Source organism: Pleurodeles waltl, unplaced genomic scaffold (genome assembly GCF_031143425.1).
Source record: "Pleurodeles waltl isolate 20211129_DDA unplaced genomic scaffold, aPleWal1.hap1.20221129 scaffold_71, whole genome shotgun sequence".
Taxonomy (NCBI): domain Eukaryota; kingdom Metazoa; phylum Chordata; class Amphibia; order Caudata; family Salamandridae; genus Pleurodeles; species Pleurodeles waltl.
Genome location: NW_027150392.1, coordinates 1328611 through 1450506, shown reverse-complemented (window position 1 = coordinate 1450506; position 121896 = coordinate 1328611). Strand labels below are relative to the sequence as shown.

Here is a 121896-nt window from a genome sequence, read left to right as displayed (position 1 = left end):
TCTAAGGGAGTAAAGTCCAGTATCACTGGTTGCAGCCTGTGCTGCACCGGAGTCACTCTAAGGGAGTAAAGTCCAGTACCCCTGGTTACAGCTTCCTATGCTGCACTGGAGTCGCTCTAAGGTGGTGAAGTCCAGCATCCCTGGTTGCAGCCTGTGCTGCACCGGAGTCGCTCTAAGGGAGTAAAGTCCAGTACTCCTGGTTACAGCTTCCTATGCTGCACTGGAATCACATAAGGGAGTAAAGTCCAGCATCCCTGGTAGCAGCCGCCTATGCTGCACTGGAGTCGCTCTAAGGGAGTAAAGTGCAGCATCCATGGTTGCAACCTGTGCTGCACCGGAGTCGCTCTAAGGGGGTGAAGTCCAGCATCCCTGGTTGCTGCCTGTGCGGCACTGGAGTTGCTCTAAGGGAGTAAAGTCCAGTATCACTGGTTGCAGTCTCCGATGCTGCACTGGAGTTACAATAAGGGAGTAAAGTCCAGTATCTTCCTGCTTTCCATGAAAGTATCTAATTGTTTATTTAAATGTTAACATTTATTGGTTCTTTTGTGCAAAGGCAGCACCTCTCTTTAGTTTCCAAGATTTGCTGGTTTCAGAAGAAAGGGAGCAATCTATCCACCCTGTGTACACATCAGCAGGGAGACAGAGACATCAACCCTGCTGTGACTAAATAACCAGGCAGGCAGCAAGACAAGAGCCATAAAGTATGTCAATTGTGGCCAAGGCACGGTGTTTTGACAGGATTGTATACATGTGAACCTTTGCCAGGCATTAAGGCATTAGTGCCAGGAGAGTGAAGATAAAATACTGTAAATTACTATACTTCCATTGGAAAGGACATTCCATTTGGGCAAAAAAGCTAAAATTGCTGGTAAACAGCAACAAATTATGTTCCAAGCTGAGTCTTTCCTTTGTTGCACTCACTTCTCATCCCCTCTAGCTGTTTTCTTTCCTTGCTTTTCTCTCCATTGCTTTCTCCTTCTTTGTTTACTTTTTCGTGCTTATCACCCTCTCTCCCTTCCTCTTAGATTTCTCTCTGTGCAGCTCTTTTTCACCTTGAACCTCCCTCTTCCTTTTCCTATTCTGTCTCGCCCACTCTATCGCGTGGTCTCTCCCCACTCGCTCTTTCACTCTCTGTCTCTTCTCCAGTTCTTTCTAGCTATCCGGCTTCCCTTATCCTCGCGTTCGATCGCATCCATTTTAAAGTAGTAAAAATGCTTTAAAACCAAGTTACATTTACAGAAGTACTTACTGTACGTCAGCAATTTTATGATATATTTATATGTACCATTTAGGCTTGATAGCTTTTTTGTAATTTATTTATTAAGCGCATACGTGCCAGAAATCCAGCTTCAAAGCGCACATTGAAAAATGCGCGTTATTGCAACCAAGAAATGTATAAGTTGTATTAACAACGTAAACAGTTGTTTTTACTCACCAAATTACATTAGCACTCAGCATCAGCAGAACAACTTAATAAAATAAGAATTTGAAATGATACTTTGATGTTTAAGATGTTCTCTTCATAACACTTGTGAGCTTAGCGTAGTCATCTGAAAGTAGCATCTGCCTGATGAGTCTTGCAGTTTAAGCTAATAATGATTTGCACCACAGCCCCAGCATGTCCACCCCCCTCAGCTGAGCAGGGTGAACTACCTTCCTCAGCAGAGTGAACCGCCCCCCCTTATAGGTTAACTGGGTTGAGACAAATGCAGTTCCACAGTTCCCAACACTACAAAGACTGCATTAGCTGAATCCCTGTGTTAAGTGCGAATAAAAACGAAATGGTTTCTATGTGCTAGGCTTTCCACCTTTCAAAACGTATTTTACAGTAATTTTGGAGCAACTTTGGAGGGTTTAGAAAGTGTCTAAAGTGCTGTTGATCTGTATTCAGTTGCGTGTAGAACATGTTAAAACGGGGCAGTTTAAGAGGCTGGATGCTGCAGATCAGGATTAATGTGCACAGAGGTAGCTATTTCAGGGCCCCTACTTGGGTGGTGGTACCCAAGGTCAAAATGAAGATGCCCTGGCAGACGTCCGAGAAAGTGCAAATACAATGTCCACTAACCACAACTGGAAACGTGCAAATGCACTCTCTAGTAAGAAACATAAAACAAGGATTTGCAGTGCTATAGGTCTTGCATTTACGAGAGTTATTGCTATTGGCATTGTAAATGCATAATTGGCTTTTCTTGCCACATAAATTGGTCAATCCTGCCTCATAATCTGGTCCTTTCCTGCCACATAATTCCAGTGGCCCTGCATATAACTAAAGCACTTCCATTTGCCTTCTTCCTCTAGCTGTAGCAAACATTGTAAAGGTTGCCATTTAGCATTCTAATTTAAATCTGCCGTGCTAATTCTAATAGAATACCACTTTCACACACCACCATCAGAGCTGCTGGCTGGCTAACACGATTGCCCCAAAAAAATACACAAGACAGCCACAGAAAACTAAGAAGAGAAATAAACTAGAAGTCTCACCCAAACATATCAAGAGTGTTCACAGAGTCAGTATAATAAGGATTTTATGGTGGCCTAAAGCATGGTCATAACTGCAATAAGGAGAAATTAATAAAACATATACAATCATCATGTAAACCCCAAAAAACATTTATTAGGAATACATTTTTGGCATTAGTCTGTAATGCTCAAAACAGCCCATAAAGGGCACCATAACGCATCCATATATATTCACCGGAGCACATAATTCCACTACACAAATACACTCTGTAGCACACAATTCCACACTGCACAATTCCATGGGTAACAATTAAAATACAAGCCACAGCTCCCCACTACACACTATAGCTCCTCTCCACTCTAAAACAAAAGACATAGGTAAAAGACATTGCCATGTACAATGCCTATAGCTCTAACTCTCGCAAATGCGAGACCTATCGCATGGCAAATGCTTGTTCACTATGGGGGGGCGGTGTGAGTGCCGAGCGCCGCCCGAGGCAGCCAACGACAAAAAACACACAAAACACAAAACAAGGCTTTAGAAACTTCCGGAGATGCCCTGGGGAGGGTTCCCTAGAATGGACAGAGGGGGGTGGCATTAGACGCGGTGCCCCCCCCTCATTAAGTGTATATAAAGGAGCTGAAAACCTGCGCAGCCAGACAGCTGACCTCCGCGACACAACATGCTGGCCATAGGCGCTCTCCTCTCCTCGGCCTCCTTGCTGGGCTCTGCCCTGGCGCTTCCAGTGAGTATTGGGGCCTCTTTCTAGGCGCTGTTCTAATAGCTGTGCGAGGCACCATCCGTCGCTGGCCTGTCTCTGGCAGAGTTCGTCTCTCTTCTCTTTCCCCCGGGGCGGGAGGGGGGTTGCCAGGGGGCTCCCGCTAGCCCTGGCACTGTCCGTCACTCCTTTCTACCCCTCGGCACCTACATACCTGGCACTGTCCGTCACTCCTTTCTACCCCTCGGCACCTACATACCTGGCACTGTCCGTCACTCCTTTCTACCCCTCGGCACCTACATACCTGGCACTGTCCGTCACTCCTTTCTACCCCTCGGCACCTACATACCTGGCACTGTCCGTCACTCCTTTCTACCCCTCGGCACCTACATACCTGGCACTGTCCCTCACTCCTTTCTACCCCTCGGCACCTACATACCTGGCACTGTCCGTCACTCCTTTCTACCCCTCGGCACCTACATACCTGGCACTGTCCGTCACTCCTTTCTACCCCTCGGCACCTACATACCTGGCACTGTCCGTCACTCCTTTCTACCCCTCGGCACCTACATACCTGGCACTGTCCGTCACTCCTTTCTACCCCTCGGCACCTACATACCTGGCACTGTCCGTCACTCCTTTCTACCCCTCGGCACCTACATACCTGGCACTGTCCCTCACTCCTTTCTACCCCTCGGCACCTACATACCTGGCACTGTCCGTCACTCCTTTCTACCCCTCGGCACCTACATACCTGGCACTGTCCCTCACTCCCTTCTACCCCTCGGCACCTACATACCTGGCACTGTCCCTCACTCCTTTCTACCCCTCGGCACCTACATACCTGGCACTGTCCGTCACTCCTTTCTACCCCTCGGCACCTACATACCTGGCACTGTCCGTCACTCCTTTCTACCCCTGGAGGACACCTCCTTCACTGGCACTGTCCGTCCCTGGCACTGTCTGTCACTCCTTTCTACCCCTGGAGGACACCTCCTTCACTGGCACTGTCCGTCCCTGGCACTGTCCATCCCTGGCACTGTCCGTCACTCCTTTCTACCCCTGGAGGACACCTCCTTCACTGGCACTGTCCGTCCCTGGCACTGTCCGTCCCTGTCCCTGTCCGTCGCTCCTTCCTTCCTCCAGGACCCCTCCATCCGTGGGTGTCTGACACACTGGCTCTGTCCGTCCCTGGCACTGTCCGTCCCTGTCCCTGGCCGTCGCTCCTTCCTTCCTCCAGGACCCCTCCATCCTTCGGTGTCTGACACACTGGCTCTGTCCGTCCCTGGCTCTGTCCGTCCCTGGCACTGTCCGTCCCTGTCCCTGGCCGTCACTCCTTCCTTCCTCCAGGACCCCTCCATCCGTGGGTGTCTGACACACTGGCACTGTCCTTCCCTGGCACTGTCCGTCCCTGGCACTGTCCGTCCCTGGCACTGTCCGTCCCTGGCCGTCCCTGGCACTGGGCGTCCCTGGCACTGGCCGTCCCTGGCACTGTCCGTCCCTGTCCCTGGCCGTCGCTCCTTCCTTCCTCCAGGACCCCTCCATCCGTGGGTGTCTGACACACTGGCACTGTCCGTCCCTGGCACTGTCCGTCCCTGGCGCTGTCCGTCCCTGGCACTGTCCATCCCTGGCACTGTCCGTCCCTGGCGCTGTCCGTCCCTGGCGCTGTCCGTCCCTGTCCCTGTCCGGCCCTGTCCCTGTCCGTCGCTCCTTCCTTCCTCCAGGACCCCTCCATCCGTGGGTGTCTGACACACTGGCACTATCCGTCCCTGGCTCTGTCCGTCCCTGGCACTGTCCGTCCCTGTCCCTGGCCGTCGCTCCTTTCTACCCCTGGAGGACACCTCCTTCACTGGCACTGTCCGTCCCTGGCACTGTCCGTCCCTGTCCCTGTCCGTCGCTCCTTCCTTCCTCCAGGAACCCTCCATCCGTGGGTGTCTGACACACTGGCTCTGTCCGTCCCTGGCACTGTCCGTCCCTGTCCCTGGCCGTGGCTCCTTCCTTCCTCCAGGACCCCTCCATCCTTCGGTGTCTGACACACTGGCTCTGTCCGTCCCTGGCTCTGTCCGTCCCTGGCACTGTCCGTCCCTGTCCCTGGCCGTCACTCCTTCCTTCCTCCAGGACCCCTCCATCCGTGGGTGTCAGACACACTGGCACTGTCCGTCCCTGTCCCTGGCCGTCCCTGGCACTGTCCGTCCCTGGCACTGTCCGTCCCTGTCCCTGGCCGTCCCTGGCACTGTCCGTCCCTGTCCCTGGCCGTCGCTTCTTCCTTCCTCCAGGACCCCTCCATCCGTGGGTGTCTGACACAGTGGCACTGTCCGTCCCTGGCACTGTCCGTCCCTGGCAGTGTCCGTCCCTGTCCCTGTCCGTCCCTGTCCCTGGCCGTCGCTCCTTCCTTCCTCCAGGACCCCTCCATCCGTGGGTGTCTGACACACTGGCTCTGTCCGTCCCTGGCACTGTCCGTCCCTGGCACTGTCCGTCCCTGTCCCTGTCCGTCCCTGGCACTGTCCGTCCCTGTCCCTGGCCGTCGCTCCTTCCTTCCTCCAGGACCCCTCCATCCGTGGGTGTCTGACACACTGGCTCTGTCCGTCCCTGGCACTGTCCGTCCCTGTCCCTGGCCGTCGCTCCTTCCTTCCTCCAGGACCCCTCCATCCTTCGGTGTCTGACACACTGGCACTGTCCGTCCCTGGCACTGGCCGTCCCTGTCCCTGGCCGTCGCTCCTTCCTTCCTCCAGGACCCCTCCATCCTTCGGTGTCTGACACACTGGCTCTGTCCGTCCCTGGCTCTGTCCGTCCCTGTCCCTGTCCGTCCCTGTCCCTGTCCGTCCCTGTCCCTGGCCGTCGCTCCTTCCTTCCTCCAGGACCCCTCCATCCGTGGGTGTCTGACACACTGGCTCTGTCCGTCCCTGGCACTGTCCGTCCCTGGCACTGTCCGTCCCTGTCCCTGTCCGTCCCTGGCACTGTCCGTCCCTGTCCCTGGCCGTCGCTCCTTCCTTCCTCCAGGACCCCTCCATCCGTGGGTGTCTGACACACTGGCTCTGTCCGTCCCTGGCACTGTCCGTCCCTGTCCCTGGCCGTCGCTCCTTCCTTCCTCCAGGACCCCTCCATCCGTGGGTGTCTGACACACTGGCTCTGTCCGTCCCTGGCACTGTCCGTCCCTGTCCCTGTCCGTCCCTGTCCCTGGCCGTCGCTCCTTCCTTCCTCCAGGACCCCTCCATCCTTCGGTGTCTGACACACTGGCTCTGTCCGTCCCTGGCTCTGTCCGTCCCTGTCCCTGTCCGTCCCTGTCCCTGTCCGTCCCTGTCCCTGGCCGTCGCTCCTTCCTTCCTCCAGGACCCCTCCATCCGTGGGTGTCTGACACACTGGCTCTGTCCGTCCCTGGCACTGTCCGTCCCTGGCACTGTCCGTCCCTGGCACTGTCCGTCCCTGGCTCTGTCCGTCCCTGTCCCTGGCCGTCGCTCCTTCCTTCCTCCAGGACCCCTCCATCCGTGGGTGTCTGACACACTGGCTCTGTCCGTCCCTGGCACTGTCCGTCCCTGTCCCTGTCCGTCCCTGTCCCTGGCCGTCGCTCCTTCCTTCCTCCAGGACCCCTCCATCCTTCGGTGTCTGACACACTGGCACTGTCCGTCCCTGGCACTGGCCGTCCCTGGCACTGGCCGTCCCTGTCCCTGGCCGTCGCTCCTTCCTTCCTCCAGGACCCCTCCATCCTTCGGTGTCTGACACACTGGCTCTGTCCGTCCCTGTCCCTGTCCGTCCCTGTCCCTGTCCGTCCCTGTCCCTGGCCGTCGCTCCTTCCTTCCTCCAGGACCCCTCCATCCGTGGGTGTCTGACACACTGGCTCTGTCCGTCCCTGGCACTGTCCGTCCCTGTCCCTGTCCGTCCCTGGCTCTGTCCGTCCCTGTCCCTGGCCGTCACTCCTTCCTTCCTCCAGGACCCCTCCATCCTTCGGTGTCTGACACACTGGCTCTGTCCGTCCCTGGCACTGTCCGTCCCTGGCCCTGTCCGTCCCTGGCACTGTCCGTCCCTGTCCCTGTCCGTCCCTGTCCCTGGCCGTCGCTCCTTCCTTCCTCCAGGACCCCTCCATCCTTCGGTGTCTGACACACTGGCTCTGTCCGTCCCTGGCACTGTCCGTCCCTGTCCCTGTCCGTCCCTGTCCGTCCCTGTCCCTGTCCGTCGCTCCTTCCTTCCTCCAGGACCCCTCCATCCGTGGGTGTCTGACACACTGGCTCTGTCGGTTCCTTCTGCAGATTGCTGTCGGGGGTCTCCCGGTGAGCACCGAGGCTCTCAGCCCCAGCGGTAGGGGCTCGTCTTGAGAGAGAGAAGGAATAGGAAGGCGCGGAGGAGAGATGGAGGCGCTCTCTAGGTGGGGGGGTCTTGCTATGAGGAAGCTGAAGGAAGCCCTCGTGCCCACTCACCCTCTGCTGGAAGTGAGGAGACTTCTCTGGCACTGCTCCCTGGCTCGGAGCGCCCTCCAGCTGCTCGAGGCCCAGGCCGCGGAAGACGAGGCGCTGTGAATAGGGCTGGGGGTGTGGGAGTTCATGCTGCTTAACCCCCACACAGGAGCGCAGCTATCAGCAGTGCAGCAGGTGCAGTGAGCACAGGGCTAGGGGCTGCGGGGCCCATTTGGCCTCAGTTAGTTGCTGCTTTTACTACCAAGCCCGGGGTGGGAGGTCCGGTTTGCATCCTCCGAGCAGGACTCCTGGTCGGCCTCCGCCCGCACAGCGCCAATGAGCGGCCCCGTGCTAGCGGCGAGGTTCAGTGCTGGGGGGCGGGGCTCCCCTCACTTGGCTGTGGATGTCACAACTACTGTCTTCCTTTCAGGAATGAGCGCTGACCTCGAGGCGGACGATGGCATCAGCATCCTAGAGGCCAATAAAGGTGAGGCTCAGGGCGGGGTTCAGTGCTGAGGGAGGGGTTCAGTGCTCAGGGAGGGGTTCAGTGTTGAGGGAGGGCTTCAGGGCTGAGGGAGGGGTTGAGAGCTCAGGGAGGGGTTCAGTGCTGAGGGAGGGGTCAGTGCTAAGAGAGGGGTCAGTTCTGAGGGAGGGGTTCAGTGCTGAGGGAGGGGTTCAGTGCTGAGGGAGGGGTTCAGTGCTCAGGGAGGGGTTCAGTGCTGACGGAGGGGTCAGTGCTCAGGGAGGGGTCAGTGCTCAGGGAGGGGTTGAGAGCTCAGGGAGGGGTTCAGTGCTGAGGGAGGGGTCAGTGCTCAGGGAGGGGTCAGTGCTCAGGGAGGGGTTGAGAGCTCAGGGAGGGGTTCATTGCTGAGGGAGGGGTCAGTGCTCAGGGAGGGGTCAGTGCTCAGGGAGGGGTTGAGAGCTCAGGGAGGGGTTCAGTGCTGAGGGAGGGGTTCAGTGCTCAGGGAGGGGTTGAGAGCTCAGGGAGGGGTTCATTGCTTAGGGAGGGGTTCAGTGCTGAGGGAGGGGTTCAGTGCTGAGGGAGGGGTTCAGGGCTGAGGGAGGGGTTGAGAGCTCAGGGAGGGGTTCATTGCTGAGGAAGGGGTTCAGTGCTCAGGGAGGGGTTCAGTGCTGAGGGAGGGGTTCAGGGCTGAGGGAGGGGTCAGTGCTCAGGGAGGGGTTCATTGCTTAGGGAGGGGTTCAGTGCTCAGGGAGGGGTTCAGTGCTGAGGGAGGGGTCAGTGCTGAGGGAGGGGTTCAGGGCTGAGGGAGGGGTTCATTGCTGAGGAAGGGGTTCAGTGCTCAGGAAGGGGTTCAGTGCTGAGGAAGGGGTTCAGTGCTCAGGGAGGGGTTCATTGCTTAGGGAGGGGTTCAGTGCTCAGGAAGGGGTCAGTGTTGAGGGAGGGGTTCAGTGCTGAGGGAGGGGTTCAGGGCTGAGGGAGGGGTTGAGAGCTCAGGGAGGGGTTCATTGCTGAGGAAGGGGTTCAGTGCTCAGGGAGGGGTTCAGTGCTGAGGGAGGGGTTCAGGGCTGAGGGAGGGGTCAGTGCTCAGGGAGGGGTTCATTGCTTAGGGAGGGGTTCAGTGCTCAGGGAGGGGTTCAGTGCTGAGGGAGGGGTCAGTGCTCAGGGAGGGGTCAGTGCTCAGGGAGGGGTTGAGAGCTCAGGGAGGGGTTCAGTGCTCAGGGAGGGGTTGAGAGCTCAGGGAGGGGTTCAGTGCTGAGGGAGGGGTCAGTGCTCAGGGAGGGGTCAGTGCTCAGGGAGGGGTTGAGAGCTCAGGGAGGGGTTCATTGCTTAGGGAGGGGTTCAGTGCTGAGGGAGGGGTTCAGGGCTGAGGGAGGGGTTCAGGGCTGAGGGAGGGGTTCCTTGCTGTGGGAAGTGTTCAGTGCTCAGGAAGGGGTCAGTGTTGAGGGAGGGGTTCATTGCTGAGGGAGGGGTTCAGTGCTGAGGGAGGGGTTCATTGCTGAGGAAGGGGTTCAGTGCTGAGGGAGGGGTTCAGGGCTGAGGGAGGGGTTGAGAGCTCAGGGAGGGGTTCAGTGCTGAGGGAGGGGTTCAGTGCTGAGGGAGGGGTTCAGGGCTGAGGGAGGGGTTGAGAGCTCAGGGAGGGGTTCAGTGCTGAGGGAGGGGTTCAGGGCTGAGGGAGGGGTTCAGTGCTTAGGGAGGGGTTCAGTGCTCAGGAAGGGGTCAGTGCTGAGGGAGGGGTCAGTGCTCAGGGAGGGGTCAGTGCTCAGGGAGGGGTTGAGAGCTCAGGGAGGGGTTCAGGGCTGAGGGAGGGGTTCAGGGCTGAGGGAGGGGTTCCTTGCTGTGGGAAGTGTTCAGTGCTCAGGAAGGGGTCAGTGTTGAGGGAGGGGTTCATTGCTGAGGGAGGGGTTCAGTGCTGAGGGAGGGGTTCATTGCTGAGGAAGGGGTTCAGTGCTGAGGGAGGGGTTCAGGGCTGAGGGAGGGGTTGAGAGCTCAGGGAGGGGTTCAGTGCTGAGGGAGGGGTTCAGTGCTGAGGGAGGGGTTCAGGGCTGAGGGAGGGGTTGAGAGCTCAGGGAGGGGTTCAGTGCTGAGGGAGGGGTTCAGGGCTGAGGGAGGGGTTCAGTGCTTAGGGAGGGGTTCAGTGCTCAGGGAGGGGTTCAGTGCTCAGGGAGGGGTCAGTGCTCAGGGAGGGGTTGAGAGCTCAGGGAGGGGTTCATTGCTTAGGGAGGGGTTCAGTGCTCAGGGAGGGGTCAGTGCTCAGGGAGGGGTTGAGAGCTCAGGGAGGGGTTCAGTGCTGAGGGAGGGGTCAGTGCTCAGGGAGGGGTTGAGAGCTCAGGGAGGGGTTCAGTGCTGAGGGAGGGGTTCAGGGCTGAGGGAGGGGTTGAGAGCTCAGGGAGGGGTTCATTGCTTAGGGAGGGGTTCAGAGCTCAGGGCGGGGTTCAGTGCTGAGGGAGGGGTTCAGTGCTCAGGGAGGGGTCAGTGCTCAGGGAGGGGGGCGGTGGAGAGTGCCCCTGCCTTACTTTGCTGTGGATGACACAAGATACTATTTTCCTTTCAGGAATGAGCGGTGACCTCGAGGCGGACGATGGCATCAGCATCCTAGAGGCCAATAAAGGTGAGGCTCTGGGCGGGGTGTTGGGGTGCGGGCTCCACAGACGTCCCTAGAAAGGGTCTCGAATGAACGGATTTTTAGCATTCATTAAATGTCAATGCTGGAAGCATAGGGTGACCAGATAATCAGTACAAAAAAGTGGGACTCAGAAATAGGACTAAATGATGGCCCTGGTCCAACGTTTATATTCACTGAAAAAAGGTGCAGGGATGTTATAGTTAGTTTGACGTTTTACCCGCACAAAACCTTAGCAATTCAGCAGTTATAGTTATACTTATAATTATACTTATGTTAAGAAGCTATAACTTGTTGCCCAAAGTTACTTTCCGGCACAACTTACAGTTTCTTCAGATAAGTATAAGTAAGTATTACTATAAGTGCTGCATTTCTATGGTTTTGTGTGGCTCCTGCTTGATGCATCACTCCGAAACGTTCCGAAAAACAATTCGTGGAGATTGTTCAACCAGCACCAAAGATAGGCAAGTAAAAAAAACACTTTTTCTATAGAAACTAGGTCCTAACTATAACAACCTAGTGGCAAAACTGCCACTATGTTTTTATATATATATATATAATTTTTTTTCTACTGAAAAAAACAAAGGTTTTCGGTGTGTTCTAGTTAGGTTCAGATTTTACTCGCACAAAACCATTTAAATTCAGCATTTGCAGTGATCTCATTTAACTCTAGCTCGTGCCCTAAGGCAACTATAACTCACACCCTGCCGTGCAGTTTTTCATCAATAATTTCACTGCACATGTTGCATATTATCAATGATGTCGTAGAAGATTTCATGAGTGATTTAATATGTGGGGTAATGAGCAGTGCATGGCGAGGGCATGAGTTATAGTTGAATTTCTATGATTTTTTAAATCTTATTTCCTAACTATAACGTCCCTGTAACCTGCGGGTGTGAGTGGGTGTGCGAGTTTCTGTCGGGGCATATAGGTGTGTGTGTGTTTGTAGCTGTGTGAGTAAGTAAGTGGGTGTGTGAGTGTGTGGTGAGTGGATGTGTGACTGGCTGGGTATGTGAGTGGGTGTTAGAGTGACTGGGTGTGTGAGCAGGTGACTCACTGGCTGTGTGAGTGGGTTTGTGGGTCTCTGAGTGGGTGCAAGAGTGGCTGTATGGCTGAGTAAGTGGTTGTGTGGGTGTGTAAGTGGGTGTGTGAGTGGCTGTGTGAGTCTATAAGTGGGTGTGTGAGTGGGTGTGTGAGTGGCAGTGTGGTGGTGTGGGTGTGGGTGTGGTTCTGTGGGTTGTGTGAGTGTGAGTGGGTGTGTGACTGCTGTATGGGTCTAGGAGTGGTTCTGTGGGTGTGTGAGTAGCTGTATGGGTGTGTGAGTCGTTGTGTGGGTGTATGAGAGTGAGTGTGTAAGTAGGTGTGTGGGTCTGAGAGTGGGTGCATGTTTTTTTAATTGTGGTCTGGATCCGCAGATCCACCCGAATCCCCCAAATCCATGAGGATCCAGGTGGATCCTGGTGTGCTAAAAAAGAAATGCCTTTGGGCTATTTTCTTGCCCATCAGGGGCCCCTCACAGACCGGTTCATCAGTGCCATGGGGTCAGGGTACCTCTACCCTGACCCTTTTCATCACTTTAAAATTGTTAGCTTACCACTGGGAACCAAGCCCTGATGAACTAAATGGCAGCCGCAGCTTTCCTCTCAGATTGCGGGAAGCCAATCACAGCATGCTGTTGGTGCGTAGATTCTCAAATTCACCCAGATACGCGGAGGATCTGTCATCTCTAGATATACATACATCTTTTTACTTTAATAACTCCAAGACTACTGAACAGAGCTACACCAAATTACAAAATCTATCCAATGTTGACATGTCCAGTGAAAAACCTGAGGTTCTAGTGCACGTGTGAGCACCATCTCACACATTTATTTAGCGATAGTTTTTAAACATGAACTTGAAAACATTCTTACCCTCGCCGTGGCGACAATGCCATTGCTTGCCTAAAAGACAAGTAATTTGCCATGCATACCCTAAATGTGGACTAGATTTTTTTTACTATAGGTGAAACACCATTATAGTCTATTCAAGCAAATTCAAGAGATTTCTGTACAGCCACATCTTGAACCCGTGAATTTGAGGTGCTCTTATATGTCAGAACAAGGTAAAGGGAGGGTTGGTGAAATAAAATATTTCAGTAGGACCAGGGAATGTTGTCAAGTGGGGTAGCCAGGACTGATCCCACAACATGCAATTCAGACACTAGATGGGTATCTCTTTCTCTCCTTAACTTCAAAGATTTATGCGTTATTTTTCATTCTTGGTATATGAGGGTAGCATGTGGGTGGCAGGAAGAAGACACATAAAAGCTGGGCTCATTTTTGGCTTGAAGGTCTAAGGGGACATGAGCTGAGCCAGTGCCAGGCATCTGGATCGAGCCTGGCTTAGGCTTTCAGTGGCTCACCCCCCTCTGTTGCCAGCAAGGGTGTTGTGCTTGCTGCAGGCATATGTTGTAAGTCTTTCAGCATTGTGTGGGCGACCAGTGTGGTGCTTTTGTGTTAGTTCACAGCACCTAGCACTATGCTAGAGGAAAGATATGTGAGAGAGAGGATGCAATCACTAGCATAGCTAGTGTGTCACAGGTCCCAGTGCAAGGAAGAAAGTGGCCCCTGGCTGCTGTTTGAATAATACATTAGAGGAATATCTGAGCTTCAGTGGACCCTTCATGCCTCTGGGCCCTTGTGCCACTGCACCTGCCGCACCAATGGAAGCTACCCCAAGTTACACGAGCTGACTGTTCTAGTTTATGCTGCAGGCCCCATGTTTAGCTTGTGGTTATTAGTGAAGATTTTCAATCCATCTTCTTTGCTATACACAGCACTTTAGGCCACCAAACTACCTCTGAGGAGAGAGAGGGCACAGGTATGGCTGAGGCTCACCTGGATGTCTGCATTAAAGCAATCCTGCAGGAGTTATGATCATCTTTGTCAAACAATGTGTTTTAAACAGTAATTGCTCTCTCCTCAATACAGACTAATAGACCCCAGATGAAAAATTCACGATGCACTCGTGTGCTTGCACTGCTCTGCGCACCCCTAACGACACCATGGTAGCACTGTATTTACAACACAGTGCACAATGGTGCTCCTTGGCACAGCTGTGCCAGAATTTCTGATGTAGTTGTGTTGCTTTGCTGGTCTAGCGTCAAAAATGTTGATGGTAGTCCAGCAAAGCTTGGGAAGGCCCATTTAAAACAGCCTAGTGTCACTTTAATGTCTGCCCTTGAGCTGGCGTTAAAAGATCACGCTAGAATGATGCAGCGGAATCTTGTAGATTTCTCTGCGCCATTCATGCAGGCCTCCTAGCGGGGGAACGCCTCCCTTGCATACATTATACCTGGGGCAGGTATAATGTAGTGAAAGGGTTTACAAACTGGCGCCATGGTACTATTGTGCCAGTTTGTAAGTATGGCGCAAGATGGGGGACTGTTCTGCGCCACTGTGGCGTTAAAAAAAATGACACTGCGGTGGCACAAAGGGCTCGTAAATGACCCCCTCTGTGTGATATCATGTATCATGGCACATGGTGTACGCGGTGTTGCAGGTGGACTCTTCTAGGGACAAACCCAAGGGTGCATATGCTATATGCATATATGTATATATGTTGAAGAGCGCATATTGTGTCACATAGTATATGAGATGTTATGGATAGAATCAAAATAAATATTTCTGCAGACAAACCCAGATGTGCACATGTCATACCAACAGCTGGAAGAGAGGTTGTGACATAACATAACCTTGGCGTACTGTGCATTGCACTGCGCTGTGGAACTAAAAGCACTGGCTGTTAGTTTTTGAGAATGGTGGTCTTTATCAGAAATGAGAGGGACATTGGAGACTAGTCGGAGCCCTCTTCCCCATTCCTGCACACGTTCACGCCTTCTTCCAGTCATGAAATGTAATTTAACGCACCCTGCTTCAGGGCTGGAAGGCCTTCAGAGGACTACACGGGGCACTGGCCTTCCTTTTCTCTCCTCTCAATTACGGCCTCCGTTGCCTAGCAATAACTAACGCCAGAAGATGGGGCCTGGTTGCCTAGAGCAGCCTCCGGCTAAATTCTGGCTCCCTTCCGACTTCTCCTTACTCTCCCCGCTACGGAATTAGAGGTGTATGAGACGAAGGACGGAGTCACAGGTGATTGGTGAGTTTTGGAAGCGGATGGGTATTTCCCCTTTTCTATCGGGAGACATAAAGTGAACTTACGGTACACTGCGTGCGCTCTTTACAACCAGAGTGCTCCTTTTACCCACAGCAATCTCTCAAACTGCGTGTTTGTACTCTTAGGCCCATATTTATACTTTTTTAGCGCTGCGTTTGCGTCATTTTCTGCCAGCATAACTAACTCGTCCAATGCCTGCGGTATTAAAATGTTGGCAGTCGCCTCAGAGCTGTTAGTGTGTGCTGCTGGTGTCCCATTGCTTGCAATCTGCTGACATTGTACTTCCGTTGTCACTATTACCCTTTGTGCGCAAAACATGCGAAGTGTCAGTGCTGTCAGTGCCAAGTAGTAGTGAGCACTCATGTTCACACATGCGGTTCGTTTTCTACGTTTGCCGTTCATTTGTTTATTACTTCACATAATCAGAACATGCATGGAATTTTGTCCTATATGCTTTTTGTACATAGTTCTTGTGGCTCTAGGTAGGTGAAATCAACTGAAAGGTATTGAATCCTCAGCACAGCGGGAGAACTGATACTGCAATATTCACTGCACTCTGGAAACAGGCCCCATAATGCTTTGCGGGACATTCCCTTACAACACGTTTTTGCCTATTACTCAGTCTGTGGTGCTCCTAGGACAATGGTGCCACCACCAAAACTTTCAGCGCAACATGCTGTTATGTCCAGGCCATCTACTGGGTCACACTAGGTTGCGGGGCAAAATCATAACCTGTCCCACCATTCGATGTCTTTTTAAGCTGGAACTTTTATTTCTAGATGAGAGTTATTGGTGTTCTGACGCCCTTGTTTGTATTGATATTCTATTAGGCATGCTAGGCTTGAAAATATGTAATGCACTATGCCCTCTAGGGGCTGAATACATGGTAACACTATAGTGCGCCCTCGTCTTCTTCTCACCTTCCCTCTCTTCCTTCCCCTCTTCTCTGTCCCTCACCCTCCTTTCACTATCCTCCTTTTCTGCTCACTATCCTTCCTTCTGCCTCAGCCACCGCCCTATTGCCCTTCCATCCTTCTGCTTCACCATCTCCTCTCCACCTCTCCCTTCTCTTTCTTCCTCCCCTCTTCTCTGTCCTCACCCGCCTCTCACCTTTGCTTCCCCGTCTGTCCATCTGACTCGCCCATCTTTTCCCCTCTCACTATCCTCCTTATTTGCTCACTATCCTCCCTTTTGCCTCAGCCTCCTCCCAATTACACTTCCATCCCTCTGCTTCACCTTCCCCTCTCTCCACCTCGCCCTTCTCGGTCCCCCTCTTCTCTGTCCCTCACCCTCCTTTCACTATCATCCTTTACTGCTCACTATCCTTTCCCTTCTGGTGCAGCCTCCTCCCTGTTGCCTTCCTATCCGTCTACTTCACCTTCCCCTCTCTCCACCTCACTCTTCTCTGTCTCCCCCCCTCTTCTCTGTCCCTCACTCTCCTTTCACTATCATCGTTTACTGCTCACTATCCTCCCTTCGCCTCAGCCTCCTCCCTGTTGCCCTCCCATACCTCTGCTTCACCTTCCCCTCTCTCCACCGCACTCTTCTCTGTCTCCCCCCTCTTCTCTGTCCCTCACCCTCCTTTCACTATCCTCCTTTTCTGCTCACTATCCTCCCTTTGCCTCAGCCTCCTCCCTGTTGCCCTCCCATAACTCTGCTTCACCTTCCCCTCTCTCCACCGCACTCTTCTCTGTCTCCCCCCTCTTCTCTGTCCCTCACCCTCCTTTCACTATCCTCCTTTTCTGCTCACTATCCTCCCTTTGCCTCAGCCTCCTCCCTGTTGCCCTCCCATAACTCTGCTTCACCTTCCCCTCTCTCCACCGCACTCTTCTCTGTCTCCCCCCTCTTCTCTGTCCCTCACCCTCCTTTCACTATCCTCCTTTTCTGCTCACTATCCTCCCTTCGCCTCAGCCTCCTCCCTATTGCCCTCCAATACCTCTGCTTCACCTTCCCCTCTCTCCTCGCCCTTCTCTGTCCCCCACTCTTCTCTGTCCCACACCCTCCTTTCACTATCCTCCTTTTCTGCTCACTATCCTCCCTTCTGCCTCAGCCTCCTCCCTGTTGCCCTCCAATACCTCTGCTTCACCTTCCCCTCTCTCCTCGCCCTTCTCTGTCCCCCACTCTTCTCTGTCCCACACACTCCTTTCACTATCCTCCTTTTCTGCTCACTATCCTCCCTTCTGCCTCAGCCTCCTCCCTGTTGCCCTCCCATAACTCTGCTTCACCTTCCCCTCTCTCCACCGCACTCTTCTCTGTCTCCCCGCTCTTCTCTGTCCCTCACCCTCCTTTCACTATCCTCCTTTTCTGCTCACTATCCTCCCTTTGCCTCAGCCTCCTCCCTGTTGCCCTCCCATAACTCTGCTTCACCTTCCCCTCTCTCCACCGCACTCTTCTCTGTCTCCCCCCTCTTCTCTGTCCCTCACCCTCCTTTCACTATCCTCCTTTTCTGCTCACTATCCTCCCTTCGCCTCAGCCTCCTCCCTATTGCCCTCCAATACCGCTGCTTCACCTTCCCCTCTCTCCTCGCCCTTCTCTGTCCCCCACTCTTCTCTGTCCCACACCCTCCTTTCACTATCCTCCTTTTCTGCTCACTATCCTCCCTTCTGCCTCAGCCTCCTCCCTGTTGCCCTCCAATACCTCTGCTTCACCTTCCCCTCTCTCCTCGCCCTTCTCTGTCCCCCACTCTTCTCTGTCCCACACACTCCTTTCACTATCCTCCTTTTCTGCTCACTATCCTCCCTTCTGCCTCAGCCTCCTCCCTGTTGCCCTCCCATACCTCTGTTTCACCTTCCCCTCTCTCCACCGCACTCTTCTCTGTCTCCCCCCTCTTCTCTGTCCCTCACCCTCCTTTCACTATCCTCCTTTTCTGCTCACTATCCTCCCTTTGCCTCAGCCTCCTCCCTGTTGCCCTCCCATAACTCTGCTTCACCTTCCCCTCTCTCCACCGCACTCTTCTCTGTCTCCCCCCTCTTCTCTGTCCCTCACCCTCCTTTCACTATCCTCCTTTTCTGCTCACTATCCTCCCTTCGCCTCAGCCTCCTCCCTATTGCCCTCCAATACCTCTGCTTCACCTTCCCCTCTCTCCTCGCCCTTCTCTGTCCCCCACTCTTCTCTGTCCCACACCCTCCTTTCACTATCCTCCTTTTCTGCTCACTATCCTCCCTTCTGCCTCAGCCTCCTCCCTGTTGCCCTCCAATACCTCTGCTTCACCTTCCCCTCTCTCCTCGCCCTTCTCTGTCCCCCACTCTTCTCTGTCCCACACCCTCCTTTCACTATCCTCCTTTTCTGTTCACTATCCTCCCTTCTGCCTCAGCCTCCTCCCTGTTGCCCTCCAATACCTCTGCTTCACCTTCCCCTCTCTCCTCGCCCTTCTCTGTCCCCCACTCTTCTCTGTCCCACACACTCCTTTCACTATCCTCCTTTTCTGCTCACTATCCTCCCTTCTGCCTCAGCCTCCTCCCTGTTGCCCTCCCATACCTCTGTTTCACCTTCCCCTCTCTCCTCGCCCTTCTCTGTCCCCCACTCTTCTCTGTCCCACACACTCCTTTCACTATCCTCCTTTTCTGCTCACTATCCTCCCTTCTGCCTCAGCCTCCTCCCTGTTGCCCTCCCATACCTCTGTTTCACCTTCCCCTCTCTCCTCGCCCTTCTCTGTCCCCCACTCTTCTCTGTCCCACACACTCCTTTCACTATCCTCCTTTTCTGCTCACTATCCTCCCTTTGCCTCAGCCTCCTCCCTGTTGCCCTCCCATACCTCTGTTTCACCTTCCCCTCTCTCCACCGCACTCTTCTCTGTCTCCCCCCTCTTCTCTGTCCCTCACCCTCCTTTCACTATCCTCCTTTTCTGCCCACTATCCTCCCTTCGCCTCAGCCTCCTCCCTATTGCCCTCCAATACCTCTGCTTCACCTTCCCCTCTCTCCTCGCCCTTCTCTGTCCCCCACTCTTCTCTGTCCCACACCCTCCTTTCACTATCCTCCTTTTCTGCTCACTATCCTCCCTTCTGCCTCAGCCTCCTCCCTGTTGCCCTCCAATACCTCTGCTTCACCTTCCCCTCTCTCCTCGCCCTTCTCTGTCCCCCACTCTTCTCTGTCCCACACCCTCCTTTCACTATCCTCCTTTTCTGCTCACTATCCTCCCTTCTGCCTCAGCCTCCTCCCTGTTGCCCTCCAATACCTCTGCTTCACCTTCCCCTCTCTCCTCGCCCTTCTCTGTCCCCCACTCTTCTCTGTCCCACACACTCCTTTCACTATCCTCCTTTTCTGCTCACTATCCTCCCTTCTGCCTCAGCCTCCTCCCTGTTGCCCTCCCATACCTCTGTTTCACCTTCCCCTCTCTCCTCGCCCTTCTCTGTCCCCCACTCTTCTCTGTCCCACACACTCCTTTCACTATCCTCCTTTTCTGCTCACTATCCTCCCTTCTGCCTCAGCCTCCTCCCTGTTGCCCTCCCATACCTCTGTTTCACCTTCCCCTCTCTCCTCGCCCTTCTCTGTCCCCCACTCTTCTCTGTCCCACACACTCCTTTCACTATCCTCCTTTTCTGCTCACTATCCTCCCTTTGCCTCAGCCTCCTCCCTGTTGCCCTCCCATACCTCTGTTTCACCTTCCCCTCTCTCCACCGCACTCTTCTCTGTCTCCCCCCTCTTCTCTGTCCCTCACCCTCCTTTCACTATCCTCCTTTTCTGCTCACTATCCTCCCTTCTGCCTCAGCCTCCTCCCTGTTGCCCTCCCATACCTCTGCTTCACCTTCCCCTCTCTCCTCGCCCTTCTCTGTCCCCCACTCTTCTCTGTCCCACACACTCCTTTCACTATCCTCCTTTTCTGCTCACTATCCTCCCTTTGCCTCAGCCTCCTCCCTGTTGCCCTCCCATACCTCTGTTTCACCTTCCCCTCTCTCCACCGCACTCTTCTCTGTCTCCCCCCTCTTCTCTGTCCCTCACCCTCCTTTCACTATCCTCCTTTTCTGCTCACTATCCTCCCTTCGCCTCAGCCTCCTCCCTATTGCCCTCCAATACCTCTGCTTCACCTTCCCCTCTCTCCTCGCCCTTCTCTGTCCCCCACTCTTCTCTGTCCCACACCCTCCTTTCACTATCCTCCTTTTCTGCTCACTATCCTCCCTTCTGCCTCAGCCTCCTCCCTGTTGCCCTCCAATACCTCTGCTTCACCTTCCCCTCTCTCCTCGCCCTTCTCTGTCCCCCACTCTTCTCTGTCCCACACACTCCTTTCACTATCGTCCTTTTCTGCTCACTATCCTCCCTTCTGCCTCAGCCTCCTCCCTGTTGCCCTCCCATACCTCTGTTTCACCTTCCCCTCTCTCCTCGCCCTTCTCTGTCCCCCACTCTTCTCTGTCCCACACACTCCTTTCACTATCCTCCTTTTCTGCTCACTATCCTCCCTTTGCCTCAGCCTCCTCCCTGTTGCCCTCCCATACCTCTGTTTCACCTTCCCCTCTCTCCACCGCACTCTTCTCTGTCTCCCCCCTCTTCTCTGTCCCTCACCCTCCTTTCACTATCCTCCTTTTCTGCTCACTATCCTCCCTTCTGCCTCAGCCTCCTCCCTGTTGCCCTCCCATACCTCTGCTTCACCTTCCCCTCTCTCCTCGCCCTTCTCTGTCCCCCACTCTTCTCTGTCCCACACACTCCTTTCACTATCCTCCTTTTCTGCTCACTATCCTCCCTTTGCCTCAGCCTCCTCCCTGTTGCCCTCCCATACCTCTGTTTCACCTTCCCCTCTCTCCACCGCACTCTTCTCTGTCTCCCCCCTCTTCTCTGTCCCTCACCCTCCTTTCACTATCCTCCTTTTCTGCTCACTATCCTCCCTTCGCCTCAGCCTCCTCCCTATTGCCCTCCAATACCTCTGCTTCACCTTCCCCTCTCTCCTCGCCCTTCTCTGTCCCCCACTCTTCTCTGTCCCACACACTCCTTTCACTATCCTCCTTTTCTGCTCACTATCCTCCCTTCTGCCTCAGCCTCCTCCCTGTTGCCCTCCCATACCTCTGCTTCACCTTCGCCTCTCTCCTCGCCCTTCTCTGTCCCCCACTCTTCTCTGTCCCACACACTCCTTTCACTATCCTCCTTTTCTGCTCACTATCCTCCCTTCTGCCTCAGCCTCCTCCCTGTTGCCCTCCCATACCTCTGCTTCACCTTCGCCTCTCTCCTCGCCCTTCTCTGTCCCCCACTCTTCTCTGTCCCACACACTCCTTTCACTATCCTCCTTTTCTGCTCACTATCCTCCCTTCTGCCTCAGCCTCCTCCCTGTTGCCCTCCCATACCTCTGTTTCACCTTCGCCTCTCTCCTCGCCCTTCTCTCTCTTGTCAGTTTAGGGCCCGAAGGGTTATAGCTGCACTATAATCAGGGCCACTGGAGTTATGTAACAAGGAAAGACCAAATTATGCAGCAGGGTTGACTACATTTTGCAGAGTAATGCAAGGTAGTATCACTTTATTATTTTGTCAAGGTTTGACCTTATAACTACCCGCTTAAAATGCAAGTACTGAATAGGCAAATGAAAGGTGCAGAGTAAACGTTTGCTAAGGGTCCTCGACTGTGCAGCAACACGTGACCTCATTTTTAGTTACTTTTGATCCATTTAAGGTGACTTTTGTTAAAATCTGCAGATTATACAGCAGATGATGGATGGTGTGGTAATTGTGACAAATCCATAATTACACGTAAAACACTGTGGCTGCAGAATCCCATAATTCCAGTGTCCATCACTATAATCCATTTCAGTCTAACCATGTAACAAAACGAGAACATTCATTTGGAGGGAATAAATGCACAGTCACCAGGGCCCAAAATGGGGTGTGTGTTCTTTAAATTCCTTATAATTATAACACCAAGCTGCACCTTCTGTGAGACTGAGAGCAGGCAGAACAGCAGCAGCACCTGGTGCCAGGGCTGCCATGGAATTGTTGCCAGTGCTTTTCTTTCCAGAATAGACACTTGCACTGATCCTTGCCACTCTCTTCCAGTGTTTTTTTTGTGAAACTAAGACAAGCATTTTATATTTAAGACAAGTCAAACTTTGCCATTGTCAGTGTCTTTTTGCTTCATATGGTGCCATAAAAAGGGCCACTGGGATTATGCAATTCTGCAGCTGTGGGCTGTTCTGCATGGTTATGGATTTGCCATATAATCCATCATCTTCTGAAAAATTTGTAGATTTTGAGAGAAATATTGTTTCTAGCTCAAACATGGAACTTCCTAGAAAAACAGGCCCGAGTTTAAGAAAAGTGGCACTGCACCCAATGCAGCGTTACTTTTCTTGAACCCCTCAGCACCCCCCTAACACCACCATGTGTGTGCTGTATTTAATATACTGTACACCATGGCGCAGGGTAGGGGCAGTAGCGTCAACATTTTTGAGGCTATTGATGTACTGTGCAGGATTAGCACCAACATTTTGGCGCTAATTCTGCAAAGTACATTGGGGGGGCCATTGAAAACAATGGTATGCCCCCTTTTAACGCCTGCTCTGTGAAGGTGTTAAAAATAGCTGCTAAAAATGTCGCAGTGGAATCTTCCACTACGCCATTTTTGCAGTCCCCCCTAACCGGAGAACGCCTCCTTTGCATACATTATGCCTGGTACAGGGATAATGTGGCGCACAGGGTTACAAAGTAAATATGGCGTGGCGAATTTGGCCTCCTTGGGCCACATTGGCATCATAATGTGGCACAAGGAGGCGCTAGGTCCTCTTAAATCTGGGCCGAAGTGACACATATTGCTGTGCAGTGGAAGGCCCTTTGCTAAGGGTCACGAATGAACTGTCAGTTACCTATTGATGTATTTTCGTTTTAAACTGGTACTAACCAGGTGTACCCTTTGCCAAGACAGTGTTAAAGTATTGCAAATAATGAAATATTACTATCACAAAACATGCGCATTACACCTCGTAATTTGCCTTTTCTTGCCGCACAATTTAGTCACTCTTGAAACGTAATTTGGATTTCCCTCGCTGCATAACTCCAGTGGCCCAGCCATAAATTAGGAATAGCGTCACAACAGAAGGAAACTAGAAGAAACCACTACGAAGATCTATATCCTGCCTCTATGCACGTTTTAACCTACACTTCTCGAAATGACGAAAGCCTTCATACTGTTTCTGCCACGAGAGCTGGCGGTCTCGATGTCGCTGGGCGGTCTCACCTGCTCCTCTTTACTCGGGCACAGTAAGAGCTGACCCCCCCCCTCGGGACCTCACCCTGTCCGCAGGCATTGCACTGTATTGTAATAGTATTTATGGGCATTAGACACGTAAGCTACACATTTAGGCTTTGGTTGGCTGCAGTCCTCAGCCCCACTCCAGCGACGGACTCGTCAGGGTCCCTACGTCCTCGATGATGTTTATGGTACATGTTCTCTCTCACGGCCGACGTGCTATGGAAGCTCTCCCCATAGCCACACACGATGCTGATCTCTCATCCTTCCCCTCCCAGGTGCAGCTCAGAAGGCCAAGGTGTCCGCCGCCACGCAGGACATCGCAACCATGACCTGCGTGACCTTTGTCCCCCGCCTCACGGAAAGAGACTACTTGCACATCTTCTCTGGGACAGGGTAGGTGCCTGGCGCGGAGGGCGCTTCCTGGTTTTGTGCTGTTGACACTGAGAGTCTCGTCTGCGAGAGGCAGAAGTCTCCTGTTCTTCTTGGCTGTAGTGCAAGGGTCCATGGAAGGAAGGAAAGTTTAGGAGCACACACATTAGATTCCATGGCTGCTGTAAAACCTTTTACATCATAAAGGAGTTATAGAGCATTTTATTTGCTGTAGTCCAGGTTTCAGTTGTTGATGTTTGTACTGTAACACTTGTCTTATTTTATGCTAGTTCAATTAAATAAATTCCATTATTTCAGTGAACTGCAAAATAAGTCACCCTGACAACCATTAGATATTAGAATTTCTTCGAAGGTTTTTGCGCCGATGATCTGTGTAGGTTACTCTATATTTTGGTATGCTTCTCCCATCCCCAGGTGCTGGTCTCCTTATGGAAAGCAAGGGGGAGCGCAAATGACATCACTAGCTGCTGGGAGCTGCTTGAAGCAGGGGACCATACAGCATGAGCTTATGCACAACCTGGGCTTCTACCACGAGCATCCCCGGAAGGACCGAGACACCTACATCAACATCATGTGGCGATACGTCGACCAAGGTAAGTCCCCATGGACGCTTCTGGATATCAAGGAATAGGGTCCAGGTCTTGCAACTTCCATATGAACATCACCTTAAATTGTGGGTCGATGCCTGTTTGGGAGGTAGTAAAAAATGGTAGGACACTGATAATGATTAGAAATTTACATGTTCCTCAGTTTAGGAAAATTAGGTAGAAGAAGGTAGATCAAGCAGTAGATTCTAAAAAATCTAAGCCTTTATGCTTGTTTTAATGTATATATAGAAATATATAGAAATGAAAGTGTGCGATACTGCGTCACAGAAAGCCAGAATTTCCACTGCACACCCTCTCCCCCAAAAAAGGATTGATCCCTAGTCACAATCTTATCAAATTAACCATCTCTTATTTCTTGGTAAATGGATAGGGGGATGGTAACGTGTGCGTACTTCATAAAACGCATAAGGTTGTTATTGTTAATGCCCTGTTCACTTACAATGCCTGATTCTGCCGTCATGAACCCTAAGATCAGAGGCAGGAAATGCTGTACCGGGGTACTAAAGGCAAACTTAGATGCCTTCACTAACTGAAGGAGTTTTATTTCGATCATTCTTCCCCAGAGGCCAACGAGCAGGTTAAGATTGTTAGCATCACCTTGGCCATCGTTCCCCTTCACCCTTGCTTGTGAGCTTGTCTTCAGCCCAGACCCTACTCGAGCCCTGCCAAGTCCCACACATCAGGCGTTAGACTAACGCATTTCAAGTGTGGTGGTCCGTATCACCGCACTGAAATGCACTGTCACGCATTATACCGCCTCCTCAGCTGTCAGGCCGGCAGCGTTGCTATAATAAAGCACCATACAAGCTACAGTGGCAGTGCGCAGTGTGCATTTCTTCTGGCAGGCCTGGGGCGCTCTGGCTCAGCTGGTAAGCTCATCTGCACAGAGAGTGGTGCTACAATGTAACATCTGACTAAGTTACTAAGGACACGCGCGGTGATATCACTGGTGAGGACGGATTGAAGTCAGCGCCCCAATGGCTATGCAGAGTTGGTTGCACATCATGTGATTTAATAGGCAGGTCGGGTTCCTGCGGCGCGACGAGTCAGTGAACCGCTGCCCAGTTTCTCTTATAAAGTTGGCTGCACTGCCGTTGTGTGCTTGCTGCCTGGCTGTGGCACACAATCATGGCACTGCAGAGCTGGCTGCTCGCATGCCCGTAGCTGGTCCAAAGCCAGCTTGTCCTCTTCCTCGAGTAAGTGCGCTGAGAGTCAGGTCAGTGAGACACAATATGTTTACAAGTGCTAACTTTGCAGCTATCAAGCTCCATTCTGAGCTGCCTGCGCCCCTGTACTGTGAGTCACGCAGTCTGTCTCTGATCTGCTCACTTTTTCAGCTGCGTTACTAGCGCACTGAATAACTCGAGTTTTTTAGGGTGTTGCGGGGAGAGGGATGCGACTACTAGCCACTGACTAACTGTGGCTGTGCAACTTGCCTGGTTATAGCGCCGTGAGTGGCGCGTGGACGGTCAACAACAATCTCTAGCACCAGTCAAGCTTAAAATAAATTACAACTTCCTATCTGTGACCTAAATGAGTGCCTCCCGCTCGCGGCTTTACAATGCAGCCATGCTTACTGCTCATGCCGTAGGCGACAGTCACTCAGAGCTGAATATAGTTAAATTATAAATGTCTTCTAGACCGCTTTATTTTTTTCTGCAATAGCTAGAGTTTGATTGATAAATAAGTTGTTAACAAACTTCAGGCATATTTACTAGCCCCTTGCTCCCCTTAGTACTGCTGTAGCGTAAACATTTTTTACGCTACAGAGGCACTAAACAGGCCCTAACCCTGCGCCACATTTACAAAGTGGCACAATGCTAGAATTGCGTCACTTTGTAAACCTTGCGTCACACTATACCTGTGCCAGGTAAAATGTATGCAAGGGGGGGGGCTTCTCCTGCAGGGATGCCCAAAAAAATGGCGCAGTCAAATTTACAAGATTTCACTGCGCCATTCTAGCGTAATTTTTTAATGCCTGCCCAGTGATGCTAGGCTATTTCCCACGGGACTCCCCGAGCTTTGCTGGACTAGCATTAACATTTTTGGCACTAGTCTAGTAAAGCAGTACAATAACGCCAAATATTTTGACGCTATTGTCCTAACATGCGCCGTGGTGCACTGTATTGTAAATACAGCAATACCATGGTGTTGTTAGGGTGGGTGCAAGGAAACAGCCGATGTGCCGGTCCCTTGTAAAAATGCCCCTTCTTGTTTGTAATGCCCGAGCAATCAGACTGCTATGTGATGGCTTGCCAACTTGGTTGTCATCAGGACCGAGGGCAATTTTAACTAATTATGAACCTGCCCAGCTCCTTTCATTGCTTCCGCAAACAGAGGCTGGGTAGCCGTGATCACTGTCACATGATCTCACAGGCATATATGCATTCTGCGATCCATGTTGGGGCATCTCTCATATGCTGTTAGATACTCGGCTGGGTCCAATGCGTAGGATGCTCCTCTGCAGTGTTGATTACAGAGAAAAACCCGGGGCCCAGTCGGTGAAAAGCGCAAGGTTAGTGGCCTTCCGTTTCTGGTGCTTTGCAGCAGTTACCCATTGATCAGATGGGTGTAATTTCTGATATTTATATGTTTTCCTCGTCTTCATTGCTGCATTTTGCTTGCAAGAAAGCGTCACTCCTATTTGTTGAAATGTCACTCATAATGACACTGAAATTATGAAAATGTCACACATAGCAATCTGAAATCTTGACAGCTATGCTAGTCAGTCAACACACTGTAACGCACACTCGCATTCATTGTGTGGCACTGCACTTTCACAATCTATAATGGGAAAAAAGAAGAAAATAAAATAAAGATATTAACGAATCCTAAATGAAGAAGTGGGAGAATGAAGATATTTTTTGGGAAGCTTATAATTAAAAAAACATATAAAATGGTAACCTAGTACCAATTTCTGTGTCTGCAAATAATGTAATAAAAAGCAGCAGTATAGTATAAAAACAGATATTGCTTGAGTCGTTTGCAGGTCAATGGCCCAACCTTGACAAAAACATAAACGCGAACACCTTGGACTTGCCTTCCGACTACAGTTCGGTGATGCACTACTCCAAGTAAGAAGACGCTCTGCCCCGCTGAAACTGGACGTGTAGTTAAACATTGCACCGTGAGGATTAGAATGGCTTGGTGTAGATATGGGCGATGACCTGGGAACAGTAACCGGGATTAGCACCAAGAGCATATCTCAGGTGTGTTATGGGATGCAGGAGGCAAGGCAGAAATGCTGAGCTATTCCTCATCAGACCACATCGCACCTGGGGCACCTGGGCAGGATTGTTTGCTCTGAAGATAAAAGGAGGACTAAAAGTTCTGGTGTTTATATCTTTCCTAGGGAGCCTTCACCGAATCACTGATTTGCATCACATGAGAGGACCAGGTTTAGTGGAGTTCAGAAGTGCAGTGCAATTGATAGCTCATTTAGGGCTAGATTTAAAAAATGTGGCGCTGCATCCAGTGCAGCACCACTTTTCTTGCGCCCCTTAGTGCCCCCTCACACCACGATGTATGCACCGTATCTGAGATACAGCGCACCGTGGCGGTAGCTAGGGAACTAGCGCCATAATTTTTGATTCTAGTTTGTAGCTTTGCAGGATTAGCGTGAAACATTTTGAAGCTAATCCTGCAAAGCCCATTGAGGCCCACTGTAAACAACGGTGTGCTTCCTTTTAACGCCTCCTTTGCATATATTATGCCTGGCACAGGCATAATGTAGTGCAAAGGGTGACTAAGTAGCGCAATGCATGCATTGCACTGCTTTGTAAATATGGTGCAGCAATTTTTGTCTTGTTGGGCCACATTAGCATAAAAAAATAAAGATGCTAATGTGGAGCAAGGAGGCACTAGGGGCTCTTAAATCTGCTGCTTAATCCTTAGTATATAACATCAACTGCTGTAAGAAGCTCCAGTGCTGAACGTGGGAGCAATAGGTAGGAAAAGTGGGGGTGGTACGCTGTGCTAATCTATGTTATATAATGACGCTGTACTATGGAGGACACTGTTCTGTCCAGTATGTTGGCCATCAGATGAATATTCTTACTTCCCCAACAGGACTGCATATTCTAACACACCTGGCAAGAGCACACTCGTCCCCAAGCCTGACCCCACTGTTCGCATTGGACAAAGGGCTGGAATAAGCAACCTGGATGTGGCCAAGATCAATGCGCTCTACAGCTGCGGTGAGTGGCGTTGTGTACCTGGCGGCTGAAGCTGTGGTGGTGCGGGCGCCTTCGCATGCTGTCTGTCCTATGACTATGCCCTCCCTAGCAGGAGCCCTCCCTTACCAAAGACATCTTTGCACCAACACTTCGTTGAGAACTCAGGCCCAGATTTACGGGCTTTTGACACAGGGCAGCGCAGCATGTCAGCTTGGTGCGCTGCTCTGCTTTAAAGGGAAAGGGCATGAATGCACCATATCTAAGCAATACGGTGCAAACCTGCCCTTTCCCACTGCGTTTGTGCCATTTTGGCTGCCCAGCGCTAAAACAGGCCCCCTGGCACCATGGTGCCAGAGTGTCTGTGTTGTAGGTATGATTGCTTTTGTGCAGGAAGGGGATCCTTTGGGCACAAAAACAACCCTGGGAGGCTTTTTCCTTTTTCTATGTGTGCTGCAGAAATGCTCTGCGTGGCCTCAGATATGACTGAAAGGTTTGTACCACCGTTGAGACACAAAACGTGACGCAATGGTGGTGCAAAGGGCACATAAATATGGTCCTCGATGTTTAACCATCGGCCTTAATCGCTTTTATGTGAATCAAATCTTTTGGCCAGTCACTCTATTTCTTCCCAAATGAAGTCACATTTTTTCTACATCCGTTTTCTTCATAAAATTATTCTGCATTTACCTTCATCTTGCAGATTGTCTGTGCCCTTCTCGTGTAATCTGCCTCTCTTTGGGCCAAGCGTATGAAATCACAGGACTGAAATTTCCTAATAGCGAATTTTAGCGATTTGGTATTAGGAAAGCGCAAACACTTATTGATTCCCTCTGGGCCGCAAATGGACCAATATTCAATCATCAATGTTCATCAGGCAGCTCGCAATTTGCGACTCACTGTGAATGGCTAAAACTACAGGGATGGTGGCCTGCTGAGGTCAGCAGACCACCATGTCTGTGATTTCTTTCTCAAAGATGCATTTTTTTTGTAATGCAACTTGTTTCCTTTAAAGGGAAACGGGATGCCTTTCAAAAACAAAAATGCAAATGCAAATTGCTTAGCACTAACTTGAAGGTGGTAGTAACTGCAAATGTTTGCAACATCATTCCTGGTTGCAAAACGATCCTACATAAGAGTGCTACTCGTTATTAGCAAGAGGTGCCCTTGGCATGCCCCCTCCTAATAGTGAGTTGCAAACCCTATTTTGCGAGTCGGTAATAGGCTACCAACTTGGAAAACAGGGCAGGTACTTGCCAAAAAGCATTTTACTGCTCGCAAAGGGCACGATGGGCTGTTTGCCATCAGTGAAAGGCTTTGTACATCTGGCCCTTTGTATTCCACAAACCTGTTGTTAAATCTCTCTAGCGCCAGGATACGCTTATGGGTGACAGTTTGCACTGTTTAAATTTCGTTTGACATAACATTAACATCTAATGCATTATAACTTATCTCCAAATTATGCCTCTGTAGCAGGCCTTCTACATATTTCACACAGAAAAGCAATCCAAAGCAATCTGAAAAACAATGACTTAAAAATGTTGCGTGCTGTCAATTTGTTACACGTTGAGTGGCAAAACTGCATGTATCAAGTTGTCTCGCTGAAAGATTTACAACTTAGCATTACAACTTCTTTGATAGTTAAGCATACATGTTATTTATTGGGTGGCAAATATACGACAAAGTAGGCATTTTTAAAAGTACTGATTGCGCCGAGCCCCAAATTAATAGGGGCACTTAGAATACAACCATGCACAACCACGCGCAAATTCAGATAGACAGTGTGAGTTGGTTGCTCTGTACCAAGTGAACCCTTCCTCTTCCAGGTCTCTGCAGGACAGTGCTCATGAACCCAAGAGGAACCATTAGCTTCACCCCAAGCACATCCCTGCCCCGGGGCGCGAGCAGCTGTATATGGCTGATCCGGCTTCCAGGAAATCAGGTGACATTTACTGTTCCAGCTAATGAGGTTTACTTAATGCACAAAAGAGCCTTATTGTAATTTATTATTTAGCCCATGGACCAGGGAGACGTTTTACTTGCTAGAAATGAAACAAAAATAGATGGTGGCAAATGGGAAAAGGAGCCAAAATAAAGCCCAGACTCAATTACTCTCTGAAATGCCTAGGGATGGCATGGGGCAAAGGGGTTACGGACTACGGTTTGTACAAATGTTAATACATTTGCTCCTGGTACTTCAGCCCTCCACCCTTCTTCTGTAGATCCCGATCTCAACCAAATACTGCTAGGCCTCCAGAGAAGGAAAGCATCACATTCTGATCCAGTCCAAGGCAGCTAGAACTTAGAACTTAGGACCAGAAAAGGTGGGGCTTGTGCTTCCAATAGTTCTCTCTATTGTCTTATGCCCAACCATCGTCTAGCGGGTACAGCCCCTACCCCTACATATTACATTATATTAGCTTTACTTGGGATTGGGGATGCTTGCACTTTTGGTTAAAATAAATCCCAGCACTGCCTCCAGCTTCCTTTTCACCCTCTTCCAGTACCTCTCAATGATCCAGCAGCTCCAGATCATGTGTAGAAATGTAGTGCCCTTCCCACAATCCAGCAGGCATGTATCATCCCTCTCCTTCCCTACAAATTAGCATATTTTGTCTTCCCAGCATATCATCATAGGAAGAATATAGGCTGCAGCTGCTGACAAACCGTTTTTAACATTATAGATAACAGATTCATCTTCTATGGCACCAGTGCTTGCTATGGCATGGGAAATAATATAAATAAACAATAATCCAGGATTTGTAAATCGGAGCAAATCACCCGTGAGGGCCTAGGCACGGGGATGTGGAGCCTTCGCCAATGCCGATACCCAAACCCGGCTCCCCCGGCTTCGAGATCGCAGCTGAAACCGTCCCGCCACACCCTCTCACTCACATTTGCTATTTCATTTTACAAATATTTTCCTAGTATTCAATTTTTATTTATGTTGCATCAGTAGCTCTCCTTTAAGAAGGACTGCACATGATCATACAGCAGGGCATAATAATATTTTGTTGGAGCCAAAGCAATGATTAGTGGAAGGTGGGTGCTACGTTGGATCCATGGCATACAAGTTAATTCATCGCATATTACCACTAAAGGAACATCCATATTTGCATTACACTCAGTGACAAGTATTGTGAAATAAGGACGGCTTACAGTCGTGGTAATGGAGATCTGCTACCTTGCCTGCATTTGTAGACTAGTTTTGAAAAGTAAAATCTGAATAGACAGTTGTGGCTTCAACGTCCCAAGGTATCTAGACTTCCAAACACTGGAAATGCAGACATTGTGCGGTAAATTTATAACTGCCAATGATGCTGCACTTAAACCATCAGTGAACTCAGACTGGCAAGCTGACCTGCAGGGCCTCATCGAAGATGTAATCTTCAGAACCTCAGTGCTGCACCCAGCCGCCAGACAGGCCTGCATCTGGGAGATCATGGAGGCTTCGTAAACATGTCATGGCAAACCAACTGGTCTCACTTTGCCAAAGATTTGTGATTACCTCCATTGTTTTTGCCAATGCTGGATGCTTTTAAAATACAATGGGATTATGAAAGCCAATAGCAGTGACTGGCCACCTTGAATTTGTTTTATACTTTGTAACGTGGTGGGCGTCTTGAAAATGTGAAAAGGTTAAGTTACTTCCCTGTAATCCTAGTTCTTCTCTTTCAGGAGCATCCTCATCAAAGTCATAAGCACTGAATATTTCAGATCACATGAGCTCATATATATATATATATATATATATATATATATATATATATATATATATATATATATATATATATAGCATACAAAATATACCTAGTACTTTAATAGACATATATATACATATATCTATGCAGCCTATATTAAAGTCTAAAAATACCCAATTTACATTCAGTTTTTCTTTGATAAACCTCTTACCAGACAAGCATTTCTGTAAATTAGAAGAACGGAGAGCATATATTGCAAAACACAGCCTTAATTGAAGAGAAAACTGCAAGGAAATTCAAAGCCACTGTTAGCCAAAAGGATAGATTAAAAGCATTCGCATGTGGAAGTAGGCATCCTGGAGATCGATGGAACACATCCAGTCCCAATGATGAAGCTGGGGTTTTATGTGGTGGAGGCAAGCATTTGGAACTTTCCCCTGCATATGTATTTTTTGAGCAGCCGTAAGTCTAAAATGTGCCTTAATTCAACCTTTGGGCCTTTTCAACCTTTGAGCCTTTTTACTTTACGAGGACATACCTCCTACTTACTCCTACTCCCTTTTAAGAGAATAGAACCTCCTTTATTTCCTTCTTGCGAAGAAGAGTGGAGACTTCGTTCTTCAGAAGCTTCTGCTGATGGCGAGATGTTTTTGAAGGAGGAACAGCTGAATGAGGTATTTGAAGTGAAGTGAGTATCCATTCTCTACAATACTTAAGACCCATTTGTCATTAGTAATGTTGTACCACTCGTTCAGATGCTTGGTGATACTTCACCCCTCCGGAGTGGGTAACAGTGACGGGGGAAGTGAGAACTTATTGTTTGCTGACGGGGGAAGTGAGAACTTATTGTTTGGAGGAAACTGGTGGTTGTCATCCATGTGTGACGCAAACAATGAGGTGCCGGTAAAAGAAAGGTTCAGGATGCGCTTCTGCACCTCTGATTTCAGACCAGTAAGATGAAGCCATGATGAGTGCCTGGCACTGACAGTGTGGGAATATCAGTTCGCCACCAGGTCGGAGCCATGTGCTGCTGCGCTAATTATTTGATTAGCGACCAAACCCCTTTGCTGCAAGATCTCCTCATAGTCATGTCTTCCCTGGGTAGCCGTAGGAGGCTGACCCTCTATGTAGTGTGCTAAACTGGACACACTATGCAGAGGGTCAGGGCAACCAACTGTTGATTTCCAGAGGTAAAAATTAGACCACGTAATGATCCAATTTGTAAGGTAGCTGGTCAAGCAATTAGGCTAATCCAGGAGATGTGCACCACACACACTCAATGAATAACTCAAGACCGGAATTTATTAAAAATACTTCAGACTTTTACATACATTTTAAGGGCCACCTGAAGGAGCCACTTGGAAAAGGAGCTGGTTTGCAGATTTAAAGTTGGTGCCTGGGGATCCCCTTGGGCTGTTGAGGTCGCAAGGGATTGGGGACCCGGGGCACACAGCAGATCCCACGATGAAAGGCTCAGGGCGGCCAGTTGCAGGGCGTTTTGGAGGTCTTGGATGCTGTGCGCAAAGTGACCCTTTGGAGCTGGAGGTAAGTCTTCTTCTTGGGGTCTTGCAGGACGTTGTGGGTGCTTTGGTAGGAGGTCCAGGGTGTGACTAAAGTCCCTCAGGTGGGGCTTCGTCCTGGTCCAGTTGCAGCTCTGGGAGAGATGTTTTTGATGATGTTTGACGTGCACTGGTCAGTACCTGGGGTATTGCCACAACTCGGCCATGGGAGGGTGCTGTGCCACCAAACTTGGCACACTTTCAGGTCTCATCCGGGCTTTTGTTGTTGTATCATTGGGTCTGGCTGTGACTTCTGGTTGTGGAGTTATCGTCCAGTCGGTGAAGTTTCCCTCACCGGTTTGCAGGTTTCTTTTGGTTCTTGAGTGGTGCCTCCACTCGGGAGGGAGAGCGCAGGCTATTTGCGAAGCCTGGAGGTCCTCTGGGTCTTTGGAGGTCGGTCCAGTGGTCAGCTCCTCCTCAGCGGCGATTGTTGGGACTCTGGTGCAGCAAGCACGGGTCTTGGAGCCTCTTCTGGTGCAGCAGGTCCTCTATTCTCATGTTGGCGGGTTCTTTGGTCCTGTCTTCTTTTCTTCCAGATGAATCTAAATTCTTGGTCTAGGGGAACCCATTAAATACTGAATTTAGTGGGCGTTTTAGGGGGAACCTGGTAATGTCCAATGGGACACTTACCCTTGGGTGGCTACACCCACTACAGTGGCCACTTCCTGAGATGGAGGGTCCACTTCGCCTGCAAGCCCCTAGGGTGGTGCATGCTCAGTGAGGCCACACCTCCTACCCTTTGTCTGGTTTCCCGCCTTTGCTCCGGCCAAAAGTGGGAGTTTGCAAGGAGGGAAGCCATGTGCCTCTAGAAGCAGGCCTGGAGGCTCGAGTTTCAGCGGCAGTAGCCCTTTGAAGCTCACCGCCAGGGTGTAGCACATTGCTGAGGGAGGGGTTGTTAGCTCCTCCACCCAGGTAGGGCATTGTTTTACATACCATAGAGCCATGGCTCTGCCCAAGGTTTATATATTGGCAGTCTGGAAGTGGCAGGGTGGCTGGAACCAGTCAGCAACTATGCCAGTTAGGTTAGCTTTTGCAGGGGGCACTTCTAAGATGGCCCCTGCGTACATTTAGGGTTAAATCCAACACTGGTCCCAATTTGGATTTAATATTCTGAGTTGTTTGATTCCAAACAACTCAGGGTACATAGTGGCCATCACGTAAATGGAGAACTTGTGTTTGACCAGTGTCCAGTACATGTACTTAAATTAGCTGCTCTGTTCGCTCACTATGTCTCAGGTTTGGCAAGGACACAGTGGGGGCATATTGCTCTTGCAATTATGCCCTCACATATAGTATGGAGCACCCTACCTTAGGGCTGTAAGTCCTACCTGAGGGGTGGCTTACCCATATCAAATGCTGTGTAGGGTGGACAGGGCACACAGGAAGTTGGCCATGTCGAGTTTGCCATTTTAGGTTTGCCCCAGTACACTCAGCCTACACTGGCAGTGCTGGGTGCATCTGGGTCCAGAGCCCTAGAGGGTGGCACAATCAGTGCTGCTGCCCTCAGGGGCCTACTCATACTATCCCATGCCCTGGGTAGTGGGGTATCCATTTACTAGGGTCTTATACTGATATGTAAGAGTGTATCCAATTGTGACAAGGATCACAACAGATTTAGGGAAAGAGCTCTGGTCCAGGGAACCTGGGCACTACCAACTTCTAGAACACATCAACATCAGGCAAAAAGTGGGAGCTTACCATGCAAAAAGAGGCCTCCTCTCACAGTAGCTTTCTGTAAATCAGACCAGTGAGTCCCAGAGAGACCTATGATATTGCCCCTGTAATGCTCTAGCGCTAGACACTTTCATAAATTAGGTAGATGTGCCAGACATTTTTCTGCCCAAGGAATCTATTTGTTTACTTTACTTGTCTGGGGGGACAGACGATAAAGCTGCAATGGAGTGCGTCTTCTTGTCTGTTGCTATAATGACTGAATCTAGTGGAGGATCAGTTTGTAGAAATAAAGGGTCCTGATCAGGAGCCTTATATTTCTTTAAAATTCTCATTGGAGCCACTTGAAGGGAGGCTGGAGTTAGAAATATGTCCATCGCTGGTTGAGGAAGACCTGGTACCATAATGGCCTTGAGGAAAACCTATTGTAGGAAAGTGCCTTTTTTTACATGGTCCCCCTCCCCCACTTTTTGTTTGGTTTCTGGTATGTTTTTCACTGAAAGTGCACTGGGTCCATTCTAAACAGGTCCCCAGTGCCAGATCTCTTTCCCTATAACTGCACCGTCGTTTTTTCCAATTGGCAAACCTTTAATTGTTACTGTAAGTCCCTAATAAATGACACCTCTGGTACCTAGAGCATGGGGTACTAAAGGAAGCACGGACTGAGCCACCATAAGGGATCCTCTGACCTAAGTGCACCCAGTGCTGCCTTTGCATACTGCGTGTCTTGGTGCAGACCCAAAATGAAACCAGGCCATGGCACACAACCTGTGTGCCCTGTCCAGGTGCGTGTAATATATGCAAGCCAACAGTCTGGCAGGCCTTCCAGCCCTGAAGGCAGGGTGCATTATACTACATGTGAGGGCATATCTGCATGAACAGATATGTCCCTGCTATGTCTTTGTCGATTCTCAGACATAGCCAGTAAACAGTGATAGGGATGTTTGGTATCAAACATCTCATATTAACAAACCTTCACTTACTCCAGTCTTGGATGTATTAATTTGTGCCCTAAGAGGGCACTTTAGAAGTGATCCCTGCATAACCTACCAACTCCTACGTGGGTACTGACTGGTTAGAACCAGTACAGCCACCTTAGACAAAGTTCTGGCCCCTTGAGGTGAGAGCCAGTGCTTTTGAGGGCTCAGAACTAAACCCTGCTCTGGGCAGAGGTGTGACCTCCTCTCCCAGGCAGATGGGCATTCTAGGGCAGGGAGCTTCAAAGTCCTTGCCACCTTTGAAATGAGACCTAGGCCTCTCCGAATGTGGAGGAGGCAAACCACCAGTTTTTGACCCCACTTTTGGTGGCAGGTCTGGCGGGAAAATTAAGGAGGAGTGTCCACTCCATGCCAGTCCCATCCCTAGGGTGGACGAGCTGAAGTGGCCACTACTTTTAAAATTCCTCCATATTGTGTGGAGGGAATTAGACTGGTTAGGGCTATGCCACTTCACAAAGTAAGTGGTCATAGAAAGGATGTAGTCACCCTAAAGGTGAGTAGCCCATTGGCTAACGCCTGGCACTTCTTGTAACGCCCCTAAATTCAGTATTTATGTGGCACCACTGAACCCTTCAATCAGATTCCTGCGACCTAAGAAGAACTGGAGCCGTCGCCAGCAGAGAAGATTGAAAACAACTGACTTGGCCCCAGCCCCACTGGTCTGTCTACCGCCTTCAAGAAAATCTGCACATAGAAGACGACCGTCCTGCAGCTCAGTGACCTCCAATGTCTTGGGAGGACTACCTGCCTTTAAAAAAGACCAAGAAGATCTGTGGACAGTGGACCTGTCCATAAGAAACCATCTTTAAAGAAGAGGAAGCTTGGCTGTGGAACCAAGAAACCCGACACCAGAAGTGACCACTGCACCCGACGCCCCTGGCCCGAGTCCAAGTGGCCCACATGTCCTGTGAACGTCCCCGTCACTTTTGACCAAGAGACCACTGTGGGATGACCCCTGCCAGACTCCCCAGTGACATCTGCAGCCTGAATCTGAGGGATCCCTCCACGTGACCTGCCTGGTGAGTTGCATCCGATGTCTAAAGACACCCCTGCACCTGGAGCCCCGGAGGAGTTGTAGGCACAAATGACGGTGCCCCTAAAACCCCTGGCATCTCAACTTACCTGGGCAGTTGTGGGTTGACACCTCCCAGCCTCCTGGCCAGAGCCTGCAGCCTGTTTCTGGAAGCCATCTCCTCCAGAGAGATACATAGGGCACCAGGCGCTGTGTTGGCACTCTGCACCCGGCCGCCCCTGAGACGCTGAGTGTATAAGTTTGGTGCTACCCTGTGACCTCTATTGCACTTACCACAACACCAGGAGATCGACCTCTAGCCTTGCTGTACTCACCTGAGAGAAGCGCTGCAGCAGATATCCCCATCTCCATTGGAAAGCATTGGCTGCCCAACACTGTGTTGGCACTCTGCACCCGGCTGCCCCTGCGCCACTGAGGGTGTAAATTTGGTGCTGACTTGTGGCCCCACTAGTGCTCGCCTAAACCCCCGGAGAGTGATCTCTGTCCCCGCTGATACTTGCCTGTGAGCAGCATGAAAACTTTGGCCCCTCCCTAGCCTCTATTGATTAATATTGGACACAACCTCAACTTTAACCTCTGCACCCAGCCCCACTGTGCCGCTGTGGGTGCACCTTGGATACCAACCTGAACCTTGCCTAGTGCTAGCCTAAACACCTAAAGACTGGGACCTTCAGTCGTGTGCTTACCTGCAAAACTGTACCTTTGTTTTCCTTCATAGGCTAACATTGAAGACTGAAAATTGCACTGTCGATTTGTGAAACAGTAAAGTATTTTTAATCTGAAAACTGCTTACCTTATAACGAAGTGCTATGGTTCACGGCATATGTAAAAGCCACTGATATTTTTATAAATTGGGGTTGGATTTATTCTTTATGTGTGTGTGTGTCTCATTTATTGCCTCTGTGAGTACAACAAATGCTTAACACGACTCCCTGATAAGCCTAGTACTTGGCTAAACTACCACAAATAGCTCGAGACCTATCTATTTCTGTCTCTACCCATCTTTGGGGACCCCGTGGACTCCCTGCACAGTGTACTTCACTATATAGAGAGCCAACGTCCTACACCTATGATGTAAGGTCTCAAAGATAACCGAAGAGGTTGTAGCTGGTGCTAGAATATCAATGTTCAGCTTAGCAGCTCCTCTCACCAACACCTCATTAAATGTATCTAGATCGTCTATTATGGATACTCTTATTGTTGGAGTGACTGAAAGTGTTGGTGAGTAACCCCTCTTTGAAGATCCTGGGGATGTAGACTATATACGGGATTTAAATTTGTGGTGGCAAGATCAAGGCCTTCGAGACCTTCTTGGAGGCGTAGAGGATCATGTTTCGGAGCTGTTTTGCGATCTACTCCTTGTCCATGATCTGGCTCTGCGCGGAGGAATTGTCTCGCTAAGGAACCTGGATCTTGTTGGGGGTCCAAGAGAGCGTCTTATTGCAGCCGACTTAGATTCCTGTCCCGATGTCAAACTGCACCTGGTTGCTGCCAACGGAGACTGTCTTGGTGAAGTGTTGCTCAATGTCGAGTGATGAAGGGGCACCGTTGATGAAGTCTTCAGTGTAGCATGCCTCGACGTTGAACGGAAATGGTCAGCCATCGATGCAGTGTATGCCTGGTGTACTTGCTTTGACATCTTCCAGTAGAGACCTGATGGAGACTTCCTCTGTGTTGAGATCGAGCGTCGGTGAGATGATAAAGGGACGTCCCTTGACGACGTGGGCTTAGTCAGCTAGTGATATTGTGTGGATGTCAGTGGAGACCGTTCTGTTGTAGGGTCTCTTGATGTCGGTCATCACCGACATCATCATCGATGGCGATGAGGGCACTCTCGACATCCATCCCGATGGAGAACACATAGGTATTTTTCCTACCTCTAGATGTTGATCTTGTTCTCCTTTTCTTTCTCCTGCCACGAGATCTGCCTCTGGATAATCCTTAGTGAAAAGAGGCAGGTGTCTTGGAGGAAGAAGGAAGAGGACCTTCTGCAATTTTGGCTTTTTCTTTCTCCTGAAGACCATGCAGATGTATTTTCTCTCTATCTTTTAAAGTCATTTTAGAGAGTTTTTGGCAATGGTGGCGAGGTTCAGGTAGATGAGTATCAGGGAGACATAACATACCTACTGAGTGGGGATCAGTCTATGCCTTCTTTTTATCACAGGCAGGGCACTTGACAAAAAGAAAATGCATTTTTGACAGAGAATATTGGAAATTCCTGCCAGAAAAAAATTATTTTGCACTCTGGGTGAGAAAAAGATATAGAATGGAGCAGAGAAAAATTATTTTCATAAAATGATTTTTGACAAACGTCAGAAACTGAGAGAGCTCAGTGCTCCGGGATCCTCACTGAAGGAGCCGGATTTTTTTTTTATCTAACTGCCACCTTTGAGGCATGATGGGATGCAGGAGGTCCTGACGTTCTTAAAGGCATGGTGTCAGTATTTTCTTCTTATGCCTATTGGCTAACAAAGCCTTTGTATTTGCTTGCAGTTTTCTCTTCAATAAAGGCAATTTATGCTCTCTCTCTCTGACTTACAGAAATGCGTGAGACTGGTAGGAGTTTAATCAAAGAAAAACTCAATGTAAATTGGTCATTTTTATCCTTTAACATATATCTCTATTAAAGTACTACTTTTATTTTGTATGCTACACACACACACACACATATATATATATATATATATATATATATATATATATATATATATATATATATTTAATAATAATATGTCCTCCGGGGTCCCTGCACATGGACGGGAATATTCAGTGCTTATGACTATTGATGAGGATCCCCTGGAAAAGAAGAAAACAAGTTACTTACCTGTAACTACAGTTATCCAGTATTGGTATCTTTCATAAATTCACATGCTTGAATCATCCCCGTCGTCGAAGTGGGAGTCCCACGGTACATAAAATAGCAATAAATAATAAATAATTTTTTTTTGCCATAGGCTATAATGGAGCCAGAGCTTGCTCATATAGCCTATCCATGTCCTTTTGTGAAAGGACCCAAACCTGCCTGCTGTCTAATCAGGCACCAGCACCCTCTAGAACCTTCTCCAGAGAAGCTCCCTTCCTCAGATTTTCCAGCACGAGAGTGAAAAATTAAAACCTGAGAGGAAATGCGAGCATCAAAGGGGAGGCGGGTGGGTCGCATGTGAATTTATGAAAGATACCAATACTGGATAACTGTAGTTACAGGTAAGTAACTTGTTTTCTTATCCAGTATTGGATCTTTCATAAATTCACATGCTTGAATCTGAATAGACAGCAGTATGGTTGATAAACATTGTATCCAGCGTGGGTGGAGGGTGCGAGCATGAAGACCCTCTATCTCAAATATAAATAATAATAATCATAATAATAATAACAATCATAGAAACTCATACATTTCTGACTGTGAGTTACGAAGGAATACAGATACTTTAAGTACCTGTATATATATATATATATATATATATATATATATATATATATATATATATATATATATATAATTCATGTATATTCATACACATTCATAAGCACATACATACACTTTACATATTCACATGGAAGCATAATAGAAATTTGTATCTCAAAACATATGACTATGACTAAGGAAAAGTCTCACCTTAATGAAAGAGATGGCGTAGCACAGCTTGTCCTACTAGAGAGTCTGATCTTTGTGATGACTCCAAACAATAATGCTGCGTAAAGGAGTGCGTAGTTTTCCATGTCGCAGCCTGGCAAATTTTTTCAAGGGCAATACCTTGAAACAAAGCAGCCGATGTGGAGACTGCTCTTGTGGAGTGGGCTCTCGGGCGCCTAGTCAAGGGTTTTCCTGCCTTGGTGTGACAAAATTGGATTGTCGAAGAAATCCATCGGGCTATAGTGGCCTTGGTTACTCCTGTACCCTGACGTCCTAGAGAATAAGATACTAGGAGTTGGTCTCATTTCCTGATGTGCTTGGTACTTTGCAGGTAAAATTTTAGGCATTGTTTAATGTCCAAAGAATGGAGAGTTCTCTCTGCTATCGTAGTAGGGTTTGGAAAAAAGGTTCGTAGAATAACAGGTTCATTGAGGTGGAACGAAGATGGAACTTTGGGAATATATTTGGGATTGGTTCGGAGCATAACGAAATCCTCAGAAAAAACTAAAAAGGGTTCTTTAGTAGTGAACGCCTGTATAACACTGACTCTTCTGGTAGAGGTGAGAGCGAGCAAGGTTGACACTTTCCAGGTGATGTACTTGAGTTCAGCTCTATGGATGGGTTCAAAAGGGGGGTTCATGAGTTGGGAGAGAACAATATTAAGGTGCCACTCTGGCGGAGGTAAGCGTACCGGAGGAAAGGTGCTGAACAGCCCTTTCATAAACTGTTTGATGACTCTGGTTGAACCAATAGACGGCATGCTAGCCGATCGTCTGTAAGAGGCTATAGCTGCTAGGTGAATCTTGACTGATGCATAGGAAAGACCAGCTTTGGAAAGGGAGAGCAGGTAAGGAAGAATTTGCTCAGGATTGATTTGAAACGGGTGAAAATTGTTCTGAGAACACGAAACACAGAACCTCTTCCATTTTAGTTTGTATGTCTTGTTCGTGCTCTCTGCTCGTGCTTTAGATAATATGAGCCTACATTCTTGGTCGATGTTCATATCTTGGAACTCTCTGAACTCAGGAGCCAAGCATGTAAGTGCAGTGAAGTTGGGTCGGGATGTAAGATGAGACCCTGATTCTTCGATAGAAGATTGTGGTTGCAAGGGAGACGGACTGGATTGACTATTGAGCGGAGGAGGAGCTCCTTGTACCAGTACTGTCTCGGCCACTTGGGGGCTATGAGAATGATCTTGCAGCATTCGGTCTTCATTTTCCTGAGGAGTCTGGGAATCAGTGGAATGGGGGGAAAAGCATATGCAAAGATCCCGGACCATCTTATCAAAAGAGCATTTCCCCACGACCCCGGGAGTGGGTATCGACTGGCGTAAAACTGGCATTTGGCGTTCAGATTGGTGGCGAACGGGTCTAGGATCGGCCGACCCCAACGTTGGAAAATGCTCTCGAGTATGGTCTGGTTGAGTTCCCACTCGTGACAGTTGTCGTCTGTCCTGCTGAGAGAGTCCGCTAGAGCATTGTTGACCCCCGCCAGGTGCTCTGCCCTGAGTCGGACGTTGTTCCGTGTGAGCCAGTTCCAGAGAGACTGAGCTTCCCTTGAGAGGGAGGAGGATCTTGTTCCTCCCTGCTTGTTGATGTAGAACATGCTTGTTGTGTTGTCTGTTATGACTAACACTGATGATCCTGCGATGCGTGGCAGAAAAGCTTTGAGCGTAAGATGAATCGCCTTCAGTTCTAACAGATTTATGTGCATCTCTTTTTGGAGCTTGGACCATCTGCCTTGAATGCACATGTCCTGTAATTGGCATCCCCATCCTTCCAAGGAGGCGTCCGTGGTGATAACGAAATCTGCTAATGGTGCCAGAAAGGTTAGACCGTGGGAGAGGTGGTTGATGTGAGACCACCATTCTAACGTCTGCCGAATCCTTGGTGTGATGGTTATTAAGTCGTCGAAGGATCCTTCTGACTGGGTCCATTGAAGTTGTAGTTCTTCTTGTAGAGGCCTCATTTTGAGTCTTGCCAGCGGTACTAGGACTATGGCTGAGGAAATCATGCCCAGAAGCGATTTGAATAGTCGTACTGAAACGAACTTTCTTGCGGAGATTGTGACAGCCAATTGGGTCAGCTTCTGCTGCCTTGCTAGGGTAAGATATGCCTTGTTTTGGATAGTGTCCAATTCTGCTCCCAGGAAAACTCTCCTGCGTGCGGGAAACACGAATGACTTTTGTAGGTTCACTGTTAGACCCAAACTGTTGAATAGTCTTAGGCAGGCATCTGTGGCTTCTGAGGCTAGTAGAGATGACGGAGCTTTTATGAGCCAGTCGTCCAGGTAAGGGAACACCTGGAAACCCTTGCTTCTGAGGGAGGCTGTGACTGGGGCAAGGCATTTCGTGACGATTCTCGGAGCTGATCTGAGGCCAAATGGCAGGACTCTGAATTGATAATGGGCACCGGCTACTGTAAAACGGAGATATTTGCGATGTTTTTGGTGTATTGGAACGTGGAAGTAGGCGTCCTGGAGATCTAAAGTTGTCATAAAATCTCCAGGATTCAAGAGGTGCAAGATATCTGACAGTGTGATCATCCTGAAGGATTGTTTCCGAAGGAACTTGTTGAGTTTCCTGAGGTCTAATATAGGACGCCACTCTCCTGACTTCTTCCTTATGAGGAAAAAACAGGAGTAGAATCCGGGACCCCGTTGCTGCAGAGGAACTGTTTCTATAGCCCCTTAGGCCAGAAGGCTGAAGACCTCCGCTTGAAGCAGACGAAGATGGAGAGAGCTGCCTGATGTTGGTGGGTGAAGCGGTGGCTTTTGTGTGAACTCCAGGGTATGACCTCTTGTCACTATATCCAGCACCCACTTGTCTGATGTTATCTTCTTCCACTCTTGGATGAAGTTGGAAATATTTGCTCCTATTTGTTGATGTTGCGGGCATTGAGGGAGCATAGCCGGTGCCTGTGAAGATCATTGCTTTCTGGGTTGATCTCTGGATTGTGAACCCTGCCTTCGTATCCCTCCTTGTCTGGTATAGGAGGCAGTCGATGATTGCCTGTACTGCTGGTGGTATGAAGGCCTGTACTGGGATTGCTGGTATTGTCTATGAAAGGAACCTCGAAATGAGGTGAAACCTCTCCCTCTAGCCCCTCGAAAGGGCTGCTTCCTGTACTGCAGGGTACCCAGGGACTTGGCCGTGTCTGTGTCCGTCCTAATGGTTTGAAGTGCGTCATCCACATGTTTGCCAAACAAAGATTCCCCATCGTAAGGCATGTCTAGAATTCGGGACTGCACTTCTGGTCTGAAAGATGTGGCCTTGAGCCAACCTTGTCGTCGTAAGACAGCAGCACCCGCTAGTTGGCGGAAACCAGTAGAGGCTATGTCCAGAGCGCAGTCAATAATCTCTTCCGACGCACGCTCACCTTCCTGTAGGATCTTTCGTGCCTCTTCTTGCTTATTTTCTGGAATGAGGTCCAGGAAAGGTTGCATGTCGGACCACATTTGACGATCATATTGGCCTAAAATTGCTAATGAATTTGCTGCCCTGACAGTGATTGCAGACATGGAGGAAAATCTCTTGCCTATATTATCCAGTCTGCGACCTTCCTTGTCTGGAGGAGTGGAGATAGGCGTTGATGGATTTTTGGAGCGTCTTTGAGCAGCCTGTGAGATGACCGAATCAGGCTTTGGATGGCCAGTAAGGCATGCTGGAGAATCTTGGGTTGCCTTATGTTTTTTATCCAGTTTTTGTGGAACTGGAGGAACCGTAGCCGGATTCCGCATAATTTTTGTGCCCTCGCTCCATATGTAATCAATAATTGGAATGGACCGTACCGACTTCCGTGATTGTTCTTTGAAATCATGCAGAAAACATTCCGATTGGGAGACAGATGTTGGTAGGCGGAAACATACTGCGGCTCTGTCCATAAGATTATGGAAACCACCTATGTCCTCGGGCGGAGAATCAGAGGGGCGAGGAGGTGGTGGAGAAGGAGTGGGGGCCAAGTAATCATCCCATTCCTCGGTAGGATGCTGTGGAGTGGAAATTTCTCCTTCTTCTTGTTCTTCTTCCCCTGAAGTGGAACCTTCATCTCTGGGGGGTGCAGCTAACACCAAATGTGATGTTGATCTTGGAGTAGCTGGAGGAGGAGGAGCATTAACTGGCGTCACCGTAGAGACCGGCGCCGGTGGTTGACCTTCTGCTGGAAACCTTCTCCTATAATTCTGAAGCATGGATTGTAAATCCTTGATTAAGGAGGAAGGCATTTGTACGGTGTCTCTGTGTTGAGGCTCTCGTGTTTCATAGTATTGGTCCTGATGAGAGTAGTATGGTTGATACTGTTCATACTCATCCTCTCCATCGTCATCTTGATATTTGACATGGAGCTGCGAAGGGCTATGTGCATCTCCGAAAGGCCCTTCGTCCGATTCCTCCCAGTAAAGAAGATGACTGGGTAGTAAAGCCGACACCTTGTTTGGAGATGTGTCGGTTGGATAAATGTCCTGTGCAGGTAGATTTCTGATGCTGACCATGGCTCGGAGATCTGGAGACCTGGAGACCTGGAAGAGGTAGGAGTGGCCTCAACCTGTCTACTAGGCATCACTGCTGTTGATGGCGTGAAAGTTGATGCAGCCGTGGATGGTACAGATTTTTCCGTCGACGGTGGCGTCGCCGACAGTGGTTTCGTGGACGATGGTTTCGCCGAGAATGGTCTCGCCGACGATGGTTTCGCCGACGATGGTCTCGCCGACGATGGTCTCGCCGGCGATGGTTTAGTCGACGGTAGTGTCGTCAATGGTAGTATCGTCGACGGTAGTGTCGTCGACGGTAGTTTCTTTGACCCCGTCGATGGCGATAGCGCCGATGAGAATGGCGTAGCTGAAGTTATAGTCAACGGGGCAGTCGTCGACGGTGCCGATGGAGTCTGGAAAGAGGGGATCGGACCCCTTACCGTCGATGTTAAGGTCGTCGACGCTGACGCCAGTTTCGTCGACGATGAAGTGGAGACGGTAGATGTAGGTACCGGCGTCGTCGTCACGGTCGTCAACGGTGTTTCCGTCGTTGATCTAATTTTCAGAGTAATTTTTCCAGAAGTGGAAGGCTCTGAAGAAGGAGATAGATGGTAGGACTCCTTCTTTTGAAGAGGAGAGGAAGGCTCAGAGTAGACTGAAGTCTGTAAGCCCTTCCCATGATGAGATTTCTGCCTCTTACTGGATTTCTCTATGTGGCCTAGGTCTTCAGATCTGGACCTTTTATGTGGCCTCTCTGACCCACTCTCCTCACCTGAAGTACAGGATTTGGCCTGTAACCATGTCAGGAGCCTTCCCTCCGGGTCTCTGAGGGTCTTTGTGGAGAAGGTGCGACATATTTTGCAGTCCTTAACCTGATGTTGTGGGTAGAGACAGTACAAACAGTCTTTATGTGGGTCATCCACATGGAGCCTTTTCTTCCCACAGGTCTTGCAAGGGCGGAAAAGGCCTTTTCTAGAAGAATCTGACATATTTGAAGCTTTCTTGAGAGAAAAACTCTGAAGTAGAAGAAAAAACTGAGCAGAGCTCAGGGAGACTCCCTTCACACGACGTGCAGTAGAAAATCTGAGGAAGGGAGCTTCTCTGGAGAAGGTTCTAGAGGGTGCTGGTGCCTGATTGGAAAGCAGGCAGGTTTGGGTCCTTTCACAAAAGGACATTGATAGGCTATATGAGCAAGCTCTGGCTCCATTATAGCCTATGGCAACATTTTTTTATTTATTATTTATTGTTATTTTATGTACCGTGGGACTCCCACTTCGACGATGATTCAAGCATGTGAATTTATGAAAGATCCAATACTGGATACCCTTACTTTCCATACTTTCAAAATGTCATTTAGGTCCTGTAATGGGCGGCCATCTTGAAAGTATATAAATGTTAGTATCTATACTTCATGGCGGCTATCATGTTGCATTTTATGAAATAAATATGATGGCCATCTTATGGAAACTTAACATTTTCTTTACTTTTAAGGTGGCATGGCAAAGCCAATTACGATGGATGGTGAGCTGTGGGAAGCAGTATTGGGACAGAGGCCAGCAGAGGAAGGCAAACGGAGAGAAAGACAAGAATAAAGGCAAAGTAGGGAAGAAAGGCAATGGAGGGGGCAAAGAACCTGGCTGTCCTCGGTGTTGGAAAAGCAACATGTTTGTTTAGTGGCAAAACAGAGATGGGAGGGTGTTGGAGAGTGAGGGACAAGCACAGGAATAGGGAGAAAAGCTATCCATTTCGAAGCTGGGACAGAAAGCAGAGTCACACAGTCATGAGCAAGGAGCTGAACTTAAGCGCACTCCGTATTCTGTACAGTGCTGTCCATGGCAGAAAGATGAATCTGTTGGTAGCAAGACTGAAATCAGGTATACACTCTGTAATGTCTCAAACCTTGCACTTGGGAAGATTGTAGAGCTGCCCTAACTACACTGTCAAGTTCCCTCAAGCAAAATGATAGAAAGGAATATTACACATTATTCAGGAAACTTGTATGAAAGTTAAAGAAATAGAAGACTAATGAGCTTAATGAAATAAATAATGATTATTTCCCCCTGTCAGGTTTTCCTGTGGCTCAGTGAATTTAACATCACACCCTCTGTGGACTGTAAGTCCAACTACCTGCGGGTTTACGATGGAAACAGCAAGACCTCACGTGTCATACTGGACAACACCTGTGGGCAGGGCAAAGGACTCTCACTCTTGGCCTCAGGGAACACCATGCTTTTGGAGGTTGTCTACAGTAGTCCAAGTGCATTAAACAGTTTCAATGCCACTTATACTACAGGTGAGTCTACACTTTCTCATTATGGAGGAGGTCCTCCATCAGACCATGTTCATTTGGTGGTTAAGCGGTCTATTGCATTATGAGTCAAAAGTGGGGCTCTCGGTGGGCTTGTTATTAGTCTCTTGAAGTCACTCGGTGTTAAGCTGTAGCCATCAAATCTTAAATATCTCTTACATGAACCTGTACATTCTCATGGGTTGTGCCAGACACTCGCTGGAACCCTTTGGCTCTGCACTCCTCCCTTTCGGAAATAGGTCACCCAAACATAATGGCCAATTTGTTTGTAGCATTTCACTATTGCCCCTTCTATGATGTCTCTCTACGGGTACTTCAACTCTGGGGTAACTCTCCTAGAGGAGGATGCTGTCCACTTTTACTGCCCATTGTTTTGAGAGTGTTTTGAGGTGGTGGACTACCCTCCCTCCCTCAAGTGTGTCTCCACTTGTCTTCAAATGTGACTGTCTTGGCTTGCTCCATTTACACTTCATTTACAGTGTCTGTCCTGAGATGCTTGATATGCACTGCTTGTGAGTGTCTTTTTTAAGGTATTTGAACTGCCATATCTCTACAGTATCGTTTGTGGGGTGGGGGAACATCTCAATGTACAATGTCTCTTCCATAATGTGGAGATGCTTTCTTATAGTCGATCTGTCCTGAGATGTTGCAGCAGCCCTTCGTCTAAAATGTCTCTCTTGAGATGTTACAATCGCTGTTCCTCTGGAGGTTCTGTCCTGAGATGAAAAGACAGCTATTCTACAGGGAATTATTCATGATGTGCTAGGACAGTCCCTGGACCTGCCTTTTCACTAGAGCATCTGTCCTGATATACTGGGAGAGCTCTTCCCGAGATGTGCGATCAGAACTGCCTCTAGGAATTTTGGCATGATATGTTGGGACAGTACACCTTCTGTGGTAGCTCTTGTAGAGTGCTGGGACACCTATCATCTAGTGTATGTGCTTTAGGAAACTTGAGGTGATGGGGGAGCCCTATTCAGAGAGGTTGGTAATGATTAATGGAAGGGGATGAGGTGTACGGTTTAAAATATAAAAAGCAAAGGAGCTTGAAGAAGAGGAAGACCAAGGTGAAATGTTGTTCAGCGTAAATATATATAAGTTAGTAGGCATGGAGGCGGGGAGGATTTAGGTGTTCATGCTCCCTAAAATAAAACAAGTGGTAAAATAAATATCTTTCTTCTCTACCCCAAGTAAATAAAAAACACAAGTTTACTGTAAACAAATTGTGCAAAGTAAACCTACAATTTTTAATTCAAACTTTGATGACAGCACCTGTAACAGGGTTTTTCTGTGATCGTGATGCTAGTTGTGTAGGTGGTATTTGCAGTGAGTGGTGGTTAGGTGTAGACTAGTAACTGTTTGCGAACGGTATTTGGGTGAAGATGTGACTGTAGTGTCGGTGATAAGCAGACATCGTGACAGTTCTAGCATAGGTTTGTAACTTAGGCGATGAGAATTGTGGTAGAGGTTACGCAGGTTGAATCTGTGGCAAGTGCAGCCAATGCTTTTTTACACTATAGGTTGGTGACTGTTTTGACTTGTCTTTTGGTGGATTTAATGTTTGTTGTGGCAGTGGAAAACACTGGAGTTACTGGTTACTGTTTAAACTCCTGTGACAGATTGTGGTGGACATGACACTGGTTGTGTCAGAGGTAGGCACAGGTGCTGCTGGTTACTGTTTAGATAAGGGACAATTGTGGCAGTGTTTGTATTGGAGATGACACTGATTGTGTCTGTGGTAAGTACAGATGGTGTTGGGTATTGTGTGGATTTGTAACAGCTGTGATTTGTCTTGTGTTGGAGATGATGCCTTTTGTGTCAATGGCAAACACAGCTCCAGTGAAGAGTAGTGAAATATTCAATGGGTCTTGTGGTGGATATGGTGGTTGTGTTAGCTGATAGTGACAGGACTACAGGTTCAGTTTAGTGTGGTGACACATGATGTGACAGAGATGGTATTGTAGATGACTATGATTGCTTTAGTGAAAAGCATATTTGGTACTGGTTACAGAGTTGAATTGTGACCTCTGTGAAAGGATTGTGGTCGATATGGTCCTGGTTGTGTCTGTGGAAAGTGCAGACACAACCAGATTAGATTGATGACAGCAGTGATGGGTATTGTGATTTAGATAGTGCTGCTTGGTTGTGTCTGTGGTAAGCAGAGGGGCTGCTGGTTATGGAGTAGACTGGTGTTTCTTCTGATGGTTGTTGCTTTGGAGAGAACCCCAGTTGTGTCAGGGGCAAGCACCCCAGATGCTTGTTAGGGTGTAGATTGATGACAGAGATTATTGAGAGCTGTAATAGGATTTGTAATAAAGATGATGCTGATTGTTCTATTTGTAACCACTGGTGAGATTGGCTACTGATGTGGATTGTGAAGAAAAGGATGCTACTTGCGTCAGTGAATAGCGAGCATAAGTGGTGCTGGTCCCGGTTTAGCACGGTGGCACCTGGGGTGCGATTGTACTATATATGATGCTGATTGTGTCAGTGGTAAGCACAGATGGTTCTGGTTACCCAGTAGCTTGATGAAAACTGTGAAAATGATGCTGATTGTCAGCGGACACTGCTATAGGTGTTGGTTGAGGTTTAGAAAGCTGTACAACATCATGGGTATTGTTTTGGGGATGAAGCACCCTTATCGTTATTTAACTGTCTATTCTTTGCAGGGACATGCCAAGGCAAATATACTTCCACAAATGGAACTGTGACATCACCAAACTACCCGAACATGTACCCTCCATCAACAGCCTGCAGCTGGACAATCGTGGCGCCACTAGGATACAAGGTGACTATGGGTGACAGTCATGGGGATAGTGTAGGAGGCTGGCATGGTTTCTAATGGGTACCCAAGGTACTTACACCTTACACCAGGTCCAGTTATTCCTTATTCGTGAAATGTGGTCAGTGTCCAGAAGCCAAGCTGTCTAGGAGTAGTGTGGATGAGCAGCCAATGCCTAACTAGGAGACATGCAAAGTTCATACAATACCACTGTAGTCACACAGTACACACACACATGAAAGAAAATACTCATGGTTACAAAAATAAAGGTACTTTATTTTGATGACACAAATGCCAAAAATCCCTTGGAGACTATAATCCCTTAGGAGGTAAGTAACACACAGTATATATACTAGTAACCAAAAACAGGTAAGTAAACAGTGAGGAAACAGTGCAAATAGTGAAAATCACAATAGTTAGAAATAGACCGGGGTAACACAAACCATATACTAATAAAGTAGAAAGCGAAAGTCGGTTTCCCACTGAGGTAAGTGTAGAGGGGCGCTGGGAGTATTAGAAAACACCAAAGGTGAGTAATAGAACCCACCCCAGAGCCCAGGAAAGCAGTAACTTTCCTAGAACACACAAGAACATGGGAAAGAAGATTATGCAAGAACCAGGAGACACTGCAAGACACCAACAATGGATTCCTGGACCTGAAGACCTGTCAAAGAAGGGGACCAAGTCCAAGAAGCACTGAAGGGTCCAGGGAGAACAGGAGCCCCTTCTAACCCGGATGAAGGTGCAAAAGAGGAACCACCGGTGAGGAACAACTGGCAGAATTGCACTCAAGAAGACAGGTGAGGTTTCTGGTTGGTGCAGAAGATGTCCCACCTCAGATGGATGAATGCAGTCTGGTTTGCGTCACTGGATTCCGCAAACAAGCTTTGGCACACGCAAAGCATGCGGTTAGCGGAAATTGGCGCTGCCCAAGACCAGGAGGGACCTGGTGGCCTCTACCCAGGAGGGGGAGACAAAGGGGGCTCTCAGCAACTCAGAGAGCCCTCAGAAGACTAGGCAGCGCCCTGAGAGAGAGTCTCACAGTACGGGGACAAAGAAGTGCAAAGGAAGGCCCACGCAGCACTACGCAAAGGGATCCCACGCCGCCGTAAGACCACTCAGGAAGCTGTGCGTTGCAAAAGCGAGTGCTGGGGGCCGGAGCTGTGCCGTGCATGAAGAACTTTGTGGAAGGTTGCACACAGGCCTTGGCAACTGCAAATCACGCGGTGCATGGGGCTACTGTCTTGCATGGGGAGATAAGCCCTTAACTCCACCAAAGTTAGGACTTCAGGAACGTCAGGACCAATTCAGTCCACACCCGTGATGCTTGACCCACGTACTTTGTCAGGAGAGGGGACTCAAGCCATAGGAGTCGCTGCAGAGAGGTGCCTTCCGAAGCAGGGAAGTGACTCCTTCACTTCAAGGGAGATTCCTTTGTTCTTCTGGTGGAGGCTGAAGACAGGCAGGCCTCAGAGGATGAACGACCTGGAAACAGTTGCAGTTGCTGGCAGGAGCTGAAGATACATTGTTGCAGAAGTCATCTTTGCTTCTTTGTTGCATTTTGTAGAGTTCCTGGAGGGTCCAGATGCAGTTTGAGGAAACACCCAGAGGAGAGACCCTAAATAGCCCTGAAAGGAGGATTAGTCAGCTACACAGGTAAGCACCTATCAGGGGAGGGGTCTGAGGTCACCTGCTGGCACTGGCCTCTGAGACGCTCCCAGAGTGTCATGCCAACTTGGAATCCAAGATGGCAAAACCCAGGGAAACTCTGGAGGAGCTCTGAGCAGGGACTGGCGTAGACTGGATTGCCCAAGGAGGGCACCATCTGTGCCCTGCAAAGCATTTCCAGAGGATCAGGAAGTCTACCGCTCCCATGTAACACCCCTCTCCCAGAGGAAATATTTTGTTCTGCCTTCCTGGGCTCGAGCTGCTTGAGCAACAGGAGGGCAGAAACCTGTCTGTGAGGTGGCAGCAGCTGGGGCTGCCTGGAAAACCTCCGAAGGGTGGTATGGCAATACTGGGGGTCCACTGTGGAGCCCCCAGAGTGCATGGAATTATACCACCAATGTAAGAATCAGCATTGGGGTATAATTCCAAGATGTTAGGCACCTTACATGTCCGTTGCATGCGTAAAATGGCGTCCCTGCACTCATGAAGTCCGGGAAAATGGTCCTGGGCGAAGTGGGGGCACCTCTGCTAGTGCAGGGATGCCCTCACACACAGGTACTCCGCACCCAGCCTTCAGGGTTGGAAGGCCTGGTATATGGGTGACTCATGTGGCAGCAAAAGGGTGCATGCACCATTTCACACAGGCTGCAATGGCAGTCCTGTAGAAGCCTTTGCATGGGCACCCCATAGGTGGCAAAGGTAATGCAGCCCATAGGGATCCCCTGGAACCCCAATGCCCTGGGTAGCTAAGTAACATATACCAGGGACTTATAAGGGGTGACCAATATTCCAACTTGGAATGAAATACTGGGTTAGCAGTACACAGTGACAGAATTTAAAGGAGAGATAGCATAAGCACTGGGGTCCTGGTTAGCAGGATCCCAGTGACACAGGCAAACACTCTGGCATCAGTCAGAAATTGGGGGTAACATGCCAAAAAGAGGGTACTTTCCTACAGTTAGGAATACTCTAAAAACCCACATTAACCCTGAATGTCATTATCCAGCTTCACCTGGGTTTTCTGCCTCTCACTGAAGTCTTCTCATGCACAATTGCTGCTCCAGTGAGGGTAAATCCCATGCTCCTAGCCACATTCAATCCTCTTTCTACATACATGAAGTGCGCAAAGACTTCTAATTTGAAAAACACCTATTATGGTTACCACATGTGCATTTAAAAAATTTGTCAGTCTTGAAAGTGCTTGAAGTCTGCATAGATTTTAACAAAGTAAACAACACATGTAAATCTAAGCAGTAGGCAATGCCCAAGCTCTAGAACAAACACACACATATATCCTTCTTCACCCCTTACCTCTATTAGTCAGAGCTATCTCCTGTCTTGTTAGAAATGAACCTGCAAAGTGTACATTTCTACAGCAGCTTTATAAACCCTCTCATTTGTCCTATTAGTATAAGAGCCACTACCTTGCGGGCACCACACAGACATCTTTGGGAGACTCTCAACCCCCTGTACTATCTTACCGGGATTTTACCTGTACATTGCATGTTGCACAGATCTCTGCAACTTGTGTTCATTGACAGATTTTAGTATGCTCTGACTACTGGGATATTATTGCATGGTTCAGCACAGTGTTAAGGTACTTTGTGAAGCAACTTTTCCTCAAGGACTCCAGCTGCTAAAATCTGGTCACTCTCTGTCAACATCCTAGTAGTGGGTTATTGCTGTAGAATAGAGAAGCACAGTGTGTGAACTCTAAATATCTCAGTAGTGAAAATGCTTAGCATAATGATATCAGAATATGAATGTCAGAATAGATGTACATTATGGGTTCTACATCTGTGACATCAGTGTGTAGTGCAGACCAGAAAAGAGGTACATTGTGAGAGCACTGGTAATGCTTCATTTTAAAGCTAACAGTACAAGGGTCTGGCCATTATTAAGGCATACTGTATTACTTCCCCAAACTGAATAAATACTTCTGGCATGCGATTTGTGCTCTGCTACTGCCACCGTACTACTGGTTAAAGAAATCAGGGACTGTAGAATTAGAGGTTATTCTTTTCCATACCTTGTGCTCACACCGTGTTAGTGTGTTATTCTCTTGTCACAAAGAGTAGTGCCTAAATACATGCATTTGGAATAAGGGTTTAATTCATCAAGTTCGGTTGAGGGCACACTTTATCTGGGCAGTGTTCAAGTAGTAAGTGATTAGATCCTTGTGACCACCATGAGAGGGACTTGGCTGGAGCCAAGCAGAGCGGTGGGTGGATTTGGGAGCTGGTTCAAGGGCAGCTTTGTAAATTGAAATAAAAAGTATATAGAGAGCTTTTTTGTACCCTCACACTAAGTCAGCCTGCTAATATCTGAAGCCAAAGTTGCAGGTTGACACTAGGATACAAGCAGAAAACCCACTGAGATTCTTCAAAGGCCTGTGAGTGCAGTCTTTGGATTGCCAAAATGGGAGAGTCAACATTACCCTTTGAAGAGAGGGAGGCGAGGAGGCAGACTTGCAGCAGATAGCAGTACTGCTAATCAGGGGCAGCTTCTCCGTTAGGGCGGAGGAACATTCACCCCCCCCCCCACCGGCACCACCACCAGCAGGAGCAGGCGCTGCAACCTTTAGAAACAAAATGATAATAAACGCTGTTTATTGTTTTGTTTCTAAAGGGGCGGGCCATGGGAATGAGAAGCATGGAGGGGAGTGCACAGAGCACTCCCCTCAGTGCGCATGTATGTTTCTCTGGTCATCTCGGGCCAGCCAAACATACATGCGCACAAGGGCTCTCTCCAACCTGGCACTGTGGTGCCGAGTCGGAGAGAGCCTGCACAGGCTCCCAGTCTGCGCTGGAGCACACAGCCACGGCGCTCCAGCCAGTCATGACGCTGCTTTGAGCAGCATCATGATTGGTGCAGGGCAGGCTGCGAGCCTGTGCCTGGAGTGTGACGGTGGCGATGGGGGAGCAGCGCAGTGACAAGGTAAGTAATTTTTTTAATTTGTTTGGCCTCCCCCCTTCCCCGCCACCATACTGAGTGGCCAGCCACGACTGCTGCTAATGACAGGAGCCAAAACATATCTAACCCCTGTTAGGTCGACATTCATGCACACATGTAACATTCTTTGCCATGGCACTTCCATATAAATCCTACCTGTCCTACCCGAGGACACGCTAACCCACCTTTGATGTGCAGGACTCAGAAGCAATGTCCATTGTCTTTACTGACTGAATTCACCTCTCTGGGTTTTGCATTAAGAGTCTGGCTGCCCAAATACTTCTAGCTTTTACAAAGATGCCCATCGTAGGCAAGGGCATTAACACATACATAATTTCTTACTATGTTTACTACAAGCTCGTTGAGTAAAACAAAGGGTAACACACTAACTGTTGAGGTCATGTTGTAACCCGTAGACAAAGGTCGGAGCTCAGCAGCCTTCTGTTAAATCCAGTAAATGAGTTTGGTTGACATGGTTAGTAGCCATATTACAAGTCTCTCGTCTAGGTAATGCAGGGCTGGCGAATGCAGGTCCATGAGGGCCGGATCAGTACTAGCTGTACAAGATAAGCAATGACTTAACGAGTTCCACTTTGAAATATTGTATTCAAATGTATTGCATGCTCGTGGCATTAAATTCATTCTGGAACTGTCATTTTAGACATACACAGAATATTCATAAGATAACAAGTCAACAGATCTGTTGGTTCTGTAGTGCACACATCATCATGGTAGCATGAAATGTGTAATGCGCTTCTCCCAACCACATAACAGATCAACAAGGCTGTCAGGGTGCTCAAATAGATCAGAGGGTTCCTGCATCTTTAACATTTTGGGAGGCAGTGGGTCTATCATCAACCCCTAAATACTCTGCTGTATGCCCAATACATGAAGGAATTGTGGTAACTTTAAACATACCCACACTTTTTCATTAAGTAACTGCTGCTTTTGCCTATCTCTTGATGTGCATCCCCATTCCTGGCTGTTTGCTCTCATGGTGCCAGATATCCTGGGGTGTATCCTTGTTTTAGACAATCTCCTAAAAATACCAAGATTACCTAGGGCAGTGTCTAAGTCAGGGGTGTAGGAGTAGGCAGGCCAGACCTATGCCTGCTTTCCAGGATAGCCATGTAAGATAAATTTACACACAATGAGTCTCATCATAATAGACAGTGGTTATCTTGAAAATCGAGTAAGGGTCTAGATTCCCAGGATTTACATTGAATATCAGTGCACAAGTGAACTTTCAATTAATAATGTTTGACTCAAATTGGTTTTCTAGTTCATTTTGTTTGTGGGTGTGTATCACTTATGGTTTGGTGGGAACATGAACAGTGAGAGGCCTCATCGTAAAGTCTTTAATGTAGGTGCCTCTTGTGCCTGATCTGACTGATTATTTACTTGTCTCCTTTGCGCTCCTCAGGACCGTAGCAATGGTTTGGTTGATGGCTTCTTTGAAATGTGAGCTAACTCTCTGCTCTGTTTGCAGCCTTCCTTTGCAGTGTTAGTTCTGCAAGTTTACCTTTTTCATCCTTTTAAGCCCCAGCGACTTAGAGGACAAAACCCAATATATTTTGGATGACACACTAATTGCATGCATATTCCTCCAGGAAGACACAAGGAAGGGAGCCAGCAGATAGTGAGGGCTATAGGTGTCTTACCCAGTTCAATGCAAGCACTCAAGTGGAAGTCAAAGAATTCACCTGAACTTCCAGTAGCATTAAGTGAGAGTTAAACACTCCACTGACCAGACTCAAAACATGAAGAACAAAGGGCCAGATGTAGCAAAGGTTTTTACCCATTCTGTGTCTATGGGAAAAAGTGTTCGTACATATGGCCCAAAGTCTCAAGCCAGTGGCTGGAATAGGTTGGTCATAGGAAGTCGAAAGGGATGACCCAAATCCCACTCTTTGTATACTGTAAGCAGTATGACTGTTTGACAAGTGTGCCGTGAAAACACGGACCTAAACATTCTTCCCTGTTGGTTGTATTTATTATTTGAAGTTTTATTGTTTGTTATTTTGTGTTTAAAGCTGAAGGCTTTTTAAACATCTAAAACTATGGAAATGTTTTTGCTTTTCTTCTTTTCTTTTAACAAAAGGCAAAGGGAAATTTGCGTTGGTTTCTATAGTATATAAAAAATTTGCAACCATGCACAATGTGACATTTAAGCATTGCATGACGTGGTGTAACATAATGTTGCATATCATAGCATAAATTATTAACTTTGCACAATAAGAATCAGGGAAGCCTGGGTAGTTTCCAAGTTTTAGGTGGAAAGTAGCTCCTTTATATTAAGCACTCTTCAATACCATCAACACTTTAAATATGTCCACCTCATATGTCTGTTTTTCGACCATAGTTTTTAAGTATTGGATTAGCACAGCGCCATATATGACGAGGTACAAAAGCGACAAAGCCTTTTGTTATTTCTGCAGCAGAAACCTTAAGCATATGATTAGCTAGTGCTATTCATGCTGAACTGAAATATTGTTACAGTTTCATCCAAGCCATCAGGGGAAGAATAAAAGCAGTTGCTGACACGTGTTTTACTCTTATTAAAGTTTATCAAAGAAACATAGCTTTGTCCTTGCACAAAGGTGCACACATTTTAAGTCCAAACAATGCTGCTATAGGCATAGAGTGCTCTATAAATTATGCAAAACGAAAGATCGAACCCTGGGTAGATTTCAAGATTAAATGGAGAGGAGTAACTATAAACTTGCTTGATTTTTGTAGAATCATCAGACACGTTTTCCGTCTCTTCCAGTTAAGGTGTGTGAGAGGAGGCCTCTTTTTGCATGGTTAGCCCCCACTTTTTGCCTGATGTTGAAGTGTCCTAGCAGTTGTAGTGCCCAGGACCCCTGCTGACCAGGTTACCTGGGCCAGAGCTCTTTCCCTAAATCTGTTGTGATGCCTGACACAATTGGATACACTTTTACATATCACTGTAAGACCCTAGGGTACCCCCAGTACCAAGCGCATGAGATAGTATGAGTAGGCCCTTGAGGGCAGCAGCACTGATTGTGCCACCCTTTAGGGTCCTGCACCCAGCACTGCCAGTGCAGGCTGAGTGTACTGAGGCAAACCTAAAAAGGCAAACTCGACATGGCACACTCTCTGTGTGCCATGTCCACCCTACACTGCATATGATATGGGTAAGTCACCCCTCTGGTGGGCTTTATAGCCCTAAGGCAGGGTGCACCATACTATATGTGTAGGAAAGTACCATCTTGCCTGGCATGTTACCCCCATTTTTCACTGTATATATGTTGTTTTAGTTGTATGTGTCACTGGGACCCTGGTAACCCAGGGCCCCAGTGCTCATAAGTGTGCCTGAATGTGTTACCTGTGTAGTGACTAACTGTCTCACTGAGGCTCTGCTAATCAGAACCTCAGTGGTTATGCTCTCTCATTTCTTTCCAAATTGTCACTAACAGGCTAGTGACCATTGTTACCAATTTACATTGGCTTACTGGAACACCCTTATAATTCCCTAGTATATGGTACTGAGGTACCCAGGGTATTGAGGTTCCAGGAGATCCCTATGGGCTGCAGCATTTCTTTTGCCACCCATAGGGAGCTCTGACAATTCTTACACAGGCCTGCCACTGCAGCCTGAGTGAAATAACGTCCACGTTATTTCACAGCCATTTTACACTGCACTTAAGTAACTTATAAGTCACCTATATGTCTAACCTTTACCTGGTAAAGGTTAGGTGCAAAGTTACTTAGTGTGAGGGCACCCTGGCACTAGCCAAGGTGCCCCCACATTGTTCAGAGCCAATTCCCTGAACTTTGTGAGTGCGGGGACACCATTACACGCGTGCACTACATATAGGTCACTACATATATGTAGCTTCACAATGGTAACTCCGAATATGGCCATGTAACATGTCTATGATCATGGAATTGCCCCCTCTATGCCATCCTGGCATAGTTGGCACAATCCCATGATCCCAGTGGTCTGTAGCGCAGACCCTGGTACTGCCAAACTGCCCTTCCTGGGGTTTCACTGCAGCTGCTGCTGCTGCCAACCCCTCAGACAGGCATCTGCCCTCCTGGGGTCCAGCCAGGCCTGGCCCAGGATGGCAGAACAAAGAACTTCCTCTGAGAGAGGGTGTGACACCCTCTCCCTTTGGAAAATGGTGTGAAGGCAGGGGAGGAGTAGCCTCCCCCAGCCTCTGGAAATGCTTTCTTGGGCACAGATGTGCCCAATTCTGCATAAGCCAGTCTACACCGGTTCAGGGACCCCTTAGCCCCTGCTCTGGCGCGAAACTGGACAAAGGAAAGGGGAGTGACCACTCCCCTGACCTGCACCTCCCCTGGGAGGTGTCCAGAGCTCCTCCAGTGTGCTCCAGACCTCTGCCATCTTGGAAACAGAGGTGCTGCTGGCACACTGGACTGCTCTGAGTGGCCAGTGCCACCAGGTGACGTCAGAGACTCCTGCTGATAGGCTCCTTCAGGTGTTAGTAGCCTATCCTCTCTCCTAGGTAGCCAAACCCTCTTTTCTGGCTATTTAGGGTCTCTGTCTCTGGGGAAACTTGAGATAACGAATGCAAGAGCTCATCCGAGTTCCTCTGCATCTCCCTCTTCACCTTCTGATAAGGAATCGACTGCTGACCGCGCTGGAAGCCTGCAAACCTGCAACATAGTAGCAAAGACGACTACTGCAACTCTGTAACGCTGATCCTGCCGCCTTCTCGACTGTTTTCCTGCTTGTGCATGCTGTGGGGGTAGCCTGCCTCCTCTCTGCACCAGAAGCTCTGAAGAAATCTCCCGTGGGTCGACGGAATCTTCCCCCTGCAACCGCAGGCACCAAAAAGCTGCATTACCGGTCCATTGGGTCTCCTCTCAGCACGACGAGCGAGGTCCCTCGAATCCAGCGACTCTGTCCAAGTGACCCCCACAGTCCAGTGACTCTTCAGTCCAAGTTTGGTGGAGGTAAGTCCTTGCCTCACCTCGCTGGGCTGCATTGCTGGGAACCGCGACTTTGCAGCTACTCCGGCCCCTGTGCACTTCCGGCGGAAATCCTTTGTGCACAGCCAAGCCTGGGTCCACGGCACTCTATCCTGCATTGCACGACTTTCTAAGTTGGTCTCCGGCGACGTGGGACTCCTTTGTGCAACTTCGGCGAGCACCGTTTCACGCATCCTCGTAGTGCCTGTTTCTGGCACTTCTCCGGGTGCTACCTGCTTCAGTGAGGGCTCTTTGTCTTGCTCGACGTCCCCTCTCTCTTCAGGTCCAATTTGCGACCTCCTGGTCCCTCCTGGGCCCCAGCAGCGTCCAAAAACGCCAAACGCACAATTTGCAGCTAGCAAGGCTTGTTGGCGTTCTTTCGGCGGGAAAACACTTCTGCACGACTCTCCACAGCGAGAGGGATCCGTCCACCAAAGGGGAAGTCTCTAGCCCTTTTCGTTCCTGCAGAAACCTCAGCTTCTTCTGTCCAGTAGAAGCTTCTTTGCACCCGCAGCTGGCATTTCCTGGGCATCTGCCCATCTCCGACTTGCTTGTGACTTTTGGACTTGGTCCCCTTGTTCCACAGGTACCCTAGATTGGAAATCCACAGTTGTTGCATTGCTGGTTTGTGTCTTCCCCTGCATTATTCCTCTAACACGACTATTTTGTCCTTAGGGGAACTTTAGTGCACTTTGCACTCACTTTTCAGGGTCTTGGGGAGGGTTATTTTTCTAACTCTCACTATTTTCTAATAGTCCCAGCGACCCTCTACAAGGTCACATAGGTTTGGGGTCCATTCGTGGTTCGCATTCCACTTTTGGAGTATATGGTTTGTGTTGCCCCTATCCCTATGTTTCCCCATTGCATCCTATTGTAACTATACATTGTTTGCACTCTTTTCTAAGACTATACTGCATATTTTTGCTATTGTGTATATATATCTTGTGTATATTTCCTATCCTCTCACTGAGGGTACACTCTAAGATACTTTGGCATATTGTCATAAAAATAAAGTACCTTTATTTTTAGTATAACTGTGTATTGTGTTTTCTTATGATATTGTGCATATGACACTAAGTGGTACTGTAGTAGCTTCACACGTCTCCTAGTTCAGCCTAAGCTGCTCTGCTAAGCTACCATTATCTATCAGCCTAAGCTGCTAGACACCCTATACACTAATAAGGGATAACTGGGCCTGGTGCAAGGTGCAAGTACCCCTTGGTACTCACTACAAGCCAGTCCAGCCTCCTACATTGGTTGTGCAGTGGTGGGATAAGTGCTTGAGACTACTTACCACTCTTGTCATTGTACTTTTCATAAGAGAAAAATATACAAAACAAGGTCAGTGTATATACACATAGCCAAAACGTTTTGCATTTCCTCTTTTCACTCTTTTCTAAGTGCTGAAAAGTACTTCTAAACTTTCAAAAAGTTCTTAAAAGTTTAAAAAGTTTTTTTCTGTCTTTCCAAAAAGTTCTGAAAACTTTTTTCTCTTTTTCTATCACTTTAACTCTCTCTAAAAATGTCTGGCACAGGCCAAAATGTTGATCTGTCCAAACTTGCATATGACAACCTTAGCTGGAAAAGAGCAAGGAGTCTCTGTATAGAGAGAGGTTTGAGTGTAGGGAAGAATCCTTCCTTGGAACTGTTACTTAACATGCTTAGAGAACAGGATAAGGCCATAGGTGCCTCATCTGTTGAAAAAATACCTAATAGTTCTCAATCTGATTCAGGGACTCCCCCAGGAAAAGATTCAGGAAAGAAACTTCCTAGCCTGCCCATTACTAGACAGTCTAGCATAGTTGGTAATGATGATGAGCCACACCATATAAATAGTGTTGTCTCACATCATAGCAAAAGCATTTATTCTCACCATACTGGTAGTAATGTTTCTGTAAACCAAGCTGTTAGGGTGGCTTCTGTAAGGGACAGGTCTCCTTCTGTTCATTCCCATCATAGCTCTGTTTCTAGAAATGTCCCTCCCACCAACCCTGATGACAGAATGTTAGAGAGGGAACTCAATAAGTTGAGGGTGGAACAAACCAGACTGAAGCTTAAAAAGCAACAGCTGGATTTGGATAGACAGTCTTTTGAATTAGAGAAGGAAAGACAGAAGTTGGGTTTAGATACCCATGGTGGCAGCAGCAGTATTCCCCATAGTCATCCTGCAAAAGAGCATGATTCCAGGAATCTGCACAAGATAGTTCCCCCTTATAAGGAGGGGGATGACATTAACAAGTGGTTTGCTGCACTTGAGAGGGCCTGTGTTGTACAGGATGTCCCTCAAAGGCAGTGGGCTGCTATCTTATGGCTATCATTTAGTGGAAAAGGTAGGGATAGGCTCCTTACTGTGAAAGAAAATGATGCTAATAATTTCCAAGTTCTTAAGAATGCACTCCTGGATGGTTATGGCTTAACCACTGAACAGTACAGGATAAAGTTCAGAGAGACCAAAAAGGAGTCTTCACAAGACTGGGTTGATTTCATTGACCATTCAGTGAAGGCCTTAGAGGGGTGGTTACATGGCAGTAAAGTTACTGATTATGACAGCCTGTATAACTTAATCCTGAGAGAGCATATTCTTAATAATTGTGTGTCTGATTTGTTGCACCAGTACTTGGTGGACTCTGATCTGACCTCTCCCCAAGAATTGGGAAAGAAGGCAGACAAATGGGTCAGAACAAGAGTGAACAGAAAAGTTCATACAGGGGGTGACAAAGATGGCAACAAAAAGAAGGATGGTAAGTCTTCTGACAAGGGTGGGGACAAATCTAAAAATGAGTCTTCATCAGGCCCACAAAAACACTCTGGTGGGGGTGGTGGGCCCAAATCCTCTTTTAATCAGAACAAGGAAAAGAAACCATGGTGCTATTTATGTAAAATAGAAGGCCATTGGACAACAGATCCCAGTTGTCCAAAGAAAGGCACCACTGCTCCTACCACTACAACCCCTACTGCTACACCTAGTGTCCCTACTAATAGCAGTGGTGGTGGGAGCAAACCTACTAATAGCCAATCCAAGGGAGTAGCTGGGCTCACTTTTGGTAACTTAGTTGGGGTTGGTCTGATTAGGGAGACCACAGAGGCTACTTTAGTCTCTGAAGGGGCTATTGATTTAGCCACTTTGGTTGCTTGCCCCCATAACTTGGAGAAGTACAAGCAACTAACCCTAATAAATGGTGTTGAGGTCCAGGCCTACAGGGACACAGGTGCCAGTGTCACAATGGTGATTGAGAAACTGGTGCACCCTGAACAACACATACTTGGACACCAGTACCAAGTAACCGATGCTCACAACATAACACAAAGCCACCCCATGGATGTTGTAAATCTCAACTGGGGGGGGGGGTAACTGGTCCAAAGAAAGTTGTGGTAGCTTCAGATTTACCTGTAGACTGTCTATTAGGGAATGATTTGGAGACATCAGCTTGGTCAGATGTGGAGTTGGAGGCCCATGCAGCAATGCTGGGCATCCCAGGGCATATTTTTGCTTTGACAAGGGCTCAGGCCAAAAAGCAAAAAGGACAGGGAAGCTTGGATCCTGGAACAATGGACCAAGTGCTCCCTAAAGCTAGGGCTAGTAGAAGCAAACCACTTCCTACTATCCCTCCCTCTACAGTGGATTCAACTTCTGAGGAAGAAGAATTCCCTCCCTGTGCAGAACCTACACCAGAGGAGCTGGAAGCAGACACTGCTGAGCTTTTGGGTGAAGGGGGGCCTGCCAGAGAGGAGCTGAGTGTGGCACAGCAAACCTGTCCCACATTAGAGGGTCTCAGACAGCAAGCTGTCAAACAGGCTAATGGGGATGTCAGTGACTCTCACAGAGTTTACTGGGAGGACAACCTCTTGTACACTGAGCATAGGGATCCTAAACCTGGAGCTGCCAGGAGATTAGTGATTCCTCAGGAGTACAGAAAGTTCCTCCTAACACTGGCACATGACATTCCCTTAGCTGGGCATCTAGGACAAATGAAAACTTGGGACAGGCTTGTTCCCCTGTTTCATTGGCCTAGGATGTCTGAGGACACAAAGGAATTTTGTAAGTCCTGTGAAACCTGTCAAGCCAGTGGCAAGACAGGTGGCACCCCAAAGGCACCCCTTATCCCACTGCCTGTGTTTGGGGTTCCCTTTGAAAGGGTAGGGGTTGACATAGTTGGCCCCCTTGACCCTCCTACTGCTTCAGGCAATAGGTTTATCTTGGTGGTAGTGGACCATGCCACAAGATATCCTGAAGCAATTCCTTTAAGGACCACTACAGCTCCTGCAGTGGCAAAGGCCCTCCTGGGAATATTTTCCAGGGTGGGCTTCCCAAAGGAAGTAGTATCAGACAGAGGAAGCAATTTCATGTCTGCATACTTAAAGGCCATGTGGAAGGAGTGTGGTGTAACGTACAAGTTCACAACACCCTATCATCCACAAACAAATGGACTGGTGGAGAGATTTAATAAAACTCTCAAAGGCATGATTATGGGTCTCCCTGAAAAACTCCGCAGGAGATGGGATATCCTTCTACCATTCCTCCTTTTTGCCTACAGGGAGGTACCCCAGAAAGGAGTGGGCTTCAGCCCCTTTGAACTTCTTTTTGGACACCCTGTTAGGGGTCCACTCACACTTGTAAAGGAGGGTTGGGAACAACCTTTAAAAGCTCCTAAGCAGGATATTGTGGATTATGTACTTGGCCTCAGATCAAGGATGGCTGAGTACATGAAAAAGGCCAGTAAAAACCTTCAGGCCAGCCAAGAGCTCCAGAAGCAATGGCATGATCAGAAGGCTGTTTTGGTTCAGTACCAACCAGGGCAGAAAGTGTGGGTCTTGTAGCCTGTGGCCCCAAGAGCACTCCAAGATAAATGGAGTGGACCCCACACAATTGTTGAAAAGAAGGGTGAAGTCACCTACTTGGTTGACTTAGGCACTGTCAGGAGTCCCCTTAGGGTGCTCCATGTCAACCGCCTGAAACCCTACTATGACAGGGCTGATCTCACCCTGCTCATGGCAACTGATGAGGGACAGGAAGAAGACAGTGATCCTCTACCTGATCTCTTCTCTTCCACAGAACAAGATGCTCTTGTGGAAGGTGTAGTTTTGGCAGATTGTCTTACTGCTGAGCAGAAAGACCATTGCATAAATCTCCTAGGACAATTTTCAGAACTCTTCTCTACTGTGCCAGGCACCACTTCTTGGTGTGAGCACACTATAGATACTGGAGACAGTTTACCTGTCAAAAGTAAGATCTATAGGCAGCCTGACCATGTCAGGGACTGCATAAAGCAAGAAGTTCAGAAAATGTTGGAACTAGGAGTGGTTGAGCACTCTGACAGTCCATGGGCTTCTCCTGTGGTACTGGTACCAAAACCCAATTCTAAAGATGGAAAGAAGGAAATGCGGTTTTGTGTAGACTATAGAGGTCTCAACTTGGTAACCAAAACTGATGCTCACCCTATACCCAGGGCAGATGAGCTTATAGATACACTGGCATCTGCCAAGTATCTAAGCACTTTTGATTTGACTGCAGGGTATTGGCAGATCAAATTATCAGAAGATGCTAAACCTAAGACTGCATTTTCTACCATTGGAGGACATTACCAGTTTACTGTAAATGCCTTTTGGTTTGAAAAATGCACCTGCCACTTTTCAGAGGTTGGTGAACACAGTCCTGCAAGGGCTGGAAGCTTTCAGTGCAGCATATTTGGACGATATAGCTGTCTTTAGCTCCAGCTGGGATGATCACCTGGTCCACCTATGGAAAGTTTTGGAGGCCCTGCAAAAGGCAGGCCTCACTATCAAGGCTTCAAAGTGCCAGATAGGGCAGGGTAAGGTGGTTTATCTGGGACACCTTGTTGGTGGGGAACAGATTGCACCACTTCAGGGGAAAATCCAAACAATTATTGATTGGGTTCCCCCTACCACTCAGACTCAGGTAAGAGCCTTCCTAGGCCTCACTGGGTATTACAGGAGGTTCATTAAGAACTATGGCTCCATTGCAGCCCCTCTTAATGACCTCACATCCAAGAAAATGCCTAAAAAGGTATTATGGACAGCAAACTGTCAGAAAGCTTTTGAGGAGCTGAAGCAGGCCATGTGCTCTGCACCTGTCCTGAAAAGCCCTTGTTACTCTAAAAAATTCTATGTCCAAACTGATGCATCTGAATTAGAAGTAGGGGCAGTCCTATCACAACTTAATTCTGAGGGCCAGGATCAACCTGTTGCTTTTATTAGTAGGAGGTTGACCCCTAGAGAAAAGCGTTGGTCTGCCATTGAGAGGGAGGCCTTTGCTGTGGTCTGGGCTCTGAAGAAGTTGAGGCCATACCTGTTTGGCACTCACTTCATTGTTCAGACAGACCACAAACCTCTACTTTGGCTAAAACAAATGAAAGGTGAAAATCCTAAATTGTTGAGGTGGTCCATATCCCTACAGGGAATGGACTATACAGTGGAACATAGACCTGGGAGTAGCCACTCCAATGCAGATGGACTCTCCAGATATTTCCACTTAGACAATGAAGACTCATCAGGTCATGGCTAGTCTTATTGTCCTTCGTTTGGGGGGGGGGGGTTGTGTAGGAAAGTACCATCTTGCCTGGCATGTTACCCCCATTTTTCACTGTATATATGTTGTTTTAGTTGTATGTGTCACTGGGACCCTGGTAACCCAGGGCCCCAGTGCTCATAAGTGTGCCTGAATGTGTTACCTATGTAGTGACTAACTGTCTCACTGAGGCTCTGCTAATCAGAACCTCAGTGGTTATGCTCTCTCATTTCTTTCCAAATTGTCACTAACAGGCTAGTGACCATTTTTACCAATTTACATTGGCTTACTGGAACACCCTTATAATTCCCTAGTATATGGTACTGAGGTACCCAGGGTATTGGGGTTCCAGGAGATCCCTATGGGCTGCAGCATTTCTTTTGCCACCCATAGGGAGCTCTGACAATTCTTACACAGGCCTGCCACTGCAGCCTGAGTGAAATAACGTCCACGTTATTTCACAGCCATTTTACACTGCACTTAAGTAACTTATAAGTCACCTATATGTCTAACCTTTACCTGGTAAAGGTTAGGTGCAAAGTTACTTAGTGTGAGGGCACCCTGGCACTAGCCAAGGTGCCCCCACATTGTTCAGAGCCAATTCCCTGAACTTTGTGAGTGCGGGGACACCATTACACGCGTGCACTACATATAGGTCACTACCTATATGTAGCTTCACAATGGTAACTCCGAATATGGCCATGTAACATGTCTATGATCATGGAATTGCCCCCTCTATGCCATCCTGGCATAGTTGGCACAATCCCATGATCCCAGTGGTCTGTAGCACAGACCCTGGTACTGCCAAACTGCCCTTCCTGGGGTTTCACTGCAGCTGCTGCTGCTGCCAACCCCTCAGACAGGCATCTGCCCTCCTGGGGTCCAGCCAGGCCTGGCCCAGGATGGCAGAACAAAGAACTTCCTCTGAGAGAGGGTGTGACACCCTCTCCCTTTGGAAAATGGTGTGAAGGCAGGGGAGGAGTAGCCTCCCCCAGCCTCTGGAAATGCTTTTTTGGGCACAGATGTGCCCAATTCTGCATAAGCCAGTCTACACCGGTTCAGGGACCCCTTAGCCCCTGCTCTGGCGCGAAACTGGACAAAGGAAAGGGGAGTGACCACTCCCCTGACCTGCACCTCCCCTGGGAGGTGTCCAGAGCTCCTCCAGTGTGCTCCAGACCTCTGCCATCTTGGAAACAGAGGTGCTGCTGGCACACTGGACTGCTCTGAGTGGCCAGTGCCACCAGGTGACGTCAGAGACTCCTGCTGATAGGCTCCTTCAGGTGTTAGTAGCCTATCCTCTCTCCTAGGTAGCCAAACCCTCTTTTCTGGCTATTTAGGGTCTCTGTCTCTGGGGAAACTTGAGATAACGAATGCAAGAGCTCATCCGAGTTCCTCTGCATCTCCCTCTTCACCTTCTGATAAGGAATCGACTGCTGACCGCGCTGGAAGCCTGCAAACCTGCAACATAGTAGCAAAGACGACTACTGCAACTCTGTAGCGCTGATCCTGCCGCCTTCTCGACTGTTTTCCTGCTTGTGCATGCTGTGGGGGTAGCCTGCCTCCTCTCTGCACCAGAAGCTCCGAAGAAATCTCCCGTGGGTCGACGGAATCTTCCCCCTGCAACCGCAGGCACCAAAAAGCTGCATTACCGGTCCCTTCGGTCTCCTCTCAGCACGACCTGCGAGGTCCCTCGAATCCAGCGACTCTGTCCAAGTGACCCCCACAGTCCAGTGACTTTTCAGTCCAAGTTTGGTGGAGGTAAGTCCTTGCCTCACCTCGCTGGGCTGCATTGCTGCGAACCGCAACTTTGCAGCTACTCCGGCCCCTGTGCACTTCCGGCGGAAATCCTTTGTGCACAGCCAAGCCTGGGTCCACGGCACTCTAACCTGCATTGCACGACTTTCTAAGTTGGTCTCCGGCGACGTGGGACTCCTTTGTGCAACTTCGGCGAGCACCGTTTCACGCATCCTCGTAGTGCCTGTTTCTGGCACTTCTCCGGGTGCTACCTGCTTCAGTGAGGGCTCTTTGTCTTGCTCGACGTCTCCTCTCTCTTCAGGTCCAATTTGCGACCTTCTGGTCCCTCCTGGGCCCCAGCAGCGTCCAAAAACGCCAAACGCACGATTTGCAGCTAGCAAGGCTTGTTGGCGTTCTTTCGGCGGGAAAACACTTCTGCACGACTCTCCACGGCGAGAGGGATCCGTCCACCAAAGGGGAAGTCTCTAGCCCTTTTCGTTCCTGCAGAAACCTCAGCTTCTTCTGTCCAGTAGAAGCTTCTTTGCACCCGCAGCTGGCATTTCCTGGGCATCTGCCCATCTCCGACTTGCTTGTGACTTTTGGACTTGGTCCCCTTGTTCCACAGGTACCCTAGATTGGAAATCCACAGTTGTTGCATTGCTGGTTTGTGTCTTCCCCTGCATTATTCCTCTAACACGACTATTTTGTCCTTAGGGGAACTTTAGTGCACTTTGCACTCACTTTTCAGGGTCTTGGGGAGGGTTATTTTTCTAACTCTCACTATTTTCTAATAGTCCCAGCGACCCTCTACAAGGTCACATAGGTTTGGGGTCCATTCGTGGTTCGCATTCCACTTTTGGAGTATATGGTTTGTGTTGCCCCTATCCCTATGTTTCCCCATTGCATCCTATTGTAACTATACATTGTTTGCACTGTTTTCTAAGACTATACTGCATATTTTTGCTATTGTGTATATATATCTTGTGTATATTTCCTATCCTCTCACTGAGGGTACACTCTAAGATACTTTGGCATATTGTCATAAAAATAAAGTACCTTTATTTTTAGTATAACTGTGTATTGTGTTTCCTTATGATATTGTGCATATGACACTAAGTGGTACTGTAGTAGCTTCACACGTCTCCTAGTTCAGCCTAAGCTGCTCTGCTAAGCTACCATTATCTATCAGCCTAAGCTGCTAGACACCCTATACACTAATAAGGGATAACTGGGCCTGGTGCAAGGTGCAAGTACCCCTTGGTACTCACTACAAGCCAGTCCAGCCTCCTACAATATGTGAGGGCATAAGTGCATGAGCAATATGTCCCCACGGTGTCCTTGCCAAACCTAGGACACAGTGAGTGCACAGAGTAGCCATTTTAAGTACATGTACTGGACACTGGTCAAACACAAGTTCCCCGGCTACATGATGGCCACTCTGCATCCTGGGTTGTTTGGTATCAAACAACTCAGGATGATAAATCCAAACTGGTACCAGGATTGGATTTCACCCCAAAAGTACACAGGGGCACCGTAGAGGTGCCACCTGCAAAAGCTAACCTAACTGGCATAGTTGCTGACTGGTTCCATTCAGCCTGCCACTTCCAGGCAGCCAATATACAAACCTGGGGGAGAGCCATAGATCTCTGGTTTGTAAAACAATGCCCTTCCTGAGTGAAGGAGCTAACACCCCCTCCCTCAGGAATGTGCACTCTCCTGGCGGTGAGCTTCAAAGGGCTACTGCCCTTGAAACTTGAGCTCCCAGGCCTGCTGCTAGCAGCAGATGGCCCCCCCCTTTGTCAATCCCCTCTTTTGGCAGGAGCATAGGCGGGAATCCACACAAAGAGTAGGAGGAGGGGTCTCATTGAGCACGCACCACCCCTGGGGGCTTGCATGCGAAGTGGACCCCCCCATTCCATTTTCCACTATGTTGGATGGAAGGAAAATATTCAATGAGGTTTAATGAAGTGACCCTTCCCACAGGAAGTGGTCACTTTAGTGGGTGTAGCCACTCAAGGGTAAGTGTCCCATTGGACCCTACCAGGTTCCTCCTAAAATGCCCACTAAATTCAGTAGTTAGTGGGCTCCCCCAGATCAAGAATTTAGATTCATCTGGAAGAAAGGAAAAAAGTACCAAAGAACCCAACAGGAAGAGAACAGAGGACCTGCTGCACCAGAAGAGGCTCAAAGACCCGTGCTTGCTGCACCAGAGCCCCGACAATCGGTGCTGTGGAGGAGCTGACCACTGGACCGACCTCAAAAGACCCCGAGGACCTCCATGTTTCGCAAATTGCCTGAGATCTCCCTTTTGAGTGGGGGGACCACTCAAGAAACCAAAGGAACCTGGAAGGAACCTGCAAACTGGTGAGGGACACTTCACAGAGCGGGCAATATCTCCGCAACCGGAAGTCGCAGCTGGACCCGACGGCACACCAACGACGGCCCGGATGAGACCTGCAAGTGAGCCAACTCTGGTGGCACAGCATCCTCCTATGGCTGAGTTGTGCCAATACCCCAGGCACTCATCAGTGCACATCAGACACCACCAAAAACAGCTCCCCCATAGCTGCAACTACACCAGGAGGGGCCCGCAGTTAATGGACTTCAGTGACACCCGGGACCTCCCATCAGAGCACCCACGCCGTCCAGCAAAGCCCGCGGGAGAGGGCTTACCTCCAGCTTCAAAGGGTCCCTTTGCACACAGCATCCAAGACCTTAAAAACGACCTGCATCCGGCCGCCCTGAGCCATGCATCGCAGGATCTGCTGTGTGCCTTGGGTCCACAACCTCTTACAACCTCAACAGCCCAAGGGCACCCCAAGGCAACACCTTTAAATCTGCAAACCAGCTCCTTTTCCAAGTGGCCCCTCCATGCGGCCCTGTGCCTGTGTCAAGAGACTTTCCAACGCTGCTCCTGCCGGAACTGGGAGCCACCAGAGGCTGCACAGCTGGCACAGTGTGCCCACCAACTACTTTGACCACCCTGCAAAAGAAGAGACTGGTAACCCAAATCTATGATTTTTAGTGCATTTTTAAAAGTGACTGCCTATTGACCCCTATGGTGCGTAATTACGCACAGAAAGACTAACTTTATTAAAACTTTGAAAAGTCATAACTCAAAAAGTACTTAACGTATCTTAAAGATCTTGGTCTTATAATTTATATAAAAGTCTGAAGTATTTTTATAAACTTTGGTCTTGCGTTATTCATTGAGTGTGTGTGGTGCATGATTGGATTTGTGAGCACAGGAAATTCTTAGCACATCTCCTGGATTAGCCTAATTGCTTGACCAGCTACCTTAACAATTGGAGCATTAGATGGTATAATATTTATCCCTGGAAACCAACCTGTGGCTGCCTGAACCCCCTGCACAGTGTGCCTGGTTTTGCACACTGCATAGAGAGCCAGCCTCCTACTTAGTGAACTTCAGAAAGTGCTGAAGAAGGCTCAAAACTTACCTGTTTTGTATATGCACAGAAATGATTATACCTACAACATATCAACAGGGAGAAATCTCAACATCCACATGTTTACTAAAATAATGCTGACATACATATACATACCTAACAAAAACATAATAAAATGTTGACCTGGCACCTTTCCGCAATAGGCTTGGAGTGGAGTAGGAACGCCAAATTAAACATGTTGACATCTTGGTTGAGTGATACATACATGATGTCAGCAACAATTTTGATGCTGAGATTTGTGTAAGTTGACATTTTGGAGTCAAAATTATGATCTAGACCTGGACAAACTTGGCACAGGATATTTGCCTCCCAGTTTTACATTACATGTCATTTGCTCCTTTTTACCACCTTAGTTTCCTTAATTAAAGTGTTTGGAAGTGTTCAATGTGCAGCTTTGGTAGCCTAAGAGTCTGCAGTATTTTAGACTGAACAGTATCTGTTGCTCCCCTTTTGGTAAAACCTCCTAATCTTTTGTTCCCATTGCTAACAGGTATCACTGACACTGGTGTCCATCGTATTTGCACCTCAAAAAAACTGCATGGACCATTCTCTCAAAATCTATGATGATGCAAAACCGTTGTCTGCTCTACTGGGCGTGTACTGCCAGCAATCCCTTACAAACATCACCTCTTATGGAAACACGTTGCGACTAGTTTTCAACAGCCATCACTCCACAGCTAACAGCGGTTTTGTACTAACTTATTCATTCAGTAAGTATATCCTTTGTGGCAAGTAACAATGTTGGTATTAAACACTAGACCAATATATGACAGTGATGAAATTTAACATTCCTAGAGGAGGTAATTTGCCCTTAAGGCACGGGGTTTAAAAGGCATAGGGAAACCACCCTGAGGAAGAAGAGCTTCATTAATTACAATTTAAGCACTAAATGGTGGATTTAAACCAAATCAGCAAAGGAAACGGCTCAAGTTTTGTCCACACTTCTCTGGCTGAACCGACATATTACGATGCCAGCGACAGATCTCCTAACCAGTGCAAAAGCCTCTACCAGTTTCATTATAACAACATTATGTCTACCACCAACATTGGTGAACAGTGGGGCTTTTACCTTAGGATTTTATGTCCACTACAATTTTCCATTACACTACAATTTCAATATTTTCTTCTGTACAAGGCTACTGCATAAACCATGGACATCTGGCACAGAACTACCTAAAGGTAACCCTAACATGAAAACTCCCAACACACAAGGGACACCTGTGATATGGGCACTGGACATAACCTCAGTTTTGCTGTATTTTTCTAGTGCTATCATATCTTTGCGGCAATGGCACAATGCTGCATGGGAAAGTGGATTTGATGTCACTCAGCTTTCCTTTTAGGCTTCTCTAACCATGTCACAATAGTTGACTTGGAGGAAAACCTAGGTTGATGGTGGGCTCTCTGAATAGGCACACCTCGCTCCACCACAGTGGCCGAGGCAAAAACACCTGATTGTCAGTAATAAGTAAGAATAACTATAAAGTGATGCTTTGGGTGGCTTGTACTCCAGAATTTAACTGGCAGCCGCAAAGAATGAGTGAAAGACCAAATTACTAATTCAAACCATGTTCTTGTGTAAATCAATGTACATGTTACCCAAGGGCCTTATTTACGAGCCGCCTAGCTTTTTAAAAAATACTTTTATTTCTCCTTGTTTTTGCTTCAAGTGTCCTGCACAAAAAACAATCTCGCCCACAATGCAGCTATCCTTGCATCATGGCACAAAAGTGGCTGTGTTGGTGTCAGGCAGCTAATAGAGCCTCGATGCAGGGGGAAACAAACAGATGCGCCGTATTCTTTTAAAAACAGCACATCCCTGCGTTTTAGAAATTACGCGGCTTGGAGAAGCAAGATTGCTTGTGGCAACGCACTGCACCATTGCCTTGTAGATGAGGCTGTTAGTACTCGGTACTTAACTTACTGGAACGCAATAGAGGCTGCCATTAACCATGACCTATTGATGCTGAACACTAGAGCAAGGAGATACGAAGCATAGCATAAACCAGTTAGGAGGGAATCAAGAGTATCAGAAAATGAGAAGATGTGGTAAACAAGATGGTTTGGGTACAACTATTCTTATGCACCATACAAACAAAAACAGCTATCAACTCAGATATCTTGTTTACCATACTGCAGTAACCTGTGCTCCCTCACGTGGGGTAAACGGAAATTTACACTGGCCTCCTCTTATGTTCATGATGTAAGTGGTGCAGGTCTTGCATCCACAGGTTGTATGGAGAGTACACATCCATCATGCATTGCACATCCACTATGTTGAAAGATCACAGCTGACATAGTGAGGGCTGCCTCAAAGCACCACCTTTGTCATAGCAATTCCACCAATGATTCTACCAACTTGGGTACTGGACATCTGTGCACAAAGTGGTGGTTGAATTTCAAAACTTGCATCACAAATGTCACTTACATGCTGGAAGTGTCTGCCCAGCAGGGCATGGACATTTGGAGGGCTTTCCTTCTGAGAACTCCATAGTTTGCATTACTTTCTTGCATGAAAGTGAACCAGCTGAAATGTGTCCTGCCAGTACAATGAAAACCTGTGATGGTCCAATGCCATTTTGTGCCAAATTTTACATCTGCTCAATGTTGTGTTATGTTAGTTCATCTTATTGGGTGCACGGTCACCAATGGTTTCTAGGCACTGTGGGGTACATACCAAACAAAATCAGGAGGTTTAAATTAAAGGCAGGGAGGTGCTTGTTTAAAAGGTCAGATCTTTAGAACTTTCCTCAAGGACACATTGTTAGTTTGAGACCATAAGGGTACAGGGAGACAGTTTCAAAGCGAAGGGGCTAGAAAAGAGAAGGTAAAGCTGCCCATTCATACCTTCCTTCATCTAGGTGCAGCCAACAGAAAAGTTGAGGAGCACACCTCCTGAGCAGAGCAGTACTTATTATGTTATATGTTATGTTATAATGTTTACAAAGTGTTTACAAAGTGCTTGGTTAATCCAAAACAGAGTGACCCTGCGCTGAGAAGTCAGACTACCAGAACTACACAGGAAGAGACTATTACGAAGCTTTAAACACGGCATGTTTTGAGTTTTTTTAGGAAGGTCAGTTCTGACTTTTCCTGCCTCAGGTCAAGAAGGAGGGAGTTCCAGTTCAATTAGGGGCCTTTACCTGAAACGCTTCAAACGTTAGACAGCAAACCTTGAATTTGAAACAATGTTCCAAGGGCAGCCAATGAAGGTCCCTAAGCAGGTGAGTAGTGTGTGAATAATACCTCAGTAGTCTATCAGTTAGCCTGGTTGCTTGATTCTGAATGGATTGCATTCTGCGGATCATCATGTATGGAAGAGCAACGCATAAAGAAACTAATGGCAGAATGACCATCTGCCATTATATAAACTGCAAAACAACTCAACCTCAAGGATTTATGGAAAATTATTGATCAGATAGAATGAGGATTGATTCATAGTGATTTCTAGGGTCTTGTGGTTACTCTGATTCGGCTGATTTGGGATTACAAGATCTGCAGTATCTCCGTGCATTATTCACCAAAATCCCATAACTGATAGTATTTCTGCCCTTCGAATGACAGATATTGCTAAGTCAGGGGCTGGAATACTGGGCAGAAAATCACTGGACTTGTGATGGGGACATAGGAAATGCTGTGCTGGTCCATTAATGGCTGACTCCAGAGGTGAAGGATATAAGAGAGCTCTTTAAATGCTTACTGACTATGTGTAAAGCTACAACAACAGACAGAATTCAGTGTAGGTGTCCTTTAAGAAGTTGTGCTTGGGTAGTTCTGGTGACACTCTGATATAACTTGCAGACAGTGCTGGAGTGATGCTTGAAGAATGCTTCTGAACAGCTTATTGAGGATGAGTGAGCTAACCACTGCTTCTGTCCACAGTAGCCAATCTGGCAACCTACAGGCGAATTAGCAACATAGGGGGCATCATGGCTCCCACTACATCTGCAAGCAACAAACCAACAGCTGAGCCATCACCCACCACAGCAGGACAGACAGACGTCAGCACTTCAGAACCTGCAACTGAATCTATTGCGTCAACTGTCTTCACTTACCAGAACCAAATGTTTGACAACAAGGACTATTCAGAATATTAGGAGGATGATATAGGTGAGTAGGCAGTTGGAAACACTGGTAATGTACCTTAAATGTTACCATGCAACAATGTTCCAGGGGCACCTGTAGCAACATTGGTTGGCATACAACATTCTACACTGGACTCTTGCATTACTTGCCAAACAACACTCCCACAATGGCACAAAATCTAAGCTTCCACAGGCCTCCAATAAGGAGGACCACTTAGAACCTTGGGTGAGGGATGCTGTTGGTAGGAGCTTGCTTGGCTTGAAGCAGGGTGTTTCGCAGCATGGCTGAAGGGAAGTGTCAACACCAACAGAATAACATGGTATTGTCGCCTTCAACCTTCAGCATTCTGTGAAGGCAAAGTTCAACAGGCTCTATCTACAGCAACCCTTCGACTCTGAAGGGGCGAGGCACACAGTAACCAGAAAGGTATTCAGAGGCAATACAGATGTCCAGTTAACTGGCACTGGATCCCTATACCAGCAGGCTATGCCCTCACCTTCATCCCCTACAGAAATGATACTCAGGTGGAGCATCCAAAGGCAGAGGCTCATAGACAGAGGGAGAATAGCCTGACTGGACTGAAAGCCTGAAGAGTTTCATGTTCTGTTTGCACTTAGCTAACTGTGGTCGTTTGTGTTGATTTTGTTCACCAAGTTTCCAATTGTATTGTAGCTGCATTCTGTTCTTACAAGTTATATTTGTCAACATTTTGAAGTTAAGTGCAGATTTAGAACAATTAGGAGGTTTTCATTGCAGCACAGTAAAGAGAACACAACAGAAAGAGTGAGACACTGAGAAAGAGAGAAACAGGGCAGAATGAGGGACTATGAGAGACAGATAGAGAGGGAAGGAGAGAGAGAGGAGACAGAGCGAGAGAGAGAAAGATGGAGAGACAGAGAGATAAACAGAGAGGGAGGGAGGAAGAGATAGAGGAGAAATAGGATAAAGAAAGACTGAGCAAGAGAGAGAGGGAAAGAGAGAGAGTGAGAGAGAGAGATAGAGACAGAGCAAGAGAGAGGGAGAGAGAGAAAAACAGAGACAGGCGGAGGGAGACATCAAGAGAGTGTGCGAGAGGGAGAGACAAAGTTCACCGACCCCAGTAAAAATGTTCACAGACACCAGTAACAATGTTCACTGGGCCCCTATAATCAGTGCTCACCAGCCCCCAGGAAGAATGTTCACCAACCCCAGTAACAATGTTCACCGGTCCCCAGAAACAATGTTCACCGGCCCCCAGAAACAATGTTCACCGGCCCCTGGGAAGATTGTTTACTGACCCCAGAAACAACGTTCACTGGCCCCCAGGAACAACGTTCACAGGTGTTCGGGAACAATGTTCGCCGGTGCCCGGGAACAATGTTCACTAGACCCCGGGAAGCATTCACCAGCCCCCAGGAATGATGTTCACTAGCCCTCAGGAACAGTTTTCATTAACCTCCAGAAAAACCCCTTTAGAATATTCTTCTGGTCAAGGATGCTAAGGTAAACAGTGCTAGCACCCAAAGGAAAAGAAGAGCTGCACTGTCCGTCTAGACACATTCTACTAATATGCATCTAGCACAAACCTTCTCATAATTTATCATTATGCCATGAGTAGTGTCCTTTCCTCTCCAACATGCCAATGTTTGCCTAAACTCCCTGCGGTCGCTGTACGTACACTCAAAGATGTGGCAGGAAAAGAGCACAACAAAAGTACTCATGGACATCCACTCATTCATCCATATGGTCACTCACTCACTCATCCACATACTCATTCATCCAACATGCACTGACACACCATCTTATCTTTATCTGTTCTCTTTCAGTCATCGCCCATTTATCCATCCACTCTTCCATTCATTCTTCCATGCAATGAATCACACTATGAATCCTCTCTCTCTCCCTCTCACTCTGGGCCTCATTACGACCCTGGCGGACTGCAGTGGAGGTCGGAACGCAGCTAATGTGGGGATTATGAGTCCTTTCTCCACCGGCAAATACGTAACTGTAGCCCCACCATTTAAAGGCTGGTGGAGACTGGGTGCAGCAGGCCAGCTGGCCTAGTAGGAAACAGTCCACAACATTCTTCCTGAAGGCTGGTGAACGTTGTTTCTGAGGACCAGTGAACACTGTTCCCAGAGTATGGTGAACATTGTTCCTAGAGACTGATGAACATTGTTCCTGGGGTCAGTGAACATTGTTCCTGGGGGCCGGTAAACAATGTTGCTAGGGTCTGGTGAATGTTGTTCCCAGGCACCGTTGAACATTGTTCCCAGGGTTGGTGAACACTGTCCCTGGGGTCTGGTGAACATTGTTCCTTGTGTGAGAGAACATTCTTCCCTGGGGGCAGTGAACATTGTTTCTTGTTTCTGGGGTCAGTGAATAATCTTCCCGGAGGCTGGTGAACGTTGTTTCTGGGGTTGGTGAACCTTCTTCCCAAGGACCAGTGAACGTTGTTCCCAGGATCTGGTGACCATTGTTCCCAGGTGAATGTTCTGGTGAATTGTCCCAGGTGAATTGTTCTGGGGAATGTTGTTTCCAGGCTCGGTGAACATTGTTCCTGGGGGTCTGTTGAACATTTGTTCCTGGGGTTGGTGAACATTGTTCCTGGGGTCTGTTGACCATTGTTCCTGGGGTTGGTGAACATTGTTCCTGGGGTTGGTGAACATTGTTCCTGGGGTCTGTTGAACATTGTTCCTGGGGTTGGTGAACATTGTTCCTGGGGTTGGTGAACATTGTTCCTGATGTGAGTGAACATTCTGCCACGTGGGCCGGTGAACATTGTTCCTTGGAGGTCGGTGAACGTTGTTTCTGGGGATGCTGAACATTCTTCCTGGGGGCTCGTGAATGTTGTTCCCGGGGTTTGGTGAACATTGTTCCCAGGGTCTGGTGAACGTTGTTCCCAAGGTCGGTGAACATTGTTCCTGGGGTTTGGTGAATGTTGTTTCCGGGCTGTGGTGAACATTGTTTCTGAGGGCCAGTGAATATTTTTCCAGGGTCTGTTGAACATTGTTCCTGGGGTCTGGTGAACATTGTTCCTAAGGGTCGGTGAACTTTGTACCTGAGGGCTGTTGAACATTGTTCCTGATAGCTGAGGGCTGGTGAACATTGCCCCCGGGAGTGCTAACTGCGATAAAAGGAGCTCTTCCTTAGTGTGTTCTTGAGGAGTCAGGGAGGAAGTACCTTAAGGGTTGCCTTTTCTCAACTTTGGCTAACTACTGGTTGCAGACGTGCAGGTGCAGCCTCAATTCTTCCTGTTCTGACCCCATCCTCTCCTTCAAGCGGCCTTCTGTAGGGTTAGGAAATGCGTGGCCTTGCCCAGTGGAAAAAAACCGGGCTCCCCTCCAGTGACAAGAAACAGCAGCTCACTGTGTCCCACGCGTTTGTCACCTGCCAGTATATTCCTCAATATTAGCATATTATTCATAAATGTTGTTCTGCTTTAAATTTGCAGAGATGAGGGACATGAAGTTCCCTCCCACCTTCCTTGTGAGATAGAGCCTAAATGCCCCTGAGTTGGAAAGAAAGTAAACAAGCATTTACAATGTAACGGGTCTCGCGTTTGCTCATGTTAGAGCTGATCGCATTGTAAACTCCTAACCTGACTTTTCACCTATTGGGCAAAAGTGCATTTATGTACATAACCCGAAAAAGTGAAATTAACTATGTAAAGTGCGCGACATCTGCCAAGCGAGATCGCGCTCCTAAATTAGAGAAAAAGAAGTCCATGAGCCCGATGGAAAACAGCGAGCCTTGCATGTTTTCTGTACTTGGTCGCTGGGCTCGAGGAGGGCTAGCTACCGCAAAAGGCATGACGTATGCGTGCCTTCGACTAATGAAAGCAAGCAGATTTTATTAGGCAAGCCCATGAACCAATAAAAAACACTGACGTGAAGTTGACAGGGCTCCGAGCCCTTTTCTAAATACTAAAGCGTCTCGCTGCGATATGCATGTGCAAGCGCATGCAACGCAGGCTCGACCCTAAAAAGGAAATGGGCTGACCCCCGCTTAGATGTTGACACAGGCCCCCCCTTAAACGTGTTTGGTCAAATTAATCCCTTTTGTTTAAAGTGTTGGGTTCGAGGCACTAATTCAACGTTACATTTATGTTAGCATAAAGTTGCAGAACGTTATCAGACTCACGCTTTGATAAAATATAGGTTTTCTTTACAGTGCATCAAAGATTGTTGCTCTCGAAGACTTTTAATCTAAAATTAGTTTTGCCTAATGACGTTGTTCCTTTTTTCAGTCTTTCAATCCAGAATGGGAAGTGGAAATAAAGAGACAAGGATGGCAATCGTCGATGAAAAAATTCAGAAGTAGATGAAGTAGAGAGCAAACCTGAAAGGAGCTATTAGACCGAATCTCTTGACTTTTCCAGTCCAACGCCACGGTTCTACAACATTGTTCTACGACATGGTCATATGGCATGGTTCTGTGACCTGGTTCTATGTCATGGTTCTACAGCATGATTCGACGACATGGGTCCACGACATGGCTTTATGCCGTGGTTCTACGACATGGTTTTACGACAAGGACGTACGCCATTGTCCTATGACAAAGTTCTATGACATGTTTTCTACGCCATGGTTCTATAACATGGTGCTGTGACATGGTTCAATGACATGGTTTTTCGTCAACTGATTCTAACATTTAACATTTGAAAAGCAGACTTCACATTTAATTAATCAATAGTTTATTCAAGCATCAAGAAGTAGAACCTGTATTTAGTATTATTATGTAAATATGGATTCAGTCGAAAAATGTTCCAGCTGGAAAACTATGACATTTTCAGATTTTTTAGCTGATTCTTAATTCATGACAACACATAAGCCCATTCTTATATATTACTTGTCACCAAGTTACATTTACAGAAATTGAATTAGGAAGTCATGGAAAATAACATGTTAAAAGTATAAATTCTGCTTGTAAAATCAAGAAATGAAAATACCTCCGCTGTAGCCATGTTATGCAAGAACATATTTACAACTACAACAGAATAATAGAGACATAGTAAAGAACAAGCTTACCAGGGGTAGATTTTTTTAAACATATTTTGTTATTCTACAATATTTGTATACCATTTATTATGAATGCAATATGTAAATAACGACAAAATATTTTGGCGTTAAGCAAATATTTTTATTTACTCACGTTTGAGAAGACGAAGTACAGACTAGAGACTATGAACCCTAAGTATTACAGGGAGACAGAATACGAGCATCTTCTAAAGATACGGGCAAAGCCCATCTATGTAGCCACAAACCGTTTGCTCATGGTGTGGAGGCAGAAGGTGGTACCTGGCTCTGGGACTGCGGAAGAAAGACTCCTCGGGGGCCAGGATGTAAATAGTTCATGACGTTGTAAATGTGTATTGCGCTGTTATAGCACAATCTGTAGCCCTATGGGCCATTGATATTTATTATTTATGTTATTTTCTTCTTTTTGTACATTCTATGTGTGTATTATTGTTTTATATGAATAAAGTCTTTTAACAGCAGCAGCCATTTTTCATTGCGCAACACATGGCTATTCTGTCTATATGCCAATGTTACATTAATTCATACCAGTATTCAATAAAGGACACCATTTACTGATTAGCACGTGCAAAGTTTTTCTAGAGGTCACCATTTGTAAACAAGCCTCCTAACATAGTTGAAAACGTAAAGAAAGGACACATTCGAGCTGGTTGTAAATACACTGATTTGTCATTGCCCTAAATCCACCCCAGAGCCACTTATGCAGGATAAGGGCACCAGGACAGGGGGTTTGAGGAATCTGTGCAAAAGTGTTGGTCATATAGACATCCATGGTGACAGGCATGGAGCCCATGGAGGGACCGCGAGGAATGTGTGAACATGGACATATAGGTGGTCATTACAACCTCGGTGGTCTTTTAACAAGTCCGCCGAGGGACCACTGTGCGGAAGACCGCCAGTAGTGGCGGTTTGCCGCTCGGCATATTATGACCGTTGGCTGCCCTCCGTCGTATTGTGGCCCGGCCTACTGCTATGTTTTCCACAGCGGTAGCCCCTCCACGAAAATTATGGCGGTAGGGCTACCGGTAACAGCGAATTATTTCCCTGTCACCGGCAGGTGGGTCCCTCACACCCCCCTCCCCCATCAAGCACCTGACCTCCCCACCCCCATACAAACACAAGCCCCCTCACCCCCCAATCCATACACTAACCCCACACCTCCATCCACACACTAACCTCCACCCCTTATCCATACACTAAACCCCACCCCCTCATACGTGCATACACCTGCAGACACACACACATAACACCCATTCATGGACCCGCAGACAGGCATACACTACACAACTGCCCCTACCCCCACAACCATACACGCATTCACTCACACATACCAACACGCATTCATACCCACATATATACAGACATCCAAACACGCACTCAGGCACGCATACACACTGACATGCAGACACGCACTCACACATTCATTTACACACTCAGTCACACACACACAACACCCCCACTCCCTTCCCCTGTCGGTCGATCACCTTACCTGGTGGTCGTGGTGGTCGTCCGGGAGGGAACGGGGTCAATGCCGCTTGCTCCGCCGCCAGTGCCCCATCAACACAACACCGTCATGCCTATTACTAAGTAGTAATAGGCGTGGCAGTGTTGTGTTGACGTAGTGGTGCCAGGGGAGCAACCTCCACTGCACCACCAACCGCCAGTATGGCTGCTGGCGTGGAGGAGAGCCGCCAGCAGTCATAATACGGCGGTCTGTAGACTGCTATCACTGGTGGTCTTGTGGCTGGCGGGACTTCAGCCGTCTACGTTGTAGATCGCCAAAGTCATAATGACCACCTAAGTTTCTTCAATTCCCTCCCTCTAGCTTTCAAGCAGCCGCTTCACGTTCTGCCCAAATCACAATTTTTTAAAGTTTCAAAGTACCAAGCAAATCTACGATTTTGGGAACCTTCCCCAACTTATACATTCCTTCTATGTTCCTCACCTTCGAAATGCTCCGGTTACTCTCCAGCTCCTTGTTGAGTGAAGGCTCTTGAAGTTCTTCTCTCCTCAGAGACTGCTGCAGGACTTCGGATTCCTCCCCGATCCCGTCCCTGAGACTCTCCCCATATATTGCGCACAACTCGGTGACACGCACCCAGAGTATTTTCTTCATGAAACCTAGCGTGACAGTGACAGGCACACTAAGGAAAAGACCGCGTTTTCCTCATTTAGGCCCGTATTTATACTCCGTTTGCGCCGAATTTGCGTCGTTTTTTTCGACGCAAATTCGACGCTAAACTAACGCCAACTAACGCCATATTTATACTATGGCGTTAGAGGCGTCTAGCGCCAAAGTTCCCGGAATGTGCGTCATTTTTTAGCGTGAACCCCTTCCTTGCGTTAATGATATGCAAGGGAGGCGTTCCCGTCTTAAAAAATGACTCCCAGGCCTTTACGTGGTATTTATACTCCCGGGCAAAAGAGACGCCCGGGAGTGGGCGTGGCTAAAAACGGCGCATTTGCGCCGCTTTTTAACGCCTGGGTCAGGCATGGCGTTAAGGGACAAGTGGGCTCAAAATGAGCCCAGAGTGCCCTCCCCTGCCCCCAGGGACCCCCCCTGCCACCCTTGGCCACCCCAGGAGGACACCCAAGGACGGAGGGACCCATCCCATGGACATTAAGGTAAGTTCAGGTAAGTATTTTTATTTTTATTTTTTGTGGCATAGGGGGGCCTGATTTGTGCCCCCCTACATGCCACTATGCCCAATGACCATGCCCAGGGGACAGAAGTCCCCTGGGCATGGCCATTGGGCAAGGGGGCATGACTCCTATCTTTACAATGATAGGAGTCATGTTGATGGGGGATGGGCGTCGAAAAAAAATGGCGCAAGTCGGGTTACGACGATTTTTTCGAGGTAACCTGACTTGCCCCATTTTAAGACGCCCATACGCCATTTTCTCCCTACGCCTTCGCTGTCTGGTCTACGTGGTTTTTTCCCACGCAAACCAGGCAGCGCCGGTCTGATTGCGCCGTCTAACGCCATTCCATAAATACGGCGCCCGCATGGCGCTTCAGAATGGCGTTAGACGGCGCAAAATTTTTTGACGCTAAACTGCGTTAGCGCAGTTTAGCGTCAAAAAGTATAAATATGGGCCTTACTCTTTCGGTCACACGTACACCATAGTGAACTTACTACAACAAAAAAATATCTTTATTCTTCAATATTAATTTAACTACTACATGTCCTACAACAGAATTTCCTCATAATAATTGTTGTGAGATTTGCATTTAAAGCTAAACTTTAAATGAAATACATTATATATTGTCTTAGGTTGTATCGCCACCTTGCGGCTATTTTTGGTATTTATCTTCCTTATTTCAGCAAGTCTAAACACACTAATTTATATGTTGATCATGTGTATTTCGATTAAAACTGCTGATTGTGAGAAGGTAGCCTCTTTCTAGCCTTGTTACCCCCACTTTTGGCCTGTTTGTGAGTGTATGTCAGGGTGTTTGTCACTGTTTTCACTGTCTCACTGGGATCCTGATAGCCAGGCCTCAGTGCTCATAGTGAAAACACTATGTTTTCAGTATGGTTGTTATGTGTCACTGGGATCCTGCTGGTCAGGACCCCAGTGCTCATAGGTTTGTGGCCTATATGTATGTGTCACTGGGACCCTGTCACACAGGGCCCCAGTGCTCATAGGTGTGCATGTATATGTTCCCTGTGTGGTGCCTAACTGTCTCACTGAGGCTCTGCTAACCAGAACCTCAGTGGTTATGCTCTCTCATTACTTTCAAATTGTCACTGACAGGCTAGTGACCATTTTTACCAATTTACATTGGCTTACTGGAACACCCTTATAATTCCCTAGTATATGGTACTGAGGTACCCAGGGTATTGGGGTTCCAGGAGATCCCTATGGGCTGCAGCATTTCTTTTGCCACCCATAGGGAGCTCTGACAATTCTTACACAGGCCTGCCACTGCAGCCTGAGTGAAATAACGTCCACGTTATTTCACAGCCATTTTACACTGCACTTAAGTAACTTATAAGTCACCTATATGTCTAACCTTTACCTAGTAAAGGTTAGGTGCAAAGTTACTTAGTGTGAGGGCACCCTGGCACTAGCCAAGGTGCCCCCACATTGTTCAGAGCCAATTCACTGAACTTTGTGAGTGCGGGGACACCATTACACGCGTGCACTACATATAGGTCACTACCTATATGTAGCTTCACCATGGTAACTCCGAATATGGCCATGTAACATGTCTATGATCATGGAATTGCCCCCTCTATGCCATCCTGGCATTGTTGGTACAATTCCATGATCCCAGTGGTCTGTAGCACAGACCCTGGTACTGCCAGACTGCCCTTCCTGGGGTTTCACTGAAGCTGCTGCTGCTGCTGACAACCCCTCAGACAGGCAGCTGCCCTCCTGGGGTCCAGCCAGGCCTGGCCCAGGATGGCAGAACAAAGAACTTCCTCTGAGAGAGGGTGTGACACCCTCTCCCTTTGGAAAATGGTGTGAAGGCAGGGGAGGAGTAGCCTCCCCCAGCCTCTGGAAATGCTTTGTTGGGCACAGATGTGCCCAATTCTGCATAAGCCAGTCTACACCGGTTCAGGGACCCCTTAGCCCCTGCTCTGGCGCGAAACTGGACAAAGGAAAGGGGAGTGACCACTCCCCTGACCTGCACCTCCCCTGGGAGGTGTCCAGAGCTCCTCCAGTGTGCTCCAGACCTCTGCCATCTTGGAAACAGAGGTGCTGCTGGCACACTGGACTGCTCTGAGTGGCCAGTGCCACCAGGTGACGTCAGAGACTCCTTGTGATAGGCTCCTTCAGGTGTTAGTAGCCTTTCCTCTCTCCTAGGTAGCCAAACCCTCTTTTCTGGCTATTTAGGGTCTCTGTCTCTGGGGAAACTTTAGATAACGAATGCATGAGCTCAGCCGAGTTCCTCTGCATCTCCCTCTTCACCTTCTGATAAGGAATCGACCGCTGACCGCGCTGGAAGCCTGCAAACCTGCAACATAGTAGCAAAGACGACTACTGCAACTCTGTAACGCTGATCCTGCCGCCTTCTCGACTGTTTTCCTGCTTGTGCATGCTGTGGGGGTAGTCTGCCTCCTCTCTGCACCAGAAGCTCCGAAGAAATCTCCCGTGGGTCGACGGAATCTTCCCCCTGCAACCGCAGGCACCAAAAAGCTGCATTACCGGTCCCTTGGGTCTCCTCTCAGAACGACGAGCGAGGTCCCTCGAATCCAGCGACACCGTCCAAGTGACCCCCACAGTCCAGTGACTCTTCAGCCCAAGTTTGGTGGAGGTAAGTCCTTGCCTCACCTCGCTGGGCTGCATTGCTGGGAACCGCGACTTTGCAAGCTTCTCCGGCCCCTGTGCACTTCCGGCGGAAATCCTGTGTGCACAGCCAAGCCTGGGTCCACGGCACTCTAACCTGCATTGCACGACTTTCTAAGTTGGTCTCCGGCGACGTGGGACTCCTTTGTGCAACTTCGGCGAGCACCGTTTCACGCATCCTTGTAGTGCCTGTTTCTGGCACTTTTCCGGGTGCTACCTGCTTTCGAAAGGGCTCCTTGTCTTGCTCGACATCCCCTCTCTTTGCTGGTCTAATTTGCGACCTCCTGGTCCCTCCTGGGCTGCAGCAGCGTCCAAAAACGCCAAACGCACGATTTGCGTGTAGCAAGGCTTGTTGGCGTCCATCCGGCGGTAAAACACTTCTGCACGACTCTCCAAGGCTTGGGGGATCCATCCTCCAAAGGGGAAGTCTCTAGCCCTTGTCGTTCCTGCAGTATTCACAGTTCTTCAGCCTAGTAAGAGCTTCTTTGCACCAACCGCTGGCATTTCTTGGGCATCTGCCCATCTCCGAGCTGCTTGTGACTTTTGGACTTGGTCCCCTTGTTCCACAGGTACCCTCAGTCAGGAATCCATCGTTGTTGCATTGCTGATTTGTGTTTTCCTTGCATTTTCCCTCTAACACGACTATTTTGTCCTTAGGGGAACTTTGGTGCACTTTGCACTCACTTTTCAGGGTCTTGGGGAGGGTTATTTTTCTAACTCTCACTATTTTCTAATAGTCCCAGCGACCCTCTACAAGGTCACATAGGTTTGGGGTCCATTCGTGGTTCGCATTCCACTTCTGGAGTATATGGTTTGTGTTGCCCCTATCCCTATGTTTCCCCATTGCATCCTATTGTAACTATACATTGTTTGCACTGTTTTCTAAGACTATACTGCATATTTTTGCTATTGTGTATATATATCTTGTGTATATTTCCTATCCTCTCACTGAGGGTACACTCTAAGATACTTTGGCATATTGTCATAAAAATAAAGTACCTTTATTTTTAGTATAACTGTGTATTGTGTTTTCTTATGATATTGTGCATATGACACTAAGTGGTACTGTAGTAGCTTCACACGTCTCCTAGTTCAGCCTAAGCTGCTCTGCTAAGCTACCATTATCTATCAGCCTAAGCTGCTAGACACCCTATACACTAATAAGGGATAACTGGGCCTGGTGCAAGGTGCAAGTACCCCTTGGTACTCACTACAAGCCAGTCCAGCCTCCTACACTGATGTATTAAGAATATATTATACAGAATTCACCAGTGTAGCAGGAGATACTGGAACTTAGAGTTAATCACCTTAAGGTACACTTTAACTATAGTGTGTAAGCTTCTACACTTAAACATTTAAGGGGCATATTTATACTCTGTTTGCGCCGAATGTGCGTCAACATTTTTGACGCACAATCGGCGCAAACCCTGCCCCATATTTATACTTTGACGTCCGACCCCGCGGGCGTCAAAGTTCCACCATGTGCGCCATTTTTTGGAAGGGGGAACCAGCCTTGCGTTAATTATATGCAAGGTAGGCGTTCCCTTCTAAAAAATGACTCCAAGGCCTGTGCGCCTTATTTATACTGTGACATCATTTTGACGCACAGGAGGGGGCAGACCTTAAAAAACGGCGCCCAGCCTGATGGGCGCCGTTTTTTAACGCCTGGGTCAGGGCAGGCGTTAAGGGACCTGTGGGCTCAGAAGGAGCCCAGAGGTGCCCTCCCATGCCCCCAAGGACACCCCCTGCCACCCTTGCCCACCCCAGGAGGACACCCAAGGATGGAGGGACCCATCCCAGGGAAGTTGAGGTAAGTTGGGGTAAGTATTTTTTTTCGTTTTTTTTTTGTGGCATAGGGTGGCCTGATTTGGGCCCCCCTACATGCCACTATGCCCAATGACCATGCCCAGGGGACATAAGTCCCCTGGGCATGGCCATTGGGCAAGGGGGCATGACTCCTGTCTTTGCTAAGACAGGAGTCATGTCAATAGAGGTTGGGCGTAAATAAAAATGGCGCAAATCGGGTTGAGGCAAGAATTTTGCCTTAGACCTGACTTGCCCCATTTTTTGGCACACAAGCCCCATTTTCCCATACGCTGGCGCTGCCTGGTGTGAGTCATTTTTTTTTACGCACACCAGTCCACAGCGCCGGCTAACGTCATTCAATAAATAAGGCGCCCGCATGGCGCTTTGGAATGGCGTTAGCCGGCGGTAAAATTTTTGACGCACAACTGCGTTGGCGCAGTTGTGCGTCAAAAAGTATAAATATGGCCCTAAATCTTTCCCAAGTAAATTCCTGTTATTAATATGGCAGCTGCCAGCATGTCACAGCCTCCACCTTTTCTAAATGAACTAGGGGAACCTAATGAAACATGGAAAGAGTGGTTAAACATTTTTTAATCTTACCTGATAGCTATTGGAGGGAAGAAATTCAGCCCTGTAAGGAAACAACATATTATATTACATACTTTAGGCACACATGGCAGGCAAATTTTCACTTCACAAGATGATAATGGTGAAGAAACAGACAAATACAGAATTATTTTAATAAAATTAAAAATTCATTTTGGGGAAAAAAAACTAACATCGTTCTTGAACACCACATATTCTTCAGCCGTGTCCAAGGCAAACAGGAAAGCGCAACCAATTAAATAGCAGTGCTGCAAGGGTTAAGCAACTTATGTCAGTTTCAAGAATTGAATGATTCTCTAGAGATGAACTGGTGGGATGCACAAAGAATTCAAAAAACAAGAAAAATTACTTCAAAAACAAACTAATTTACAGGAAGCTATAGAAATAGCTGTCAGTAGAACACACAGCTTTGTGCACGAAGGAAATAAAAACACCTGCTTCAACTGAGCATATATCATAAATAATGGAAGAAGAAGAAGAAACCAACATCTGTAAAGTAAAGGTTACGAATGACACAAAGAAAGAGCACCGTCAAAAAATTGATTATGAAAATAACAAACCTAAATGATATTGCTGCGGCAGCAGCAACCATTTGGCTAATTACCCCAATTGTCAAGCAAGATCCGCTACTTGCAGGAAATACAACAAAAAAAACCACTTCCCCAGAGTGTGCTGGGATACAATTAGAAATAATAAAAGCAGTGAAAGTTACACAACTGAAGAAAAAGGCAAGTAGTTAAGAAAATAATCCTCCAAGTGAAAGACGAAGGATCTATTAATCAAATAAAATACCATGCATGCAGTGTTTATCTGGATGATAAATCAATAAACATGTTTGCAGAGTCATGTTCCCTTTTTACACTTATCAACATTAAGGATTTTAAGTCTATGATAAATAATGAAAAGGTATTCCTTCAGACTCTGAACATATCACCCACAGGGTATACTAAAGATCCTATTCCCATCAAGTACATGGTGAAATTGAGCATTACATTAAAAAATCGTTCAACTATTGGCAAGGTGTATGTTGGAGAGGACGGGTACAACCTTCTTGGAGGACAACACCAAAAAAGAGTTAGGAATAAGATTAGATCCCAACAACCCGAAACAGGTTTTATCTATAAATCAATCCATCACGGGGGACCAAATTTGTAATGAATTTCCAGAAGTATTTTCAGAAAATCTATGAATTCTAAAACAATTCGAACATAAGATCAAACTTAAAGAAAATGCAAAACCCATAGTACACAAAACTAGACCTATACCACACCTACTGTGGGAACCCTTAAAAAAGGAACTTACCAAATTACAGAATTTAGGAGTGATACGACCCATAGATTGCTCAGAATGGTTAGCCCTGGTTGTGATAGCCAAACAGGCGCATAATGATGAGATCAGGCTATGTGTGGATCTTTGTGACCTTAATGACAGTATATGGGCCGAAAGACATCCTTTACCCCGCGTCCATGAAATGTTAAGCACCATAGGAGAAACTAGTTGTTTCACTATCCTTGACTTATCCACAACCTATCATCAAGTCCAGTACACCCAGGTTCCAGATGGTTGAAGGCTTTTAGCAACCCTATTGGCACATATATATGTTCTGGAGGATGCCATTTGGTCTGGTGTCTGCGGCAGCTTTCTTCCAAAAAAATAATACAACAAATTTTAGCAGAGATCCATAAAAGCTTTCAAGATGACAAACTCATATATGTTGCTACAGGGCAAGAGCAGGACAAATCGTTACGAAGGGTCCTCTCCAAAGTTAGAGAAGCCGGTCTGACATTGAAAAAGGATAAATTCCAAATTGGAGTTAGCGCTGTGGACTACCTAGGACACACATTATCTAAAGAAGGAATTAACCCAAAGTATGTTTACTAGAAGCTGTAAAGAAAGCTCACGCCCCAGAAAATAAGGTAGAACTCAAATCCTTTTAAGGGCTTGCAGAATATACGGCCAAGTATGTTAAGAATTTCGCTAACCTCACACATAACTTGCAACTTTTGAAAAACCATGTCTATTACATGTGGTCGAAAGAGCATCAAAGATCATTTGAAAAGCTGAAAGAAGCGATTCTATCAGCCCCTTATTTATGACATTTTTATCCTAACAGAAAATCAATACTGACCACTGACAAGGGCACTGGAGTCCCACTTTCCCAAATAATTGATAGTAAAGAAAGAATTGTTGCTTTTGTTTCTCATGCTCTTACTAAGTTGGAAAATAATTACTTTGTAGTTGAAAAGGAAGTTCTAGCATGTTTGTGGGCTATGAAACACTTCAACTTCTTTTTATGGGGACTGTAATTCAAAATAAGTACAGATCACAAACCCCTCATGTACATGTTTACCCCTCGTATAGTCAAATGGATATTAGGTTTAGAAAGTTTATATTTTAATATAGAATATGTCCCTGGGAATTTAAACACAGCTGAGGACCTCCTATCTATAGTTCCTCTAAATAAAGAAGAGGAATACGAAACACCAGAGTATCCCATTACTACCAAAGAATGGGATGCGTGCACTGAAAAGGACAAAACACTGCAACAGCTCAGATCATATTATATATATTTCGGACCTGCAAAGCTTTGATGCCAGAAACCAAGTACAGGAGTCTCTAAAGAACTCCTCGCCATGCACCAACTACTCCATGATATCCAAATTACCTTGTAACGCTTCCTAGTCCCTAGAGCCGCAGACTCACCCAATAACACTTTTTCCTGTTTTAAAACATATTTGCCACTGCTATTTCCCATGATATTCTGCACTCATTTCTGCCATAACCAAAAGGTGTTCCTCTTTGTCTGGTCCTAGCAACAACCCTATGTCACAGTTACTAAAAAGACTCCTCTATCTCCGATTCCTAATTCCCGGAAACCATGTCTGAGATGGCCACACTGGCATCACTAGGAACCACTGGCGTCTCTTTCCCCCCACTTTCAACAATGCTATCTAAATGATTGTAAAAAGTGGAAAGGTGTAAATGGAGTCACTAAGAACCACTTGTACCTCTCTCTCCTCACTTTCAACAATGCTCTCTATATCATCGTAAAATGTAGGAACGCGTAACCAAATTATAACTCAGTTGGAAAGCACCTACAGCTCTCGTCCCTTGATCTGGTCGCCAACTGAAAAAATTATTCACCTGGAATGTCAACCGACTTATAAACAAATCCACTTCAGCTGCCATTACTAATTGATCATTCTTCTGAAATATATCCAATTCAATCCCAGATTGCTGTAATCCCTGGAATACCACAAATTCCAATTTGCAATAGTTTTCTCTTTCCTTGGTATTTATTCTGCCTTTAAACCAATTTTGTATACCAGGCCAAACTACCATAGCTTCTTCACAAAAGTCTGTCAATTTCTTTGATCTGCTTCCACCCAAACAAATTATATTGGTCACTGGAAACACATTGTCCAGACTCATCAAAACTACATTGTACTTCAATGTATCCTTGAACTTTGTAAAACATTCAGATCTGAAAACATCTCTAAACATAAAAAGTATAAATACGGGCCTTTATATATAAAACGTCTTCCTCTTTTGACCATGTCACCTGTCTCCTGATTGTTCATTCGAGCAACTCAGTCTAGATTGCCTGCATATGTTTCCAAAAACATAATCCACTAAAATACCAACAATTGCTGTCACATTCAAGGCTTTGAAATTATCCAGACACACGAGTTCCTCCCTAGCTTACTTTGACAGACCTACAATAACTACATACCACATACCTTCTCTTAACTCTGCGCTTCAATCTGTGTAAAGCTCTGTAGTGCAGGGAACCTGGAAAAATCACCTGGATTGATGAAAACAGAAGCCCAATGACTCAACATAACTCCTGAGCAGCAATAACTTCACATTAAATGTGTATAACTGAAAAACAAAAAATTCCAAAAGCCTTCCGGGAAGCATAAATTACTTTTCCACTTTCATGCTGAAGCCTAAACTCTCCACCAGATCTATTGTTAATTTCAAATTAATTGACAACTCTTTATGATCCTTAGATAGTATAAAAATGTAGTCTACATTTATAATCATCCCTTTCTTTTAAAAATGATTCCACTGGTCGTAATACCATCATAAAGCACCAAGGAGCCAATGACAGAAAGAAAGTTAGACAATGGAATTTATAATCTTCCTCTCCACCTGAATGTCAACAATCTTTTACACTCTACCTCCATCAGGACAGTGAACCATAACAGCTTCAAATCAGAGGACCTCATTGCGACTTTGGCGGTCCTGAATGCGGACACTCAGACCTGTGGGGGGGATGTCTCCGTCATACCAATGGCATCCCCCCCAAGCGTATTACAATGTTCCCACCAGGCTGACTGGCAGGAACATTGTAATACGCGTTCCCGCCGGGCTGAGTGGTGGGAACAGTGCTAGGGTATTGGCATTTTGACGGTGGTGGGTCCCCCCCTGTGGCCACAGGCACTGGCTTTCCACCAGCATTGGCGGAAAGTGGGGTTGTAATCAGTCAGGCAGCATTGAGTTCAGTGCCACCCTGGCTGGGTACAACTCATACCACCGTCAGCCTGTAGGGAGCCAAGTTTCTGGCAGGGACGGTGGTCCACTGGGGGTCCGACTGCCAGGGTCATAATGTGGTAGTCGGACCACCCGGAGTGTGGTGGTCTGACCGTCACCACAAGTCTGGCAGTCCTAGGGCCGCTTGACTCGTAATCAGGCCTTAAGTTTACCCAACATTCCTTTACATGTAACGTCTCACAATAGATGGCTACACTCCATCTTGAAATAACTGCAAACTAAAAATCTATTGACATCTCACAAATTGATCACTGGACGCCAACCCTCATGCATTTTCTTTATAAAAAAAAAAGTTTCCTCACAAAACATTTGTCTGCCTTTTGATCCTACATAATTATGACCATTTCCAACATTTGATTTACCCCGTGCCCAATGGCACCATCCACTCACTGTCCAAAATCAACTTCCGTGGTTCTAAACTCTGCCCTTATATCTCTACAAAATCTATTTGGAATCCTCAAATAGTCTGAAACACCCAAAGATCATTTGATATTTTGCACCACTTGTGATAGAAAAACTGAATTTCTTCTCTCATCTTTCCTTGGGAAAAACTACCAGTAATCTCTATACTCACCGTGACCTCCCGTGACCTCGTCTGGGAAGTTAATATGCTAATTTATAATTTATAATTTACATTTACACTTCACAGGAAATAGTCATATAGGTAGTGTAGCAACCCAAGGGTAAGTAGCCCATTCGCAACTAACCCATACACCCCTAAACATCCCTAAATGGAGTATGTAGGTGTCTCCCAGACAGATTCTCTGGACCCAAGAAGAAGAAGGACACCAGCGAGCCACAAAAAGCAAAAACAGAGGAGCAGCTACTGATTTGACACCGACCCTGCCAGCCTGCCTGCAGTCCTAAACAATTGCGCCAAAGACTTCTCATCCTGCAGCTGCTCTGCCTCCAGAAGCCTGGGTGAACTGCCTGCACTTCCAAGTTGTTCCAAGGTGTGGTCAGAAAGGTAGTGTTGGGGCCACAAGGGGGCCTAAGCACAGCCCACAACCATGTCGTGGGCAGTTCAGGGCCCCTCTGTTAGCACCCTCAGAATGTACTCTGTCTGCTATGGCAGACAGTGTGCATTCTGAGGGTGTTTCCTGTGACGGCATTGGCCTCGGTTCCCTAAAGGAGCTGAGGCCAATGTTACCGAGCTGTTTCCATTGAGCTGACCTGCAGAAACGTCACAATATGATGTTTCTGCAGGTCAGCCCAGTGGAAACATCGTAACAAGACAGGCGTGAGGCCACCTCATCACCGCCGTATTGGAATTGTGGCGTTGACACGCTCAACTCATAATCAAGCCCAATTTTTTTTTTAAAAGAAGTTTATGTATGTAAAGAGATAGAAGATGGAGAGTGTTTTATTATTTATTAGCCATTTTCCATTTTTAAGTTTAATAACAATTTTGTCTTAGTTTAAATATAAATTACGTATGTAGTTATTTAGATATATATATATATCTGTTCTTAAATGGTCCACTGAGAGAATCTGGCAGGATTTCCTCGTCTTGCAGCATTTGTAATTTTTGAAGTATTTAGTTGTTTAAATTAATGTGCCATTTACTATTGTTGATGTAATTGTTTGATTTTAATGGTTAAAATTGTATATAGGCCCTCGTTCCAACCCTGGCGGTCGGTGTTAAAGCGGCAGTAATACCGGCAACAGGTCGGCGGTAAAAAAAAATTATGACCACATTACACATACAGCCACTTTAACACTCCGACCGCCACGGCAGTAGCAACAAACATCGCGCCGGTAACCGCCAACAGACAGGCGGAAGACAATGTAACGCCCACCCAATTACAACACGCCCATCCGCCAGTATTTCTGGGGTGGTACCAACGCCATCAAAAGCACGGTGGAAACAGTACTTGGAAGGGAAACCTCACCTTTCGACACTCAACGAAGAACCAGGACCCCATGGAGCCGGAGCTGCACGTTCTGCCCATGTTGGTGTATCTTCTCATATATCAGGAGCACCAACGGTGGCGACAACGACCACGGTGAGTACAGCTCCTAGTAGACAGGGGAAGAGGGAGGAAAACGAGAGTGACACACACACGCAACATCCCCACCCCTGCCCTCACCCCAACACCATACACACTAACACATGCAACAACATTACATATACACCCCGTAACCCTCTGGAAGAACGCAAGGACAAAACAAATTGAGTCAAATTAATGTAATATTAACATTCTAGAGAAATACGTTCACAGATAAACAGTATGTACACTACATATAATTTATACAAAATGAGGGACTATGTCCATAACAAAAATAGTCCGTGGCCCACTGGCCCATAACACATAGGCCAAGCCCACACTTGACTCCTGCCTCAAAACGGAGAGAACACAGCAGGGGCATCAGGTCGAAAACACACAGGCACCTCTGGGGGATAGGGAAGGGGGGGCACCTCAGCCGGAAGATGGTACAACGCCACTGCTCCTGGAGGGGGCTCCATGCCCACAGCAATCTCCTGGGGAGTGCAAGGCCACAGTCTCTCAAGTCTCTCCAGTGGGTGATTTGCCCACTGCTTGGTCCTGGGGAGTACAAAGCAACAGTCTCTCAAGTCTCTCAAGTGGGTGGTTTGCCCGCTGCTTGCTCCTGGGGAGTGTAAGGCCACAGTCTCTCAAGTGGGTGGTTTGCCCACTGCTTGGTCCTGGGGAGTGCAAGGCCACAGTCTCTCAAGTGGGTGGTTTACCCACTGCTTGGTCCTGGGGAGTGCAAGGCCACAGTCTCTCAAGTGGATGGCTTCTCCCACTGGTTCTGGAGGGGGCACTGGGCCCAGTGTGCTTGATCCTGGGAAGGATGCGGTGAGTGGATGCCTTTCTCCACTGGTTCTGGAGGGGGCATTGTGCCCAGTGTGCTTCATCCTGGGATGGATGCGGTAAGTGGATGCCTTTCTCCACTCGTTCTGGAGGGGGCATTGTGCCCAGTGATGCAGCAGGTGGGGGGTGCCAGGTCACAGTCCCTCACCTGGGTGTCAGACCCACGAGATTTGCAGTGGTAAGGATGCATGACAGTCCATGGAGGCCGGACTACTGTCCATCCGGCGGCGGCTACAGCTGCACAGTGGTGGTAGTGCGGTGCTGGTGGGGGTGCTGCCAGTGGTGGGGGGAGGATCCAGCCCTTCCCCTGCAGCCTCGGACGGCTGCCCACTGGGGCTGCTGCTGCTGGCAGTAGTGCCACTTTCAGCAGTGCAGGTGGCGGTGCTTGCGGCAGTGCTTGCGGCGGAGGAGGTGGCGGTGCTGGCTGCGGTGGAGGTGCTGTTGCTGCCAGTGATGGGGAAGGCTCCAGCCCTTCTCCTGCAGCCTCCGACGGCTGCCAACTGGGGCTGCTGCTCCTGACAGTCGTGGTGCTTGTGGTGGTGCAGGTGGCAGTGCTTGCGGCAGTGCAGGTGGCAGTGCTGGTTGTTGTGCTGGTAGCCACCAGGCCTTCACCTGCAGACTCGGACGGCTGAGGTGCCTTGGCTGGTGTTTTGTGCCCCTTCCTGCCCTTGGCAGATGGTGGTGTCACCTTGAGTCTGGCAGCTGGAGTCTTTAAAGTGGCCTTAATGGGTGGTTGTGGCTCCTTCCCCTTATTGGATACTATCCCCTTCTTCACCTTGCCAGGTGGCGGAATGTTCTTTGCCTTGGCAGGGGTTGGTGGCACACTGGCTGGACTGACGGGTGCCCCCTTTGTGCCTCTGACAGCTGCAGGAACCACAGCGGACGTGGACTTGGTGGCTGAGGTGCTGGGCTGGGTTTTGGCTACCCTGGCCCGAGGGGAAGGATGGGGGAGAGGAAGGGAACAGGTCAATGTTGGCTAGGAAAAGCTTCTTAGGGACATTTAGGCAGGAAGAGGGTGAAGGTTTGGGAGTGGAGGAAGAGGGAGTGGTTGTAGGAGGAGTCAATCTGCTGTGTTTGGGTGCAGGTGCATGAGCTGGATGCTGTTGTGAGCTGGATGGCTGTTAGGTGGGTGTGTGCTTGCATTTGTGTACTTTGGGAGGAGGGGTAACAGACACAGTGGGAGAGGACACAGGGGACGTGTGCATGGATGTGGGGGTGATGACTGCCAGTGAGGGGTGTGTAGTGATGGGCGTGCTGGTGATGGAGGTAGTTGATGAGGATGTAGTGTATGCAGATGTGAGTGGAGATGCTACTGGGAGGGAGGTGGAGGACCAGGAGGAGGGGGACACAGTGGAGGAAGTGGATGTTGGTGTGTCTGCATGGGGATGGTGCTTGTGTGAGTGCCTGTGAGATGAAGTGTGGTGCTTGTGTTTGCCTGAGCCACTTTTGTGTGTTGATTTGAGTAAATGCTGGTCTGAAGGTGTACTTGGGATAGGCTGGGGTTGTGGGGATTGGGACTGGGTAGAGGAAGTTGGAGGGGCGAGGATAGAGGCAGGGACAATGGCATCAGTGCGGAGGCCAGAGCCTGAAATGCTCTCTGCTGGGCCACCACGCCAGAGTGAATTCCCTCCAGGTATGCATTTGTTTGTTGCAAATGCCTCTCGACACCCTGGATGGCATTCAGAATGAGTGACTGCTCAACAGTGAGGAATCTAAGGAGGTCAATAACCAACTCACTGAGGGCAGCAGGGCTGACTGGGGCAGGCCCTGAGGTGCCTGGGGCGAAGGAGATGCCCACTTTTCTGGGTGAGCGGGCACAGGCAACATGCTGAGGTGCTGCTGGGAGGGCGGTGCTGGTGGGGGGGTGGCGGCTGTACCTGTTGTTGGGGTGGGCACACAGGTGTCCGTCACCTCCAGGGAGCTTCCATCGGAGGAGGAGTCACTGTCTGTAATGTCCCCTCCTGCCTCAGTCGTGGTGCTCCCCTCGCCCTCCGTCCCACTGGTGCCCTCACCCTTGGTGGATTAGGCCTCCAGGCCGATGTGGGATGCAGCTCCCTCCGTCGTTGGTGCCTCTGCTCCTCCACCAGATGATGCTAATGCACACAAGGGCAGGGTGACAAAACAAAAAGGGAGGGGGAGAGACAGAGGATACACTTGGTCAATGCCAGCAACAACACTACCGTTAGCGTACACAACACACAGGGAGCTGCCCTATGCACTAGGCCATGCACTACCAGTTACAATGCTGGTCACCAGCCCATGGGGGACATGGCATAACGCCATCAGCTGCACACCTGAAACCCACAGGACCCTGCCCAGTAGTAGATGCCCACTAACACCATTGGGGTTGGAGTGCTTCAGAGCCTGCCCAACAAGGGAACTGCCCTGCCATGTCTGCCCTGGCCTAGGGGCACCCACAGTCCACATCCCCGACCGAGGTAAAACCTTAACGCGCGCCAACTCATGAATCTGAATTTGTACTTGTGGCTGCTGTGATGCACTCAAGCGCCCATCCAAATCCCAATAGGCCTCTGCCAGGATGTGGAACAAAAGGGTACGACAGGCACCCCTTTCTCGTTGGGAGGCCAGCCCCAGCTGGGCCTCCGCCGTCTTCCTTGCCCAGCGGCGCAGGTCCTCCCACCGCTTGCGGCAGTGGGTGCTCCGCCTGTCAAAGACCCCAAGGGTCCGCACCTCCTTGGTGATGGCACGCCAAATACCATTTTTCTGCTGGGCGCTGACCTGCAGGAAAAATACAGCAGAAAGGGGATTAGTAATACCGTCCGGACTGTCACACCCATAGCCCAACATATCCCTCCCATCCACTAAGGCACATACATTCACCACCATACATGCAGCACTCTGCCCAGGAAACCTCAGCCCCCCCCACATGTGGCCTACACACAGTGTACTCACCTGTTTGTCTGGAGGACCATAGAGTAAAGTGTACTGGGGTAGGACCCGATCCACCAATCTCTCCAACTCCTCCGCAGTAAAGGCAGGGGCCCTTTCCCCAGACACATAAGCCATTGTCGCTTCCAGGCACAGGTCACAGCAGCACTTGCAGTGTAGGTCCTCTCCTGTTGAAGGTCAGGTAGCAAGTGAGTGAACAGATAGAAAATGGCAGTCACGTCTGCGGCGGTGCGTACCTTCACCGCCGTTGTACATCGCCATTGGCTCCTGGAACCCATAGGGCCCAATGATAACCAATTCTAAGTTGCGCAGTGGTCACTGACCGCATACCGCAACAACGCACTACGCCAGAGGAATTACCTCATTTCCACTTGTCCCTCCTCACAGGTCAGGCAGCCGCCATTTCAGGGGGGCACGGGCGATGGCATCTAAAATGAAGAGAAGCATCATTATAGCAATTGATGTGTGAATATGACCCTCTGCTCACCGACAGACACATTATCCTAACACACAGACTTGATCAGGCCACAATCCAAGAACTGTGTGCCCAATTTGAACCAGACCTGAAGTCAGCTATCCGCCACCCCACAGGTATCCCCCCTCTAGTGCAGGTCCTGTCAGGGCTCCATTTCCTTGCAAGTGGTTCCTTCCAAATAACAGTGGCCATGGCATCAGGGATGTCTCAGCCAATGTTCTCCAACGTGTTGACCAGAGTGTTGTCTGCCCTCCTGAAACACATGCGCAGCTACATCATATTCCCCCAGGTGGAGGATTTGGCCACAGTGAAAGCTGACATTTATGCCCTGGGACATATCCCTAACATTATTGGTGCCATTGATGGTACACATGTAGCATTTGTCACCCCCCCCGGAGAAATGAACAGGTATTCAGGAATAGAAAAAGCTATCACTCTATGAATGTGCAGATGTTGTGTTTGGCTGACCAGTACATCTCCCATGTGAATGCCAGGTATCTGGCTCTGTGCATGACGCCTTTATCTTGAGGAATAGCAGCATCCCATATGTGATGGCTCAACTCCAGAGGAACCGGGTGTGGCTAATAGGAGAGCCCATGGTCCCCACCCAGTTGATGTTGGTATATGGGTGTGGGGTTGTCCCTAAGGGTGAGTGTCTGTCTAACAGGTATCCCTCGAATATTTGCAGGTGACTCTGGTTCCCCCAACCTCTCATGGCTACTGACCCCAGTGAGGAATCGCAGGACAAGGGCAGAGGAACATTACAATGAGGCACATGGGCAAACAAGGAGAATTATTGAGAGAACCTTCGACCTCCTGAAGGCCAGGTTCTGGTGCCCCCATCTGACAGGTGGATCCCTGTACTACTCATCCAAGAAGATGTGCCAGATCATTGTTGCATGTTGCATTTTGCACAACCTGGCCTTGAGACGCCAGGTGCCTTTTCTGCAGGAGGATGAGCCTGGAGATGGTTTCGTGGCAGCGGTGGAGCCTGTGGACAGTGAGGAAGAGGAGGCAGAGGAAGAAGATGTGGACAACAGAAGTAATATCATACAGCAGTACTTCCAGTGAAACACAGGTAAGGCACTAACTTCACTTTTCTTTTCAGTTTTCTGTTGGACATTGTACATGGCAGCATGATTTCCCTCTGTCTATGGCCATTTACTGTACCGGTTGGCATCTCTATTTTCAGATCTCTGTGCCCCACTCTGCTCCTGGTATGTTTACTGCTGCCCACTACAGGTCGTACCAATGTATAAATTACTGTACATAAGATTTGCAATGTTTTCAGAATGTTGTACTAATACATATTTCAATCAATTGACAGACTCCAGAATTGTAATTGTTCCAAGGGTGTTTATTTAAGTGCTAATAAGTAGAGGGGGGAGTGCAATGGGCTGGGGTGATGGTGGAGGAAAGTCCAGGGTGGAGTCCAGTCTCTTGGTATCACAGGTGCATTGTCCAATGGGGCATAGTAAGGGGAGCAATGGCAGTTCAATGTCGACAGGGTGACAGAGTGGGACAGAAGGGTGACAATCAGGAGGGTTTTATTTCCTGGCAGGGGTCTTGGCAATATTTTCTGGCTTCTGCCTGGATCTCAGGGACCATTTGCGGGGTGGTACTCCTTCTGCAGGGGGTGAGGTGCTGGTGGCCTGTTGTTACAGTGGCGGGGTCTCCTGTCCACTAGCGCCGGAGGAGGTGGAGGGCTGTTCATCGGTGTGGCTAGTGTCAGGGGCCCGTTGTTGTGCCACTGCCTCCCTCATGGTGTTGGCCATGTCAGCCAGCACCCCTGCAGTGGTGACCAGGATGGTGTGGATGTATTTGAGGTCCTCCCTGATCCCCAGGTACTGCCCCTCCTGCAGCCGCTGGATCTCCTGCAACTTGGCCAGTATACGGCCCATGGTCTCCCTGGAATGGTGGTATGCTCCCAGGATGTTGCTGAGTGCCTCGTGGGGAGTCGGTTCCCTGGGCCTGTCCTCCCCATGTTGCACAACAGTCCTCCCAGCTTCCCTGTTGTCCTGTGCCTCTGTCTCCTGAACCGTGTGCGCACTGCCACTGACTCCAGGTCCCTGATTTTCTTGGGTTTGTGGGGTTGCCTGGGGTCCCTGTAGTGGTGGACACACTGTTGATTGACGTGCCCTGGGAACAGTGGTATGGGCCCGCTGGGTGGGTGCTATGGTGATGTTTCCTGAGGGGGGAGGCTCAGTGGTGGTATGGGACTGTGGCAGGTTAACTGACTGTCCAGGGGTCCCTGATGGGCCAGGTTGGTCATCGTGATCCAGGCATGCAGAGCTGCTGTCATCATTGTGGGCCTCTTCTGTGGGGGGACTGGATGTTGGTGGCACCTCCTCTCCGGTGACGTTGAGTGGGGGTCCTGTGGGGATGAAAATGCAGTGCTATTGTATCTGCGCGTGCCATCTTGTGCATTGGTGTGTTTCCCTGTATGGTTGTGATTGCCCTTACAGCTTTGCCTTGTGTGTGTGGTGATTTTGTGGGCTAGGTGATTCTCTCTAATGGCATGCTTTAGTGATGGGTGTCCATGCATAGGTGTTGCATGCAGGGCTTGGTATTGGGATGGGTGGGTTGTGATAGTGGGGTATTTGTGAGTTGGTGGAGTGATGGGGGTGAGGGTAGGGGTAAGAGTTTGTGATGGCATGCAGGTAGGATGGGGATATAGTAGTAAAGATTTGACTTACTAGAGTCCAGTCCCCCAAAGGTTTTGGACAGATACTAGTGGTTACTGACTCTAGGCTGTGCCCTGGGTACTGCTAACCAGTCCCAGGGCCAGTGCTTTGTGTAAAGTGGATATGAAAGTTAAGCTAATTATAATTGGCAGTATCAACCTACCTATAAGTCCATAGTATATGGTAGGGCATGTAGGTTTAGGGACCCAAGCATAGGTGGTGCACCCAAAGGTGCACTGCTGAGGTGCCCAGTGTCATTTTAAAGGCAGGCCTGCCTTGCTGGCTGCTTTTAAATTAAAGTTAACTTCAAATTCGACTTTAGAAATAAAAGTACTTCCAAAGTCTTAAACTAACTTATTTTTACATATACGTCACCCCTACGATGTGCCCTAGGTGCCCCCAGGATTGGATGTAGTGTAAGTATAAGCAGGGACCTTATCAAATATGTTTTATAAGCCATGGTGAGGGGAAATAGCAACATTTATTTTTCCCTCTTTGTGGTTTATGGGCTTTATAGGCTAAAATGGGGAGACTACTTTCTTTTTAATTAATAAAGTCTCCAAAGGAGCTAGATATTTCAGGTTTGGTATCAAACTGATTGTTATAATAAACTCAACAACTTGCAATTGTTGAATTTAATATTACTAGTTCAGGAAAAGAGTTTTAAAACTCTACCTGAAAGTTGCCAACTTCAGCCCTGAGGTGCCCTTCTCTGATTGGCCAGCCTCTGGCAGCCTGGCCAGGCTGTTTGATTAGGTGTGACGTGGCCTGGGCTGAGGACAAAGGAAGTGCCTGGTGGAGGAAATCTGCCTTGGCAGATGGTGAAACAGGATGGAGGGAGGGCAGCCAAACTGGTCTTCAAAGAAGGGAAGGACATTTGGAGCAGCTCAGGACCTCCCCCATTTCCTGCAAACCCAGACAATCAGGTTCCCCACTGATTAGATTAGGAGGTGGCAGGAAAAGGGTTTGTTAAGGAATTTTAGCAAAAGGAGTGGGTGCACTCAGCTGGACCTAACCTCCAAATTTTTATTTCTGCCATTTTGTTTTTAAAGAATGTTGCTCCCTGGGATTGATTTGTGCCACACTTCACAGGAAATGGTCATTCAACAGGGTGATGGCCTGCCTGTGATTGGACAACTGGCCTCCCTGCTTTTCACCCCAGGAGCTGCACCCACACCTCAGATCCCTACCAGGAACAAGACCAGAAGAAGGACTGCGCTGCTGGACCCCTGACCTGCAGCTTGACTATGCACTCTGTAGGACTGCAGCAGCTGCATACACGGGCTTCACTACAAAAAGGACTTTGCCTGGCTTCAACTGGTTCAAGAAGGGACTCCCTGTTTGCTGCAGGTAGAAAATAGCTAACCAGAGTCCCCTGCATCAAATCCTGAAGAAGCAGACCAGCTGACCACTTAGTTTGAGCCTGGTGCATTCTGGGAGTTGGTGTCCTAACACTCAAGGAGCAACTCAGAGCTTCTGGAACCTTGGGGTGAGCTAGGGATTCTTAAAGGACCTTCAAAGTCCTTCTGGAAGAAGATCCAGAAGTTTGGAGAAGATTAGCGAACGTTTGGTAAAACGCTCAATAAAGGGTCTGACCTGACGTCATGAGTCAAGCCGGCTTACATCGACCCCAACCCTGACTGACTTGCAGGAAATAGTGATTCCTTAAATTTGCGAGCCTGTTTAGAGAATCTCAAATTGCAATTCTCTAAATAAGAAATCGCAAATAAGGAATCCTTATTTGCGATTTCTAAACCACATGTAACAAGCAATTCCTTAATGCGAATTGGGCATTAAGGAATCGCTATTACCACCAAGTTGAGCTTGGTGGTAACCATGTGCAAATTTAAAAAATGCATTAAAAATGCATTTTTAAAATTGACATTTAACACACACATGCCCCTTTGGCATGTGTTCGCCTTACATGTCCTTAAAAAACTTCTTGGGGTGCAGCAGAGGGGGCCTTAGGCCCCCATCATCCTGGGGTTTGCACTTACAAAGTTTGCGAATTCCAGTTAGGAATTCGCAATTTGGGAAATGCAAAATATTCGCAAATATGGGCCTACAGGCCCATAGGTGTGAATGGGGCCAGTATCACAATTTGCAATTCGGTAATTGCATTTGCGATTTTTAAGAAATCGCTATTACCGAATCGCAAATATGATACATTGCATTTTGCGAATCAGCAATAGCGATTTCTTAAGAATCGCTATTTCCGAATTGCAAATGCCTTTTTTGTTACATCTGGCCCTAAGAGCCTTGTTACAACTTTGGTGGTCTAACGGTAAGACTGCCGTGGTTGCGGCCACCAAAAGACCGCCATGTTGGCAGTCATCCGACTGCCGCATTAAGAGATACACAGCTCACACTGCCAGAAAAAACAATTTCCCAAAACCGCCAGGACACTGAGTTAGACCACCAGCCCGACAAAAATCTACAGATCAAATTACGATCTACAAATCACAAGAGTGGTGCTTCCATGGTGGAAAACCATTGGCAGTGTGAACCGCTGTGGTCTAAACTCACATCAGTCAGAACACTACACCACATTGGATAGTTTGAATACCCGACACCTGACACACATTCACACACCCGACACACATTCACACACCCGACACACTGCACTATAAAACTCACCCCTACACAACCCACAATCCTTTGTAACGAGAATGCCACACACAGCCGGAGAGTAGCCAAAAAAAAAAATAACCAGCTAAACAAACAATAGTCACCCCTACACATTACACATTACAATCAGCACACATCCCACATTTGCACAACATACACAACACAACATTTACGAAAACCACACAAAACACAACAACCATCACCCACTCACACCAAAGCACCCACACCTCATCACAAACATTCATTATCCTTTTATTCACTACCTCACCATCTTCACCACCACTACCATGTCCCACAAAAACATCTATGTTTCATCTATGATGAGGTGAGGGTCATCATGAACGAAATTGCCAAGGCAGAGCCGTATCTATTCGGAGCACAGGTCCAGCAAACATCGATAGCCAAGAAAATGGAGTTGTGACAAATGATAGTCGACAGGGTGAATGCAGTTGGCAGTTACCCACACACCAGGATGGACATCAGGAAGAGGTGGAACAACCTCAGGGGGAAGGTTTGTTCCATGGCTGGCGGTTCACAAGAGTGGCAGTGGGCCCCCACAGTTCACATCATGGGAGGAGAATGTCTTGGACATCCTGCATTCTGAGGGCCTGACAGGAATGCCTGGGGGACTGGAGTCGGGTAAGTCAGATCCCCCTACTGGCCCGCATATTGACGGTTGCCTACCCTGAGTTGGATGGGCATTTGAGGGCAGCACAGCAGCCACAAGGGGGTGAGTACTGACTAAACTCATTTACATTCCTGTGTAAGGTCAGTCTATGATGGGAAAGACTAGAAGCTGTGATAATGTGGTCAGTGCAAAAGATAAAATGCCTCCTAGGAAAAATTAGATGGAGAGTCCTCAACATTGGTACATATGTGTGCACACTGCATTGTGTATAGGGGCATATTACTCACCTATGTCATCCCTTTGGTACAGTAGCATATGATGATGCACATGTGACTGTGTCATATGAGTACCATTATACTGCTCTTAGTACCCTGCTGGTTGTCCCTTGCCACCTACAGGTACATAATCCAATATCCTGATGGTAGGTTATCCTGGTCTTTGCCCTCTGTACATTCAAATGCCACTTGATCCATCTCTATGTGCAACACTGAGTCTGACAAGTTGAGTACATGCCTACTATTCCTGAGGTTTCCAATGAGTATCAACTTATTGTGAGGCTGTGATCACAATCTGACATATCACATGCCACACTTGCTGCACTTACTCAGATGTGTTAGGAAGTGTACCCATTGGTAAGTGTGGATTAGACATTGGCTCGTGTGATGGTTCCTCAGAATGGACATCCTGCATGTAGTCAACCATAGTGGTATAACTAGACTCATAGTTCATGCCATATCATTGATACAAGAGCTTAGAATATTAGTCCTATGTACATGTTTTTTTGGATGGTAAGTGGCTACACAGCATTTTCCTATTCCAATGTCTTGTGGGCATGCTAAATAGGCCACAACATCTAGCTAATTGGTACAATCTGAACTTTATTTATTCCAACATCATGTGTCCATGTGTTATGCAATTTCTCCATACTTACTTTAGCTATTGTTGATGTTTTGTAGGCTTTAGGTATTTAAGGTGTATTTATGGTACCTGGGCTTGTCTGTGGGTGAATCCTGTGGGCAAAGTTGGCCCCCATAAGTGTACATGACTTTGTTTGCCGATGGAGAATGACTTAGATGAGTAGCTCCACAAAGTATGTCTCATCCTTTCTTACATGACTATTGGGACATGTGTTGCTGACATTTGTTTAGCTGGTGTGTGACATTGTTGTCATGTAGGGGTATGAGTGGTATGTGGTTGTGACATGATGTTGGCACTAACCTAGTTCTACCTGGTTGTGTAGTACAAGTGGTTGTAATGTGATAGATGTATATAATGTGATGTTAGTGATTGAAAGAATATGATGACCCATCCTCTCTTTCTGTATTCCAGCATCAGCAGGCGAAGGAGATGGGGAACAGCCGAGTGGAGAAGTTGCTGGACACGGGACCTCAAGTCATGATACCACTGACAACAAGGGGCTAGTGGCCCGGAGGGCGAGGGGAGTGCCACGAGGGGGACAGGATCCAGTTCTTCATCCTCAATATCCTCTTTTAGTGGACACTCCCTGGCAGTGGCGGACCCATCTGGGACCACCCCAGCACCATCTCTGTCCACCACACCCCTTTCTACCACCACCCTCCCTGTAGCTACCCATCCAGTTGGCCGTGCTCGCTCACCCAAAAGGCCGGGCATCTCCTTTGCTGCAGGCACCTCTTTCCCAGCCCATTAGCCCTGCTGCCCTCAGTGAGGTCGAGCTCTGTGGATGCCATCCAGGGACTGGCAACTCAAATCCAACAGAGTAATGCATTCCTGGAGGGCATTCACGGTGCACTGGGTGGCCTACAGAGATCCTTTCAAGCTCTGGCCTCCACACTGATGGTAACCAGTCACCCTTTGTCTACCGTCCCCCCTCCAACTTCCTCTTCCCAATCCCAAACTTCTCTTCTCAGACCCAGCCAAAGCACACAAACAGACAGGTATGCATCCACCTCAACATCCAAGGGTAGCTCAGACAAACATAAGCAGCACAAGATACAACACCAGCATGCACACAAGCAACATTCAGATGCACACACAGCAACAGTCACAACCTGCCCAGACACCCCCACAGGCCCCAGCATCATGTCTAGCACACTTGACACAGCTGCAGGAAATACACCAACATTCACAGATCCAGCCATTGCACTTATCCTACCCACAGACAGCGCGACAGCAGACCCTTCAAACATTCAGCCCACAGGCACCACACTGAAACTCCTACATTCAGCACGTTAGCCATACCTGCAGTCACTACCCCAACAGACAGTCACCCACCCACCACATCATCCCCAGCACCTCCTACCCCATACCAAGACACATAAACACCTTGTAGGAAGGTAGCCTCTTTCTAGCCTGGTTACCCCCACTTTTGGCCTGTCTTTGAGTATATGTCAGGGTGTTTTTACTGTCTCACAGGGATCCTGCTAGCCAGGGCCCAGTGCTTATAGTGAAAACTCTATGTTGTCAGTATGTTTGATATGTGTCACTGGGATCCTGCTATCCAGGACCCCAGTGTTCATATGTTTGTGGCCTATATGTGTTCCCTGTGTGGGGCCTAACTATATCACTGAGACTCTGCTAACCAGAACCTCAGTGTTTATGCTCTCTCTGCTTTTAAAATTGTCACTGCAGGCTAGTGACTAATTTTACCAATTCTAATTGGCACACTGGAACACCCTTATAATTCCCTAGTATATGGTACCTAGGTACCCAGGGTATTGGGGTTCCAGGAGATCCCTATGGGCTGAAGCATTTCTTTTGCCACCCAAAAGGACTGCCACTGAAGCCTGAGTGAAATAATGTCCACGTTATTTCACAGCCATTTTTCACTGCACTTAAGTAACTTATAAGTCACTTATAAGTCCAACCCTCACTTAGTGAAGGTTAGGTGCAAAGTTACTTAGGGCCATATGTATGAACACTTTTTCCCATAGACACAGAATGGGTAAAAACCTTTGCTACATCTGGCCCTTAGTGTGAGGGCACCCTGGCACCAGTCAAGGTGCCCCCACATCGTTCAGGGCGCTTTCCCCAGACTTTGTGAGTGCGGGGACTCCATTACACGTGTGCACTACATATAGGTCAGAACCTATATGCAGTGTCACCATGGTAACTCCGAACATGGACATGTAACATGTCTAGGATCATGGAATTGTCACCCCAATACCATTCTGGTATTGGGGGGACAATTCGATGCATCCCCGGGTATCCAGTATAGAGCCCGGGTACAGCCAAACTAACTTTCCGGGGTTTTCTCTGCAGCTACTGCTGCTGCCAACCCTCAGACAGGTTTCTGCCCCCCTGGGGCCAGGGCAGCCCAGTCCCAGGAAGGCAGAACAAAGGATTCCCTCTGAGAGATGATGTTACACCCTCTCCCTTTGGAAATAGGTGTGAAGGGCCTGAGAGGAGTAGCCTCTCCTGGCCTCTGGAAATGCTTTGAAGGTACAGATGGTGCCCTCCTTGCATAAGCCAGTCTACACCGGTTCAGGGATCCCCCAGCCCTGCGATGGTGCGAAACTGGACAAAGGAAAGGGAAGTGACCACACTTTCCTGACCAGCACCTCCCAGGGGAGGTGCCCAGAGCTCCTCCAGTGTGCTCCAGACCTCTGCCATCTTGGAAACAAAGGGGCTGCTGGCACACTGGACTGCTCTGAGTGGCCAGTGCCAGCAGGTGACATCAGAGACTCCTTCTGATAGGTGCTTACCTTTCTCTGTAGCCAATCCTCCTCTAAGGGCTACTTAGGGTCTCTCCTGTGGGTATCTCACCAGATAACGAATGCAAGAGCTCACCTGAGTTCCTCTGCACTTCCCTCTTCGACTTCTGCCAAGGATCGACCGCTGACTGCTCCAGGTCTGTGCTACAGACCACTGGGATCATGGGATTGTGCCAACTATGCCAGGATGGCATAGAGGGGGCAATTCCACGATCATAGACATGTTACATGGCCATATTCGGAGTTACCATTGTGAAGCTACATATAGGTAGTGACCTATAGGTAGTGCACGCGTGTAATGGTGTCCCCGCACTCACAAAGTTCAGGGAATTGGCTCTGAACAATGTGGGGGCACCTTGGCTAGTGCCAGGGTGCCCTCAAACTAAGTAACTTTGCACCTAACCTTTACTAGGTAAAGGTTAGACATATAGGTGACTTATAAGTTACTTAAGTGCAGTGTAAAATGGCTGTGAAATAACGTGGACGTTATTTCACTCAGGCTGCAGTGGCAGGCCTGTGTAAGAATTGTCAGAGCTCCCTATGGGTGGCAAAAGAAATGCTGCAGCCCATAGGGATCTCCTGGAACCCCAATACCCTGGGTACCTCAGTACCATATACTAGGGAATTATAAGGGTGTTCCAGTAAGCCAATGTAAATTGGTAAAAATGGTCACTAGCCTGTTAGTGACAATTTGGAAAGAAATGAGAGAGCATAACCACTGAGGTTCTGATTAGCAGAGCCTCAGTGAGACAGTTAGTCACTACACAGGTAACACATTCAGGCACACTTATGAGCACTGGGGCCCTGGATTACCAGGGTCCCAGTGACACATACAACTAAAACAACATATATACAGTGAAAAATGGGGGTAACATGCCAGGCAAGATGGTACTTTCCTACACAACCCCCCCCAAACAAAGGACAATAAGACTAGCCATGACCTGATGAGTCTTCATTGTCTAAGTGGAAATATCTGGAGAGTCCATCTGCATTGGAGTGGCTACTCCCAGGTCTATGTTCCACTGTATAGTCCATTCCCTGTAGGGATATGGACCACCTCAACAATTTAGGATTTTCACCTTTCATTTGTTTTAGCCAAAGTAGAGGTTTGTGGTTGTAGGAGGCTGGACTGGCTTGTAGTGAGTACCAAGGGGTACTTGCACCTTGCACCAGGCCCAGTTATCCCTTATTAGTGTATAGGGTGTCTAGCAGCTTAGGCTGATACATAATGGTAGCTTAGCAGAGCAGCTCAGGCTGAACTAGGAGACGTGTGAAGCTACTACAGTACCACTTAGTGTCATATGCACAATATCATAAGAAAACACAATACACAGTTATACTAAAAATAAAGGTACTTTATTTTTATGACAATATGCCAAAGTATCTTAGAGTGTACCCTCAGTGAGAGGATAGGAAATATACACAAGATATATATACACAATAGCAAAAATATGCAGTATAGTCTTAGAAAACAGTGCAAACAATGTATAGTTACAATAGGATGCAATGGGGAAACATAGGGATAGGGGCAACACAAACCATATACTCCAGAAGTGGAATGCGAACCACGAATGGACCCCAAACCTATGTGACCTTGTAGAGGGTCGCTGGGACTATTAGAAAATAGTGAGAGTTAGCAAAATAACCCTCCCCAAGACCCTGAAAAGTGAGTGCAAAGTGCACCAAAGTTCCCCTAAGGACAAAATAGTCGTGTTAGAGGGAAAATGCAAGGAAAACACAAATCAGCAATGCAACAACGATGGATTCCTGACTGAGGGTACCTGTGGAACAAGGGGACCAAGTCCAAAAGTCACAAGCAGCTCGGAGATGGGCAGATGCCCAAGAAATGCCAGCGGTTGGTGCAAAGAAGCTCTTACTAGGCTGAAGAACTGTGAATACTGCAGGAACGACAAGGGCTAGAGACTTCCCCTTTGGAGGATGGATCCCCCACGCCTTGGAGAGTCGTGCAGAAGTGTTTTCCCGCCGGATGGACGCCAACAAGCCTTGCTACACGCAAATCGTGCGTTTGGCGTTTTTGGACGCTGCTGGGGCCCAGGAGGGACCAGGAGGTCGCAAATTGGACCTGAAGAGAGAGGGGACGTCAAGCAAGACAAAGAGCCCTCACTGAAGCAGGTAGCACCCGGAGAAGTGCCAGAAACAGGCACTACGAGGATGCGTGAAACGGTGCTCGCCGAAGTTGCACAAAGGAGTCCCACGTCGCCGGAGACCAACTTAGAAAGTCGTGCAATGCAGGTTAGAGTGCCGTGGACCCAGGCTTGGCTGTGCACACAGGATTTCCGCCGGAAGTGCACAGGGGCCGGAGAAGCTTGCAAAGTCGCGGTTCCCAGCAATGCAGCCCAGCGAGGTGAGGCAAGGACTTACCTCCACCAAACTTGGGCTGAAGAGTCACTGGACTGTGGGGGTCACTTGGACGGTGTCGCTGGATTCGAGGGACCTCGCTCGTCGTGCTGAGAGGAGACCCAAGGGACCGGAGATGCAGCTTTTTGGTGCCTGCGGTTGCAGGGGGAAGATTCCGTCGACCCACGGGAGATTTCTTCGGAGCTTCTGGTGCAGAGAGGAGGCAGACTACCCCCACAGCATGCACAAGCAGGAAAACAGTCGAGAAGGCGGCAGGATCAGCGTTACAGAGTTGCAGTAGTCGTCTTTGCTACTATGTTGCAGGTTTGCAGGCTTCCAGCGCGGTCAGCGGTCGATTCCTTATCAGAAGGTGAAGAGGGAGATGCAGAGGAACTCGGCTGAGCTCATGCATTCGTTATCTAAAGTTTCCCCAGAGACAGAGACCCTAAATAGCCAGAAAAGAGGGTTTGGCTACCTAGGAGAGAGGAAAGGCTACTAACACCTGAAGGAGCCTATCACAAGGAGTCTCTGACGTCACCTGGTGGCACTGGCCACTCAGAGCAGTCCAGTGTGCCAGCAGCACCTCTGTTTCCAAGATGGCAGAGGTCTGGAGCACACTGGAGGAGCTCTGGACACCTCCCAGGGGAGGTGCAGGTCAGTGGAGTGGTCACTCCCCTTTCCTTTGTCCAGTTTCGCGCCAGAGCAGGGGCTAAGGGGTCCCTGAACCGGTGTAGACTGGCTTATGCAGAATTGGGCACCTCTGTGCCCAACAAAGCATTTCCAGAGGCTGGGGGAGGCTACTCCTCCCCTGCCTTCACACCATTTTCCAAAGGGAGAGGGTGTCACACCCTCTCTCAGAGGAAGTTCTTTGTTCTGCCATCCTGGGCCAGGCCTGGCTGGACCCCAGGAGGGCAGATGCCTGTCTGAGGGGTTGGCAGCAGCAGCAGCTGCAGAGAAACCCCAGGAAGGGCAGTCTGGCAGTACCAGGGTCTGTGCTACAGACCACTGGGATCATGGAATTGTACCAACAATGCCAGGATGGCATAGAGGGGGCAATTCCATGATCATAGACATGTTACATGGCCATATTCGGAGTTACCATGGTGAAGCTACATATAGGTAGTGACCTATATGTAGTGCACGCGTGTAATGGTGTCCCCGCACTCACAAAGTTCAGTGAATTGGCTCTGAACAATGTGGGGGCACCTTGGCTAGTGCCAGGGTGTCCTCACACTAAGTAACTTTGCACCTAACCTTTACCAGGTAAAGGTTAGACATATAGGTGACTTATAAGTTACTTAAGTGCAGTGTAAAATGGCTGTGAAATAACGTGGACGTTATTTCACTCAGGCTGCAGTGGCAGGCCTGTGTAAGAATTGTCAGAGCTCCCTATGGGTGGCAAAAGAAATGCTGCAGCCCATAGGGATCTCCTGGAACCCCAATACCCTGGGTACCTCAGTACCATATACTAGGGGATTATAAGGGTGTTCCAGTAAGCCAATGTAAATTGGTAAAAATGGTCACTAGCCTGTCAGTGACAATTTGGAAAGAAATGAGAGAGCATAACCACTGAGGTTCTGATTAGCAGAGCCTCAGTGAGACAGTTAGTCACTACACAGGTAACACATACAGGCACACTTATGAGCACTGGGGCCCTGGGTTACCAGGGTCCCAGTGACACATACAACTAAAACAACATATATACAGTGAAAAATGGGGGTAACATGCCAGGCAAGATGGTACTTTCCTACACAACCCCCCCCCAAACGAAGGACAATAAGACTAGCCATTACCTGATGAGTCTTCATTGTCTAAGTGGAAATATCTGGAGAGTCCATCTGCATTGGAGTGGCTACTCCCAGGTCTATGTTCCACTGTATAGTCCATTCCCTGTAGGGATATGGACCACCTCAACAATTTAGGATTTTCACCTTTCATTTGTTTTAGCCAAAGTAGAGGTTTGTGGTCTGTCTGAACAATGAAGTGAGTGCCAAACAGGTATGGCCTCAACTTCTTCAGAGCCCAGACCACAGCAAAGGCCTCCCTCTCAATGGCAGACCAACGCTTTTCTCTAGGGGTCAACCTTCTACTAATAAAAGCAACAGGTTGATCCTGGCCCTCAGAATTAAGTTGTGATAGGACTGCCCCTACTCCTAATTCAGATGCATCAGTTTGGACATAGAATTTTTTAGAGTAACAAGGGCTTTTCAGGACAGGTGCAGAGCACATGGCCTGCTTCAGCTCCTCAAAAGCTTTCTGACAGTTTGCTGTCCATAATACCTTTTTAGGCATTTTCTTGGATGTGAGGTCATTAAGAGGGGCTGCAATGGAGCCATAGTTCTTAATGAACCTCCTGTAATACCCAGTGAGGCCTAGGAAGGCTCTCACCTGAGTCTGAGTGGTAGGGGGAATCCAATCAATAATAGTTTGGATTTTCCCCTGAAGTGGTGCAATCTGTTCCCCACCAACAAGGTGTCCCAGATAAACCACCTTACCCTGCCCTATCTGGCACTTTGAAGCCTTGATAGTGAGGCCTGCCTTTTGCAGGGCCTCCAAAACTTTCCAAAGGTGGACCAGGTGATCATCCCAGCTGGAGCTAAAGACAGCTATATCATCCAAATATGCTGCACTGAAAGCTTCCAGCCCTTGCAGGACTGTGTTCACCAACCTCTGAAAAGTGGCAGGTGCATTTTTCAAACCAAAAGGCATTACAGTAAACTGGTAATGTCCTCCAATGGTAGAAAATGCAGTCTTAGGTTTAGCATCTTCTGACATTTTGATCTGCCAATACCCTGCAGTCAAATCAAAAGTGCTTAGATACTTGGCAGATGCCAGTGTATCTATTAGCTCATCTGCCCTGGGTATAGGGTGAGCATCTGTTTTGGTTACTAAGTTGAGACCTCTATAGTCTACACAAAACCTAATTTCCTTCTTTCCATCTTTAGAATTGGGTTTTGGTACCAGTACCACAGGAGAAGCCCATGGACTGTCAGAGTGCTCAACCACTCCTAGTTCCAACATCTTCTGAACTTCTTGCTTTATGCAGTCCCTGACATGGTCAGGCTGCCTATAGATCTTACTTTTGACAGGTAAACTGTCTCCAGTATCTATAGTGTGCTCACACCAAGAAGTGGTGCCTGGCACAATGGAGAAGAGTTCTGAAAATTGTCCTAGGAGATTTATGCAATTATCTTTCTGCTCAGCAGTAAGACAATCAGCCAAAACTACACCTTCCACAAGAGCATCTTGTTCTGTGGAAGAGAAGAGATCAGGTAGAGGATCACTGTCTTCTTCCTGTCCCTCATCTGTTGCCATGAGCAGGGTGAGATCAGCCCTGTCATAGTAGGGTTTCAGGCGGTTGACATGGAGCACCCTAAGGGGACTCCTGGCAGTGCCTAAGTCAACCAAGTAGGTGACTTCACCCTTCTTTTCAACAATTGTGTGTGGACCACTCCATTTATCTTGGAGTGCTCTTGGGGCCACAGGCTCCAAGACCCACACTTTCTGCCCTGGTTGGTACTGAACCAAAACAGCCTTCTGATCATGCCATTGCTTCTGGAGCTCTTGGCTGGCCTGAAGGTTTTTACTGGCCTTTTTCATGTACTCAGCCATCCTTGATCTGAGGCCAAGTACATAGTCCACAATATCCTGCTTAGGAGCTTTTAAAGGTTGTTCCCAACCCTCCTTTACAAGTGTGAGTGGACCCCTAACAGGGTGTCCAAAAAGAAGTTCAAAGGGGCTGAAGCCCACTCCTTTCTGGGGTACCTCCCTGTAGGCAAAAAGGAGGCATGGTAGAAGGATATCCCATCTCCTGCGGAGTTTTTCAGGGAGTCCCATAATCATGCCTTTGAGAGTTTTATTAAATCTCTCCACCAGTCCATTTGTTTGTGGATGATAGGGTGTTGTGAACTTGTAAGTTACACCACACTCCTTCCACATGGCCTTTAAGTATGCAGACATGAAATTGATTCCTCTGTCTGATACTACTTCCTTTGGGAAGCCCACCCTGGAAAATATTCCCAGGAGGGCCTTTGCCACTGCAGGAGCTGTAGTGGTCCTTAAAGGAATAGCTTCAGGATATCTTGTGGCATGGTCCACTACCACCAAGATAAATCTATTGCCTGAAGCAGTAGGAGGGTCAAGGGGGCCAACTATGTCAACCCCTACCCTTTCAAAGGGAACCCCAACCACAGGCAGTGGGATAAGGGGTGCCTTTGGAGTGCCACCTGTCTTGCCACTGGCTTGACAGGTTTCACAGGACTTACAAAATTCTTTTGTGTCCTCAGACATCCTAGGCCAATGAAACAGTGGAACCAATCTGTCCCAAGTTTTCATTTGACCCAGGTGCCCAGCTAAGGGAATGTCAAGTGCCAGTGTTAGGAGGAACTTTCTGTACTCTTGAGGAATCACTAATCTCCTGGCAGCTCCAGGTTTAGGATCCCTATTCTCAGTGTACAAGAGGTTGTCCTCCCAGTAAACTCTGTGTGAGTCACTGACATCCCCATTAGCCTGTTTGACAGCTTGCTGTCTGAGACCCTCTAATGTGGGACAGGTTTGCTGTGCCACACTCAGCTCCTCTCTGGCAGGCCCCCCTTCACCCAAAAGCTCAGCAGTGTCTGCTTCCAGCTCCTCTGGTGTAGGTTCTGCACAGGGAGGGAATTCTTCTTCCTCAGAAGTAGAATCCACTGTAGAGGGAGGGATAGTAGGAAGTGGTTTGCTTCTACTAGCCCTAGCTTTAGGGAGCACTTGGTCCATTGTTCCAGGATCCAAGCTTCCCTGTCCTTTTTGCTTTTTGGCCTGAGCCCTTGTCAAAGCAAAAATATGCCCTGGGATGCCCAGCATTGCTGCATGGGCCTCCAACTCCACATCTGACCAAGCTGATGTCTCCAAATCATTTCCTAGTAGACAGTCTACAGGTAAATCTGTGGCTACCACAACTTTCTTTGGACCAGATACCCCCCCCCAGTTGAGATTTACAACAGCCATGGGGTGGCTTTGTGTTATGTTGTGAGCATCGGTTACTTGGTACTGGTGTCCAAGTATGTGTTGTTCAGGGTGCACCAGTTTCTCAATCACCATTGTGACACTGGCACCTGTGTCCCTGTAGGCCTGGACCTCAACACCATTTATTAGGGTTAGTTGCTTGTACTTCTCCAAGTTGTGGGGGCAAGCAACCAAAGTGGCTAAGTCAATAGCCCCTTCAGAGACTAAAGTAGCCTCTGTGGTCTCCCTAATCAGACCAACCCCAACTAAATTACCAAAAGTGAGCCCAGCTACTCCCTTGGATTGGCTATTAGTAGGTTTGCTCCCACCACCACTGCTATTAGTAGGGACACTAGGTGTAGCAGTAGGGGTTGTAGTGGTAGGAGCTGTGGTGCCTTTCTTTGGACAACTGGGATCTGTTGTCCAATGGCCTTTTATTTTACATAAATAGCACCATGGTTTCTTTTCCTTGTTCTGATTAAAGGAGGATTTGGGCCCACCACCCCCACCAGAGTGTTTTTGTGGGCCTGATGAAGACTCATTTTTAGATTTGTCCCCACCCTTGTCAGAAGACTTACCATCCTTCTTTTTGTTGCCATCTTTGTCACCCCCTGTATGAACTTTTCTGTTCACTCTTGTTCTGACCCATTTGTCTGCCTTCTTTCCCAATTCTTGGGGAGAGGTCAGATCAGAGTCCACCAAGTACTGGTGCAACAAATCAGACACACAATTATTAAGAATATGCTCTCTCAGGATCAAGTTATACAGGCTGTCATAATCAGTAACTTTACTGCCATGTAACCACCCCTCCAAGGCCTTCACTGCCTGGTCAATGAAATCAACCCAGTCTTGTGAAGACTCCTTTTTGGTATCTCTGAACTTTATCCTGTACTGTTCAGTGGTTAAGCCATAACCATCCAGGAGTGCATTCTTAAGAACTTGGAAATTGTTAGCATCATTTTCTTTTACAGTAAGGAGCCTATCCCTACCTTTTCCAGTAAATGATAGCCATAGGATAGCAGCCCACTGCTTTTGAGGGACATCCTGTACAGCACAGGCCCTCTCAAGTGCAGCAAACCACTTGTTAATGTCATCCCCCTCCTTGTAAGGGGGAACTATCTTATGCAGATTCCTGGAATCATGCTCTTTTGCAGGATGACTATGGGGAATACTGCTGCTGCCACCATGGGTATCTAAACCCATTTTCTGTCTTTCCCTCTCTATTTCTAAAGACTGTCTATCCAAATCCAGCTGTTGCTTCTTGAGCTTCAGTCTGGTTTGCTCCACTCTCAATCTATTGAGCTCCCTTTCTAACAATCTGTCATCAGGGTGGGTGGGAGGGACATTTCTAGATACAGAGGTATGATGGGAATGAACAGAAGGAGACCTGTCCCTTACAGAGGGCACCCTAACAGCTTGGCTACCAGTATAATGTGAGAGCACATCATCAGTATGATGTGATTCAACCTCTGTACCAACTATGCTAGACTGTCTAGTAATGGGTAGGCTGAGAAGTTTATTTCCTGAACCTTTTCCTGGGGGAGTCCCTGGATCAGATTGAGAACCATTAGCTACTTTTTCTACAGATTGGGCACTTATGGCCTTATCCTGTACTCTAAGCATATTAATTAACAGTTCTAAGGAAGGATTCTTCCCTACACTCAAACCTCTCTCTATGCAGAGACTCCTTGCTCCTTTCCAGCTAAGGTGATCATATGCAAGTTTGGACAGTTCAACTTTTTGGCCTGTGCCAGACATTTTTAGAGAGAGTTAAAGTGATAGACAAAGAGAAAAAAGTTTTAGAACTTTTTGGAAAGACAGAAAAAACTTTTTAAACTTTGAAGAACTTTTTGAAAGTTTAGAAGTACTTTTCAGCACTTAGAAAAGAGTGAAAAGAGGAAATGCAAAACTTTTTGGCTATGTGTATATACACTGACCTTGTTTTGTATATTTTTCTCTTATGAAAAGTACAATGACAAGAGTGGTAAGTAGTCTCAAGCACTTATCCCACCACTGCACAACCAATGTAGGAGGCTGGCCTGGCTTGTAGTGAGTACCAAGGGGTACTTGCACCTTGCACCAGGCCCAGTTATCCCTTATTAGTGTATAGGGTGTCTAGCAGCTTAGGCTGATAGATAATGGTAGCTTAGCAGAGCAGCTCAGGCTGAACTAGGAGACGTGTGAAGCTACTACAGTACCACTTAGTGTCATATGCACAATATCATAAGAAAACACAATACACAGTTATACTAAAAATAAAGGTACTTTATTTTTATGACAATATGCCAAAGTATCTTAGAGTGTACCCTCAGTGAGAGGATAGGAAATATACACAAGATATATATACACAATAGCAAAAATATGCAGTATAGTCTTAGAAAACAGTGCAAACAATGTATAGTTACAATAGGATGCAATGGGGAAACATAGGGATAGGGGCAACACAAACCATATACTCCAGAAGTGGAATGCGAACCACGAATGGACCCCAAACCTATGTGACCTTGTAGAGGGTCGCTGGGACTATTAGAAAATAGTGAGAGTTAGCAAAATAACCCTCCCCAAGACCCTGAAAAGTGAGTGCAAAGTGCACCAAAGTTCCCCTAAGGACAAAATAGTCGTGTTAGAGGGAAAATGCAAGGAAAACACAAATCAGCAATGCAACAACGATGGATTCCTGACTGAGGGTACCTGTGGAACAAGGGGACCAAGTCCAAAAGTCACAAGCAGCTCGGAGATGGGCAGATGCCCAAGAAATGCCAGCGGTTGGTGCAAAGAAGCTCTTACTAGGCTGAAGAACTGTGAATACTGCAGGAACGACAAGGGCTAGAGACTTCCCCTTTGGAGGATGGATCCCCCACGCCTTGGAGAGTCGTGCAGAAGTGTTTTCCCGCCGGATGGACGCCAACAAGCCTTGCTACACGCAAATCGTGCGTTTGGCGTTTTTGGACGCTGCTGGGGCCCAGGAGGGACCAGGAGGTCGCAAATTGGACCTGAAGAGAGAGGGGACGTCGAGCAAGACAAAGAGCCCTCACTGAAGCAGGTAGCACCCGGAGAAGTGCCAGAAACAGGCACTACGAGGATGTGTGAAACGGTGCTCGCCGAAGTTGCACAAAGGAGTCCCACGTCGCCGGAGACAAACTTAGAAAGTCGTGCAATGCAGGTTAGAGTGTCGTGGACCCAGGCTTGGCTGTGCACACAGGATTTCCGCCGGAAGTGCACAGGGGCCGGAGAAGCTTGCAAAGTCGCGGTTCCCAGCAATGCAGCCCAGCGAGGTGAGGCAAGGACTTACCTCCACCAAACTTGGGCTGAAGAGTCACTGGACTGTGGGGGTCACTTGGACGGTGTCGCTGGATTCGAGGGACCTCGCTCGTCGTGCTGAGAGGAGACCCAAGGGACCGGAGATGCAGCTTTTTGGTGCCTGCGGTTGCAGGGGGAAGATTCCGTCGACCCACGGGAGATTTCTTCGGAGCTTCTGGTGCAGAGAGGAGGCAGACTACCCCCACAGCATGCACAAGCAGGAAAACAGTCGAGAAGGCGGCAGGATCAGCGTTACAGAGTTGCAGTAGTCGTCTTTGCTACTATGTTGCAGGTTTGCAGGCTTCCAGCGCGGTCAGCGGTCGATTCCTTATCAGAAGGTGAAGAGGGAGATGCAGAGGAACTCGGCTGAGCTCATGCATTCGTTATCTAAAGTTTCCCCAGAGACAGAGACCCTAAATAGCCAGAAAAGAGGGTTTGGCTACCTAGGAGAGAGGAAAGGCTACTAACACCTGAAGGAGCCTATCACAAGGAGTCTCTGACGTCACCTGGTGGCACTGGCCACTCAGAGCAGTCCAGTGTGCCAGCAGCACCTCTGTTTCCAAGATGGCAGAGGTCTGGAGCACACTGGAGGAGCTCTGGACACCTCCCAGGGGAGGTGCAGGTCAGGGGAGTGGTCACTCCCCTTTCCTTTGTCCAGTTTCACGCCAGAGCAGGGGCTAAGGGGTCCCTGAACCGGTGTAGACTGGCTTATGCAGAATTGGGCACCTCTGTGCCCAACAAAGCATTTCCAGAGGCTGGGGGAGGCTACTCCTCCCCTGCCTTCACACCATTTTCCAAAGGGAGAGGGTGTCACACCCTCTCTCAGAGGAAGTTCTTTGTTCTGCCATCCTGGGCCAGGCCTGGCTGGACCCCAGGAGGGCAGATGCCTGTCTGAGGGGTTGGCAGCAGCAGCAGCTGCAGAGAAACCCCAGGAAGGGCAGTCTGGCAGTACCAGGGTCTGTGCTACAGACCACTGGGATCATGGAATTGTACCAACAATGCCAGGATGGCATAGAGGGGGCAATTCCATGATCATAGACATGTTACATGGCCATATTCGGAGTTACCATGGTGAAGCTACATATAGGTAGTGACCTATATGTAGTGCACGCGTGTAATGGTGTCCCCGCACTCACAAAGTTCAGTGAATTGGCTCTGAACAATGTGGGGGCACCTTGGCTAGTGCCAGGGTGTCCTCACACTAAGTAACTTTGCACCTAACCTTTACCAGGTAAAGGTTAGACATATAGGTGACTTATAAGTTACTTAAGTGCAGTGTAAAATGGCTGTGAAATAACGTGGACGTTATTTCACTCAGGCTGCAGTGGCAGGCCTGTGTAAGAATTGTCAGAGCTCCCTATGGGTGGCAAAAGAAATGCTGCAGCCCATAGGGATCTCCTGGAACCCCAATACCCTGGGTACCTCAGTACCATGTACTAGGGGATTATAAGGGTGTTCCAGTAAGCCAATGTAAATTGGTAAAAATGGTCACTAGCCTGTCAGTGACAATTTGGAAAGAAATGAGAGAGCATAACCACTGAGGTTCTGATTAGCAGAGCCTCAGTGAGACAGTTAGTCACTACACAGGTAACACATACAGGCACACTTATGAGCACTGGGGCCCTGGGTTACCAGGGTCCCAGTGACACATACAACTAAAACAACATATATACAGTGAAAAATGGGGGTAACATGCCAGGCAAGATGGTACTTTCCTACAGTGGTCTGTCTGAACAATGAAGTGAGTGCCAAACAGGTATGGCCTCAACTTCTTCAGAGCCCAGACCACAGCAAAGGCCTCCCTCTCAATGGCAGACCAACGCTTTTCTCTAGGGGTCAACCTCCTACTAATAAAAGCAACAGGTTGATCCTGGCCCTCAGAATTAAGTTGTGATAGGACTTCCCCTACTCCTAATTCAGATGCATCAGTTTGGACATAGAATTTTTTAGAGTAACAAGGGCTTTTCAGGACAGGTGCAGAGCACATGGCCTGCTTCAGCTCCTCAAAAGCTTTCTGACAGTTTGCTGTCCATAATACCTTTTTAGGCATTTTCTTGGATGTGAGGTCATTAAGAGGTGCTGCAATGGAGCCATAGTTCTTAATGAACCTCCTGTAATACCCAGTGAGGCCTAGGAAGGCTCTCACCTGAGTCTGAGTGGTAGGGGGAACCCAATCAATAATTGTTTGGATTTTCCCCTGAAGTGGTGCAATCTGTTCCCCACCAACAAGGTGTCCCAGATAAACCACCTTACCCTGCCATATCTGGCACTTTGAAGCCTTGATAGTTAGGCCTGCCTTTTGCAGGGCCTCCAAAACTTTCCATAGGTGGACCAGGTGATCATCCCAGCTGGAGCTAAAGACAGCTATATCGTCCAAATATGCTGCACTGAAAGCTTCCAGCCCTTGCAGGACTGTGTTCACCAACCTCTGA

The 121896-nt window shown here is 48.1% G+C and overlaps 1 protein-coding gene and 1 long non-coding RNA gene across 2 annotated transcripts; both read left to right on the top strand.

The window, feature by feature from the left end:
- The first annotated feature begins 3124 nt into the window (after window positions 1-3124).
- LOC138280281 (uncharacterized) lies at window positions 3125-10647 on the top strand. The gene is made up of 3 exons (XR_011200880.1): window positions 3125-3206; window positions 7998-8054; window positions 10582-10647. It is a non-coding gene; the product is annotated as an uncharacterized lncRNA (long non-coding RNA).
- A 12242-nt stretch (window positions 10648-22889) lies between these two features.
- On the top strand, window positions 22890-81266 carry LOC138280284 (embryonic protein UVS.2-like). The gene is made up of 9 exons (XM_069219474.1): window positions 22890-22980; window positions 23868-23955; window positions 28039-28166; window positions 29969-30084; window positions 47273-47498; window positions 50183-50301; window positions 72092-72311; window positions 75484-75711; window positions 79916-81266. Exons 1-8 carry the CDS (start codon window positions 22890-22892, stop codon window positions 75696-75698), a joined length of 1203 nt encoding a protein of 400 aa, XP_069075575.1. The 3' UTR covers window positions 75699-75711; window positions 79916-81266.
- The last annotated feature ends 40630 nt before the right edge of the window (window positions 81267-121896 follow it).

Bases quoted from the DNA above. Each gene is read 5' to 3' on its own strand.
- LOC138280284 (XM_069219474.1), top strand. From the start codon at position 22,890: ATGACGAAAGCCTTCATACTGTTTCTGCCACGAGAGCTGGCGGTCTCG. The intron at 22,981-23,867 runs GTAAGAGCTGAC...ATACAGCATGAG, and splicing joins CTCCTCTTTACTCGGGCACA to CTTATGCACAACCTGGGCTT. The intron at 28,167-29,968 runs GTGAGTGGCGTT...TTCCTCTTCCAG, and splicing joins CAATGCGCTCTACAGCTGCG to GTCTCTGCAGGACAGTGCTC.